The sequence below is a fragment of the Sarcophilus harrisii genome, chromosome 2, assembly GCF_902635505.1.
Source record: "Sarcophilus harrisii chromosome 2, mSarHar1.11, whole genome shotgun sequence".
NCBI classification, from domain to species: Eukaryota; Metazoa; Chordata; class Mammalia; order Dasyuromorphia; family Dasyuridae; genus Sarcophilus; species Sarcophilus harrisii.
Window position 1 is genome coordinate 408,105,692 of NC_045427.1, and position 144,179 is coordinate 408,249,870.

At 39.3% G+C, this 144,179-nt stretch overlaps 1 protein-coding gene and 1 pseudogene across 1 annotated transcript; both read left to right on the top strand.

Annotated features, from left to right (window-relative positions):
• Positions 1-47,097: 47,097 nt before the first annotated feature.
• On the top strand, positions 47,098-120,763 carry NEURL1B (neuralized E3 ubiquitin protein ligase 1B). The gene is made up of 5 exons (XM_031953673.1): positions 47,098-47,730; positions 85,255-85,815; positions 101,110-101,817; positions 107,635-107,760; positions 113,862-120,763. The coding sequence occupies exons 1-5, from the start codon at positions 47,700-47,702 to the stop codon at positions 114,104-114,106; spliced, it is 1,671 nt and encodes a 556-aa protein (XP_031809533.1). The 5' UTR covers positions 47,098-47,699; the 3' UTR covers positions 114,107-120,763.
• Positions 120,764-135,789: 15,026 nt separating this feature from the next.
• On the top strand, positions 135,790-143,098 carry LOC100922957 (annotated as a pseudogene).
• Positions 143,099-144,179: the final 1,081 nt, after the last annotated feature.

Genomic DNA, 144,179 nt, shown 5'->3' on the forward strand with positions numbered 1-144,179 from the left:
ACTTTAAGCTTTTTGAGAACAAAAACTGGGTTATTTTATTGCCCACCTAGCACTTAGCCCTGGGTAGATATATAGCAAATCTCTTATTGTTGTTTGTCCTTCATTCTCAAAAAGGACCAGTGACATCTGTAGAGTGATGTCTTGGCTTACAAATGAATTGGATTAACTGAGACAGCTATGTAGAGTCACTCTCTCCTCCCCATTTGAATCCAGTAGCAAGACATAGGTCAGGACGACTGGCAATGGTCCCGGATGCAATGGGAGACCTTGGCTAAGGACTTTCCCAGGTATCAAAATCTCCCATTAAGCATTTGTTGAATAATTGTTTGGGACTGGACAGTAGCTGAAGAAACCAAAGGAACCCAAGTCCTTGTTTTATTGAGTGGTTAAGTTAATAAGTAGGCCTTTGTGGAACCACAATGAGAGGTGAGTCACAGGCTCATGTCTTACCAAAGAGCCACTTGGGGTCAGCCCAGGAATTTGAGAGAAACTATTACCCACCCCCAAGATTATAAGAGCAAGCAGCTCAGCTGCCACGCTGTGAATTCTAGTAATTCCTGCCACCAAAGCTATGCAGGCTATGCAGGCAGGTTAGCTATGCAGGCCGGACCTTAGGTAGGGAATGGTCTTAAATGACAGTCATGCCTTTGGAAGACTCAGGGTCTGCCAGGACCAAGTGAGATAGCCCCCCTCCTCTCAGCCCCCTCATTTTTCTTCTTTGTGGTTAATCCGTGGATCCCAATTGGGGCATTCCATCCTTGGGTCAAATTTAGTTAGGGCAGACCAAGCAAGATATAAATGTTCACATTCCCCTTTTCTTGAGTGACCAGGGAACTTTTATATATGCAGGGAGAATCCATCATTCTGATCTATCACTAAATGATCCATGCTACAGTCCTAGCATTGCCTACAGATTCCATAGGAAAGTCTGTGTCTCTTCCTTCATATACAGGGACACCTTTGCGAGCTTGGGAACAGCTCCACCCACTCATCAATAGCTAGAGCATATCACCCCATGAGACACTAAGTGTCTTGCTGATAAAGATTCTATTTTATACTCCCTGTAGTTCACCCTACTGAGATCATACCAAAGATAGGGAGACTGAATTTTTGGTATAAGACATTGATACTTGGGGAGTTCTGACAGCACTTTCAGTCTTTCAGTATGGAAACAATTGAGTTTGGTATATAATTAGAAAGAATAATTAACTAAAACAGGAAGCTATCAAATGCTATTCTTTCTCTCTCCCCTAACCCCACTCCTACTTGTGACTTAAGTTCTCTTTGGTACTTCTTAACCCAATTGTCAAAATTACACCCCATTTCCTTGTGTATTCCTTTCACATCTCCTTGTGTGTTGTTCATACCCATTACAATAAAAGTACCTTGAGAGGAGGGATTGTCTTATTTATTTGATTTAGTATCCTCATCATCACATAGCATAAGCACTTAAACAAATGCTTTAGCAATCAATGTATCTATATCTATTTCACGTAATAGGTACTCAGTGCCTATTTGATAACTGGTTCCGGTTAAAAGTTTTCATGTACATCAAAGTGGAAAAAGCATTGTTAATAGCACTTTAGTTTTGTCAGCTACACAGATAGATAATGGTTGCCCTTGGAAGCATCTCTTTGATATCAGTTTAATAACTGTTAATTTCCCCACTAAAGTCCCATTCTGATGCCTGATCATGACACAGGAGAGACCCTATCCGGTGGAGATAATCCCAACACAGGAGAGGCTCTGGTCCATCCTAACAAGATGTAAATTAGGTTTTTGAGGATAATCTTGGCAATGAATTATGTGTCTTCTCTGAGGCCCAGCCTAGTTGATAGGAAGGAATAAGATAAAAAGGAAAGAATATAGGATTTGTAGACAGGAGTCTAGCACCATCCTGTCTTACCTGTGTGAGGGAAAAGTGACTTAATTTCTCTGGGCCTCAGTTCTCTTATCCCTAAAGCAAAGAGGAAAAGTTGGATAAAGTGACTTTTCAGGTTCCTGCTAGCTCTAAATCTGTGATCCAAAGGTGGAAAGGCTTGTCACCCAGAGGTTGAACACAGAAGCTAATGAAGTCTGGTTACTGAGGTTTGGCACTAGAGCAAAGATGAAATCACAGGTCTTTGTAGTACACAAATAAATCTCTTTTTTTTAAAACATTTTTTTTTTTTTGATCTGGAGGAAGTTTAACAAGTCTACAAAACCCCAGAATTTTTTAAAATAAGTTTTCTTTTTTATTGTGAAATAAAGTTTTCCATTTTAAAATCTGAAGCCTTCATGTTGTCCTTCTAACTTTTTTGCTGCCCACCTCTCCTCTTTGGGAGTGATGGATGAGATGTTGAAAGGGAGGGTAGAGAGCTCTTTGTTGAGTCATTTAGTTGTATCTGACTTCATGAGACCATTAGCTATATTGTCTGTGGGGTTTTCTTGGAGAAGATATTGGAGTGGTTTGCCATCTCCTTCTCTGGCTCATTTTACAGAGGGAAAAACTGAGGTAAACAGGCCAAGTGACTTGGCCAGGAACATATCAATAGTAAGAGTCTGAGGTCGAATTCAAATTTAGGTCTTTCTGAATTACTCTCACTGGATCACCTAGCTGCCTCCTAAATATTATTTCCTAGGTTTTCTTTATTAATTTCTATGGGCCTATATGTGTTCAGTGTGCTGGCAGCATTATTGTACAATAGAGAGAACATCAAATAAGATGTTGAGACTAAATTCTAACAGTACTCTAGCACTTCTCAGCTGTGAGATCTATATAATTTTATGATTGCTTTTATGAGTGGGAGGGTCTTTTCTGATCCAAGTGGCCTTTTGTACTGTACAACAAACCATGTTAGAAAACAGCTATTCAAACTCCCTCAAATAATTGGTGAGTGAAATAGCCAGAACTATAACCCAGACGCACTAGTGTTCTTTGCACTGCACTAGAGCAAAGATGTCAAATAAGATTGCACTAAAGCCAAAACACTCTGTAGAACTGGCTGAATCAAATTAAAATGGAATTGAGAAATATTTAAGGAAAAATACAATAGAACATAGATAACATCAATATATAGTTTCCTAAGAAACTGCATGAGATCAGTTTGCAACCTCTGTTTTTATTTGAGTTTGACATTATTATAGACTAGAGTGCTGCCCTGTGTAATATTGGTAATATAAAATTAATAACAGTAATTATTATTATTATTATTATAGCTAACATTTATATAGCACCTACTATGTGCCAGAAGTTGTACGGTGTGTCATAAATATTTCACTTAATCTTCACTATAATACTGGGTAACAGATGCTATTATTTTCCTTATTTTACAGTTGAGAAAACTGGAGCAAACAGAAGTTAGTTGACATATCCAAGGTCACACAGCTAGTTGTCTGAGGCTATTGAATTCAAGTCTGACAACAGACCGAGAGCTCTATCCACTGCATCACCTAGCTACCTGAATCAGTCAGGAAAGGTTCTAAAGACTAGCTCATTCCTCAGGCAAAGTCAAATAAAGAACAGGTCAACAAATATTGATTAAGACTTATGATGTGCCATGTACTGGATGTATAAATACAAGCAGAAAGAAAAATAGTCCCTGCCCTTAAGGAACTTATATTCTAATGGAAAAGGACAATATATAAAAAAAAAAAAACTGAAAAGGGGAAGGGAGAAAGTCTGAGAGAGTCAGGAGAACAGCCTGGAGAGAGATGAAGATATAGTTAGCTTGGGCATCTTCCTTAAAGAGAGGTTCTGGGAAGAACCAGCCAATCAAAAAAACAAGTCTCAGGAGTCAAAGGAATTCCCAGTATGTGGAGTCTAGGTTTCCTGGGTGAAGAGGTTACTTGTAGAAAGAATCCAGGTGTGCAACCTGCCTAGGAGTAAAGCCAGAGGTTGCCTGATAAGGTATAGAGATTAAATCCTTCTCCCAGTGGAAAATGGCGATTTTATGGCCAATCCTATTTGTTCATGATATATTTTTGTCTGAGAAGCAATGAGGTATAATGGATAGAGAACTGATTTCAAACTCAGAGTTCATGATTGCCTTATAATAAAGCTATTCTGATCTATATAGTACAGAGAAGGTGCTAATATCTGCACTGGTAAATTGGGGTTTCCTCTTTCTGGAGTTCTATTTAACCAATGAAATCACACAGGTTGAGTCTGCAGCCTTAAATTGACCGAGCAACTTTAGATCTAGAGGGATGCTTAACTGCATTTTAAATATTTCAACTTTTCCTGAAATCCAAGTTTTTTACAGATTCATTTATGGAAAATTTACAATGTTGCCTGCTTTCTCTCAAAACCTTTAATTTCATGCCCTTTTTAATAAAGCAAATCAAGGCACAGAGAAGTATGGGCTGGATGATGATACAGGAGGTGTGGAGTCTAATATCTGGATTCAGAGGACTGATTGATTAATGGATTCCCATCATCTTGGAGAAAGGTCTCTAGTGTGGTGAGGCAAGGATTTACCCTTGGCCATGTTCATTTCAAATTTTTTTCATTAGTAACTTGGATGAATTTGTGATTACTCAGTTTTGGGAAAGCTAGCCAAAGTGTTGGAAGACAAAGGTTGGGATTTTTGACAGGCTGGAACAATGGTCTGAATCTGTTGTTGTTGTTATTCTGCATCTGTGATAATTTTATCAGCACGAGGGAATTCCCAGGTTGGAAAGTCTCATACAGATCTGTAATCCATTTGCAGTGTAAGAGTAAGGAAGTTGCCTGACTGAGAGGTGCTGCTGAGAAGTATGGGAGGCAGAGTGGTTCAATGGAAAGATTTTTGGGTATAAAGTCAGAGGATGTGGGATCAAATCTCACCTTTGGCAATAACCACTTGGGTGAGGTCCAGCAGGTGACTAAATCTGTGTGGGGCAGCTGGGTGGTACAGTGAGTAGAACATTGGGTCTGGAATCAGCAAGACTCACCTTCCTAGCCTTAGACACTTTCTAGCTGTGTAACCCTAGCAAGTCACTTAACCCTGTTTACTTCAGTTTTTCTGTAAAATGAGCCAGAGAAAGAAATGGCAAACCCTTCCAGTATCTTTGCTAAGAATACCTCAAATGGGGTTAAAAAAAAGTCAGACAAACTAAAAAATGATTCAACAACAACAAATCTATATGGTCCTCAGTTTCCTCATTTATGAAGTGATGGGGATGAATTAAATGAGCCTTCTACTTCCGAATTACTTTAGGATAAACAATTTATCTATAGTCAAAGGCAAGACTTAATCTTCAGTCTTCCTAATTTGAAGAATATTCCCCTATCCCATAACCAATGACTTAAACACTAATAGATAAGATCTGCATTTAGGTCTTTAAAAAAAACAACTATCAAAATGCAACATGGGGAATATTGTGGCTAAACAGCAATTCATGTCACAAAAATCTGGGGATGCTGGAATTATGTAGCAAAAAGTATTAGGTGTTGGAGAGAGATAATGACAAAAAAATAAAACAAAACAATCCTTGCTCTCAACAATCTTATATTCTATCATGAGAAGCAACATGTACATAAAATAAGTACAAAATATATATACAGTAAAAAAAAAAAAAAACAAAATAATGGAAGGAGGGTGAGTAAAGGCCTCACGTGGCATTTAAACTAAGTTTTAAAGAGAACTAAAAATCTGGGAGGTCAGAGTGAAGACTTCAATCCAGGAGCAAGGAGAGTCTGTGCAAGGGTACACAGGTGGGACTCCATTGTTATGTGTGAGGAACAACAAGTACCCTGATTTGGCCAGAACATCAAGTTTGTGTAATATGATATGGAAAAGTAGGCAGCGGTCAGATCATGGAGAGCTTTAAATACCAAACAGAAGAATTTATATTTGATGCAGAGATAATAAGGAACCCCTGGAGTTTATTGAGCAGAGGAATGCCACAGTCAGACCTGTGCTTTAGGAAAATCACTTTGGCAGGAAGGAGTAATCTAGCATTCCTTCCATAGCACTATACTACATAAAGAAATCTTCCTTAAGAATAAGAACTGGCTTCTTTTGGAAATAGCTCCCCATGCTGAAAATTTTCAAGCAGAAGTTAGATAGGTGGCCTGGTAGATAGAGAGCTGGGCTTGGAATCAGGAAAATCCAGCCTCAGCTGCTTGCTATTTGCATGATCCTGGGCAAGTCACCTAACCCTGTTTGCCTCAGTTTCCTCATCTGTAAAATGAGTTGAGAAAAGGAAATGGCAAACCACTCTAATATTTTTGACCAGAAAACCCCAAGTGGGATCACAAAGATTTGGATGTGACTAAAATAACTGAACAACAAGGTTCAGAGATGCTGCAGACTGGATTTGCACCTTAGAAAAGATTTGCACTGGATGATTTTAGAGTGCTCTTTGAGCTGCAGTAATTCTAAGATTCTATATTAATTAAAGTCCATATAGGGAAAAATTGGCCCAACTTACAACTGGATCAGTTCATCTGCTTGGCAGACAGAGTAATGGACCTGGAATCAGGAAGATCTTAAGTGAGTTCAAATCTGACCTCTGACACTTACTAGCTGTGTGAATCTGGGTACGTCCCTTAATTGTGTTTTCCCAAGCTTCTTCATATGTAAAATGGGAATACCAATATCACACACCTGTTGTAAGAATCAAATGAGATCATAATTGTAAAGTTTTTCATTAGTTTCCACATCCTAGATGAAGCACCTTTTTCTCCACATGGGAAGGTCCCAATGTGCAGATGGGCATAAAACATATGTCACTCTGAACATTGCTAGATAAAGTATTGAAGGTTTGGGATTTGAGGGGGAGTTGTGCTTGCTTATGTAGGATGGCAGAGATTCTGCTAGAGGCTGGCATCCTGTTGAGGAAGCTGGATTCCTTCCTGCTAATGACACCACACTCAGTGTTCTAGAGTTGCTGAGTCTGTGGCAATTGCTAGCACAAAGTCCCCTGCTGAGCTTTCTTTCCCATTTTTTCCTTATATCATCATCTCCCACACCCACTGTATTTTCTTCAGACATCATTTCTTATATCCTGGTCACCGCTTCCCTCCCTTCTCCTGACCTGATCACTTTTTACCCAATCAAACAGTCTGGCCTCCTTCAGATGAAAAAGCTCTGGGAACAAATGAATTTTGTAAGAGACCAAGAGCTTACATATCTAACTACCAGTGCCCAGGAGGAGAACATCAGAAAAGTGGGGATATGGAACATGAGGTTAAAGAAGACAGTGATTTGCTCAAATTATCTCTAAAAAGATTATTGGTCAAAGCCCTGCCATGGGGTACCAGTGGCTTCTTAAAGAAAATGAGACTTAGAGGGGGAAAGGCACTTATCAATATCCATCCCACAGCAAGAAACAGAACTGGAATTCAAAAGTCTGGGTCTTTGGAGACTAAGTTTAGTGTGGTGTTCCTCTGTTCTTATCATCCCACCTGTCATAAACTAGGGACAGATCAATGCATAAGATAAGGGAATTTAGAACTGGAAGGAATCTTAGAGGTTATTCTGTCTACTTTCTTCATAATTATCTATAGAGACAAGAAGTAGAGAGAAAGTTGTTAATGATTCTTAAAGCACCTCTGAAATATGAATTATTAGCAATATGCAGGTGGGGAAACTGAGGCTCAGATTAGCAAAGTGATTTGCCCAAAATCACACAAGTGGCAAGTAGCAGAACTGGGGTTCAAACCTAGTTCTTGATAAATGTCCTCTGGTAAAATGTAAGATTAAGAGCTGGGGATGTTTCCATTTTGATTTTTTTTGTATCCCCAATTCCCAGAACAAGTGCTTGGCACATAGTAGGGCACTTAATAAAAGAATGTGACTTTTGTTGAATAACACTCCCTTCCTGTTTGTATTTACAACTGTCCCCGTTGTGTGTGATAGGAATATGGAATAATTTTATGGATTACACACAGTGATTTTAATTACACTCTCTCCCCACTGTCTTCTTCTCCCCTACTTCTTCTTTTCCCATATTATTCCCTCTTGAAAATTAAGCTGTGAGAGAAAAAATTCAGCCTGCCAAACGCCCACAGAGCACATATTTTAATCTGGTTAAGAAGACAGTGGGGAGAGAGTGTAATTAAAATCACTGTGTGTAATCCATAAAATTATTCCATATTCCTATCACACACAACGGGGACAGTTGTAAATACAAACAGAGGGAGGGGAGAACTAAGGAAGAGGAAAAATTGCATGTAGGTGATGCTATTCTCATCCAAGAATCAACTCCAGCTTCAGCTGCTTCTGGATCCTTTTCTGAGGAACAGGCAGGTAACATTAATTTATAGTTAGCAGGAACCTTTAAGCATGGACCTTCCATCCAAGCAAAGAATAAATAACATTGTAGAGAAACTGAAGAGATGAGATAATTTGTGGAGGAGGGTGGAGTCTGAGGCCCTGGGCTCATGAATCTATTTCTCCCAAAAACATAAGCAACATTAATATAAACCAGAACTAGGAGTGAGAGTTTGACATAGTGACCAGCATTGTCATCTCTGAACTAGGGGACCCTCCACTCTAAACTTATAGTTCTGTCACACTGAAGAATGTTTGATAGCTTCAGGCAGTGCATTTACTAAGTATTTGGTTGGGACAGGCACTATGCTGGGGACGTTAATGCAAGCAAAAAAAAAAGACAGCCCCTGCCTTTGAGAAGCTTCCATTCTACTGAGGGAAGCTAGTCCATAAAAGAATGCTGAAAAAAAGATGGGAAAGAATAAAGGGTTTCCATGCAGATAGAGTCATGGAGTCCTTGGAGTCAAAAGCACAACCAAGGGGAAGCTTCACCTGGTTTGGGTCCATCCCCAAAATGGAAGCTGAGAAAGGAACCCACCAAAGGGAGGAAGGGCTCCTGTGGCAGAGGGATGTTGTGGGAGCCCCAGAAACTGAAGGGAGTTTCAGGGTGAGAAGACAGATCAGTTATGCTGTCCAGTCCATAGAGGCAGAAGCACAAGCAGAGAGGAAGAAGTATGGCCTGCTTAGACTCCTTCCCCTAATGGAAGAATTAAAAGGAAATCACCAAAGGGGGGAGAGATATCAGCAAAGATTTGCAATCTAGAACAAATATGTGGGAGGGAGTGGAGAGGGGAATTAGGAGGAGGGGAGGACCAACTTGACTAGAATAGAAGGTGTGAGTTTTAGAGGAATAAGCAATAAAGGTTCATAGGTGGGCCAGGAAATATCTGATTGTGGAGGGCTTCATTAAACAGTGGAACTTTGCGGTCAATGACCTGTATAGAGAATACAGAGCATTGTAAGGTAGTTTCAGTCTAGGGATTTATTGTTCTTGTAAGAACCAAAAAGTCATCATTGTAACAATCTCATCTCTTACACTGTCTCCTCCTGGAGGACCCAAGAAAGAGCATTAAGAGTGTCACTAAGAGTTAGTTCTTTCGAGAACCAGTGAGAATACCTCTCTCCTCTCTCTTCTCTCTCTCTCTCTCTCTCTCTCTCTCTCTCCTATTCTCTCTTTATCTCTGTCTCCTGTCTCTCTGTCTGCTTCCTGTCTCTCTCTGTGTGTGTCTTCTTCTCTCTCTTCTTCGTTCTTCTCTCTGTCTTCTCTATATTCTGTCTCTGTCTCTCTTCTCTCAATTTTCTTCTTCTTCTTCTCTTCTCTCTTCCCTTTCCTCTCTTCTCTCTCTCCTTCTCTGTCTCTCTCTTCTCTCCTTATCTTCTTTTTCTCTCTCTTCTTCTTTTCTCTTTCTCTCTCATTCTATCTGTCTCTTGTGTATATGTTCTCTTTCTCTTCTCTCTCTCTGTCTCTCTGTCTCTCTCTCTCTATCTCTGTCTTTCACTCTCTCTCTTCTCTCTCTCTCTCTCTTCTCTCTCTCTCTTCTTTCTCATTCTCTCTCATACTTTCTTTCTCTTATTCTCTCTCTTCTCTCTTTCTCTCTCTTCTTTCTCATTCTCTCTCATACTTTCTTTCTCTCTCTCTTATTCTCTCTCTTCTCTCTCTCTTTCTCTCTTCTCTCTCTCATTCTCTCTCTCTCCCCCTTGTACTGATCCTTTCCAGACACTCTTGCCAACTGCTTGAGGCCTTGCCACACAGGAAATGCGAGGATTAGCCTCTGGCCTTTCCCACAATGGGATGTTTTTTTGGTTCAGGGAAACTAGAGACAGCAGAGACCTCCTAGGTCATCTAATGCCTTTTGGTTGTTTTAAACAGGAAGTTTCTTTAGTGTTTTCTGGAGAAATTTGTTGAGGAATATTCTTAAACTATTCAAGCAGGCTTTTTAACTTGGTAAATATCCATCTAATCAATTGTTTTCACTAAGCATTTACTACCATGGACCTAGTTTTGTACTAGGCTTTGCTGTGATATACATAGCAGCAGAAGACAAGACTCTTCTCAAGGAGTTGATAATCTAAGTGAGAAAAGGAGACAATATAGTATAGTAAGAGGCACTGGGTCTTGCCTCAAGAGATCTGAGTTCAAAATCCAGGCTTGATATTTCCTAAATGTGAAACAATGAAATACAGTTTTCTCTGGGCCTCAGATTTTACATTAAGTAAAATGGGGCTAAAATAAATATTCAAACTGTCAGTACCTCCGAGGATTTTTGTGAAGGAAACCTTTGTAAACCTTAAGTGCTATAGAAATGTGAATTACTCTAATTATTATATATGCACATTAAAAAATAATTAATAGTGTCAGGAAGTAAGGCTATGATTGTGCCAAAGGAGCAAGAAAAAGTAAGTTTCAAAGAACTATGAGAAAGATTATTGTGGGCTCAGAGAGTCGGTCAGAAAAGGCTTTGTGGAGGAGGTGACATGAGAATTAGGTTTTGAAGAAGATGGGATGCAAATAGTCAGAAAGGGCATTCTGAGGCTGAATCAGATGTCTGAGGGATGGAGTAGATAAATTTGAATGGAAGAGAGAGCTTGGTCAGTGAAGTGGTCAGTGTAGCTGCTATATAGCACTTCCAAATATAGCCCTATTCAGCTGCTATAGCACTATATTAGGAAGAATAGCTCTAATAGTTGCATAATCCCTTACTTTCTTCATCTGTAAAATGGATTTTAACTCCCTCTTTTTACAGAAAGAGAAACTAAGACCAAAGGTTAATTGATTTGGCCAACTTTATACAATTAGTATTAGAGATTTGATCCCAGCGCTTCTTATTTCAGAGTTACATAAGTAATAATTGTCCCAGGTAGGATTTGAATCCAGGTCCTTTTATTACAGATATAGTAGTCTTTGTACTTCAGGGGAATGGAAAGTACTACAGAGTTGTAAGTGTAGCATCACTTGCTAGCATAGAGGGATTGGGTCACTCTTTTCTACTAAGGGGCCCAAGTTCTGAATTTATGGGGACCAGAAGAGGGGTGGTATATCAGACTTTCCCCTCCTCGTTATTTCTGGCTCTTGATGCCCCCACCCTGGAACAAGTAATTTACATCAAAGACTCATAAACAAGCATTGAAAAAAATTTAAAGCATGACACAGTAAGCACTAACTCTTATATTCTCCTGGAAGATTGAAGCTTGAAAAATTAAAATGTGAAACACTTTATGGAACTATTGATCAAGCACTTCACTTGCATCTTGACTCTAAACCATTCAGAGGATTTTTAAGATTCATTTCTAGGGCATCCTTTGAACCCAGGCTCCTTTCGCAGGGTCATCTTCTCTGAGAAGGATGTAGGTGCAGAATAGTTCTGCTGCTAGTCAACTTTGACTAAAGAACTCCTGAACTCCCAAAGTAACCACCAGGCTTGAGAAGACCCTTTTGATCTCTGTTTGGTCACTGTGCACAGGAGAAAAATACAAAGCAAAAAAAAAAAAAAAACAAAAAACCCAAAAACCTGGAGGCTCATGTTCCAGTGTCAGATCCATCTGATGAGCACGTTTTCATTGCCATGTGAAGGCAGTCACCATTGTTTGATAGAGAATAGGAGAGAAAAGAAATCCCCCCTCCCATGAAATTATAGGGAGAGCTGTTCAAGTCCCAAGTCAAATGTTCAAAATGTAGGAAGAAGACAACAAGAATAATCTATTGATAAGCATATATTAAGCACTGACCATGTATCCAGTGCTATGGTAGGCAATACCAATGCAATAAATAAAACAATTCCTATTCTCAAGAACTTCACATTCTAACAAGGGAAACTATAGTGAGTATGTGGGTAAATACAAAATATTAAAAGGAAATAAATACAAAGTAGTTGAATCCAAAATAACTGGAAAGGGACTTAGCAGTTCACACTTGATGAATTGTTTTTACTTTGTTGCTCATACTTCATTCTGGGAGAGGATCAATGACATCAGGAGGGTGATGTCTTGACTTGCAAGTGAATTGGATTTAAATGAGATGAAGCTGTGCTAAGCTATCAGCCTCATTTTCTCCTCCACGGTCAACAGAGTTCAGTGATGAGACAAAAATCAAAATGATGGGCAATGACCCAGATGCAGTGGGAGACCTTGAATCAAGAAAGCCTTCCTTTTGATGATGGTGCTCAAAAGGCACCTTGAAGGAAGAGTGTGATTTTCTAAGGTAGAGATGAGGAGATCACAAATTCTAGACATGGGTAACATACATCACAGAGTCACAAAGATAAGAAATGGAGTTTCAGGAGTCAGGCACAGAGAAATCAGTTCAGCTGCATCCCAATGAAGGAAAGGGCATAATGTCCAGTGAGGCTGAGAAGATAAACAGAGGAGTTTATGTTTGATTCTAAGGTAATAGGAAGTCAGTAGAGTTCACTGAGAGTGGGAATAACATGGTTGAATCTGTGCTTAAAGAAAATCACGGCGGCAGTGGGGAAAAGCAGGGCAGAAATGTCCTCTCCCGGTATGGAAGGCTCTTTCTTCTCACTTACTAATACCCACTGGGGTCATGAGGACCAAGGAACTAGAAGAGATTTCTTTCTCATGTCAAAGCACAAGTCCTTTGGGGAGTTTTTTGGTTTTTTTTTTTGTTGTTTATTATTATAATAACGTTTTATTGACAGAACCCATGCCTGGGTAGTTTTTTTACAACATTATCCCTTGCACTCACTTCTGTTCCGACTTTTCCTCTCCCTCCCTTCACCCCTTCCCTCAGATGGCAAGCAGTCCTATACAAGTTAAATATGTCACCATATAGCCTAGATACAATATACGTGTGCAGAACCAAACAGTTCTCTTGTTGCACAGGAAGAATTGGATTCAGAAGGTAAAAAATAACCTGGGAAGAAAAACAAAAATGCAAAGTTTGCCTTCATTTCCCAGTGTTCATTCTTTGGGTGTAGCTGCTTCTGTCCATTCTTGATCAATTGAAACTGAGTTAGATCTTCTCTTTGTCGAAGAAATCCATTTCTATCAGAATACATCGTTATATAGTGCCGTCATTGAAGTATATAATGATCTCCTGGTTCTGCTCATTTCACTCAGCATCAGTTCATGTAAGTCTCTCCAAGCCTCTCTGAAATCATCCTGCTGGTCATTTCTTACAGAACAATAATATTCCATAACATTCATATACCACAATTTACCCAACCATTCTCCAATTGATGGGCATCCATTCATTTTCCAGTTTCTAGCCACTACAAACAGGACTGCCACAAACATTTTGGCACATACAGGTCCCTTTCCCTTCTTTAGTATCTCTTTGGGGTATAAGCCCAGTAGTAGCACTGCTGGGTCAAAGAGTATGCACAGTTTGATAACTTTTTGAGCATAGTTCCAAATTGCTCTCCAGAAGCACAAGTCCTTTTGTAATGGGTCACATATACCACTAGAAGTAATCAAAGTCTTTCTGCTCACCTTCAGGCAGGCTACAAGGGGATGACTCCCCCATTCCCCAGCAGATTCCCCCATGCCTACTCTATGGAGTATGCTCTAACCAAAGCAGACCAGTGAGTTCCTCCTGTTAGACAAGATTAGTGTAAGTTCTCATGGAATTCTATATTAAAGAATCAAAGATTTAGAAGTAGAAGAATTCTGAGAGGAAATCAAAGCTAGAAACCAGGTGGCACAGCAGTCAAAGTACTGGATCTGAAGTAAGGAAGACTTGAGTATAAAACCTATCTCAGATACCTACTAGCTCTATGATCCTTTTCAAGTCACTTAAACTGTCTTCCTCAGTTTCCTCCTCTGTAAAATGGGAATAATAATACCACCTGCTTCCCTAGGCTATTATGAGGACCTTAAAGCAGTACATAAAGGCTAATTCCTATTATTATGAAGAATTAACCCTAAATCTGAGAAACTAAGACCCAGATGTTAAACCCAAATGTTAAGTGATTAAAATTTCAATTTGCTATCAAATCCAACCTTCCTTCTCCAAACTCCTCAGAGGTTTAGGAATCTCAGCACTCATGGATCCATTGTGTACATTGAGAATAGAATTAAAATTTAATTCTGATCTTAGAGGAACAAACTCATTTTAGATCCACATGACCTAATGAAAATAGCACTGGACTAGAGTGAGAGACCTTGGATTCTAATCCCAGCACTGACACTTCCTAGTGGCAAACCTTTTTGATTCTTGGCATTACAGTCTCCTCTTCTATAAAACGAAAATAATAATGTTTATTTCCTACTTCGCAGGAGCTGTTATGCAATAAACCTTAAAGCATCACACAAATGTCAGCTATTATTCTTAGCTCAGATGAAATAAATGTTAAGTAGACAGTATAGCTGAGACTAGAGGGTTTATTTTCAGGAGTTGAGAAGTTGTTCCCAATCTACCTCCTGGAGAAAAGCAAAATTATCCATTAGGTGTGAGATGTAGGAGATGACTAAGGAACATAGCCCTCTGGGTAACACCTTAATGCTTCCAGGTCATATAGAGACTCTTCAAAACAAAATGAAGGTAGCTATCTGTAGTTATTTTAATGAGATGGCAAGGATTGGGCATTTTCTTCCTGACCTCAGAGGACAGCATCAAGAGCCAAAGATGGATTGCAAGAAGTTAATTTAATTGTGATGTCAAAATAAAACCTCTTCTAACCATTAGACCTACGTCCCCAAGTGGAATGGGCTCAGGGTTATGCTGGTAAATGTTTAACAATCAGCCTGCAAGTGGGGGAGAAGAATAGGGAGACAGAGGCAATTTTAAAATTCACTAGGCATTATTGACATTTTCTCTATCACTTTCTTAAGTCTAGACAATTAACAATAAATCAAGCCTGATTTTGTGGTTTGCTGATTTACAGGATATAAATGCTCACACTAAAAATTTAACAATGGTTCTTGGGTATTCCTAAAGGGGCTGGCAATTCTCCCACCATTACCATCACCTGGAGGTCTTTAAGCAGAAGTTGGATGACCACTTGTTGGTTATGTTATAATGGAAATTCCTATACAGTACATATTAGAGGGAGGTCCTTTCTAACTTTGAAATTCTATGATTTTCTTATATATTGGTACCTGAATGTTTCCTATGGAGTACTTGTCCATCATTCAATAAATATTTATTGAGTACCTGCCATATAATATATATATTTATAATTATTACAAACATATACTATATTCATATAATAAACATTTATTGAGTGCCTACCATGTTTATATATACATATATATGTATAAATATATGTATAGTGAAAAAGAACGTACATAATACATAAATTTCAATATAATAAACATTTTTTGAATATCTACTGTATGACTATATAAGGCACTAGGGGATAGACAAAGATAATTAACAACATCTTCCTTCCAGGAACTTATGGAGACAGTCAGATTTATTAGTTCAGCAATCAATCAAACAAGTATATATTATGTATCTACTACTATATGGCTTGAATTGACTGTATAGACTGATTAAGTGACTTGTCCAAGGTCACATTGGTAGTGTCAGAGTCAGATTTTGAACTGAGGTCTTCTGTATACAAAGTCAAAACTCTTTCTTTTGTGCTATGTTCCCTTTCTCCCCCCTACCTCTGAGTTATTGTGATTCTGCTGATTTGGGTGAAAGCCCATTGAAAGAAAATTTTGCATGGGAAGGAAGGAATGCTTTAGCTCTCCCCTTTCCCCACATCTTCCTACCTATGAACACAGTCTGCTTGGCCTTGACCTGGGGCTGTCACCTGAGTTCCCCAGCAGGTCCGTGCCAGGTGCAGCTGTTTGGATTTACACCTGCTTGTTTTCACCTCTGCCTGCAATTAACCAAGAGAAAAAGCTGCCTCAACAGCTGGCAAAAGATAAGAAAGACTTTGGGGCATTCTCTTCGATCATTCCTCCCACATTGCTGGGCTTGGCTGGGTATGTTCAAGGGAGGGAGACTGCCAGGAGGTGCTGATGGAAACTGGTGGAACAGCTGTGCAGAGGAATTACAGCATTCAGCAGCATTTGGATGCTTAAGCTTCTTCTCAGGACCTTTTTGGCCTGGGGTTTCCGGAATTAGCAGTCCCCAGGGATCTAAACTTTTTGGATCACTTAAGGGCACAGGGATGGGCAAGGGTCTCAAGAACTTGGCTCCCTTTCTTACAATCCTTTCTCTACCTATCAAGTAACACTCTATTTGTGCTAGCTAAAGTCCATTAACAATTGGTTCTTGGACATTTCTAAAGAGGCTGGTGGTTCTCCCATCATTACCAGCAGCCTGGAGGTGAATAAAGAAGTCATATCTTAACATGCTACGATTTTGTTTTTATAGACCCATGATCCCCCAAAGTCAAGGAAGATCCTCTCTCTCTAAAGGGAAAGCTCAAGATCCATCTAATCTAATCATAATAAGGTCAGCCAACAGAAAAGTTCCTAGATCAATAGAACCAGAAAGGACTTTAAAGATCATCTAGAAGAGCCAGTCCCTTATTTTTCAAAAGAACAACCTGAGGTTCAAAGGGGAGGAAGTGATTTGCCACACAGATCATCAGTGTGAAATAATTACAAATTATCATATTCTAATAAATTACTAACAAATGAATAATAATAAATATATTCCTTAACTAGATTATAAATTCACTCACAGAAAGGACTGTCTTCATGAGCAGTCGAAGGGAGAATAAATAAGAATGTTTCTGTGTGATGCCCACATGGACCATGCTCTATATATGCCCATTTCTGCCTTTATTTCAGCACTTCCCATAGCACTAGGCAGTAACCACAGAATTAGTGCTTAAAATTTCTATTTGATGTAGGATTTAGAGTTAGAAGGGAACTGAGAGTTCATCTAGTTCAACCTTTCATTTTATAGTAGAAGAAACCAAGGGCCAATGATTTCAAATAATTCAATCAAAATCATAGTGATAGTAAATGGTGGAACCAAAGTTTTGTGACACCAAACACTCTTCTTCAGAGATATTGGGGTTCTCACTCTAGAGCCTTAATGCCCAGTTGGCTTAGTGTTCCCCCTTCCTTATGGAGTGTGTGTGTGTGTGTGTGTGTGTGTGTGTGTATGTGTGTGTAATGAAATTAAATAGAATGCAATTCGGTAGCTCAGTGGTACAGTAGACAAAGCACTGGACTTGGATTCAATTAGACTCATCTTCATGATTCAAATCTGGCTCCAGAAACTTACTACTTGTGTGACCCTGGGCAAGTCACTTAACCCCATATGCTTAGGTTCTCATCTGTCAAATGAGCTAGAGAATAAAATGGCAAACCACTCTAGTCTCTTTGCCAAGAAAATCCCAAATGGGGTCATGAAGAGTTAGACATGACTGAAACAACTAAACAACAACAGAGTGTTGACGACAGCTAATCATTCCCCCTCTGTGTGATGACTCCCATCTATAATTTTACCTCTTGATTTTTTTCCTCCTTTCAGTTTATTTCTTAAGTGGATATATATACTCAGAGAGAAGGGGAAGATGCTTCTGAGGTACCTTGACACAGTCTACATCTCATACCCATGGACCACAAGAGCCCCAACCCAATTGGTTTTTCTACTGTTCTTTGAAGTTTCATGGCACAGTTTGACTTTGAATTACTCTCTTGTTTCTTTTCCATATTTTTCCACATTTATTGGAACTGGACTTAGAACAAGAATTTATGAAGATTTTTTTTTACATGAAATGAAATTCACATTAAAAATATACTTTTTTCCATCCATTTTCTCTTTCCCAAAACAAAGATTTCTTTTTGTACCATGCTAGTGTTTATTTTAAATTCCTGCTAGCTAATTTCAAGTGATCCACAAACCTAAGGAGAAATCTCAAGATTCTGTTGAGTGATCAAGACATATTTTATATCCAAACAACTCTATTCTACCTGCTTGAGGTCAGACATAAAAATCTTTGTTGGGGTTATTCTTTCAGATGATACGTTCCCCCAAATGTTTATGAGTTGGAGCACAATGGAGAAAAGATTTGCCTTTTCTAGCTCTAGAGATTTGAGAATTCCTCAGTTTTCTTTCAGACCCATATCCACATACTCAATCTTTGCAATCCTTCTAGCATATTCCCTCTGTGATCTTCAATTTGAGTATGATTGATTTTAATAATTCATTTATAATTCCACAAACCATTATTAGAGAGTTACTATGTATAAGGTACAAAAGGGAAAAAAAGGAAACAGTGTCTCATCTGAAGATGCTGACATTCTATGAAGTGCAAGTTGCTACTAACTTCTTGTGAGTCCTTAAGGAAGATGCTTTTACTCTTACTCTCTGTGTCTTACTGATCAAGTGGGGAAAGAAAAAGCATTAAACTCAATGATGTGTGAAGTCCTTTCAGCTCTAACATTCTATGTCTATGTTCTTGGGGAAGTGGAGACAATGGAAAGAGGGAAAGACTCAGAGAAGTATCCATAATGTGTCAGGAATTCATGCTCATTTTTGTGTCTTTGCTTATAAAGTGTCCCCTGCTTGGAAAGTTCTCCCCACCATATACTCAGCTTTTTCTACCTACCCCATCTTTCAAGGATCACCTCTTCTTCAATCCCCACTAAGTCCTCTCTGATTCTCTAACCCTACCTCATAGGTTTTGTTTGATTTTGTGAAAATTTCCCATTTCCTAATGAAAAACAAACTTATAGCAATATATAATTCGCATGCAGGTAACAGGAGAGGCCAAAAATCCCACAAAGTGCCATTTGAGGGGCAAGAGCTGGGTAAAGAGAACTAAATACAAATAAATCTTTTTATTAAATAAAAGTTGTACTTATATGGCATACAGAAAGATCTTCAACTTCCAAATGAAGTATAAAACTAGGGAAATAGTCTCCAACTGTTCTTCAAAGCAGCTAGCTATTTCTTAAGATAAAATCAGCAACATTCATGGGTATGTCATCAATTTGAGTTGAGTAGTGCTGTTCAATGTCTCTGAGAATACAGATGTCTTCATTTTTTATAAAATTAATCAAAACACACTTTTAGTCATTTTGACCTATGTTCCAATTCTGCATATGTACAATTCTCTGTTGTTGATCAAGTCATAGTTGATGATAAGAGAGACTTGAGGAACAACTGTAGAAATAAGTACTTGGCTTGCATGAAATCTATTTTTTTTTTGAAAATAATAGACTCTTTAATTCTTATTGTTTATTTTTTTTAATTTAATAGCCTTTTATTTACAGGATATATACATGGGTAACTTTACAGCATTAACAATTGCCAAACCTCTTGTTCCAATTTTTCACCTCTACCCCCACCCCTCCCTAAATGGCAGGATGACCAGTAGATGTTAAATATATTAAAATATAACTTAGATACACAATAAGTATACATGACCAAAACATTATTTTGCTGTACAAAAAGAATCAGACTCTGAATTATTGTACAATTAGCTTGTGAAGGAAATCAAAGATGCAGGTGTGCATAAATATAGGGATTGAATTCAATGTAATGGTTTTAGTCATCTCCCAGAGTTCTTTTCTGGGTATAGCTAGTTCAGTTCATTACTGCTCCATTAGAAATGATTTGGTTGATCTCGTTGCTGAGGATGGCCTGATCCATCAGAACTGGTCATCATCTAGTATTGTTGAGTATATAATGATCTCCTGGTCCTGCTCATTTCCTCAGCATCAGTTCTGTAAGTCTCTCCAGGCCTTTCTGAAATCATCCTGTTGGTCATTTCTTACAGAACAGTAATATTCCATAATTTTCATATACCACAATTTATTCAGCCATTCTCCAACTGATGGACATCCATTCAGTTTCCAGTTTCTAGCCACTACAAAAAGGGCTGCCACAAACATTCGTGCACATACAGGTCCCTTTCCCTTCTTTATAATCTCTTTGGGATATAATCCCAGTAGTAACACTGCTGGATCAAAGGGTAGGCTTGCATGAAATCTAAACATTTTCATGATGGACTTTCTCTTTGGGGGACATGTCTCCCTGCATTGATGAAACAGTGAGAATGGCTTCTCTCGTTTTCTCAGTCAACCAGTCTACCACCTTCTTCTTGGTATTACAAATGATCAATTATACAACTAGATGCACCACACTGGATTATATACTATTATTTCAAGGGAGAGGACATATGGAAGGAGCTTAGCAAACTTTAAAGTGTTGGGTAAATGCTAATTATTACAACTATGCTATCATCCTCCAATGGTTCTGTGTAGCTTGGTCCCTGAAAGTCATTAGGGAGACATGGGCTTGTGTCCTCTATGTATATATAATAAGAAATATGCAATAAATATGTGATTGAGCCAGCCATAGTTTTGACATCCAGGTGGTATCACTTTAATGTTCTGGAGACTTCTCCTGTTTCTGACACTACATACCCATATGACTCCCTAACTCGAGTGTCTTACTTCCTCAAACGGAAATGATAGCACTTATACTCTCTATTTGTTTTGTTATTGTTCAGTTGTTTTCAATCATGTCTAACTCTCCGTGAACCCATTTGGGGCTTTCTTGGCAAAGATACTGTAGTGGTTTGCTACTTACTTCTCCATTCATTTTACAGATGAGTAAACTGAGACAAACAGGGTTAAGTGACTTATCCAGATAAATATCTGGAACTAGTAAATATCTGAAATTGAATTTATACTCTTGAAAATAAGTCTTACCATGTATATTTATTTTGTATTTAATTTATACTCCAATATATTTAACATGTATTGGTCATCCTGCCATCTAGGGGAGGGGGTGGGGGGAAGGAGGGGAAAAATTGGAATAAAAGGTTTGGCAGTTGTCAATGCTGTAAAATTACATGCATATAACTTGTAAATAAAAAGCTATTAAAAATTTAAAAAATAAATAAAGTTAAAAGAAATTAATAGAAAAAAAAAAAAAGAAAAGAAAAGAAGTCTTACAAACTTAGTGCTCTATCCACTGCACCACCTAGCAATCATTGTGAGGGATTAAAAGGCATCGTGGTGATGAGTAGTAAGCATTCATAAAACAACCAGAGTGTAGTCTTTTAGCAAGCCAATCTCTTTCTTGACTACCTGATGGTATTTGTCTTATCAGCCTCCTCTGCTTTTTGAGACTAGCATTATAACTTTCTCCCCTTTGTTTTCTCCATCAAATTTCCCCCATTTCCACATTAAACTCTTTGCATTATACAGAGAAATATGTGTTGAATTGAATCTTGATCTTACAACCGATGAGAAAGATGAAATGACTTGCTAACTAGGTTTCACCTAAGTAGAGGAAACTCACCACACAAAAGTGTGGCATTGAGAGTGAGTTCAGAGTGCCGACATAACATCAATCAGAGTCTGCTTTCAAGGAGCATATAATCTATTACTACTATGAATAAATAGCAAATCTGTAGATTCTGTCCTCCCTTTCATGTCTACTGCCTTCCCCTATTTAGGACCAGTTAGCATTTATTAAGTACTTATTATATTCTAGCATCATGGCTTGAAGGATGAAGTATCTATCCTCTTAGAGTCAGCAGGACCTGGATTCAAGACTCCGTTTTAACATCCTGGCAGGCAGACTAATAGATAAGTTTTGTGTATTAGAACAAAGGACACTAATATCCTCCCAAGCGGTTAATTGCTTGAAGCAACCAGCCACATCACTAAGCAAACAGAAGAAGGCAATGAACTCTGGTCTTCCTGCCTCCGAGGCCAGTGCTCCCTACACTTCACCAAACTGCCCTGGGTCAGAGGAATCTCTCAATCCAATATTCACAAAAGGCATTCGTTTCATTCTGTGAATGTTTCCCAAACTGACAAATTAACTGAACTTCCAGATATTTCATTCAATCAATCAACAAGCATTCCTTAAATAACTATTATGTAGTAGATAAAGAAGCATTGGCATGGAAGTTAGGAAGACCCAGATATAAAGTCTACTTTTTAAATTACTGGGTAAATCTCTTCGAACTCCTAGGAAGCTTTTAAAGAAGGGCTAGAAACTGAGGAAAAGGTGCCAATCTAGACTAGCAGAAGGACTTTTTAAATCCAAAATTCCTTATTGCAATGAAATCCTAGGTATTACATGCACATACACAATACACAGAAAGGCATGTGCACACACATGTGTTTACATGCATACATACATGTAACATATTAACATATAGGTTCATATATGCATGTCAAGTATTATGCTGGATTCTGGGACAGAGTCCCTAGGACAACTTGTACAGTCAGTCAATCAACATTTATTAAGTCCTACTATAATCAAGTTCTATGCTAAGCACTGAGCATACTAAAAAAAAAAAAAAGGCACAAAACAATGTCTGCTCTCAAGAAACTTCCAATCTAATGAGAGAGATGACATATAAATAACTACTTACGAACAATCATTTTGACTATTATAATACACACGTTAAAAAGAGAGAACATGGAAAAAAAGATGCTATCTGTTCTAGTGAAAAAAATTGATAGATATATAGAATAATTTTATAAATATATATTTATGTCTAATGATGGTTGTCTCTTGGTCAGTATTGAGAAGGGGTATAGTGGAGGAAAGAGAAAAAATATATATTGAATTTGTTGTATATTTGGAAGAAATAACAAGTTATATATGGTAGATTTGCAGTTTCATGAGCAATTCATCTTTTTTATTTTAATATGAAATAAAGCAAGCATGTGAAAATGCTTGCTTTGTTCCATGAATTGAAAATAAAATAAATTTGTAATGCCAAAAAACCAAAACCAAGATACTGGTAAAATAAATTGGAGATTGCCACAGAGAGAAGGTATATGCAAGTTGAGCTAGTCTATTATACAACAGAATAAACAAGAATATTAAGGGACTGGTTCCTTGAGGCCTTTTGACAATTCAGAACTAGGCATCTGGATTTCAGTCTCTTGACTCCTTCCTTCTCCCACCTGACCTGAGGGATTGGAAGCTGTAGCCAAGAGTTGGGATGGGGAGATGTAAACACAGGCTGAGGTTCCCATAGCTCTTATTATATTGTCACGTAAAACAGTGGCTCACTTCAAACCACCATGAATAGCTTATTTGTCAGGGTTAAAATTACAGAGCCAGTATTTGATATTAAAAATAAAAGGGGCATGTATTTGGTTCACAGAGAATGGCAAAATATGGCTGCTCTATAGACAGGATTATTTAGATGGTATGAATGGATGTTTATAAATTCTGGTTGCTAGCACTGCTGGGGCAACAGGTATGAACAGCTTCTACTAAAAATAGGGGGAACTACAAATCTATTTTACACAGTACTGGAATATTCTCACGCTTCAAGGGTAAGAAGCACAACTTATAGATAATGGAGATGAAAGTTTTCCCTCCAGAAAAGACTTTCATAGTTCTTTTGCTTCATACCTCGGACCATTCTGGTACTTCTAGTCACACTCCTCAGGTGTAAGTCATAACAACCCATATGTAACCAGCTTCTCCTAACAATAGAACTAAGAAGTATTTAGGGAAGAATTATGATCCCATTTTACGAAGCTCAAAGCATTGTGGAAGAGGAAAGGGCAGTTGTTCTGGAGGGGAGAGACCTAGGCTCAGATATAAATACCTTTGATATATACAGGAGATAACTTGTACCAGGACAGTCAAATCACCACCACTATCTTGGTGGTTTCCAAGCTAGCCCACTGTAGTCATCAGCCTGGGAGGATGTGTTTTAGCCACAGAAATTGAACATCCAAAGTTCTTGGCTTTATCAAATGGTTCAAGATGAGGAACTGATAAGACATTTTTTCAATGGCCATGACATGAAAGATGATTAAGTTGCCATCTGCTTTGCCACTGAATCCTTACAAAGCTGCTGAAATCTGCTTTAGAATGAGAGCTTCCTGAAAGCAGGAATGATCTTACTTTTCTATTTATATCCTCAGGACTTAAGGCAAAGCTTTGTACAGAGTAAGGACTAATAAATGCTTCTCATTTATTCACTCAGACCACTTGCATGATCTGGGACAGATGGTTTGATGTCTAGAGTCCTTAATTTCTAAGGGCCAGAATTGCAAACCTACTTACTTACTATTAGAATTTTACAGGTGAATGGGGAAAAGAGTCACACGGAGTAAGAAGGTATGAATAAGGTACAGTTTGCACCGTTGGGAGAAGTTCCTACCTAAATGAGGTCACAGATCCATTAATGTAATGAAGAAGGGATGCCTGTACTTGGCCTCTGAGAACTGCTCCAGTTGGTATTCAAAGAAATGCCAATTGGAATGTTTTCATCTGGGCTTGGAAAGTTCTGACTAAGGTAAATGAAAGGAACACCCAAGCAAAGCCAAATGCTGAGTAATTGTAATGGTCAATCATGGTTTCCTCCAAGGATGGGAGACCTCTCTTCTTTCCATAGAAAGGTGTAGGACTCTGGGTACAGAATGTTGCATTTTGAGCACAATTCCTGAGTCAGCTTTTGATCCTTTTGCATTTAAATAGCTTCTTCTATATACCAGGGACTGTGCTAAGTACTTTTTGTGATATTTTTCTTTGTTTTGAGGGAGAGCTCACTGGTGGTTTCTTTTCATTAGCATTCAAGGCAATGGTGGCTTATATTCAGAATGGATTATGATGTAAAAACAAAAGATTATCAACATTTAAAAAGAAAATTTTAGCTAAGGAGATGGAAGTCATCCACATATAGAAATCAAAGATGGTCTAATCAGTAGCTTTCAATTACCAGCTGAGAAATGGCCAGAAGAGAAGGAATGGTGTGTCTCACACTGGGAAAGTAATGGCATCTTTTCAGCAATCAGAATAATAGACATTTATTGAATGCAAGATCCTGTGTTCAGTTCTGGGATTACAAAAACGAGGAAGACCTGGTCCATGTCCTTAAGGATTTTTTAGTCTGGTAAGGGATATTTCACAGGGGTCCTCAAACTTTTTAAATAGGGGGCCAGTTCACTGTTCCCTCAGACTGTTAGAGGGCTGGACTATAGTAAAAACAAAAACTTTGTTTTGTGGGCCTTTAAATATAGAAACTTCATAGCCCTGGGTGATGGGGATAATCGTCCTCAGCTGCCGCATCTGGCCTATGGGCCATAGTTTGAGGACTCCTGGATGAGATAATAGAAGTTCAAAGCATAGGAGACATATGAAAGATTCTGGAAAGGAGAGATAATATAGCTAGGGAAGGCAATAAAAATGGAAAAGAGAACAGGGACAAATGGAAGCTTCATAGAGAAAACAAACTGCTAATTTGTGATTTCATTCATTTGAGGACTACCTCCAACACTATAGACCACATCTTGTTCATGCCTTCTTATGTTGTATCACTCTTGTTCATGTGCACCAATAAATCCTTTATGAATCTTCCACTCAATTGGTTGGTATTCTTACTTCAGACTGCTTAATATTACTTACCAATGCAGGCCATGGGCTCCCCATCTTTTCTGTGAGATTGCATAAGGGTCTGTATTCTTCTTTTCCTAGAATACTTCTCATATATCTTTATTTTTGGTAGACTATACCCACTGAGCCATGAAAAAAAATCACATATCTCTGATGCTTTCTAATTGGTATGCTTTTTCTCCCCTGGAGTAAAATCAGAAAGGTGAGAAGAGTGTGTTTAAGTACCAGTAGGCTGGAGTCAACTCAACTCAAACTATCTCTGAAGAGCTGATTGATAAATTTTTGTTGTGACCATTTGCACCTTGGAAATCAGCTAATGTTACCAATCAGAATTTGATTTATTGTTTTGTTGACTGGCTAGGCCTAAAAAAGTGATGGAGAATGTTAATAATTCAGATTAAATTTAAAAGTATGTGATGCTTACAGTTCTTTTTCAGAGAACCAGTTGTTAAATATTTACCAACACACTATTTCAACCTTTTTTAATCTGCTGATATTCCATTCAAGGAGGTTGCTGACACTTAAAAATGAAATTAAACCACTTCTTTTGGCAAGTGACATGAATTTTAAAAATAATTTTCCTAAAGTTCTCTCTGACCATTCATGGAATCATAGAATATCAGTCCTAGAAAGGGCCTTAGAGATAGGTATAATCTTGTCTTTACAGATGAGGAGAATGAGATGTAGAGTGGCAGAGACTGGCCTGAAATAATGGCATCAATTCTCTTTTTTCTTCTATTTCACCCTAAGTTTGTGTCTGCATACACCATAAGTCAGTTGATTGCTTCATTGAGCAGTGGGGCTTAATTGGGCATTAGGATAACTGACCTAACCAGATCTTGACATGGTTGATCAGTGTTATAATGGACTCCAATCCACTACACAGTATAAATAAGCTACTTAAGAGCCTATTAAGCAGTGATTGAGAATCCTTTCTATATATGTATGAATAAATCAAAGAAACTCTCTGGCAATGTGTGGAGCAGAGAAAGTCACAGAGCCTTAAGATTTAGAACCCAACGGTCATCAAGGTCTGAAAGCTCAAGTCTATTTGTGTTGCAAAGGCAGCATAATTCACTATATAGGGCACTAGATGTGGACTCAGTAAACCTGGCTTCAAATCTTTATTGGCTGTGCAATTCTAGGCAGATACCTTTGATCACTCGGGGCTTCAATTTCCTCATGCTTAAAATGAGGGATTTCTGTAGTTTCTTCTGTATTTAAATTCATGATCCTATGACTCCATTCTTTGCAGATGAACTGTGGTAGGTCAATGTCATTAAAAAAAAAATACTAGCTACTTTTTTAGAATATGTCACCAAATCTGTCCCATTAGCAAATATCACAAGTCATTTTTCAAGCATCATCTCTGCCCATTGTCATAGTCTTCTCAGTTTTGGATCAGGCACTCTTCCTTTCACAGTTCCTGGCACCATACCTGAATCTTTCCATTCCATTGACGTTGTTCTGAGGTCATATTCTACTAGAGAAATTTTTTCTTTTTTCCATTTCTCCTTTCTGCAGTTAACTCTTTCTGCTGCCAGACCAATACCAGAATTCCAAGTCATCCCTAAATAGAGAAGGTGTCCTTCATAATGGACAACATTCCCACCCATTCTTTCTGCAATCTCCTAAAGTGAAGAGAGCTTCTAGACTGTTTATTCCATAAGCCTCTGGCAGCAAGAACCAGCAGGCTTCTAAGTCACATGGAACCATTATAGGTGCATATATTTAGAATAGAAAGGGACCTAGAAAAATCATTATTACATCCAACATTTTACATTTGCATTTTACAGATGAGTAAACTGAGACCCAGTGAGGTAAAGTGACTTACTTAGAATTATCTAGTTAGTAACTGAAGTAAGATTCAAATCCAAATCTTCCAGAGCTTCATTCACTATGCCATGCTGCCTCTCAGAAAAGGAGGCTGAGGAACAGGAAGATGCTTCTCTCATTTACCAAGTTAAGGTCAATTCAAAAAGGGATATAATGTGTAGGATCTCCTTCCCCTAGCTTTTTGAATATTTGATTTCTTTTTCTTATATTTTAAGTTCCTCCTTTCCTCCCTGCTCTAGAGAAAGCCATTATTTGGCACAAATATAAAAATATATGTAAAACTATACTTTACAAACTTCTATTAATCAATTCTTTCTCTGGATATGGATAAAAATCTTCCTTCATAGGTCCTTTGTGGTTGACTTGAATATTTATAATACTCAGAATAACTTGGTTATCCTTACTTTTATTGAAAGGGGGGAAACAAAGAAAGCCTACATTTCTACAAGTGACAGATCTCCTCTTCAGCTCACCTCTCAATCATATGCCTAACCTCCCACCCTCTCGTGCATCATGTAATCATCATGACCAGGGCCAGGGAAGAGAGTATCTCAGATCTTGACACAAGTGGGTAGCAGGCAGGTTTTGTTCTGTGTTATAATTGAGGACATACTGTACGTGAATCCTTCCTAAACAAATTCCTTTTCACTGACTGTTCTGGGAAAAGAAAGGAGAGCTTTTAACTATTTGCCAGTTCTAACTGGTAATGATCTAGACAAGAAAGCCCTGCTCCTAGTATCTCAGTGTCAGCCGAGGGAGAGAGAATAAGTACTAGGGCTCACTCCTAGAGCCTGTACTCTTCCGTGACTTATGATCTGTGTGTGAGTGTGTGTGCCTTTGTATATTTGTGTGCCATCCATGTATATTTTCATCAATGACCTAGTTGATTGATGGAAATAACCCCATCTTCTGAATTCTGGGAGAGCATTGACAGAAGGAAAGGAATAATTCTATCCTGAAAGGCAGGTTTTGACAAGTCAGATTAATGGTCAGAAATAAATAAAATAGGTTTTCAATAGATAAAAGTTCCTCAAAGTTTCCTGGGCTTGGGGGGAGAAAAAATCAAAAGCTACATATAGAATCAATCAGTCATGGTCTAAGGGACTCAGAAGATTTGAGTTCAAGGGCCAGTTCTGCTACTTACTATGTGACATGGGAAAGCTACTTCCTTACTTCTGCATCTTATTTCTGTACCCTATTGCTCTCATCTGTAAAATTATGGAGAGGGATTAGATCAGTGGTTCTCAACTTTTGTTCTCAGTATCTTCATGTTGTTAAAAAAAAAACTATCAAGGATTTGTTCAAAGAGTTTTTGTTCACATGGATTATATTTATAGGTATTTATTATATTAGAAATAAAAAATAATTTTGAATTTGTAGACCCTTTGAAAGGGTTTCAGAGACCCCAACAATTCTTTGGACTACACTTTGAGGACCACTGGATTAGATTATCTCTAAGTCTCACCAAAGTCTATTATTCTGTGATTCTGTAAAAATAAGGACTCAGACTGGACATATCAGCAGAGTCAGTCTTTGGCAAAATTTGTGTAACCCTGGGGTCAGAAAACTGAACAACATAGAAATATTTGGGAATATTTAAAGGAATTTCTCATATCTCTGGGTTCTTGCCCCATCAGAAAAAAAAACTAGAGAAATAATTACCATGATACCAGCCAGTGTGCTGATGCCAACTCCTTTTGCAAACACATTTGATAAAATTTAAAAAGGAAAATGTTATTGAAAAGGTTGGCAAGACAAAATAGACAAAACAAATAAATTCTTGGAAAGTAAAGAAAATTTCTAAAGAGCAATCTTCTCCCAAAGAATTTCATGGAGTGTCAGTTCCTTCTAATCTTGACCAAGTGCCTGCCAAGGCCCTCAAAAGGTCTTTCCTCCCACAGTTCTGCATCAGGAAGCATGAAATAGCATCCAGCAACGTGTCTTATTGTGATTCCTTCTTCCATTCTATGAAGCTTCCATCAGGAGCATTCCTTGTCACCCAGAATCAGTCCCACTTTTTTTCTGGGCCCCATCTCTACACACTACAGAAGGAATAATTCTAGGGTGTTCCTGGTTTAAAGGCAGATAATTTTTCCTGGATCACAGCTTTGGTGATAAAGTGTTAGACTACAGCCTCCTCTTTTAGAGGTGATTCTAGGATCTAGGATGCAAAAAAGCTTGTCCAGACACTTATCTCCAAGATAAATCACCATCATGATTAGTTCAGGCCTAGAGGCCACAAATCTCAATGACCTTTCAGTCTTAGTTATCCAGGAGGTTGTTTTCCTATTTGAGTGAACATCCCAACTTCTTCCAAATTATCTACCTAGATCTGCATGGGTGACCTTGGATCTCAGGAACCAATCTCTGGAGACTTCTGTTTGTTTTTCAATAGACTAGATAGTCTTTAAGGTTCCTTCTACTTATAGGATATCCATCTATTGAATCATAATCCTATCATCTTAAGTCCCAAAGAATCTTTTTGGAATATCTAGTCATGATTATTTAAATCACTTAAAACCATTATCAGATCTAAGGTAAAGGAATTCTCTTTTGAGACAAGCCATGACAAACATGACTTAGTGATTTACATAGCTAATTCTTCCTAATTTCAAATCCAGCCTCAAACTAGCTATGTAAACCACTAAGTCGCTTTTGTCTCACTGTTCACTTTAGTTTCCTCATCTGTGAAATGAACTGGAGAAGGAAATGGCAAACCATAGAGATATCTTTCCAAAAGGGGTCAAAAAGAGTAGATATGACTAAAATGAATGACAACACATTTATATAGCCAAAAAAGCTTGCCTTCATTCCTTCAAGCCTTTCCTTTTGCTCCCTTTCCTTTTCCTCGCAATCCTAACCACACCCATACTCCATATTGCACAGGGAAATATCTTATTCATAGTTGTCACTTCTGGGCCTTATCCCATCCTCCAAAACTCTTCTACTGCTAGAAAGCTCTTAATGGCTGGATTTACAGTAGCTGTTTCAGAATGAAGCTAACTGACAAACTCATTCACCTTGAAATACTGATACTGATACCAGCTTGATGTGTTACCACCCCAGGAGGATTTGACTTATAAGAGGATTCTCGGAAGGGCAATACTTTAAATCCAACATCATAAATTTCAATGGTATAATTTCAGGGAGTATGGAAAGTGGAGATGATGAGAGTGAAACCAGACAGCCCTGTAAAGTTATGTAAAATAACCAACAAAAAGTTATATAAACTTAAAGGGACTTACATTCTCTGAAACCAAGAAGAACTTCCAGAGAATGACTCCTTTCATATACAAACCTGAATGGTCCCACATCCTCTGGAACCAGGAAGAGGAATATCCAGAGAATATGCCCTTTCTTATACAAATTTAAGTAGTCTTGCCTATTCTGTTCTATTTTCTATCTCTGTATAAAGTAGGCCTTCAGAAAAAGTCTCTTTGCAAAAATCATTTCTCTCTTGAGAATAATTGCCCGCCAAGAGCGTTATCTTGGTGTCTTTCTAATAATAAAAGCTTTTTTTTATCACAGTCTTTAGAGTAAGCGAATTTCCTTCGCTATGCACCCGCCCATACCTTGGTGACTGGGAGAACAAGGACCCCACACCTATCCCTGCCACACGATCCTACCCTCGTCAGAGAGATTTTGGCAGGAGAGGTTGTCCCTACTTTCTCCACTCTTCTAACCCACACTTCCTTCTGCACAAATCTATGTCACCAATTTGTTCAAAACCCTTTTGTGGGGATCAAAGTAGTTTCACAGAAGAGGTTGAATTTGAATTGAACTTAAAGGAATGGGCAGAAATTCAACAGGTGAAGAGGGAGGAGACCATGCCAGACACAGGGAACATCAGGAAAAAAGGACTGGAAATAAGAGAGGGATATCCATAACTATGGCAGGGAGCCTGGTGCAATTGTCACCACTGAAATAAAAACAAAGGCAAGAAAGGAGAGATCATTTCCTACACTGGAGATAGCTGGGAATCATAGAGGATTTAGCCTCAGAGGATCATAGTTTAAGAACTAGAAAAGACTTTAGAAGCCACTAATTCCAACCTCCCTCCTCTCCACATTATAGATGAAGACTAAGATTCATAAATTAGGTCATTTATTAAAGGTCATACCAGTAATAAATGGTGAGTGGAAGAGGTTATATTTGATCAGGATTTTGAAAAATTGGCAGGATTTCAATAGCCAGAAAGCAGTTCAGAAAGATGTAGAAGTAGGAAAATGTGGTATGTATTAGGGAATGGTAAATAATTCACTTTATCTGGATGTGCATATAAGAAAAAGAAGGAGATAAAGCTGGAAAGATTGCCCAAACTCAGAAAGTGAAAGACTATGAATTTGCATATTTATAGGAGATAGGGAATCGTTAGAGATTTTTGTCAGGGGAGTGATTATAGGAGATGGGCTTTAAGGAGACTCACCCAGTAGGATAATATATGTGTAGGGTTAGAGTTACAAATGATGACTTATTGATTGTGGGATATGAGAGGGAAGAATCAAAGGTGGATCCAAAGAAATCTTCATTTGACTCTACCCTCTTCTCATACTAATCATCCCATATCTCTCCACCCTTTATTAGCCTAACTCTTATTAAAAAAAACAAAAAAACAAACAAAAAGGTGTCCACACTTGCTGTCTTTCTTCTCTTACCTCCTACTCACTTCTCCACCCTTTGCAATCTGGCTTCTGTCTTTACCATTCAACTGAAACTGCTTTCACAAATGATCTCCTTATTGCTAAATCCAATAGTCTTTTCCCAGTTGTCAAACTTCTTGACTTTTGGGAGATATTTAACACTGTTAATTACCCCCTCTATTCAGTTATTCTCTTTTCCCTAGATTTTTGCAACACTTCTGTTGTGTCTCTCCCCCTACGTGTCTGACCAACTCTCAGTAATTTTTTTTTTTTTTTTTTTTGCAGAATCTAGGTTCTGACCCTATGAGTGGAGATACACTAGGGCTCTATCTGGATCTTTTCCTTTTCTGTCACTTAATGATTTCATCTGTTCCTCTGGGTGCAGCTATCATCTCTACAGAAATGCCTCCCAAATCAATATGCCCAGCCCTTGTTTCTCTCTGCTCTTTAGGATGACATTCATTTGAATATACCATAAGCATCTCAAACTCAACACAACCTATAGAATAGGTTATCTTTCTCCTTAAACTCATCTGTCTTTCTCATTTTCCTTTTTCTGTCTAGGGATTCATCCTTCTTCTGGTCACTCAGGTTTGCAGTCTCTGAGTCATACTCAGCTCCTCACTCCCATCACTTTTTGTAACTAATCAACTGCCAAATTTTATCAATTTCACCTTCACAAAGTCCCGCAGATCCATCCCCTTTTTTATTCTCCTTCAGTCACCACCTAAGGTCAGGCCCTCATCATTTCTCATTTGGACTATCACCTTTTAATTTGCTTCTTTGCATTCAGCCTTTCCTCTATATAATGCATCCTCCAAACAGTTGCCCATGATGTCACTTCCTTCTCAAAAAGTTTCCATGTTTTCCCATTGCCTCTAGGATCAAATATAAATCCTTCTCACAGAAAATCCTTCACAATTAGACCCTTCCCCCCACTTTCAAAATTGATTACATATTTCTCTTTGTCATTCTAGTCAATTCTTTCCTTGCTGTTGCTCATATACAACATTTTGTAACCTGCCACCTGTGCAAAGGCAATGTGGAATCAAGAAGACCAGAATTCAAATTCAGATGCAGACATTTAGTAGTTGTGTTATCCTGAGCAAGGATGCCTGCCTCAGTTTCCTCCATTGTTAAATGAAAGAAATAATAGTGCCATTGCATAGGTAAGGTGACATTTCAGGGGCTGTTTCAGGCTCTGTACCTGAAATGTTCTCCTTTCACACTCCTAGTTCTTGATTTCTTTTGCTGCCATAACGATTCAGCTCAAGTGCCTCCTGTAATAAACCTTTTAGCAGCTAGATGGCTCAGTGCATAGAGCATTGAGCCTGGAGTCAAGAAGACCTCAGTTCAATTCCTGTCTCAGATACTTTTAATTCTGCAGCTCTGGGCAGGCCACTTAATTTCTATTTGCCTCAGTTTCTTCCTTTATTAAATGGGGATAATAATGGAACGTGTAGCATTGTTTTGAGCATCAAATGAGACCATGGTTGTAAAACACTTAGCACAGTGCCTAGCACACAGTTAAGTACTATTTTTTTTTGTTAATATAGTTCATTCATGTCTAGTTCTTTGTGATCCCATTTGGGGTTTTCTTGGCAAAGGCACTGAGGTGGTTTGTCATTTCCTTCTACAGCTCACTTTACAGATAAAGAAACTGAGGCAAACAGGTTAAGTGACTCACCTAGGGTCGGTCATACAGCTAGTAAGTGTCTGTTAGAACTCAGATCTTCCCGATTCCAGACCTGGTGCTCTATGCCCTGAATATGGCTATATAAATGTTAGTCATCATTTCCTGTGTCCTCCACATTTCTTTCTATAAACAGATAAATCTAGACTTGGAGATTACCTATTCCTGCCCCTTCTGGTTTTAGATGAGGAAACCGAGTCCCAGGGAAGTTAAGTGACCCAAAACCACAGAGGCAGGATTTGAACCAGGCCCTCTAACTCCTAAGTTAGCATTTTTTGCCTCCTGCCCTTTTATTTCTCTTATGACTGTTATGTCACGTTTTCTGGTTTTAGAGTATACTTAACTCATCTCCCTTACTCAAGGCTCCTTCAGGGCATGTTTCATTCAACTTCAATTTTTCTTTGTCATCGAACAATGACTAACTCACTCTGCAAGCACAGGATAAATTTATATCAATGACCACTAAGGGTTTTATAAAAACATCCGGAAGAGTTTCTCTGTGTGGAGAATGAGGGAGTTAGATGTCATTATCTCTAAAGTCCCTTCTTAAATCCTGTGAACTCAAAAAATGCTAAATAATGAAGTCTTGGGGACCAGAAACACAAGCACTGTACTCTCCTGGGCAGGAAGTGTTAGGGGAGCAACAGGAGACCCAGGGCTCTCACCAGGATCCTGTGGGGGCTGAGCTTTGGCACCAACACGGGCAGACATCAAGGAAACTGCTTTTCCCCAGGCCTCTGAGCCCCCACCTGCCTCTCGGGAGGGGCTGCCAGGAGTATATCTGTGGCAATTGGGACGTGACAGCTGTGTGACCCAGGAACTTGTTAGAAGGGAAAGAGCTGGGATTTCAAAGTGAGGGAGGAATATACACTACACTTTTCATCATCACTGCTTTCTTGAGCCCCTAGACGTCAAAGTTTCTTTTCTGTTTTTAAGCTAAAAACTTGGGAGTTCCCAAATAATGTATTAACAACAATTCACATCTCAACAAAGTCTTTGCAGTTTTCAAAGAATTTTCCTCCTAACCAACCTTGTAACATGGGGAGGGCAAACATTATTATATTAAATAGGAGAATACTGGGGCTCAGAAGTATGTGAAATGACTTGCCATATCAGAACAAGGACAAAACTGAGATCTCCCAACTCTAAATTTAGTCTCTGGTCACCTAAACTTTGCTGCCACTGAAAGAAATCGTAAGTCACCAGAGTCCAGGGACATAACACTTTTTCTTTGAGGGCCTCAAATGAGACAGGAAATATATCTTGGTGAAGAGAGGTCTGCTCAGCCTATGACAATTCCAGTCAGGAAGAGCTGGGTTCAAGTCCTATTCCTGTTGCATGATGGCTGTGTTACTGGTGTAATTTCTTGATGCCCCAGGTAACAAACTAAAATCATATCTAGTGCTAATTTGCAAAAGCAAGTTTTCTCGATGAATTCTCTTTGCCAATGAAATCACAGGTTTGAAACAGAAAAATTAAGGGGACTGGGATAATATTTAAATTAAGGATTTTTAAATTATCATCATGGTAGAAGGGGAGGAGCCCTGGATTTGGTATCAGAGGACAGAGGCTCCCCTGGCCCTTTCTTCTGGGTTTTAGTTCCCTTATAGGTAAAATGAGGGGAATCAGGCTAGACTAGATAATCTCTAAGATCTCTCTTCATTCTAATTTCATGGTCTTTCTATTCAGAGGAATATTCTGCTACTGTCCACAGCCTTTCTTCTTTAAGAAAATAGGTTTTGAAGTTGCAAGCCAATTGTCATCTTATTGAGCTTTTAATCCTCATATCTCATAACTTAAATAAATATCTTTTTCTTTCTTTGGAGAGTGTGTGGAGGTGGTTTCTCCCTGTAATCAGCCAATGCCTCCCCCCCCCATCCCCACCCCCTCCAGAAAAAAGCTGGTAGGGATGCCAGGGCCTGCGTCTTTATTAATCACTGTCCAGGGGAGAGCCGAGGAGGAAGCTGTCTGGTTTATTGAGTTGGGGTGGCCCAGCTCCCCTCCTCCTGCCCTGGAGCTCCAAGCCCTGCTTTTGACAGCTTCTGCAAATGCCTGGCAGTGCATAGCAACCCAGGCCCACGGTGCAGCAAGGGCCAAGGCAGCAGATGGCTGTGAATTTCTTTAAAAGCAGCTGCTGGTAAGTTGAAGTTTTCTTTGTGGAGGCTTTTTCAGTGAATCAATTTCATGACACAATATGAGTATTGGAGGAGTTGGGGCGGGGTGGGGGGGGGGGGAAGAGAGGGAGAGAAACCAGAGGAAAATTGCTTTTCTTGCTCTGAGTGCTTCCTCCTCTATACTGTCCTCAGGAGGGAGAGAGCCTGGATTCCCATGTCCCTTTCTGTGATACTTCTTTTAAAGCCAGCCTCAGCAAAGTTAAAGTTAGTAAAGTTTGTACTTGGTGCCTTACTAAACCCAGATATATTTTATCATCACCATCACCTAAGTCCCAAGTAGCCCTTACATTTGTTATTCAGACACATAATAGACATTTAATAAATGCTTGCTTCTTTTTTTAATTGACTAATTTTTTGGTTACATTTTAAGTTCCAAACTGTTTCCCTCCCTCCTTTCTCCAGCGCTCATGAGAGAAGGCTACCATTTTACACAGATTTATAAATATATGTAAAATCATTCCATACATAGTTCTATTTTCAGTTCTTTCTCTGGAGGTGGGTAGCATCCTTCTTCATGGGTCCTAAAATCAACCATCTCATCATAATATTCTATCACAATCATATACTTGATTAACCATTCCCCAATTGATGGGCATCCCCTCAATTTCCATTCCTTTGCCACCACAAAGAGAACCGCTATAAATATTTTAGAACTTAAAGGTTCTTTTCCTTTTTCCCTGATTGCCTTGAAAAACAAATCTAATAGTGGTATTGCTGGATTAAAGAGTATCCACAGTTTTAGAATTCTTTGGGCATAATTCCAGATTGCTCTCCACAATGATTAGATCAATTCATAGTTCCATCAACAGTATATTAATGTCTCAGTTTGTCTACATATCCTCCAACATTTGTCATTTTCCCCTTCTAATATTTTAGCCGATCTGACAGATATGAGGTAAAATGCTTGCTTCATTGAGTTAGAATGGTTCAATGTTAGAGTTGGAAGAATTCTGAAAAATCTTCTAGTCCAGAGATTCTTGGACCTTTTTGGAAGTCTGATGAACTGTATAGACTCAGAATGTTTTTAAATAGATATTTTGTGTAAAAAAAAAAAAATGAAAGGAAGGAAATGTTAACTTTCACTTAGAGGCTAGTGAAAATAAAGACAAAATTTCCTCTCCATTCAAGTTCATAGATTCCCTGAAACCTATTCACAGAGCCCTATGGTCTATGGACTCCAAATAAAGAATTTTTAGGTGGATTTAACCCTATATCCACAATCCTAGCTTCCTATTTTTCATTATGTGAGGCAAGACCACTTGAAATCTCACCTTTCGTAATCTAAACTTTCTGAGGGGAAGGATGCACATTTCTGAGATTCTCTGTCCTCATATTTTAAGGTTTGACCTTGGATCTCACTGCTATAAAAGTTTCAGGACAGTTGCTAGACCTGACTATCCTTTCTTACAAAATTCAGAGTTGAAAAGGCCATTTCAAACCCAAATAAGAATCCCTTCTACTAAATATCTAACTGGCAACTATCCAGGCTTTGCTTGAAAGTGAGTCTAGGCCCACTGCCTCCAGAGCTAGGTTAATTCCACTTTGAACTACTCCAATGGTAAGGAAGTTTTTCCTTACACTTTTCCTTTTACAATAATAATTTTTTTCCCTTTTACCCACTGATACTATCTTTGCCCTTTAGCTCTCTCTTTGTTTGAAGTGGAGTTCTACATATCTGGGAGGGGCTGACTAGGCTCAGAGCCTATTACTGCCCACGGGCTTTAAGTCCTATGCTCAAACATAGTGTTAACACAGAAAGACTGGTGGGACCAGAATAACCATGTTACTCATTATCTCTTGGGGTTGGAATGGATCACTAATTGAGGTCTTGCTAGGGACCATCTGGTCCTCCCAAGGCAACAGAGACTTTATTTTTCATATTTCTATTCTGAAAGTTGGGAACCCCACTGAACATGCTGAAATTCTCCAAGGAATGAATGCTACTCACCTTTTCCCAGTACATCTTACTTCCAAAGGATTATTTTTAAAAACTTAGGAATGCTGATGAACACATCAATCAGCTATGACTCCCAGAGGACAGATGATGAAGAATGTTACCCACTCCTGAGGGAGAGATGACGGACTAATATGAAAGATGAGACACACATTCTTTTGAACATTGCCAATGCAGAAATTTGTTTTGCTTGACTGCATTTACTTGTTCCCAACCCCCCCACACACACTTTTATGCCTTTGCCAATAACGTTCTTATACTTAAAATAGCGTCTTATTCCCAACTCTCTCCTCCCTGTTTCACCTGTTGAAATACTACTCATCCTTCAAGACACATAGGAAGTTCTCAATGGCTACTTGACATGCATAGAATTACTAAGCTATTCCTAAAGTAGATTCTTATTTACAGTATCCATAAGTACTGCTTTTTTCAGGGTAAGTCTTGGGTTCAAAAAGCCAATAGGGAAATCCCTCATTACAAATCAGCCTGTTCGTATCATGTCTCACAGGCAGCCAACCACTCTACTAATGCTTAGGATCAAAGCTCCCTTAGGGGCAGAGGCTACCATTAGTTCAATGGTTCAGGGACAATTAGAAATAGAAACTTCCTGTCCTTTGACATATGAATTGGCTCTCCATTTTCCCTATCCCCACACTCCCACTCATCCACATAGGAAAGTATCTTCCCCTTCAGCAAAAGGACCAATAAAGTAAATTTTATTTGGAGTAACCAGAATCGAGAAGGTATCAAAAAAACCTGTTTTTTCTCTATAACTGCTTCCCATCCAGTCTGGCTGCTGGCTCCTAACTATTGTCTTTACTTCCCAGTAACTGCTTGTCTCAGTGACAGCTTGGTCCTTCATTCTGCCTCTAGAACCTTGGAATGATAAAGGTCCAAGAGAAAAACAAAACAAAACCACTTAACTCTTTACCAGAATAGATAGAGACTTGCAGATGGGAGATGGTAGAGTGATATTTGAAGCAGGATTTGTATCGTATTCTTTCATGTATTTTCCTTTGTTCCTATACTTGAAGGAATGTCTCTTCCTTTGCATAGCCTCTCTCCCCACTCGGGTCAGTAGTGTCCCTTCTGAGACACACTAGGAGTTAAATTCAATTTCTTGGAGACTCAATTCAACAAATAACTCTTATGTGCCTACTAAGAAGAGAATACACCAAGTCTAGCTACTAGGGGAGACAATGAAGGAAATTGCTACTTAGACATCAAAGACTTTCCCTGTAGGACCAAGGAAATGGGAGTGTGTTTAAGCAAACAAGGCATTTACACAAAGAACTGAGTTATCTAAATCACAAAGCCCAAAAGCCTTGATTAAATTGTTTTTCAAATTTTGGATGGCTGCATTACCTTTGTACATCTCAGGGTTATGGTCTATTAAATGGGTTCACACAAAAAAGTGTGTCCTCTCCTTTTAGCAGATTGGTGAAATCTAGATATCCTTTTTCAGAATAACATACTTTAGGGGACAGCTAGATGGTGCAGTAGAGCACCAGTTCTGAAGTCAGGAGGACCTGAATTCAAATTTGGCCTTAGACACTTAAAACTCCCTGGCTGTATGACCCAGGACAAGTTACTTAACCCCAATTGCCTCAGGAAAAAAAAAAAAAAAAAAAAATTTAAAAAATAAATTTATAATTTTTAAAATGATAAATTTTAGTTAGAAGTTAGTGAAAATGAAAATACATTTTTTCTCCATCCAGTAATAACAAAGATACCTTGAAATCTGTTCATGAACTTCTTTAGGGCCAAAATAAGAAGTCAGAAATAATTATCAACTTATGTCCCAGAAGCCTGAGAGGTACCTCTCCTTAAATAGGATATCTGGAAAAGTGGAAGGCAGGTAGGAGAAAGGGAATGGGAAATAGAATGGGATAGGAAAAAAAAAGGCTTCTCAAAGCTAATCTGTCCCTCTAAGCAGATTTCCTATTTAACAGGAAAACCCTGGTGTGGATTTTAAAAAATGGAACAGAAAGATCCTTTAGGCAAATAATTTAGCCATTGGATCATTAATAATTGGAAGGGACCATCTAGTAAATCCCTTCACTTTCTAACAAAACTAAGACCTGGTGACTTGGGTGACTTACTCAAAATCATACAAGTAGTGAATGGCAGCACCAGAATTCAAATTCAGATCTTCTCATGATAAGACCATTTTTTCCCACCACAAAAGGTTGCCTCTTTAGCTACTTTCTTGAAGCATTACTTAGAAACATTACTAAAAATCACTTTCATATCCCAGTCCCATATCTGTTTTGTTCTCTAAAAATCAGAAGGCAGGACCACACAACTTATGTTTGGAACTGTAACCACTTCTAAATCCTGGGATGCTGTGTCAAAGCCAGCTCTTAGTGACCAGAATATGAGGGAGGAATGTATCACTCATTCACACAGAGGATAATAATAATAAAAGAATAAGGTTCTTCTCAATCTGAGCTGTTTGAGAGCTTTACAGTGCCTCAGCACTTACTAAATTTTACTTTATAATGTTCTGAATATGAATGAAAGTGTCAGTGAAACATCTCAAGCTCCTTGGGAGACATGAGCTATATATAAACAGGTGATGTATTCATTGTATAATAAGAACTACCGTACATGAAGGGAGGTGAATACACACATGAATACATCATATGACCCTGGCTCTTCAGTGGGAGAGAATCCTGTCTGGATGACGCGGCACCATTAGCTGATCTCAGGCAGAGCCTGCTGAGCTCACCTTGAAAAAAGATGTATCTTGATGTGTTGGGGGGGAAGGGTGGAAGACAAATCATTTTTTTTTTCCCCAGTTCATTTGGGGAGCTTACATTTAAAGGCACCTTTCTCTCCAGCTGTAGCCAACAGAATGACAAGCATCATTCACGCTGATGACAGGGTCCCATTGTTTCCGACTAGGTGTGGTTTCTTAAGCAGTTGACCTTTGCTGATTGATTATTGTTGCCAGAAGGACGAGCTCAGCATCATTTTCGCCACACCTAAAAGTGCTGTAATTGGAAGGTATTCTCCAGTGAAGTGAAATGGGACTTAAAGCTCCAAAGAGCCTTAGAAATCTCATCCACTTAAATGATCAGGAATAAGAGGCCCTAACCAACTGGTTAATGTCTTGTTTGTACATAGTTGTTTGTGAGTTATCTTCCTCATTAGACTGTGAGCTCCTTGAGATCAGAGATCATTATTTATTTACAATTTTTTGTATTTACTTTATGATCTTAACTGCTCCATGCTCCATGCTCCAAGGCATACATATTATATGACTTGTTGAAAGCAGACCTCTTTCCACAGAGACCTGTATGGAGGTTCTTTTATGGATGTGGCAGCCAATGGTCAACAGTTGCTTTAGAAATATTTTTTCTCTCCCCCTGCCCCCCCCCCCGAGGCAATTGGGGTTAAGTGACTTGCCCAGGGTCACACAGGTAGGATGTGAAGGTAGATTTGAACTCAGGTTTTCAGGGCTGGTGCTCTATCCACTGCACCACCTAGCTGTCCCTTTTAAAAAATATTTTGTGGCTAATATAATTTCTTTCATGCTGTGAGGCTTGCTTCTGGTGTGCCCATCAGCTAGTTATTTCTTGAGGGGTCTCATTTTCTTCTGAGGGAAGTGGATTTGCACATTTCTGAAGTCCCTTATAATGATAAGCCTCTGAATTCTGGAGTCCCAAATAAATATAAGTTATTCCAAAAGTCTTAAGGCAGATTTTGGGGACTAAGACTTTATACATATATAAAAGTAAAATTTCCCCAAATTAAATGTCATTTTGGGGAGAGGGGCTTGCCCAGCTAGTAAGTGTTAAAAGACTGAGGCTAGATTTGAAATCAGGTTCTCCTGACTTCAGTCAGGGAAAGTGCTCTATCCATTTCACCACCTAGCTGCCCTCCAATTATATGTTAAAACAATTTTTTAACATTTGGGGTTTTAAAAAGTTTTGAGTTCTTCTCCTCCCTCCTCCTTGAGATAGTAAGTAAATCAGGTAAAGGTTACACATGTGCAATCATGTAAAACAATTCCATATTAGTCATTTTACACAAAAAGACTCAAAGAAAAAGAATGAAAGTGAAAATAGCATGCTTCAATCTGTATTCAAACATCATCAGTTCTTTCTCTGAAGGCAGCACATACTAATACTAATATTATTAGTAGTATAATGAAAGGCAAAAATAGATATTTAAACTCCTGGGACCTCAATTTTCTTATCTGTAAAATCTGCAAATTCACTAAATGACATCTGAGAACCTTCCCATCTCCAGATCTATATTATATTATATAGTTCTTCTTTGGATCTCAATTGTCTTCAAATAATAGCATTAATATAGTTCTTTAAGGTTTTAAAGTACTTTTACAATATTTTATCCTCACAAAAGTCCTATTAGGTAGGTGATCATATAACCCCCATTTTGCAGATGAGAAAATTAAGGCAGACCAAGTTTACTGGACTTCCTCAAGGTCATGCTAAGCTCAAATTTGAATTCACATCTCCTGACCCCAGGTTCAGGTCTCTATGCAGAATTTGGCTGCCCTAAGAAAGGAGGATAATGTAGCAGAAGAGATCTCAGATTTGGATAGAATACCTGGGCTTCTTCCTAGATCAAGTGCAATTTAATAATATCAAGCTGCCCTTTGAAAATCTTCTTGCTTTCTGGTCTTCCATTTCCTCATGTTTAAAGTTATGGCACTAGATTAGGTTAGCCTCTGAGGTCCTGTCCAGTGCTAAACAATATGAAACATTCCTTTAAGACATAAGATAACTGAGGAAAAGGGATCAATTGAAAAGATTAACTGTGAGGAAAGGAGACTAGACTAGAAGATCTCAAAGATTCTGTAAGTCTATGATTCTGTTAATGCATCTAGATTATCCAAATAAATTCCTATATTAAATTAGACTGTAACAAAGAAAAGTATGAAGACTAGACCTTCACTTTGTCCAATGTCTTTTATAGAGAAATTAGAATCATCACAGAATCTGAGTTGGAATGAATCTCAGATACTATCTAGCTCAAATTTTACCTGAAGAAGAATTGGTTCTATAGTGTATGTCATTCAGTCTTTGCATAAAGAGCCTCAGGGAGAAGGAATAGACTTCTTCCTGAGTCACAGAACCTAGAACCAAAAAGGAACCTTAGACTTTGGGACAGCTCTGTTTGTTAGGTATGTTTTAATGGTTTCCAGGTGAAATCTGCTTCACCTTCACCCATAGTTCTTAGTTCTGCCTTTTGGGGTCAAGTAGAACAGATTCCCCCCCCCCCCCCCCCCCCCCCCCCCCCCCCCCCCCCGGCATGACAGCCTTTCAAATATGGCTCTCATGTCCTTGCTTGGTCTTTTCCATTGGAGCAGTGTGTGTGTTTCTTTTGAAAAATTCAAATACGTGATTTGTCAGGTTACACAATGTCCCTTATACAAAGACCCGCATGATAAATTCTGTCTTAAATTTTATGCAAAAGAATCTACATGCTCTTTCTTGTTGGACAATGAGAACTATGTAATCCAATGTAATTCCCTTTTGGTTTTAACTACTATGGAACAAAGGCAAATCCAATGACTAAGTTGAAATAATATATGCAAGATGCTTGATAACATCTACTCCTTCTGCTGCTTTCAGATTGTACCTGTTCTGCTCTTATCCATAACTATCCTGTTCTACATTCTGTATTGTATATTACCACATCTTTTTTGGAATTAGGCAAGGTGTAAATCCTTAATAAGTATTCAAGAAACCACAGAGGGAATAATCCCTTTGTAAGGCAAAGGATTACTCTATAATTATGTGAAAATCTGGATTTACAAACCAGATGTCAGAGTTTACTGTATACAGAGTGCACCTGTACAGTTTTTACTAGACTGAGAATTTTTGTTTGCCTCAAGCCTGCCTTCCCATAAAATTGCCCAATACTGACCACTTAAATTTATTAAGAGTAACTGTTCTCTGAATGCATTTTTTGTTCTGGGACGATTGCTAAATTACAGGCAAGTGACAAAAGTAAGAAGTTTTTTTGTGACCAGAGGCTAAAGTTACATTTACACCTTACTATGTGCCATTGTTCCTGATCATATCCAGTTTGGTTATGCATTTCTACAGAAAAATCAAATAAAACAAGCCAAGGGAACTGGCTGACTCTAGCCACAACTATAAAGTCTCCTCTCCCAGAATTTTAAAATGGAAAATGGCTGTTAGCATCCAGTTTTCTTACTTTCATGAAATGTTCCAATGCATTTCCAAATATTAAGGTATTGCAGCATTCATGAAACATGGACTCTGTATGAACAACGGTCCAACAATAGCCTTGATACTATAGAATTGATGATGAAGCATATCTCCCTCCTTGGAACTATAGGTAAAAAATGTTTTTCTTAATTGTTTTTCTTTGATACTGGAGACAACTCATCTTGGGGTGTCCTTGGGAAGGGTGGAGGGCAGTATACCTAAAAATGACTAAGAGAGAAAAACACTAAAATTATCTGTAAGCAAGTTAAATCTCAAAACAGTGCCATTGGGTCAATCTCTTATCCAGTCACATTGGTTTGTACTTACTATTTGCATCAACTTATGCAACACCCTCGTATTGGAACTCTCACTGCTCCTCTCTGGAGATCTCTCAATTAATGATGATCTTAAGGTGGGCTTCTTATGGTGAAATGAACAAAGTGTTGAATTCAGAATCATAAGATCTGGAGTCAGATTTATAACTCATTCCTTGAGTGACTTTTTGATAATCTCTATGGGGCTCATTTTCCTCATTTGAAAAATAAGGGATATTGGACTAGATAACCCTAAAAGGATTTTTTACTCCAAACTATGTATCTTCCTCAAAGCTGACAATCATATAGAAACAAACAATATTCAAATGGGACCCTCTCCCCTTCTAAAGATTATATAGCAATTAAGAAAGAGCAATGGCAGCTTTTCTGAGTGTTTTCCCTTCTGGGAATGGGTAGAATTCAAATTCACAACTTATTTCCTTTGTATTATAGAATGGGGAGGAAAAAATCTATCTTATAATAAAGATACCTATTGACTACACTGATTAATTCCAGTTTCTCCCTACTCCTTTTCCGCTCCTGCCCCTATCTTCCCTGCCAGTTAGGCAGCTAGGTGACTCAATGTATAAAACCCTGAATCTTGAATCAGGAGGAGCCTAGTAGCTGTGTGAACGTGGGCAAGCACTTAACCTCTCTCTACCTCGTTTTCCTTATCTGTAAAATGGGGATAAAAATAGCACTTATATCTCAGGGGTGTTGTGAAGATAAAATGAGGTACGTTAAAGTACTTTGCAAAATTTAAATCGCTCTACAAATGCTAGATATTATTTGCCCTAATCAGAGTCCCCTCATTACCCTTCTCCTACAGTGCCAAAGTTCTCACTCCCAACCCTCCTTGCTCACTCACTCAGCTACTGAAACTGTCTTTTGAGAACTCGCTCAGAAGCAAGGACGTTCCAACAACAGCTTCTCTCCTCATTAGAGGCATGTGATGGGAGAAATAGCCTGGACTGAGAGCCCAGGGATCTGGATCCAGCTAAAGGATCAGTGGGAAACATGGATCTTGAGTTAATCTGTATGAAAAGCTGAATTCTGCCAAACTCATGTGACCTTGAGCAATTGAATCCATCCATTCATTTAATTTAACATTTACAAAGCATCAACCGGTTGTGAGACACTTTGGTACCCCAAAACAAAACAGGGAAACTGTCCGGTTGTGAGACACGTTGGTGCCCCAAAACAAACCAGGGAAACTGTCCGGTTGTGAGACACTTTGGTACCCCAAACAAACCAGGGAAACTGTCCGGTTGTGAGACACTTTGGTACCCCAAACAAACCAGGGAAACTGTCCGGTTGTGAGACACTTTGGTACCCCAAACAAAACAGGGAAACTGTCCGGTTGCGAGACACGTTGTTGCCCCAAAACAAACCAGGGAAACTGTCCGGTTGTGAGACACGTTGTTGCCCCAAAACAAACCAGGGAAACTGTCCGGTTGTGAGACACGTTGTTACCCAAAACAAAACAGGGAGACTGTCCGGTTGTGAGACACGTTGTTGCCCCAAAACAAACCAGGGAAACTGTCCGGTTGTGAGACACGTTGTTGCCCCAAAACAAACCAGGGAAACTGTCCGGTTGTGAGACACGTTGTTGCCCCAAAACAAACCAGGGAAACTGTCCGGTTGTGAGACACGTTGTTGCCCCAAAACAAACCAGGGAAACTGTCCGGTTGTGAGACACGTTGTTGCCCCAAAACAAACCAGGGAAACTGTCCGGTTGTGAGACACGTTGTTGCCCCAAAACAAACCAGGGAAACTGTCCGGTTGTGAGACACGTTGTTGCCCCAAAACAAACCAGGGAAACTGTCCGGTTGTGAGACACTTTGGTACCCCAAAACAAACCAGGGAAACTGTCCGGTTGTGAGACACGTTGTTGCCCCAAAACAAACCAGGGAAACTGTCCGGTTGTGAGACACTTTGGTACCCCAAAACAAACCAGGGAAACTGTCCGGTTGTGAGACACGTTGTTGCCCCAAAACAAACCAGGGAAACTGTCCGGTTGTGAGACACTTTGTTACCCAAAACAAACCAGGAAACTGTCCGGTTGGAGACACGTTGTTGCCCCAAACAAACCAGGGAAACTGTCCGGTTGTGAGACACGTTGTTGCCCCAAAACAAACCAGGGAAACTGTCCGGTTGTGAGACACGTTGTTGCCCCAAAACAAACCAGGGAAACTGTCCGGTTGTGAGACACGTTGTTGCCCCAAAACAAACCAGGGAAACTGTCCGGTTGTGAGACACGTTGTTGCCCCAAAACAAACCAGGGAAACTGTCCGGTTGTGAGACACGTTGTTGCCCCAAAACAAACCAGGGAAACTGTCCGTCGTGAAGGGGGTGGGTTTGTCAGGGGGGAAAGAGGTACAGAGATGAGCTAATACAAAATATATATAAACAGAATTGGGAAAGGGAAAGGAAGGAGACTAGAGGGGATCAGGAAACACCCCCCGAAGGCCTCAGTTTCCCCATCTGTAAAACTGGACCACAAGACGTGCAAGGCCTTTCTAAACCCTACATCCTAGGCTCTCGGGCCAGTTTTCTCGCTAATTAGCCGTGACCGTGGGCCTGGGCCCGGGCCTCGGCCCTCGCCAAAGACAAGGGGGAGGGGTGTAGGAGCGGTGTGCACTGGCTAAACTAGGTTCTTCCCGCTCCTTCCCTTCCTTTCACTGGCAAAGGCGCCGGCCCTCGCCGCCGCGGCAGGCTTCCATCGCCGCCTCTGTGTGCGTCGGCCCCGCGGCGTGCACGGAAGCGCCAGAAGCCTCGGCGTCGGGGCAGGGCCGGCTGCCCGCGTCTGCCAGTCTGCCCCGGTTGCTAGGCTCCCCGAGAGGGCAGGACTTCTGGGTGTGCTCGGGGCAACGGCCGCCGGGGCCCGACACCTAGGCAGGTCCTCACCGGAGGCCTCAGAGGGAGGGGAGGCGTGGCGCCGGCTCCCGGCTTTTTCGTGGTCGCTCCTCTCCAGCTGCCCTTTCCAAACTTTCAAAAGATGCGGCCGGACTCCGCCCCCAGCCTCCCGCGCCTCCGCCGCCGCCCCTGAGCAAATGCAGAAGGGAGCCGCGGGCCCGGCGGGGCGGGGCGAGGGGAGGCCGGCCCTATCGGAGCCCAGGTGGCCCCGCCTCCCGGGGGCGCAAGCCGGCGGTGGCCGCGGAGCTGCGCGCTAGTTCCTCGCTCGCCGCTGGTGCCGGCAGCGAGCTATGTCCGGGAGCCGCGTCCTCGGACCCGGGCTCCGGCCGCGCGCGTAGGAAGCAGCCGCAGCAGCAACTGCCAAGCAGTTAGCTGTCCATGGCCCTTCGCCTGGCGGAGCAGGACCGGACGAGGGGACCCCCGCGCCTTCTCCGCCGCCGCCCGCCCCCACCCGAGAGTGATGGGCAACACCGCTCACAAGACGCTACCAGGTAAGCGGCTGCCCGCGCCCGGGCTCCCCTTCGGAACCGCTCGCCGCCCTCCGGAACCGCTCGCCGCCCTTCGGAACCGCTCGCCGCCCTCCGGAACCGCTCGCCGCCCTCCGGCCGTTGCGCGGGACCGAGCTGGCTTGTCGCCCGGCTGCCGGACTGCCGGCGTCTCCCGCCCTCCCAGCCCGCCAGCGCGCACACACACTCACACACTCCACACACTCACACTCACACACACACACACACACACACACTCACATACACACCACTCACACTCACACACTCACACACACTCACACTCACATCACACACACACACTCACATACACACTCACACACACGCACACATACACTCACACACACTCACACACACTCTCACATACACACACTCACACACTTACACACTCACATACACACACTCACACACACTCACGCACATACACACACACGCACACACACACACACACGCGCACACACACTCACGCACACACACGCACATATACACACTCACGCACATACACACACTCGCGCACACACGCACACACACGCACACGCACCCTTGCCTGGCCAGGCCGTGCCCAGCGGGGTCGCCGTCCCCAGCCAGGGAGCATCGGGGCAGGACCGCCGCTGCCCGCCGCCCTGTCCTTGGCCTCGGGGCTCCGGCGCCAGGGCCACTGCGTGTTACCCCTCCCGCCTCCCCTAGGCTGGGGACGTAGCCAGGTGCGGCGCCCCCCGCCCCGCGGAGCTGCCCGGCTCTCCGTTAGCCCAGCCCCTCCTCACACTTACCCCATGGCTCCAAAGCAAAGCTGCATCGCAGGGAAAGCGGGGCGCTGCGGGGCTCGCCCGGGACCCCTGAGCTGTGCGCCGGGAAAGGGGGCGAGGAGCACCCACAGCCCTCCCGGCCCCGGCTTTGGGGGAGGGAAGCCGCTGGCCGGGAAGCCGAGCGCCTCAAGGACGAGACGCAGGTCCGGCGGTCAGGGAAGGTGCCGCGGCCAGGTGAAGGCGCCTGCTCCCAGCGCTGGCCTCGGAAGCGGGGTGGCTGCAGGGCACCGGGGAGAAGGGACTGCGGCCGTCTCAGCAGAGCCCTGAAACAGACTTGGTGTCAGGCTGGCGGAGCTCAGAACTAGGGGAAGGATGGACGCCCTCCCCTGTGTCGCCCCCCGCGACTTGCCCAGCTCCCCCGGGGCCCACAGGACTTGGACAGGGCTCTCTGTTGGTCAGCCAGACAGCCCCTTCGGGCCTGTCTCTGGCAAGTGGGCTCGGGCCGGTGACAACCGGGAGGCTCTGCCTGGGTCCCTCTCTTTCATCCCTTGGGCTGGAACGCCTCCCCTCCCCCTACGGTGCATTCTTAAGTTGACTCTGCTGATCAAAGATCCCTATCTGGCAAAGTAGGGAAGGAAATACAGTTTTCTGCAGAAGGCTGGGTTTTTAGAAATAAATCCACAAAAAGAGGTAGTGTATAGAGGCCCAGCAGGACAGATCACCTTATCCTTGCACACCCCCACACACATCATCCCTTCCTCCTTGGCGTCTCATGCATGGTTATCAGAACATAATCTCTCTTCCACTCAAGGAGATTGAAATAGATCAGTGATGAACTCGCTGATTTTAAAAACTCAGCTGTGGGAGGTGGAAACATCTACTCATTGTTCTGGATAAACCCCTGAGGTCATTTAAAAGCCCCTCTAGATGAACCCTAGAAATTCAGCGAGCTGGTGAGGGCAGAAGTAGGCCTTGATAGACTGTGATATATTTTACATTTTTCTGGGTCCTCATTGCGGTATGGAGATGACTAGATTTTCAGATGTTTGAATACTGATATAGCCTACAGAGCTAGAGAGCCAGAAATGACTTGTCTGTCCGTCTAGAACAGAATCTGGTAAAATCTGCAGAGCCCTTCTCAAAACAATTTTTATGGCAAACTTTCATAATGGGAAGAAAAGCTAAATTTGTTAAGAGATTAGTGAAAATAATTGTGTGATTTCCTCTTCCCCATCCAAGTTTGTGGACTTCCTGAAAACTAACTATGGACCCTAAGTTAAGGACCGTTGATATTGAGAGGGATCTAGTCAAGTGTGAGAAGAGTAGTCACCAGGTGATGAGTTTTGTCAACCATAGTTATTCAGGAATGCCATCAACCAAGGCATGGAGAAACAGGAGTACTGATGATGAAAGGATTGCCTGTGTCCAAGTGTCGTGCATCCATGAAGCATTTGAGGATTGAGACAGATAGATTTTGATATTGATATACCTGGGTATGGTGTAAAGAACTTTTATAAGCCAGCAGAGGTAAGGGGAAAGAGCTCTGGATTTGAGGTCAGGACTCCTGCGTTCAAATCCCAGCTCTGCCTCTCGGGTACTATATTAATCAATTTGGCAAGTTAATCAAGCTCTCTGGGCTTCAAGTTTCCTTACCAGTAAAATAAGAGAGTTAAAATAGGAGAGTTCTAAATCTGGGCAGTTAGGTATACAGTGGATAGAGCTCTGCCCTTGGAATCAGGAAAGTTCCACTTTCTGATTCAAACCTGGTCTCAGACTAATTATGTGATCCTGGACAAGTCACTTAACCCTGTTTACCTCAGTTTCTTCATCTATAAAAATGAGTCTATTCCAGTATGTTTGCCCCCCAAAAAACCAAGACAGGGTCCCAAAGAATTGGGCATGACTGAGTGGAAACAAAACTTCTCAATCCTTTGCTCAGAAGTCTAGGGATTTCTGTTGTAGTCCCTGTTCTGCCATTTAATAGCTAGATGACTGGCCAATTTCCTTCTTTGTGTCTTCAATTCTCCTCCTTAAAGAAGGAACTAGATCAAAAGTTCTTAATCTTTCTTTGTATTATGTTTTCCTTTGACAGTACAACAAAGTTTATAGACCCCTATTCATAGTGTTTTGTTTTGAGACTTTACCTCCCTATATGCCCCAGGCTAGAAAATCCTCCAGATTTCATATTAATTGACATAAGAGCTTTGACCTATTCCCATTTCTGACCTGGTGGACCCTGCTCCAAGGGACACATATTGGTGTTGCGGACCCATTTGATGACCTGATAAAATCTACAGACCTCCCTCTTCTCAAAATTATTTTGTGGCATAGTTCCATACTGAAAAGAAAGCTAAATATGTTATAGATTAGTGAAAATAATTTTGTGATTTTTTTTTTCCCTATCCAAGTTTATGGACTTCCTGAAATCTAACTATGAACCCCAAGTTAAGATCCCTTGGTGTTTAGAGGGGCCTAGTTGTGTGAAGAGGCACACTGGTGGGAGAGTGGTCATCAGATGACAAATTTTGTCAGCCATAACTACTCATGAATGTTATGAACCAAGGCAGAGAGAACATGCAGGACATTGCACAGATTTGCTTTGACTCATTGCATCTGAGAACTCCCCAGCTCGAGTGATACAATCTTCAGCCTCAGCATCTCTGGAAGCAGAGATTGCAGGCTTGAATCACTATCCTGGCCTAGAATAATGTTTTTAAATGTATAAAACACAATGCATACTACTGCAGAGGAAACCAGTTATATTAAAATAAATTATTTTTGTTCTCATCCAAGTTTATAGATTCTGGGCCCCTGAACTTGATAACCTTAAAAGTTCTTTTAAAACTCTATGGTCCTTGAATTCCCTCTTAGTACAAAATAGGAAACAGAAAAGACTTTTTTTTTTTTTTTTTGAAGGATATGTGTAAGTAAAAAACTTAAAATGGGAGTCCTAGCTGCTTGTTGCTACAGTAGTAGAAATTGCCCTCTTCCTGGTGAACTGTGTCTGTGGTAGATGTTTCCTATGGATATAACCAAATATAGCTTGGAATCATTCTCATCCAAAAAGGAACTGGTTTGAAGAATCACACCCTTTACAGTCTCTCTTAATTAAGAAATGTTTATGCATCTCCAGGGCAAAAACTATTCCTCCAGATGTGGGTCATCTTTCAAGGTTGGGGGTAGGGATGGGAGTAGACATACTGAGTATGTGAATGAAAATACAGCATTCTAAAAATAGCGTGATATTTATCTAGTAGTATTCCCACTCAAGCACAGAGCTCACTCCCTTGTCCCTGCCTTTATTTTTCAGCTCTAATTGAAGAGTCCTAACATAGGTCATCTTTTTCAATAGTTGTCCACAGAATCAGAACAAGCCTCTGAGGCTAACTTACTCTAATCCACTCCTGAAAATTTCCTCTTCAGCATCCTGGAGAAATGGTCAGGCAGCCTTTGCTTGAAGGTTTCGAGTGAGGGGAAACTCATTCCCTCCAGCCCATTCTGATTTGAAATAGCTGTAATTAATTGTTAGGAAGTTTTTTCCTTAAAACATAACTAAAATCTACTTCTGTGTCTTCTATCAATAGATACCCTCTGGGGATCTCTGAGGCCTAAATCCTCCTTCCACAAGACAGCTTTTCTGGTACTTCAGGATAATTATCATCTCACCCTTCTCCTCCAAGTCTTCTTTTTCCTCAGCTAATTATCTTCAGTTCCTTATACTTTTTTTTTTTTTAAATGCATAACCTCTAACTCAGAACCTCTTCTGATTGCCTTTCTCTGGATACTTATCCAGCTTTTCTGGATCTCCTTCCTAAAATGGCATACCCTTAGCTAAACCCAACCACCCAGGTGTGGTTTGACAGAGGGCAGAGTCCAGAGGAGCTGTCACCTCCCTATTTGATGCTTCTTTCCCCTCAGGGACCACTGTCTAGCCACACTTCCCTATGGGCAATTCAGAGGGAGCACTTTGGTTTCAAACAATTGTAACTTTCCTGAATGCATGGATAACAATAAAAGCAAGGGCACTCCAGGGAAGATGTTCTATTGCAGGGAGTTCAAAAACTTCATAGAATCATTTATGATGCTCAGTGTTGCTAAATTCTGTGGTGAAAGAAATTCTTTTTTATCTTTCCTTGGTATAAAACAAACAAACAAACCAGAATTATGTTGTCTCACAGTTAAAGTATACTTAGATGGAATTTCTTATCAAGAATTTGAAATACTTCCCTTTCACATTTACTGAAAGAGAGAGAGAACAGGAAGGAATGTTCACTTATATCTAATAACCCATTATTTTCTTCAATAAGGCAAACAATAAATAGATATTTTATTGATCCTCACCTAAAAGCACTTAAAATCTAGTTGGGAAGAGATGGGTATTGGAATGTTGATGTTACAAAAATTTGGGTTTTTTTCTTCCTTTTTTTAATCCCCAGTGGAATGGAATATGGGAGGGAGAAAAAAAATAGATTTCTGTTAACTTAAAAATTGAGAAGTGGGATAGGTGTCTTATATATGAATTGTTGAATTCATTTTCAGGTGAGGTCATTGAAGTATTGGTTTTACTTAATTGTTTTACTTTGTTACATGAGATCTCTCATTAAATGGGGATAATCTGTAAATGTGATATAATAACAAAACATATCCATAGAATTTCATTGGAAGGAGGGAGAGAAAAATAAATAAATGTTTGTTAATTGAATATTTTTCATTTTAAAGATTCTAAACAGATGTAAATTAGAACCATAATCTCCTAGAGCTGGGAGGGGCTTTTCAGTATATCTAGTCCAATCTGTGTACCATCATAGAATTCCCTGTACCAGTATCCCAAACTAGTGGTCATCCAGCTTGAATACCTCTAGTGATGGGGAACTCTTTACTGAGTGAGGCATCTCATTCTGCTATATGATAATTCTAACTGATAGAATGATTTTCCTCATAAAAAAATACATCTGCCTTCTCTGTGACTTTTACCAGTGATTCCTAGATCTGTCCTTTGGGACTAAGCAGAACATGGCTAATTTGTCTTCTATATAATTGCCTTTAAAGTTCTTGAGGACAGCAATCATGTCCTTTCCTTTTTAAGTCTTTTCTTCAACTGAAAAGTATCTAATTTAAATAGCCCTTACAGACTATGTCCAGAATTGCTGAGGAAAAGAGAAAGGAACTGTCAGAATTGAGGGGGTTTATCAGAAAGCTTCCCAGAGAAGGTGGGTTTTTTTGTGATAGAAATTAAGAAACAAGGGGCCCAGGAGGAACCTTCTGGGGCCAAGGATTTGTAACAATGATGTATGTGTCATCTTCCCTTCACTTTGCCAACACATTCCAACCTTGCCTCTCCCGGCCATTCTTCATTATTGGCTCAAGCTGAAGAGGAACCTAAAGATTGAGCTTGAGCTAATTAAGACATATTCTATTTTATCAATTTAGCTTCATTTTTCTGTCTCCACATGCTGATTTATTATCAGAGATATTTTCTGGCTTTAATGTAAGAAGAAAAAGCAATTTGGGCAGAGAAACTCTTGACATTGGTGAGCAAATACAACATATTAGGCCATTGTTCAGAAAAGACCAGTAGTTCTAGCTTAACAGGAACATCTTATTCTTCATCTGGATCCAACCTAACTCAGTAAGCATTTATTAAATGCCTACCATGTGCAAGAGGCTGCAGACTCAGACTAAATGACGGGTGGTTCCCAACTTCAAGAGATATAGCATGTGAACATCATTAGTACTCAAAAAGAATTTTATTGGGTGTGCAATAAATTTTTTATTCAGGTATTGCACGATTAGGTATAAGAAAACTTATAAATAACTATATTCAATACAAATTTTATTTACCCATGTGTGTAGTATGGTTCATATTTGCAAAATAAACAAAGCTTGGCTATTACATATATGTGCTAACCTCATAAGTGGGATCTTACACTTACAAAGAACTTGACAACTTTTACTTTATAATGAAGTCTCCTAACTCTAGCTAGTGTAGCCAGTCTAAAAATGCAATGCGCCTCTTTTTCTCATAACAAAGGATACCGTGCTATGAACAAAAACAGTTTGAGGACTGCTGATATATTTGATAATTTGAAGAAAGAGAGAAAGGGAAAGAGAGCGAGGAAGAGAGACAGAGACCTATAAACTGACAGAATCAAGAAAGCCTTCCCACAGGAGGATAGCAAATGAGCTTAGTCTTAAAGCTGGATAGTGTTTGAGGCATAGGCAAAGAAGGAGAGGTAAACTTGCTCTTATTAAAGGCTTATTTAGCTTATTATAGCCTAGATGTGTCAAATGTAGTTTAAAAGGAAGTAGGGAATTAAAGAGTCTTGGAAATACCTTTTTCAAAAAGGGACAAAAATGTTTGTGGAACTATTTTAATCGTGTCAAAGAACCGGAAAGCTGAAAGGATACCCATCAGTTGAATTACAGAATATGAATATGATGGAATATCATTGTGCTATAAGAAATCATGAAAGAGTTCAGAGAAGCCCAGAAAGATTTGTGTGAACTGATGTAGTGAAGGGAGAAGAACTAGGAAAATTTTTGCCATAACAACATGTTGTTACACAACAAAAAGAATTACACGCAAAAAGAATTAAATACTCTAATCAATACAATAACTAAACAAGAGATGATGCAGCATAGTACCAACTCCCCAACAGAATAGTGATAGGCTAGAGATGCAGAACTGACATGTATTTTTGGATATAGCCAATGTGGAAGTTTGTTTTGCCTTACTCTGAATATTTATTACAAAGGTTTTGTCTTATGAAGATGGGGAGATTCAGGAAGAAAGAAAAATAAGTGTCTGTCAATTGAAAAAAAAAACTTTATAAAGAAGAGTTTTCTAACCTGAGATGTCCTCTTAAAGAGGGGTCAACTTTTCTGGGTTTCTCTTATTTTTCAACCTTAAAAGAGACTATTGAAGCAATTTTTTTAGAATCAGAGGATTTGGAGCTAAAAGAAAACTTTAATGAAGTTATAATCAACAAATTTGGGGCAGTAACTAAGAAATGTACTGAGAGCAAAGATCATGAATAGCACCCTCATATCAATTTTTAGAGGAATATTTTCCCTCATTTCCATGTAAAGACAATTTTTAAACATCAATTAAAAGTGTTTTTTGAGTTCCAAATTTTCTCTCTCTCCTAATTTCCCCTCTTCTTGATATGGTAAGCAATCTGATAAGTTCAATCATGTGAAACATATTACCACATTAGTTATATTATAAAAGAAGACATAGACCCAAAGGAAAGAAAACACACAAAAAAGACAGAAGATAAAAAATAGTATGCTTCAATCTGCATTCAGACTCATCAGTTCTTTCTCTGGAAATGGATAGCTTTTTTCATCATGTGTCTTTTGGGATTGTCTTGGATCATTTCATTGCATTGTTTCACTTTACTTCCCATAAGTTCATATAAACCTTTCCAGGTTTTTCTGAAATCAGCCTGCTTATCATATATATCATCAGTACATATCAATTTTTTAAAAACATTCATTTGAGGAGAGACTTCTGGGAAAGACGTAAGACCTTGGGATGTATAACTCACTCTGGAAAGGGGAGAGCTAGAGAGAACACTGTGCTCTGGTAAACAGACAGAAATTGTGAGATGCCAGTCTATATTAATAAGAAACACTGGAAGATCCTCACTGGAGTGGGAGAAGATCACAGATCAGCTGCCATTCGGTTCATGAAGGCAGAGGATGGAAAGAAGTAGTCCATCTGGTAGCCTCCTAGTTTACTAGTTATTCTTGTTAACTAAATGGCCATTTTCAGTTCTTACCTGCTTAAGGAATATAAACATTTTCAGTGCCCTCTAAATTTGGCACTGTGGGACAAAGCCCCAATTACTATATCTGGACTTTAGTAATCATCCATTTACATATGTATAAACTGGGGCCCAGCTAGGGACAGTTGTTTACAGAGAGCATCTCTAATATAGTGGAGAACAAAATTAGCATTGAAAAAGATCTTGGTAAGCTAGAGCACTGGGATGGGTCTAGTAAGATGACTCACTATAGAGGTAAATGTAAAAATCTTGCTCTTGGATACAAAATCAACTTCATGAATAAAAAAACGGCGAAGGATAGATATATAGCAATTGTTCTGGAAAAAAAGATAGTAGGCTGCATGCTTAATGTGAATCAGCAGTGAGGTGTGAAAAACCAAAAAATCTTGGACTACATTAAAAAAAATACCTTCCAGGAATAAGGCCACTGTATTCTCTCCTCTCATCAAACTTCAGCTGGAATATTGTGTTCTATTGTGAGTGCCATGGTTTAAGAAGGATGTTGATAAAATATATAGTGCCCAGAGGAAGACAACCAGGACACATGGATCAGATGAAGGAAATAGACATGTTTAGCTTGGAGAAAAGAAGATTCAGAGGGGATATGATGGCAGTTGTCAAGTATTCACAGGGCTGTCATTTGGAGGAAGAATTAGACTTGTCCTGTTTGGTCTCAGAGGGCCCAACCAAGAGCAATACTCGGAAGTTACAAAAAAGGGGGAAATAGGCTTGATGTCAGGAAAATCTTTCAAACAATTAGAACTGCTCAAAAGTGAAATATATTGCCAAGTGGTGGTGGGCTCTCTCCTCTCTGTGGAGTTCTTCATAAAGATCTGGATGATCACTTAATTTATTTTTAATTTTTGCTTTTTATTTTCAAAATATATGCATAAATCATTTTCAACGTTTAACATTTCAAAACCTTGTCTTCCAAATTTTTTCTTCCTTCCTTTCCTTTCCCCCATCCTCTCACCCGTCCCTTAGATAAACAATAATCCAATATATGTTAAACATGTGTAATTCTTCTATACATATGTCTACATTTATCATGCTACACAAGAAAAATCAGATCAGAAAGGAACGATAATGAGAAAGGAAACAAAAAGTAAGCAAACGAGAAAAAAGGTGAAAATAATGTATTGTGATCCACAGTTGTCCCCACAGTCCTTTCTGGATACAGCTAGCTTTCTCCATCACAAGTCTATTGGAACTGGTCTGAATCATCTCAATATTGAAAAGGGCCGTGTCCATCAGAGTTGATCATTGTATAATCTTGTTGCTGTGTACAATGTTCTCTTGGTTCTACTCACTTAGCTGGATGATCTCTTATGATCAGTATGTTGTAGTTAGAGATTCTTTTTGTATAGAAATTGAATTAAATAGTCATTGAGGTAATTGAAATCTGTGAGTATCCAGTCATACAAAATAAAGATTCAAATCCAGGTTCTCTGACTTGCTTTTTTGCTGTGCTGGTTCTTGAGATCCTGTTTGATTAGTAACCAAGAATCGATAAAGGCCAGCTGTTTTAACACCCTTTCGGCTTTGTAACTCTCCTCTATTACTCAAATATGATTTAACATCATACTTGGTTTCCCTGCATTGTATCATTAGAAATTTTATGGGTCCATGGAGCAAAAACAGGAACTACTTCTTAGTAACCCAGAAGTCTCTTCAGACATTACAATGTACTCAGTAAACCCAATTGGTTAAGGCTGTAAAACAGACCAGAGAAAGGTTATGGTGATATTTTGAGGGTAAAATGGAAAATGGCTTAGGTTTTCAATTAAGTTGTCTTCAATTCTGTGAGAGAGTATGGTATTCTTCATCATCATCATCATCACTAGTAACACTTTAAGGTTTGCAAACAGCCACCTATTAAGTAGTTCCTATTTTAAAAGGGTCCTGGATTGATAAAGATAAAATTATAATTTATGGGGTACAACAAATCAGAGAAAATATGTTAGGAGTATTTCCCCTCTTTCTTCACATAAAAATAATAGCAATAACAGTTAGCACCTACATAGAGAGCTTGGTTTACAAATATCTCATTTTATCCTCACAACAATCCTAGGAGGTTAAAATGAGATATCAGTAATCATAATATCAGTATCATTTGAAAATTTATTGGGAATTCTCAGGGGGTCTTTGTATGCTTAACTAAGGGCTGTACTTAATTACCTTTCCATCTTATTAGGCTGTTTGCAGTCTCTAGGACTGGCTGTTTGACTAATTGATAAAGTCTTTAATCAGTGGTGAATCCCACCCAGCCTCTCAGGTTTTGGAGCTCTTTGCAGATTACTGCCACTCTCACTTCTGGCCATTTGTTTTACCTTGTGCCGCCCTGCCTGGTTGATGCTGATAGTTATTCACAGGCTGAGTTTGGAAAGAGAAAACGCTGGCTCCTCCTCCCTCTCCCTGCTTCTCTCCAGGTATTAATGTGAGCCACAGAAGGTGATGGCAGACTTCCTAGAGCCAGTGCATCCTGGATTCGCAGGATTTCAGGATTTGAGAGCTGGAAGGGACCTTGGAATCAGTCCAGCTCCTTGTTTTTACCAGGCTAAGAGAGGCCCAGAGGGGGAAAGTAATGGTGCAGTTTCTCTCCAAGTAGATCCTTAAAACAGGTAGTTTGCTGTGTGCAGCTATAAAGAAAATTCATCCTCCTCCACCCCCATCTTCTCCACACCTCTCCCCGCCGAGTTTCTGTGCTTACCAGTGCGAAAGCAAGCAGCTTAAAATAGAATTCAGGGGCACCAGGTGGCATGTGCCTTAAGAGATGTAGAGGTTTATGTGCTGATTTAAAATAAAGAAACTAGAATTGTAAGCATAGATGCCCAAATAGTGACTCTCTACCCTCAATTTAGAAATACCAAAAGAGATTTTAAAAAAATTGTAGAGATAGGAGGGAGAGGTTAGCAGAGATGGGTGGAATAGGTAGTGGATTAAAAGGGCAGAAATATATGAGTATATGAAAAATGAGTATGTTGCCGAACCATCTCATAGAAGGAAACTTTTCATGGGTGTATATTAGGATACTCAAACAGGACCAAACAGCTTATCAGAGTGCATGGCACATAATAAGGACTTAATAAATGCTTGATGAATTTTATCTTGCTGCCCTTGCAGAATTAAGATTTATAAATCATATTCCATAAAACCTAGATCTCTACCATTTTATTAATTTTTTTCCTTCCTTTTTTTCTCTCCCTCCCTCCCTTCCTCCCTCTCTCACTCCCTCTCTTCCTTCCTCTCTCCTTCCCTCCTCCTTTCTTCTTCTGTCCTAGTTTATAGGATGTAAAGCAAGTCCCTTAACCTCTCAGTACCTTAGGTAATTCTCCAATATCAGAAGCTACAAAGAAGGTGGTGATCTGCATTTGGAGAATGCTCTCTCTTTTGGGAGTTCCCTGTATTAAAGAAATCACAGATCTTTTCCTCAACCCTAGTCTAAACTCTGTAAGATCAATAAAAGCAAATAAGCAAACAAGAAAAATAAAAGGTATTGGATGGTACACAAAACCATAAGTTACAAACATCTTACAATGGTTTTTTTTTTCTCCCTTAAGTATGTGTTAATTTTTTTTTTTTTTTATCAAAAATGCCTTTTGCTTCTGTCCTCCTGTCTGATCCCTTGCCTTCTCTGCATTTTTAGAGGAATTCTGATAGCATTTTTAAAAATAACATATAGAGTGCTACTGTAGATAATCCAGTTTGTAATCTGTCTGTCTTTTGGATAATGGACAGCGTCTTACTTAAATGTCCCATGCTTCAATCAACTCTGAGACTCCAGAAATTAGAGTAGTTGCCAACCTGCATGGATAAAACAGTTTCCATATGGGAATTCCCTATATGGATAAATTGCAGGTATAGGCTACATTTTTAAAAATAATCTTACTATGTAAATTATTGTTATGATTCATTTCTCTTCCTTCTGCATCATTTTGTACGTGTTTTCCAGGATTTCTTCAGGTTCTTCAGAGATGTGAACTTTGGCGGGGATTGGAGGGAAGGGTCATGGAACAAAGCCTGTGTTATGGGAACCTCCCAATAAGAAACTCCTATTGATGCAGATTGACAAGTGCTCTGTGACTTATAGTTTTTAGATCACTCAGCTTGTCACAGTTCACCCAGCTAATATGTGATTGGCAGGTTTTCCTAATTCTTAGGTTGACTCTCTATAGACTATGTCACACTGCTCTACGATTTCTTAGGGCATTTTTTTTTTTTTTTTGCAAAAACCTGGAAACAATCTATTTGTCCAACAGTTGGCGAAGGCTGGTGATATGTGAATGCCACAAAATAGCATATTTAAGAAGCTTCTGTTATTTATTAAGCTCTTACTATGTTCCTGGCACTGTGCTCAGTATTAGAGATATTGGGGCAAAAAAGAAGCTGTCTCTGCTGTCAAAGAGCTTACATTCTAGCACCGAAAGCAATAAGTGCATACAGGATAAATGTAAAGCAAGTATGAGATGGTGGGGGTAGATCAGGAAAGACTTCATGAAAAAGGTAACGTTTGAACTGTATCTTAAAGGAAGGGAAGAACTTTGTGAGGCAGAGGTGAGAAGGTAAGAAGGCAGTGCATTCCAGGCATGAGGGATATCCCAGGGCAAAGAAATGGGGATCAGAGATGGACTACTCTGATGAGGAACAGCAAGAAGGTCTAATTAGGCTACAGTCTTTGCTTCAGAGAAATATATAGCAGCTGTTTCCAGGCATTATTCATTTGAGAGCTTATCTTAGTTTAGAATATTTCAAATTCCCTTTAGAAATGTTTATAGTATTTAGCAAAAATATTATAAGCATTTATAGAAATTTTTAATTGCTCAACCCAGATCTGTGTTCTTTTGTGGATGACTCTGTGATCTCCTTGGGGGCAGACAATCCACCAGTGCAATTTGGCAGTCCATTCTCATTCTATGTGATTCTTTTTCTTTCTATACATCTTCCACAGCAAATTCACTCTATGCACTGAAGACTTTCCTGTTTTTTTTAATGTTCTACAGGCACCAATGCAACAGTTGGGCTGTCTATCTTCTGTACCACATTATTCTAACTGAAAAGAAAAGTATTAAGTTTTCTACTATGTACCAAACGCTGTGATAAGTGCTGAGGATACAAATAGAAAAAGCAAAATGATACCTGCTGTCAAGGAGCTCACCCTGTATTTGAAAGAGAAAACATAAATGAGAATTTAATTCAAGATGGCAAGAGCCAAGGTTCCTTAGAGTGGATTGCCAGATGAAATATGGAATGCCCAAAGTCTGGGAGTACAACAGACAATAAGACTCAGAGGATGTTAGGATTTGGTGACAGAGCAGAGGGAAGACTTGGTGTGGTCTTCATCTCTCTGGAAGGACGACAGTTTATAATTTTCTTCTCATCCATGTGGTAACAGCAGGTCACTTTTGCCACCAGTCATCTGCTCAGTGGGATCTCTAGGCAGGGATCCAGGGTATCAGATTTTAGGAAGAGATATGAAGAGAAGGCAAGGGTAAAGAGCAATCCTGCCTCGTTTTCTTGTTCAAGAATAACGCCTTATTTACCATTTCTCTCAGTGCAAGTCATCTTTTGTAATATGTAATATCTACTGACTCCATGCATCTCTCCACCGTCCATTGGGCCACCTCCAATTTTGATCCCTTTGAATTCATGGTTCTTCATGATTGTCAAGCATAGAGTAACCCTGAAAGGAATATTGATGTTAAAGGAATATCGATACTGACAATATTGGGTTTTGTGACACAGAATGGTTTGAACAAAAAAAGCTACTAAAATTTCTGGCACTGTGGAAAGAATGCTAGATTTAGAGTCATCTTCAACTGTGACCTGGACAAGTTATTTAGTCTTTTTGCACCACCATCCATAAAATGAATGTATTAGATTAGGTGGACCATGAAGGTCCCTTTTCAATTCTAAGTCAACAACCCTATGGCTTAGCAGGGTGAGATCATGTCTCCACTGAGTTATTTGGAATCCATAAACCCGAATTTTCCTTATTTGAGCATCTTAGTGAAGACAGTGACTTGGGCCCATAGTAAGAATGATTCACCACTTGAGTTCCATAGTTAGATTCTTAGGGACCTCAGTCTCTATCTTAGGCTATATTCTCTGATCTTTCTGTCCTGTCTTGGTTTCAGTGTTCCACTTTGCTAAAATATAAGCCTCAGGGTAGGTTGAACCTTTAAACCTGTTTTATCCTTTGGGAAGCAGGTGGAACGTCTTAATTAGTAAGCCATTTTGTTATATAGCGTAATTCTCCACCTTTTTCCTTCCAAAGAGAAAAGTCCTTATGCATTTCTGGCACATGAGGCAATGCCTTTAAGCTATTAAAAATGTATTTTGTTTATATAAACAACATCACACAGTGTTTATATAGCAATTATATCAACCAGAGTACTTGTTTTCATGCCTTTATTCCCAATAATAATTTAAGAGCAGGGTAGAATAGATGTACAAAATGTGCTTCATTCTATTTTTGTGGTTCTCTCTTCCCAAGTAGGCAAGATTTCTGTTCCCTAGGAAATCATCTCTTGCCTTGGGCATTTGTTCTTAGGGGTACTCAGGGCTTATCAAGGCCATAAAACATGGCAATGTTGCAATCAGGACACTAAAATGGGTGTAAAATTAACAAGTTATTTGAAACAGCTGTAAATCTCTGCTTAGCAATTGAGTCTCACCAAGTGGCTCAGATGAACATGGGTTGTGTACCTAGAATTTCAGAATTGAAAGTTCCTAGAGAAATTATCAAATGCAGTCTCCACATTTTACAGGACTCAGAGACAAGGAAAATATTTGTCCAAGCAAGTTCATGAAGTTTATTAATGGCATAAACCAAACCTGTGTTCCGGAGAGCAGGATTAGAGATGCATGCAAAGAAGGAATGTTCTCTCTGGATAGAAATTCCATGGCACATATGCAAAGAAAGAACTAAAAAGAAACATGGCTCCTGCTCTCAGAGTGCTTACATTTGAGTTGAGGGACTGGGGCATATACACTGACCAGATAACTCATGATACATGAGTATCCCAGCAACTCAGGGTTAGAATAAACTTAAGTTGTTATCTAAGTTCAGACTGGACCTGAAAAAGAATTCCCACTATATGATCCCTGGCAAAGTAGTCTATGTTATGGAATAAATAGTATATGCTAAGTGTCAGATAAATGATATAGATAATAACTGTTAGAGAAGTTTGCAGGAGGAAGAGATCCCTGGGAGCTAACGTGCTTCAAGATGGCTTTAAAGAGTTTTGTCTTAGAGTATGTGATGATCAACTATCCTGGATTTTGCTCTTTTCAGCAATGCAATGATTCAAGGTGATTCCAACAGATTTTGGATGGAAAGTGCCAATAGAATCCAGAGAGAGAACTGTGGAGACTGAATGTGGATCGAAGCATAGTATTTTCACTTTTTTGTTTGTTTTTTTCTTTTTCATATTTTTCTCCTTTTGCTCAAATTTTTCTTGTATAACATATAAGGAAAAATAAGGAAAATTTTAAAAAAAAGAGTTTTGGCTTGAGGTAGGTTAAAATTGAATCACGTAAGTAAAAAGAAAAGGAGAACCAGCATTTTTAACAATGGGGTTGCTGGGATCAAACATGTGGAAGGGAAAATATTCAGGACATGTTTGGAAGTAATGGAGAGCACTACAGAGAGACTAGGATTAGCATTTGAAAGCGAGATGTAAAATTATGACTAAAATGTCCAAACTCTTTGAGCCAGAAGCCCCATTACTGAACTAATATTCTGAGGAGCCCATCAACAAGGGAAAAAAGGCCCCATAGACTCCAAAATATTTATAGCAGCACTTTTTGTGATAAGTAAGAATTAGAAAAAAAGAATTAGAATTAGAAAAAAAGAAAAAAAAGTAAAAGCTTATCATCTAGGGAATGACTAAACAAATTGTGGCATATGGTTGTACAATAGAAAATTACTGTGCTTAAAGAAATGATATATGTGATAAATTCAGAGAAACATGAAAAAATATACATGAATTGATGCAGAAGGAAGGAAGCAGAGTCAAGAAAACAATATACACAGTAACTACAACAATGTAAATGGAAAGAATGACCTCCCCAAAATTAAAAATAAATGTAATAAAATCATAAGCTCAAATGGGACTCAAATGAAGAGGAGAGGAAGCCTCTTTAGCTACGGCTGAAAGAGCTATTGTTGTGGCCGTTATGATATTGCCATATCTTTTGGGTAGGTAGGTCTACAGATATAATATTAGACATAATTTTAGGCTTTTTTAAGTGTATCAATTAATTTTGCTGACTTTTTTTCCACTCTAAAAAATATAATTTCTCATACAGAATGACTCTCAGAAAAGAATTGAGGGGAGAAACAGATATATGGAATAACCATGATGACATAAGAAACATAAATAAAAACTTATTTAAAAAAAGAAAGTGGGAAGTAAATGGTTGGAGAGATAGAATGGAAATGGTTCTGAATGATAGACTAAGGAATTAGATTGTATCCTGTAGGCATTAGGGAACCGCTGAAGATTTTTGAATAAGAGGTTAATGGGATCAATGTTATCATAGGCAAGAAAGATTAGCTTGGCAGCAGTGTTCTTTGTAATTAACAGTGGGTCTGTCTTTCCTAATATATTCTGGGCATCTTTTCTAATATCCCTTTCAGCTCTGAAGCTGTGATCATGTGAATGGTCCCAGCACTGTCATGTTGAATGGTCATTCAAATTAATCCCATAATTGGATCCTACTTTTCCCCTATACACACCAGAGGAATATAGGGGATAGATTGCTGAAAAGTTGAAGGTATATGAATTGTTTGTGAATCAGATTATATTTTAAATGTACTATGGAACATTGACAAGTTAAAGGCGAATTAGTCTTTAAAACAAGTAATCACCCTCTAATTTATTAATTTCATATATTAAGATTTCCATATAAAGTTTACTCAAATTGGAAATGCACTTCTCAACCATTTTTGTACCCCTCAAAATCCCAGCCAGCTCAAATTTCATCTTTTCCATGAGAATTACTTACTTTCCACCATTCCCCTCCCTCTCTTTGGACTTTCTATAGCACTTTCTTTGTACCTTTCTTAAGGTTTATACTTCATTTTGCCTTTGAGTCTTATGTTTGTGTATTTGTACTAGATTTTAAACTCCGTGTGGGCAGGAGGACGTATTGTTGAATATCCCACAGGATCTAGCTTTGTGCCCTTGTGTATGGTGAGAATACAATCAACTTTTGGACGTCCAGCAGTTATCAAGCTCAAACTGCAAAGGTTTTATTTATAGAAGTGTTTTGAGCCTCTAATGGATTTCAGGTATGGATGGAAATAACCTTCTTCTCTTCCATAGCAGGAGGATAGCAGGCAGTAATGGTTTACACAGAAGTTGGCACAAAGAAGCAGGTTCAATATTAAACCAGTTAGTTTTTGACCTCATATCTTCCCTTGTCACATTTGTCACTATCTAGTCACAGCCACCTCCAAGTTCATTTTAAACCTCCAGGAAATGTAGTGTTGGGAACGTTAGTTGACTAGAATCAGTCATTCATATCTATATTTATAGGTGCTTCATTCATAAAACCTTCACAAAAGTTCACTGAAAGAGTAGCTTTGTGTAAATAAAAATGAGTGAAAACTTGGTTCTGACTTTCCTTAACTTTTTTCCATTTGGATGGCTTTCCATAATCATTTTTTCTTTCATAAAAGTATGGCTTTAGATTTGAAAAGTCTCTTGGGAGTCAATTTAATGCAATCCCCTCATTTTAGGGATGAAGCCAGATTAAGTGATTTGGCTAAAATTATAAAAATGGCAGAGTCCAGCTTCAAACTTGGATCCTCCAATTCAAAATTCAACCCTTTTTTTCTATTTTTGCCAGAAAACTTGAAGTTCCATGTAAATGTAGAGGAACCCAGATGAGGGATCTTTTCTTATACTGTATCAGGAGAAACAGAATTCATTTAAAATTCAGGAATTTAACTAAATAAATATTAAGTGTATTATGTCAAAGGCAAAGTGTAATAGGTAGAGAGCTGGCCTTGGAGTCAGGAAGACCTGAATTCATTAGAAAGGACCAGGTACTGTTATATCCACTTCATCTCATACTGGAGGGTGCTCAGTTGGAAAACACCCAAAATGCCTTCTCTGCTTTCCATTTTTTTTCACTGACTATCCTTTACTCATGGAGTGCATTTCCTTCCTTCCTCTGTCTCATAGAATCCCTTTCTTCTTTCCAGATGCTGCTACCACCTTCTACATGAAGTCCTTCTTGACTTCTAGTCATCTAGTACTCTCCCTAATTATCTACCTTGTGTATTTGTATTTACTCTGTATATTTATTCTGTTTGTATCTATACATATATGTGTGCATGTATTTACTTTAAAATGTAAGTTCCTTGAAAGTAGGAATTGTTTTATCCTCAGTATTTGTATCCCCAGTGCCCAGCACGCAGTAGGTGTTTTAATAAATACTTGTTGATTTTCTGAGTTGTGTTTTATATCAAGTGACTCTGTTTCCCCTAGTTCCATCATAGCAGGGCTCATCTCTCATTATTCTAGGGTCATGGTTTGTGTAGATTTATCCAGGTAGTGTCATGATTTAGTGCCTACTCCCTGGGAAAATGGTGTCCCATGTTTCATTCAATCACATAAGTCTAGAATGATGGAGCCACTCCCACAAGCAAGATTTGATTATATACACTCCTCGACTCGTCCATAGAAGCAAAAGGAATAGAACCCAAGAAGTGTGCCTTCTGAGCTCCTCCCAGACTGCAGCGGGCTGTGTCTGTGAGCATGGTTCCAAAGCCGGAGGCCTGGGGAGGACAGCGTTCTGCTATTTACACCTCCCAGGCAATTTCACTGGGAGTTTGCAATTGTTCCCAGCACTGTCCATTGAAAGCCTGAAATAGTCAGTGGTGAGTCTGTTGAGGGAGCTCATGCTTATGGCACTGCTGCTGTGGATTGAGACCTCTGATTCTACTAACTGCTTCCTACAATGGTTAGTTCATTAGATGAGCCACAAAGTATCCTGACTACTCATTGACAGCAAAGCTACAGAAAGGTGTCAGAGACAAACCCAAGAATAGAGATAAGGTTCTCTCGTGCCTGGTCCTTCTCATCCTTGGTCCTTATCTCCCCCAGCTGCTACATCTTGTATCGCTGCCTCAGTAGTCAGTGCTTGATTACTCCTTCCTCCTTTTCTTCTTGTCCTGCTTTTTATTTTCAGGCCTTTCCTACCACTACATGGAGCAATGGACATAGAACTAAAAGCAAGGTCAGGATGCTAAATCAACTGATGTAGAAAAGTTAAAGGTCCTAAATGTAGGAGCTTCATAGATTGGGAGCCGGCCTTAGAACCAAGGAGTCCTGAATTCAAGCGCCACTTTTTGACACATCCTAACTGTGTGACTAGGCGAGTCACTCTCTAGGATTATAAGTTGCAGAGAAAATGATAGTGGGACTATCCATCCAATTGTTGGTGGTGTTGTTGAGAAATTTCAGTTGGGATTTTCTTGGCAAAGATGCTTTGCCAGTTCCTCCTTCAGCTTATTTTGTAGATGAAGAACTAGACAAGTAACTTGTTCAGATCACACAATCTAATAAGCGTTTGAGGTTGCATTTGAATTCAAGTCCTCCTGACTCCAGGATCTGACATTCTGTCCACTGCCTCATTTAGCTGCCCTAGTAGAAGGCAAAAGGTTACGCGAGCAGGGAGGTACAGTGAAAAGAATGTTGAATTTGTAATCTCAGCACCAAGGTTCCGATCATTCTTTAATCACTTTGGGAAAATCTTAACTTTTCAGGGCTTTGAAAACCTGAGTTTTCTCAAGTATAAAAGGAAGTGATTGAGATAAATGTTCTTTCTCTCAGGTCCTTTCCATCTCCAAATCTATGGATCTTTGATCTTTGAATTATGAGGCAAATTTTCATGTTGCAATTGCCAAGGATAGCTTCAAATAGATACAGTCCTAAAATTCAAAAAACCTGCCTGTGCACAATGGCCAACAGTGAGAAAATGGATCATTTTTCTTGGTCTTACCCTTACTTTTAAAAGATTTATTTAAATGGGCAAAAAAGTGGCTATAATGAAAGACAATGAAGTTCTAAAAGGAGCCACAGAAGAATGCTGGGGCCCAAAGGAAGGAAGGCATGATTATAGATGGGTCAACGAAATTCTAAATTATAGGGCACAGCTTGATTTCTTTCTATTACTTTTTGTCCTGTTTCTTGTTTGTCCTCCCACCTCCATGGCAATATGGAAAGGAGCCTTTCAACCTGTTGGTATGCCATGACCTCTGTAAAGTGTGGGTCCCTGACACTAGTTTTCCAGGAACTTTGTTTTTTTTAAGCCCAATTACAGAATTATTGTAGAAAATCTTCGTCTGCTGTCTTTGATGCAGCTAAGATTTAACTGACTTCAAGGGTGTGTCCATCCAAGCTACTTCATTGGATTTGAATTTTGTGGGATCCAATTCTGCTAGAAATAAGTGGGCTATCATTTAGACCTTGGAAAGTGAGTATTTTCTTCATACTAAAGGGAACTTAGCAGTATCCATTTAGCAGGATTTTAAGACCAATGTCACAAATGTATACTACAACAAATTGTATTATGCAACAAATGCTGTTGATCAGGATTGAGTCCTTTTTTGTACTTCAGAGACGGAGCAATTTAACCAGATAGAAATGGCTTAACTAGAAATTATCACAGTGGAAGAAACTATCTCCATTTTTAATTGAAGATTAATATGCATATATTAATATTGTCTATATAATAGAATATTAATATATGTAATAATTAATATACTATATAATTATTATTACATTCTAGTAGTTATCTAATCTAGTTCCAAGCTATCTTCCCTGATGCTTCTCATCATGCAATTTACATTTCAAACTAAAGTGACCCTTTTGCTATTGCCCATGCACAACTTTCCATCCTTCATCTGTGTGCCTTTGCAGTAGATTTCCCACCATGTCTGGAATATCTCCTCATTTTTGCCTTTAAAAAAATAATATATGGAATAAAACAAGCATTCCTATAACATAGTACAATAAAAAAGATAATCACACATGGAACTGCAGATCTACTAGGCACAATTTGCTTTTCCTTTCAAATACACAACAAAACTATCTTTTAAAAAATTAAATGTTAAGATTTCTTTTTTTTTCCTTTTTTTTCTTTCCTCCCCCCATTCTAGAGATAGCTACCATGGGACACAAATAGACATATATATTTTTCTATAAATATATATATTTACATAAAATTATTATTCTGTACATCCCTCTATTTATTTGTTCTTTCTCTAGATGAAGAGAGAATCTTTCTTCAAATTTAGTTAATTTGGATATTTGTGATAGTCAAAATAACTTACTCAAAGTCATTCTTAAAACAATATTGCTGTTACTATATATAGTGTTCTCTCGGTTCTGCACTTTTAATCATCTTATGCAAGTCTTTCCTCGTTTTGCCTTTTGTAATCCTTTGTCCCTTTAAGACTCAGCTCAAATGCTGTCTTTTCTGAACTACCACCCTCCACTCCTCACCTTCAAAGTTAGCACTTTCTCTGAAACTACTTTGTCTTTACCTCATATCTATATTGTATTTATTTGTAGCATAGATTTAAAACTTTAAAGGCCATTTACTTTAACCTTTGCATTTGAAAAATGAAGGACACTAAAAAAATTATAGATAGAAAGTTATCTATATACATACATGCTTTCTCCAGGTAGAATATATTTCTTATAAACAAGGACTATTGGATTTTGGCATTGGGAGCCCAACATGGTCCCTTGCACATAGTAGATAGCTGGTATGTATCTGTTTGTTGAAGACCCCTATCTGTCTAGGTCATAAACCAGATACACTATCTATGATTATTGCCCATATCTCTATGAATCCTCGATAGAGAATTCACCTGACATGCCCAAGAGTTTCCTGTGGTTCTTTTGATATTTCATGGTTATCAAAATAATGCTCAAGATGTCCATCTGTTATCATCTCACCCATGCTACCCACCTAGCCCACTTTTAGCTTGCACTATTATAAATTCTTAATGACAATCATTCCGACATATTTGTCTGTTTCAATTTTTCTCAGTCTTTGATTTACTTCCCTTAATTCTTGTCAAAATAGCCTCCATGCTCCTTCTGCTGGATTGGGAACCAGAAGGAATCTCAGAGGCCATTTGTTCAAAGACCTTATTTTAGAGGGGAGGAAAATGAGTTGTAGAGAGAGATTCAGTATTTTATCTAAGATCTCATGGCTATTAGGGGTCAGAAGCAGAATTTTAATGCAGCTCCTCTGCAGCCAACAATCTTTACACTGCACGATTCCAGTGGTGAAAGTTTAAATTCTGAGGCAAAGACAGTTTTCTTATTTTACTTAACAAAGAATGAAAAGATCTCCAGCAGAGACCTGCCTTTTCTTTAAGCGGGGAATCTTATCTAGGCAGTATTTACACTTATTTCTCCTGCCCTTATTAATCTAGGCTAAGCTATTCCTCTTGGTTGGTATTTCCCATCCCTTCTGCAGTCTCCACTGAAGATAGAGATGAGCTGAGTAATTCTCAAAGGGCACCATCTGCCGAATGCCAACACTTTGGCAGTGCCAGAAAAACTGTGGTTGCTATATCCTCTGCTGTGGATTCTATCAGCCCGAGTTCTAATTAGAAGGAAAGAAAGATAGAATGGGTTTTGCAATGAGGAGGAAGCTTATAAAAGGGTGTAACAACATTAGTCTGCAGCACCGAAGCCTAGAAAATAAGGCTTCTGTCACTGATCAGCGTATGAAAAAAGATAGTTCTATTTTTAAACCTTTCTTTCCCATTGTTACGAGGCCACAATAAGGAGACTTGATAAGGATTTTGGAATCTTTCCTTCTCATATCTGTGATATGAGCACAGCTGTAACTCAGGAATATTAAGGTAGAGAGAGGGACAGTGATATGATGATCTCTCTTACTGAACTCGTGTTTGAAGGATTGTCATATATATGGAAGACACATTAAGCTTCTTCTATGTGGCCCTAGAGAACAGAACTGGGAGCAATGGGTGGAAATGACAAAGAGACAAATTTAGACTTAATATAAGGGATAACTTCCTAACAATTAGAACTATACAAAAGCAAGATGAACTCCATAGGGAAGTAGAGGGAGCTGCCTCCCTGGAGTGTTTCAAACAAAAGCTGGATGACAACTTGCAAAGTTTTAGAAAGGTGGGTTGACTTTTGACTCTGAAATCCTGTGTTCTGTGAGTCATAGAATGTCTGATCTTACAAGGGACCTTGGAGAAGGACAGAGCATTTAGTATGCACTTATTATATACCAGCACTGTGCTAAGTCCTAGGAATACATCTACAAGCACCAAAGAAAGTCCCTTTCTTTAAAGAAACTTACAGTTCTTACAGGGGAAGACAAGCCAGAAAGTTGGTGTGGAAAGTGAGGGAAGCACTCAAACCTAAGCCAGAGTAAGATAAGATAAAAACCTACATATTAGGAATTAAAGGGAAGAGTCCAGGATTCTGGAGAGAAAATGTGAAGATGATGGCTAAAGAGTAGACTCAAGTATTAAACAATGTAGTTCCTGAACCTAAAGCAATCTACTTGATCTTAGGGGTTCAGCCTACTTGAATTTTTTTTTTTTTTTTGCAAAAATGCCTTTTCTAAGTAGGTAGCCCACACAACTTGTTAGGCCCACAGGTTTTTAACTATCTGCCCACCACTACCACTACTGTTAAATAACTGACTACCACTAAGTGTCATGCTAGCAATCTTGGAGGAATTAGTCAATATGGACTTTTTCTGAAAAACTTGAATGTCCAGATAGATCTATTCCAGTCTTTTCACTTTCAGAAATTTGTGACTTGCCCAAGATCACATATCAAGTAAGTGTCAAAGGTAAAGAGTCGGATTCAAGAGCCTTGTCTCCCAGTCCAGTCTTCTTTTGACCATCCTAAACTCCCTTCACCAAAAGCCCTTCTTTTTGAAAGGCAAAAGTAACAACTTGAAGATGAGTATTTCCAAAGAATATTAACAGGAAGAAGCATTTCTCCTCTTACTTTGAAAAGTAGTGGGTTTCAATTTGAAGAATTTACATTGTGAATATCTTGAATGAGAAAAGTGCTTCATCCATACTTAATGAGGAACTCGGCAAATAAAAGCAAAGGAAAAAGCTCTCTGAGCCTACAAACTGCCTTCCTTATCCCAAATAGAAGACTTAAAAATGTGGGCTGCTGCTCACTGCGGGTGAGAGAGAATAGATGAATCATTGCAGAACCAACTCAAAGCATATGCCCTACTGATGAGTGATGAGCAGCATCCTTTCTGAATAGGATATAACAGAACCAGAGAAAGCTCAGAGCAGAATAATCAAATTGATCAAGAGAATTTGGATAGATTTTTAAAAAGTAGTTCTCTTCTGCCTGGAAGGATAAAAGCTGGGGAAAGATAGGATCAAATTCTGTCGAATCATGAAGGGTATGACAGGGTCAACCTAAGCTTGTTTGTTCTGTGAGTGTTAACAGATCTCAGGATACTAAAATTAGGAGAAACCCGTTGATTCTGGGAATGAGTATATTTTAAGACAGAAAAAAAAAATGGAAATCTTAGCATCATAGTTTTAGAATTTTGAAGAGAACTTAGAAGTCAGCTAGACTGATCTCCTTATTTTGCAGGTGAGGAAACCAAGGACCAACCTGATTAAATAACTTGCAGATAGGAGGAAGTAGAAGTTCAAGGATTGAAATTGCAGTCCTAGGACTTTGAACTCTTTCCCATTGCACAATACCTCATTGTGGGGTAGAGAATAACCCTGGTTTCTAAAAAGTTATGCTAGGAAAACTCAAGATTTGGCAGATCCTACCAAGCTGGAAAGTAATGGCCAGCATGACCAAATGTAGACCTGTCTTTCATAAACTGGCCTTGCCTAAGGATAGAGATTCTTATCATGAGAAGGTTTGCCCAAGAGTGCAAAAAAAAAAAAAAAAAAAAAGTAAATTCCTACACAGTAACTCATGTAGAAAGTCCACCAGAGGGTCTGCAAGTTGTATCAGAAGAAGGACTGTCTATGCTGAGGAAACCACACTGGGTAAATTTGTGAAATTTGTTACCGTAAGAGGTAATACAGACTGAGACTGTGTATTTCAGGAAGAGATGAGATGAATTCATGGATGTGCAGTTAAGGGAAGCAATGATTATTTTCAGGGACATCTTGAATGACAGCCTTGACCTCCCACAAACTATTGCCTGCTGTGCCTTTTAAATAGAGAACTCTCGTTTGCAGCAGACTGTGGGGGGACCATTGATCTGAATCAGGATGGCAAACATGATGCTTAAGTAAGTGACACTGAAGCACAGTCCAACTCCCTGAGCCTGTGAAATAGGATTTCTTTTTTTTTTCCGGCTAGAATTCTTTCCCCACTTTTTCTGCCTCTTCCAATATCTTCTGACTCTCCAGACTTCATCCAAATTGTTCATTGCCACTGACTAGGTTTCTGAAAGAAAAACATGAACGTAATGGAAAACCTTTTCTCTCTTGTTCTGATTCCCGTAACCAGCTATATGAGCATTTGGTTAATCTTAGGTTCAAATCATCATAATTTATTTTTTTTTCGTTAAAGGCAAAAGGACCATTTTGCACAGGTTTCATTGATGTGGCATAAGCTTTAGCTCCCTGCTGCATTGAAAAAACATGCCTTATTTTTAGAGGAATGGCCACAAATGAGGTCTTGAGATGGCTGGAGGAGGAAGAGGAGGAAGAGGAGGAGACTGGAAATTGGCAAGCAGCATCAAGGCAAATAACAGCTGGCAGAAATCTGCCTTGTTGCTAGATTTTCACAGAAAGAAAGACATCAAGTTTGGTCCCTAGAACAAGTTTATTTCCCTACCTCCATTTAGCAAAGGATTATTTTTGTACATGAAAGGTACTGCTTTTGAATCTAGTTGGAGTCAATGACCCTGACTTGAGCAAATCATGCAAGATTGTTCTTTAAAATTAGGCAAGTCTTTTCCTTTCCTGGACAAATATCATCCTCTGTAAAATGAGGGGCCTGGTTTTGAAGATCCTTCTAGTTCTAACATTTTTTGTGGTTCAATGGTTCTTCAACCATTGACCCCCATCTCTTGGGTCAAATGATTCTGAAAGCATCCATCCCTGGATAATAGGCCAATTTCATTTTCTTCTTCTGTTACACCCCCTGTAAGAAGGGTTTGGCTGCTTCAGGGTTGTTCTAAAAGCAGATGTTGGTTTACATTGCAGAATTGACTTGATAGTTCTCTTTTTCTTCTTGTTGTTCTTTTATTTTAAGTATCTTAAATTTGTGTAAATAATATGTCTTCTTAGAGACCCTTTTTCACTCTGGTTTTCTTTATAATTCATGTCAAGGCAGAGTACTCAGAGAAAAAAAAATCTGAGGAGCTACCACAGTGTTTATCCTTCATTCCCTGAAGGAAGTAAGATCATATAATCAAGATTAAACAAATATGTAAACTTAGCTAGTTGCTTGGCTACATTTTATCTTAACATATAGTTGGTTTTGCAGTAAACCTCTTATAGTAACAAAGCAGTATTTCTCACTGTCCTCCCATTAGGAAGTTGCAGTGTTCACTTGAATCACCAAACTTGTCTTTTAAGAAATCTCCTGCTTAGAATCGCAGGTCCTTCTCGTTGTCAGAACACTTTCTGATGACAATCAAAAGCTAAGGATGGTAAGGTGGTTTTTTTTTTCTTTATTTATGTATGGCCTAATTCCTCATTTAAGGCTTCTTTTTGAAATTTGAAAGCTAGAAAGGAACATTACAGGTCAACTAACTCAACCCACTATCTTTTTAAACCAAGACCTGTGTTGTGTTTCAGATTCTGCTTCTGACACTTATTACCTGTGTAATCTTGAACAGGTCACAACTTTTCTGAAAGTTTCCTCATGTATAAAATGAAGACTAGATTGTCTGATCCCTTTCAGCTCCAAATCTGTGATTTGAGATCTTTGATTGAAAGAACTTCTGATGAAAACTTTCATTAGCAATGCAGATCTGTAATTTCTGTAACAATTATCTGTAATAAAAAAAAGTCACAGGAGAGGCACTGAGAGAGTAGATAACTTTCCCAGGGTCACATATTCAATATGTATCCAAGGCAGGCCTGGATCTGAAGTCTTCTGAACCCCAAGACTTTACTTTGTCACACTCACTCTCTGCCCCACCCCCTCATTTTACAGATTGAAGAATTAAGATCCAAAGGGGGAAAAGAAGTCCCCACAGTTTCAGAAGCCAGATTTTCTTGCTCCTGGTCCAGAGTTCTTTCCAGTATTAAGCCACTTCTTTTAATAATCAGTGTGTTCCAATAAAGAATTGTCCTGTTTCGGGGTTTGGTATTTTTTTATGTTCTTATTTGCTATTATGATTCCCTCTGACTTTCATAGGCCATTCTCCATTCTTGCCACCAGCCAGAGCTGGCCCAAAGGAAGAATTAGACAGGCTTTGTTCTTGGTACCCTTCTAACTTCTTCCTCTTGATTCTTTCTTTCCCTTCTTCTCCTTTCCTCAATCTCCCATCTGTGTCATGCCTAGTTGAAGCAATTAAAAAAAGAAACATCCAAGGAAATTAGTGGGTAAAAGGCCAATTAGTACAGAGCACCCAGTGACCAATTTAGAACCAATCCTTGATCCTGAAGTAACCTGGATCAACAGATATGTATATTTGAGAAGTATTATAAAGAGTGAAATAGCTGTCAAAAGTGATTCCTAATGTCAATGGCATATTGTATTCAGCAACCCAGCTTACTAGCCTACATTTAGACTATGACACTCTTGCTTTTGTGGTTCCTAGACCATAGCATTTCCTTTCACATTTTTATACCTTTTCCTTGGCTCTCCCCCTTGTCATGAATCTTTTTTTCTTCTCTGCTTCTTCTTGGTTTCCTTCAAGATTCCTCTTCTGCTAGACTTCTTTCCTAGTTTCTCTTGCTCTCTTCCCTAAGAGATTATCTCCCATTTACTTTCTCTCTCTCTTGCATTTACCTCGATTTTTACATATTGTCTTCCCCATTAGAATGACAGCTCCTTGAGGGAAAGGACAATGTTTCTGCTTTTCTTTGTGCCCCTTTGTGCCCACAGTGTCTGGGACACATTCAAGTGCTTCATCATTGTTTGTTGACCCACTGACTGGTGTCCCATATAGCATCCAAGTGAAAAATTCCCTCTTCATGATTAGGTTCTCCAGATGTTTCTCCTTGCAGATGATATTGTGTTGGAATGCTATGGGCCTGATTCATTGAGATCTATGATCTCCCAAAATAGTTTGGCTTAGGAAATAACATTTAGCGAAGAATCAGATCATAGCCTTTGAGCTAGAAGAGACCTTAGAAACCATATATTTAGTCCAACTTCATCGTGCTGGGGAAGATAAAATCCACAGAAATTAAGGGGCTTTCCAACGTTGCATAGATAAGTGAAGTGGTCTAAGCATGATTTGAAAGTAGATCTAATTTCAAAGCCAATGTTCTTAACTATTTCCCAGTATTTCTCTATTGATACTGCCCAGATTCTGACATAGATCTGAGTGGATAGTTCATTGAGTTAATCAGTAATCAATCAAAATATAGATATAGATTTCTCTCTCCCCCCCTCCCCCTCCCCACATATTTGTATGTAGTATATATATCTTGGAGAGGCTCTAGAGATAGACAGTTCTGGACCCAGTTTATTGGGATAGGAAGAGAGTCAGTCAACAAATATTTATTAAGCACTTACTATGTGCCAGATATAAATGGAATTAATAAGGGAAATGATCTTTGTCCTCAAGGAGCTTACATTCTAAGGGGAAAGACATATGTTGAAAAGGGATAGGAGAAAGGAGATATTTTAGTGAGGGCATGGTGACTAAATCCAAGGAGTGAGAGTGGCTGGCCTGGACCCCTCCCCCAAAAGAAGAATTTGCTCATGGGAGAAAAGGCCCATAATTGTAGAGGGGTCAGTAATATCATAGTATTGTAGTCCAGAAAGAATGGGAACCTTCCCCAAAAATGGATCTTCTGGTAAGAATTTATAAAAAGGGCAAAAGAGGGCTGAAGGAGTGGGATGAGGAGGCATTTGTGGCATAGAGAGCATATTGGACCACACCTAAGGAATTTTACAGTGCTTTCAATGATCCCAAGCTACTCCCTTTAAGTCCAACTTTGCTAGATGGCTATGAATCATAAAATACCTAATCTTGAGAGAAAATCTCGGTTGACCCCAAGGGTGGATGCAGGTAGGTTTACAGCAAGTTATAAATGTTGGCAACTGCCCATGCAAGAAAAGTGACGTCATCAAGGACATCGTGAGGGTAAGAAACAGATGAAGTCCGCAATGGGCAGAAGGACAGTCTGAGTCATGTATTGGGATGTAGAAAATATTGACCTCCCCCCCCCAAAAAAGCTCCCCAGCACACTTTAATTGTTTTTCTTTTATTCATGTCTTGTAAAAAAAAAAAAAAAAGCCATCTTTTTTGGTGTGGCCTTTTCTGGTGGTCTCCAGTATTAAGAACACTGTTGAACTAAGATCAAAGTGCATGGTAATACAAAGTAGATTTGTAATAAATAATAGATCAGAGTTTGTTTCAAATTACTAACACCCTTATATAGCTCATGCCAGTCAAGAGAGGCTGCCTCCACCATGCTATAATAGGATCTCAGGGGTCCTCTTACCCAGACACAGGAGCACACTAGTGCAATCTTTATCCAAAGAGCTCTGAAAATCCTGCAGAAATGCTCCCTAACCTTTATCAGCTAACATCCTCATCTGGGATTCCTTAAAGAACCCACCAAAGGGCTAAATAGTTTTTTTTAATTAACGTGTAAAAAATACTTTTCAGGGCTGCACCTGCAGAAGAAGTACCTAGCTTAAGATACAGTATGTAGTACTTGCCCTACAGCCCTCAGGTAGCACGTTCTCCATCAAGGCAAGAATCAAGCTGATTGTCTCTTAATTTTAGCTCATTCTTTAATTGTCTACTTTCCATGTTCCCTTAAGCTCTCGGTATTAAATTAAGCCCTTGGAGTGTTCCAGGAGCCCAGTGATACATGTTGATTAGTGTGCTGGAGAACCAAGATACAAAGCAGCAGCCTTTCATTACAGAGGAGAATGTCATTCCCTTCTTGGTGATTACTGCCCTATTGTGTTCTTTACTTTCATTTATTATGACTTTTGCTTTTAAAATGGAAATCTAAACACCCCAACAGGAGATCACCAGAGCACCGGAGGGACCTGGGATAATTATTAGTGCCCCAAGTCAGCCTCCTCCCCTTAAATTTTCCAGGATCTGGGAGTGTGGTTTGATGTAGAAAATGTCTTAAGGATTAAAGGAGTGGGGATGGGGGTGGGGAGGGAGGGAAACATACTGAGTCTAAAACAATGGCGGAGATTAGGAGACAAATTTATTCTAGTAGGTTGGCAAAACCCTTTGGGGAAAAAAAAACCAAAACAGCTAACATCCATGAGCTTTACAGAAGGAGCTGCTTGTTGCTTGAATATAAAGCCTCTTCAGGCTCATGCTGAGCAGAATTTCATTAAAAATGATTACCGACAGGTGCTCCTTCTAGAAAAGACCTATGTTATAAATAAATAAAGGAACTGTGTTTTTCTTATAGGTGATATGGAGTAACAGTATATTTTTCTGGGTATTGGCGATGTGGGGAGCTGGGCTGAGGTGGGGGAAGAATGGTGAAAGAATCTCAAAGAAACCAGCTAAATGTCTTTCCCACCCACTCCCAAATTCAGTTTATTTATGGTTCTGTTCGATTTGCCAGCCCACAGATCTCAGCCCCTAAGAGGGAAACCCTTGATAGGTGTGATAAAATTGCAGTGAAGTGTCATAGAACGTCAGAGCTGGGATGCAGTGGCCCTGGGATCAGGAGGCTTGGTGATGCTCATTACCTCTGTGACCTTAGGCCAACTAATTTGTCCTTGTGCTTCATTGAGTTTCTCTACTATTGAAAGAGGAGGTTGGACTAAATGTTTTCTGCAGTCCTTTCCAGTTCGAGAGCCATGATCTAGTCTTAACACCTTATTTAACAAAGAAGGAACCTCAGGAACAACGAAAGCATATGACTTCTTATAAAGAGCCAAAGTTAGCACCCAAGTCTTGACTCTTAAAACAGTGTGGTTCCTCTCCCTCTCCTCTGCCCCCTTCTATCAAAATTAAGCACAAAGTAATTGATATAATAATAAGTTACATTTTTATAGAACCTTAGGGTTTGCAAAGCACTTTACACATATTAGTTGTGTAGTCAAATTAGTTAATTTGAACTTCACCAAGTCATGGTGAGGGTAAGAGCCAGGAGGGTTTCCTTTGGAGGTTTAGATCTGGAGAGTTTAGCTCTGATTCTAAAATCAATATAAATAAGGATTCTAAAAGGGGAGAAAAGGAGGGCTTTGGGAGAAGGGTAGACTTAAAGTTTTCATGTTACATAGCTTATATTTTATATTAAGCACTTGAAGGTTTACAAAACATCTTCACAACAGTCTTGTTGAACTGCATCTCTGTAGCTGTTTCTTGACCAAAACTACCTCTTAAATTCACAAATGGAGGAGTCAAGGGGTATTCTTAGTACAAAAAGGAGAAAAGCCTTCAGAAAAAGCATTCCTTTTTTGAGATTCAATTTCTTTTTTTATTATTATAGCTTTTTATTGACAAAACATTATGCATGGGTAATTTTTCAATATTGACCGTTGCAAACACTTCTGTTCCAACTTTTCCCCTCCTTCCCTCCCCACCTCCCCTAGATGGCAGGTAGTCCCATACATGTTAAACATGCTAAAGTATATGTTAACTACAGTATATGTACACATATTTATAGTTATCTTGTTGTGCAAGAAAAATCAGATTTAGCAAGCCATTCTCCAATTGATAAATGGTCAAAGGATATGAATAAACAATTATCAGAATAAGAAATTGAAACTATTTCTAGCCATATGAAAAGATGCTCCAAGTCATTATTAATCAGAGAAATGCAAATTAAGACAACTCTGAGACACCACTACACACCTGTCAGATTGCCTAAAATGACAAGAAAAGATAATGCAGAATGTTGGAGGGGATGTGGGAAAACTGGGACACTGATGCATTGTTGGTGGAGTTGTGAATACATCCAGCCATTCTGGAGAGCAACTGGGAACTATGCTCAAAAAGTTATCAAACTGTGCATACCCTTTGATCCATCAGTGTTACTACTGGGCTTATATCCCAAAGAGATCTTAAAGAAGGGAAAGAAACCTGTATGTGCAAGAATGTTTGTGGCAACCCTTTTTGTAGTGGCCAGAAACTGGAAACTGAGTGGATGCCCATCAGTTGGATAATGGTTGGGTAAATTGTGGTATGTAAATGTTATGGAATATTACTGTTCTGTAAGAAATGACCAGCAGGATGAATACAGAGAGGCTTGGAGAGACTTAGATGAACTGATGCTGAGTGAAATGAGCAGGACCAGGAGATCATTATACACTTCAACAACGATACTGTATGAAGATGTATTCTGATGGATGTGGATTTCCTTGACAAAGAGACCTAATTCAGTTTCAGTTGATCAATGATGGACAGAAGCAGCTACACCCAAAGAAAGAACACTAGGAAATGAATGTAAACTGTTTGCATTTTTGTTTTTCTTCAAGGGGTTATTTTTACCTTCTGAATCCAATTCTCCCTGTGCAACAAGAGAATTATTTGGTTCTGCACACATATTGTATCTAGGATATACTGCGACATATTCAATATATATAAGACTGCTTGCCATCTAGGGGAGGGGGGGGAAGGGAGGGGGGAGGGGGGAAATCAGAACAGAAGTGAATGCAAGGGAAAATGTTGTAAAAAATTATCCTGGTATGGGTTCTGTCAATAAAAAGTTATAATAAAAAAATCTAAAAAAAAATAAAAATAAATTGTGGTATATGAATGTTATGGAATATTATTGTTTTGTAAGAAGTGACCAGCGGGATGAATACAGAGAAGTCTGAAGAGACACGAACTGATGCTGAGTGAAATGAGCAGGACCAGGAGATCATTATATATACTTCAATAACAATACTATATGATGATCAATTCTGATGGACATGGCCCTCTTCAACAATGAGATGAACCAAATCAGTTCCAATAGAGCAGTAATGAACTGAACCAGCTACACCCAGGGAAAGAACTCTGGGAGATGACTATGAACCACTACCTAGAATTCCCAATCCCTCTATTTTTGTCCGCCTGCATTTTTGATTTCCTTCACAGGTTAATTATACAATATTTCAAAGTCCGATTTCTTTTCTACAGCAAAATGACTGTATGGACATGTATACATATATTATATTTAACTTATACTTTAACATATTTAACATGTATTGGTCAACCTGCCATCTGGGGGAAGGAGGGGAAAAATTGGAAGAAAAGGTTTTGCAATTGTCAATGCTGAAAAATTACCCATGCATATATCTTGTAAATAAAAAGCCATAAAAAAAATTTTTAAATTAAAAAAAAAAATCGGATTTAGAAATAAGGTAAAAGTAGGCTGAGAAGGAAAACAAAAATACAGGCAAACAACAGAAAGAGTGCAAATGCTATGTTGTGGTCCACACACATTTCCCAGTGTTCTTACACTGGGTCTAGCTGGTTCTGTTCATCACTGATCAGTTGGAACTAATTTGGATCCTCTCATTGCCGAAGATAGCCACTTCTATCAGAATTGATCCTCATATTTTGTTGTTGAAGTGTATAATGATCTCCTGGTTCTGATCATTTCACTCAGCATCAGTTCCTATAAGTCTATCTAGGCCTCTCAGAAATCATCCTGCTGGTTGTTTCTTACAGAACAATAATATTCCATAACATTCATATATCATAATTTACCCAGCCATTCTCCAATTAATGGGCATCCATTCAGTTTCCAGTAGAAAAGGCATTCCTTTAGGAAAGATCATTGGTTTTGTATTAGTCTTTTTGGTCAAATTTATATATACCATCTTTGCCATTAAAACTGTCATCTTTAAACTCAATGGATAAATAGCATCAGAAGATTTAGAGATCACCCATTCCAACACCTATACTTTAAAGGTGAAGAAACTGAGGCATAGGGAGGTTAAGAAGTCCGTTAGCCAAGTTAGTAAATAGTATAGGACAGTGGTGTCAAATTCATATAATAATAGCCAACATTTTTATAGTGCTTACTATAGCCAGGCATTGTGCAAATGCTTTACAATTATAATCTCATTTGATCCTCACACCAACCCTGGGAAATAGGTGCTATTATTTATTATTATTTTTTAGGGCGATGCTATTATTCTTATCTGCATTTTACAGCTGAGGTAACTGAGACAAATAGAAATTAAATGAATTGTCCAGAGTTTCACAACTAAAGCATGAGACCAGATTTGACTTCGGGTCTTCCTGAATCCAGATCCAATGCTCTATCTACTGCATCACTCAGCTGCCTCACATAGAAATAGGACCACCAAACCATGCATAAGATCCCTGCAGATTGCATATTGACTTAGAAAACCATATATTAACATTATCTATGTTTTATTGCATTATTATTTGTTTAGTAAATATTTCCAATTTTTACTAAATTGTTTAGAGCAGCATTGGGGAGTGTTTCCAGCTGCTTAACTTCAGGGTAGTGTATTTGATACCTCTGATATGGAATATAGAGCACCAGATCAAAAAGACAGAAAAAACTAGATTCAAATTCTGTCTCATGAGAGCATCCTTACTAGTTTGACATGTGCAAGTCATATGGGCTGAGCCTCCATTTTCTCATCTGTAAATTGGGAATGATAATAATAAATAACAATACCTACCTCATGGAACTGTTGTAGAGATGAAATGACCTCTGGTTTATTAAATGTTTTGCCTATCTTAAAGTAACATAGAAATGTGAGCTGGTAAAAATGATAGATGGGAGAGCAGAGGATCAGACCTCTTCAGACTGAAGGGATCTTCAGACTTCAAATCTAGTATCCTCCTCCCGCTTCCCTGTTCTGCCAACCAACTTGACAATTCATGTTTTATCACATTGAATCTGCTGTGGAATTTCTATTAAATCATCTGGAACATGTGAAACAGAGGGCAATGAATCCATGGCATTCATGATATTTTTTAAATGTGGGTTTTCTCAGAGCCTTGACATAAAGAACTTATTAGACTTCATTCTATAGTACGGTCCTTTGATTGTGACTCTTTAGACTCAGGAATTATCTAGACACATTTTTTAAAATAAATTAGCCAGATTTGTCTATCGGAAATAGCCTTAGTTTTGGTGATAATTTTTTTGTCTATGTGCTCCATTGCTATAGTCACCATAAGTTTTGTGGTATTTCTCTTTTTTGTCCCAAGGAGTGCAACTTGTACTGTTTACTCATCCATCTAACCACAAATAGTCACTGGGCTGGGACTAGATGTTTGAGAGGCAGGTGGGTGGCTCAGTGGATAGAACACTGGGCTTGGTGTCAGGAAGATTTAAATGAGTTCAAATCCAGCCTCAAACCTTGACTAGCTGTGTGTCCTTGGGTAAGTCATTTAACCCTGTTTGCCTCAGTTTCCCCATCTATAAAATGAACTGGAAAAGGAAATGGCAGACCACTCCAGTGGGGACAGAGTCAGACATGACCAACCAATTAAACAACAAAAGAGCCTTTTCCAGAATCTTCCAAACCAAGTTTCAGATTCTATTCTGGCAAGTACTGGTTAATCAGAACATGTCGCTGGCCAACAATATGGAACTCAGTTTCCCATCTACATCAAAAGGTACATAAAATGGTACTTATAATCCATCCCTGAAACTGACTAGCTACGAGACTCGAGGCAAGTCACTTAATCTCTGAAGGTTGGTTTTTTCATTTGTAAAATGGAATAATAACAGTAATAATAATAATAGCAACTAGAATTTGTGTAGTGCTTACTGTGACCAGGTACCATATTAAATGATCTCATTTGATCCTCACAACAACCTTGGAAGGTAGGTGCTATTGTTTCCCCATTTTACACATGAGGAAACTGAGGCAGACTGAAGGTAAGTACTTACCCAGAGTCACACAGCAAGGATCTGAGGCTGGATTTGAAATCTTCCTGACTTCAGGTCTGGCACTCTGCTGTGCTACAATAGCCCCTGCACAAGACCCTGGGGAAGAAGTTTATAAGTCTTCAAGTCCATGTGTGAGTTGTGTATTATTGTTATAACATCATTTCACTTCTTTCATCTACAGCATCATCATCATTGTACTAAGCAGAAGATTCCCAGAAATAAGGAGGTGTATAACCAGTGGATAAGAGAAAGAGGATGCATACCCCTGGGAATAGCTTCCAATGAGTGATAACCTACAGATGTGTCTAGTCCAGAATTATTTTATTTTATTTCATTTTATTTTGCTGAAGCAATTAGGGTTAAGTGACTTGCCCAAGGTCATACAAGCCAGGAAGTGTTAAATGTCTGAGGCCAGATTTGAACTTGGGTCCTCCTGACTTCAAGGCTGGTGCTCTATCCACTGCCCCATCCAGCTGCCCTCAGAATAATTTTAGAAGTTAAGATTTTCTAGGCATTTGGTATATTCCCCCTTCCTTCTGTCTTCATCCTGTGCATTATGACATGTTGTCCTTCTGGATTGTTCTGTTATTGATAGGTTTTACAATCAATTTTACAAGTGCATTTACTTGCAACAACTCTGTAAAGTAGGTAATAAAGGTATTTTTATCTCAATTTTATGAATAAGGAAGCCAAAAATCTGAGAGATTGAGTAACTTGTCAAGGATCAGAGAGCTACTAAATGTCAGAGCTGGGATTGGAAGCCAACTTCCTCTGGATACTGTGGCCAGGCTTTCCAGTGAGCCATGATGTAGTAAGATACGTAAGCTGCTCAGTTATCTCTGAGCCTAGGGATAATAATAATAACAATAATAATAATACCTCTTACTGCGTCCCAGGCACTGGTCTTTAACAGTCTGCTTTCATTCATTCATTCTAAGCTAATTGGATCTTTATCCATGTTTTGCAGACACGAGTCACCAGGCTCGTTTGTTATCCAACCGGCCTTGTTACACGCTGCCCACCAGCAGCCATGATCGGCGCTCCATCCTGGCCATCACCGAGCCCCCGCGGTTCCACCCCCAGGCCAAGGGCAAGAACGTGCGGCTGGACTCCCATTCCCGCAAGGCCACCCGGAGGAACAGTTTCTGCAATGGGGTCACGTTCACTAACCGGCCCATCCACCTCTATGAGAAGGTCCGGCTGAAGCTGGTGGCTGTGCACCACGGGTGGAGCGGGGCCCTGCGCTTCGGCTTCACCATCCATGACCCGTCGCAGATGAACTCGGACGACATACCAAAGTACGCCTGCCCAGATCTGGTGACCAGGCCCGGCTACTGGGCCAAAGCTCTGCCAGAGAGGTTCGCCCTGCGGGACAACGTCCTGGCCTACTGGGTCGACCGCCACGGGAGAGTGTTTTACAGCATCAACGATGAGGACCCGATACTGTTTCACTGTGGCATTAAGGTCTCTGGGCCCCTGTGGGCTCTCATCGATGTTTATGGAATCACCCATGAAGTGCAGATCCTAGGTAGGTAGCACTTATGCTCATGGTTGGTGTATATTTAAGTAACAGCATTGATCGTTTTAATTTTGCTTTTGGTCTGGACTTATTATTTCACTGGCAGGAGGAACTCCCAGTATAAAAACTCCTCCCACTGACTGAGATTCTCAGATCATCTGCAGTGGGACAGTTAGGGAATTTCCTGGTATAGTAAAGGTGTATCCACTTGGCCAAGAGACCAAGAGACAGCTACTTATGTGTCTTCTGTCTCTGATGTTGGATTTTTTTCTTCTATATCGTGTTGCTTTGCATTATTGTATGTCCTATGCAATAATACATACTCTTTAACTTTTAAAATTCACTATTCTTGCTCTCCCTCCATTCTCTGATGCAGTGGTCCTCAAACTTTTGTTCTCAGTATCTTTATCCTATAAAAACGATTGAGGATCTGTCCAAAGAGTTTTTGTTTATGTGAGTTATAGTTATAGATATTGATCACATTAAAAATAAAAACTAATTATGAATTTGTAGACTCTCTGAAAGGATTTCAGAGATTCCCAGGATGCTCTGGACCAGACTGCTGAACCAGTCTGAACCACTGTTCTGATACATAGATGGGATTATGGGCTTACTCACCACATTGGGAAGAACTCCATAGACAGACTAGAGCAGTCAATGCAATATTTTCCCCCTTTTTGCACCTCTTTCAGAAACAGATATCAAACTTTTCTTCTGCAAGGTTCTACCTCTGCACTTTGTATGTAGAAAGCAATTTTCTTTTCAAAGAGAATGTCAGAGAGTAGTCTGCTTCCTCGCATGTCCCCATATAGAGCCAAGGACCAGATAAGAGTGTTTCATGACAACCTGAAGACAAATCTTTGGTCAGATCCTCTCTGTCAATTTGCAAAAGGGCCAGGATTGCTAGTAAGGGGTTGGAGAGAAAATCCCCAAATCTGGCTTAGGCTGGCCAGACTATGGATGGCTGAGACCTATGGTCCAAATCTCAAATGCAGAGCTCTGCAAGTCCAAAATCTGGAGAAACTTGGTTTTACTCTTCAAACTAAAATTCAATTTCTCATTGCAATGATTCAATAAAACGCCTCAGAGGAATAAGATAAGTCTTTGTTTGACGTAAGTATATACTCACTATAAGTGGCCCATCTTTTTCTGAACTTGGGAGTTTGTACCAATGTCACTTGTGGGTTTCTATTATATAATGATAAAAGGCAGCTGGGTAGTGCAGTGGATGGAAAGTCAAGAAGACCCAGGTTCAAATCCAGTCTGGGACACTTACTAGCTGTGGGAGTCTAGGCAAGTCACTCTCCTCCATTTATCTGTTTCCTTCTCAGCAAAATGGAGGTGATAATAGTAACTATCACCCAGGGTTGGTGCCAGAATGAGATTATCTACATGTTTATAATGCTTTGTAAACTTTAAAGTGCTATATAAATGCTGGCTATTGTTACACTATCTCTAGCAGTTTGCAAAGCACTTTATACATATTGGTCCTTGGAGGAAAGCAATACCGGTTGTTATCATTCTCATTTTATTGGGACTCAAGGTCCCTCAGGTAGAAAATGATAGTTAGGACCATGTCTTCTGACTACAAATCCAGCTGTCTTTCCACCATCTTTTCACAGCTTTCTTCCTAGAAAATAACTTTTTGTTGCCACCTAATTGTTTTAATCTGTCTAGGAAGGTGTTAAAGCAGATAAAACTTGGAATTATAGAGGGATTGCAGTTGAATTGTGCTAGCATCTATATTTTCCCAGCTCCTTGATGGGAAATGAGGCTCTAGGAAAGTTAAAGGTTTAAAGTTCTTTTTGGCCTGATCCCTTTTTTGGAGGCCACAGCATTATCTTGTATCTTCTCTGAGGGCCATTTTGGAGCCTCTCACATTACATTCCAGCACTATCAAAGATGCAGCATTGATGGATCCTGTCCTTTTTATCAGTGACCCCAGAAGTCAACAGTGTCAGAATCGTTTGCTTGAAATCAGGAGACATTTTCTTCAGTCCTTCATTTTTCCCTATTGGAAGAAAACTCTAGTTAGGCAAAAAGAATTGAATCTTTCAGCTTTGGTCTTTTGTTTTGTCTTCACAGATGTCTTGGGAGTAACAATTGTTGCCCAGCCTAGATTGCTATGAGACAATCTATCAGTATGTGCTTGATTTTATATAATAATTGCTTTAAAAACACTTATTGGTCAAATAATTGACTAGTATCCCTGTGTCCCAGACAAAGCAAAAGGCTTTTGGTTTATTTCAACTACCAGGGAGACCTCTAAGAATGGGATAGAATTTTGAGGTTTTTTTTAATTGCAGTACGTGCTATTAGATTTTACATTTTACAAGTAGGATCTTTTTTGTCAAGTCATTTGAGTATTTTTCTTGTACTGCGACCTGAAGTTTTATTTCTTTTCCATCGTAAGAGACAAAGAAGCACTAGTTTAGAAGTTTGAGAATAGAAGTGGTTAACACAGTATGGCAATTTGGTATGGCAGAGGTTAACACAGATGGCAATTTGGATCCAAAATTATCCAAATCTAATAAAATTACATTTAATAGAAATACATATAAAGTCCTATTTAAACATCAAACTATCAATTGCAAAAGTATTGGATAATGATAGCATGTATAACTACTGAGGGATTATTGCAAAATAAGAAATGGAGGTCTCAGTGAAATTGCAATTCCCTACCAGGGCAACAGTGGAGCCCATATTGCAGCCAAAATGGTCAGTATTATTTTAGGGAGTAATAAAGAAGGATTGTGTCCAAAGCAAATTGGGTAATGGCTGCATTTTCCTTAGCTCTGGGCTGTTCAGGGGACAGTATCTTCAGTTGGACATTACAAACAAGAGTACATTTGAAAGAGGGTGGTCAGAAGGATGTTCTAGCAGCATGCACAGGTGAAATATCATCTAGACAAGAAGACCTGAAGGGAGATAGTTCAAGATTCACTGGCTGCCATCTGATATATGAAAGGCTATCATGTGGAAATGTTTTTCTGCTTAGACTAGAGGACAATTCTAGAAATAAAGCCTGAGCAGATTTGACTTTAAGAAAAGGAAAAATTTCTTAGTGGCTAGAGTAATCCAAAAATGGAATGTGCTACTTTGGGAAGTTTTAAGTTCTCCATTACTGGAAATCTTTAAGCAGAGCCTGGACAATGTCTTGTCAAGGAATTATGGGGACAAAAGATAGCCTCCTGTCCAGGCAAAGGATTTCTAACTCTGAAGTTCTAAGACTTCTCTGCTTAGGAGATTGACTTCCTGGAAATGTTCATGACATGGTTTACAGAGGTGTTAAAAAGGGACAGCCTTACAGAAAACTTAATTTCTAGAGCAGTGGTCCCAGTTACTTTTGATTGTACTATCAATAAAACACTTGTGAGCATGCACTGTTGATACCGCTATAATTCCGTTTTTATACTACATTTATGTATGTTTATATTATATTACTAACTATGTACATTGAACAATTTATATTAAAAGTAGATCTTTAAAAGGATGAGATAAAGATGAAATAATATTAGAGGTAATAATTACCACAGTTGATTGATTGGGGAGGGTATGATGGTCAAACCTGTGCTTCAGGAAATTCACTTTGGCATATCGGAGAGGGAAGAGATGAGGAGGTTACTGCAGCATTTCAAATGGGAGATGATGATGGTCTTATCTTCAATGCGTGTTATTTGAGCATGGATAATAAGAGATAGTAGAGACAGAAATTTGGCTTTTGATTGCATGTGGCCAGAAAGTGAGGGGGTGGAAGATGACGCCAACCTGGGTAACTAGAGGGATAGGGTGCCCTCAACTCTGATAGGGAAGGTGGGCAGATTGAGGAGGAATAATAAAGTAGTGAGATCTTCCATCCAATGCACGAGACCACCATGGCTGCTCATTCTTTGTACCTCACTCTCCTATCCAAAATGAAAAATGGGGCCTTGCCAGTCATTTCCCAGAAAGAAGAGCTTTCTATGCTACAAGGTCATCTGGGGAGCAGAGTGCTGGGGAACAGGAATTTTTCCAGTGGTCCCTGTGCAGCTGCAATAATATAGGCCCAGATAGGAATTAGGTTATATACTCTGAGAAACTGAAAAAAGATGGAGGTTGTATGATGGAGAGAGCTGGCAAAGTGAAAGTGTCTTGGTGGGTAATGGTATACATAGTATTATAGTTATTTAGATAGGTATTGTCTCCATTATAGTTTGCATGGAGACAAGCCCTAAGATAGGCTACATTCCACTTGCACTATTATTGCCAATCTTCCCACTCTCCAAATGATGAGTGTGCCTTCTGTGGGATAGAGCCATCTCCCCACCAATGAGTGCCCTTGGACCCCACTTTGGAGACCACATTTCTAGTGGTCCCTTCCCATCATATTTACACTCACTCTTTGGTGCTCAGTGTCTGTGTATAGAGTGAGATCTAATTTAAGGATCCCTATTGTTGGCCCCATGTTTCTCCCTTCATTCCCTTTCTGCCCCTCAAGAATAGAGGTCTGCAGACCAACTAACTTCATTTGGAAAGGTTCAAAAGAGTCCCTGTTCTGGTAATAATCTGGTATCTCCTCCAGAGGTACTTGCATATATACCTTAACCCAGGGAAATGAATGGATGAAATGAGAATATGATATGATATAGTGTAGTTTGGGAGGGAGGAATCAGGGAAGATTTTACTTAGAAGATGTGACTTAAACAGCACCTTAAGAAGACTAAAGAGTTTCTTAGAGGTAGAGATAAGGAAAAAGTCAATTTCAGGCATGTGGGACAATCGCCGTAAAGTTGTGGAAACAGAAGATGGAATGTCCACTGTGAGGAATAGAAAAGGGCCAATTTAGCTGGATCATGGAATGGAGGAGGAGGAGTAATGTCCAGTGAGGGTGGAAAGTTGGTCAGAATTTTGTGGGGCTTTAAGAGCTGAAGACAGGCATTAATTTTTTTATCCTAGAGGCATCATGACTAATTTTTACATCCATTTTACAGATGAAGAAATTGAAGTTTACAGAAGGAAAATGACTAACCCAACTAGTTATTGTCCCATACCTTCCCTCTCCTTCACATGTAAACTCCTGGAGTAAGCCATCAATACATATCTCTTTTACTTATGTTCCTCTCACTCCCATCTAAGTCCCTCTGCAATCTGACTTCCATCCCTATCATTCAAATAAAACTACTCTCTCCAAAGTTACCAATATCTTTATTGCCAAATCTAAGGACCTTTTCTCAATCTTGATCCATCTTGGCCTCTCTATAGCATTTGAAATCATTGACCACCCTCTCTTTTTGAATACTTTTCCCTCTCTAGGTTTCTGTGGCACTATTATGTTCTGATTCTGTAAGCTGTCTCACTTATTGATCTTATCAACTCTTATGAGTTTACTAAATCAACTCTGGGCAGATGATTTATTTTTAGATCCATATATCCATTCCTTTGCCGAATTGTCCTTCCTAAGCTCCAGCCCCATCACCAACTGCCTTTTGGATATCTCCCAACGATGTCCCATAAACATCTCACATTGTCCAGAACAAAACTCACTTTTCCCCTCTTCCTAATAACTTCCCTCCTGTTGTCACCATCCTCTCAGTTACCCAAGCTCACAATCTCACTATCATTCTTGATTCTCAGTCTCATGCATTGCACATATCCAATCTGTTGCCAAATCTTGTCACTTCTGCCGTCTTGATAGCTATTATATGTCCCCTTCTCTCCACTCCCAGAGCCCTCATTATTAATCTTACCTAGACTATTTCAATAGTCTAGTAACTAATCTCTATAGTTTCAAATCTTTCTCCATTCCAGTTTATCCTGCAGTCAGCTGTCAAGATGCTCTTTCCAAGGCATTGGTCATCCTTCCATATACCCCGTTCTAATAGCTCCCTTTTAACAGTAGGATTGAATATAAACTCCTTTGTTTGGCATTTAAAGCTCTTCATAACCTGTTGCCTTTTTACTTTTCAATTTTCTTTCATACCCATTTTCCAGATACCCTATAAGTCAACTATATCTACTTACTTATAGTTCCTTAAATATGATGCTTTTTCAAAAATCTCCTTTGCTCTAAGTGTCCCCAATACCTGAAATGTTCTTTCCCTTTGCCTCCACCTCCTATCTTCCCTAATTCACTCAAATTTCTTTCCTTACTCAAAGACTGAGCTCAAATACCATCTCTTCCAATAGCTCTTCTCCAGTGCTAATAATGGAAGAACACTTTCCATCTATTCTATGGATCTGCTGTCTACCTACTTATTTATACATTGTTTCACCCATTTCACCCCTTCACCCTCTAAGCCAGGCACTGTATTTTTGCCTATTTTTGTATTCCCTTTAGCATAGTGTCTGGCATGTAGGAAACATTTAACACATACTTTCCTGCTTGATGTGACTACACATGGGGAGTAAATGGCAGGACTGGGATTCAAAACTAAGTCTTCTGAATCCAAGACCGTTGTTATTTTTTTCTTCACAATGAGACTACCTTGAATTTCCTACATGGTGGAAGGAATTGGGCAAAGAGAAAGTGATACCTCTAGGGTGTAACCTGCCAGTTGAAGCATTCCTAGAAGGCTTAGTGTTGCAGATCTCCCTTAGATCCAGATCCCTCACTGATACCCACCCCAGACAAGTTCAGCTCTGTCCAAAATTATTTTTTCATCTTTTATACTTTTATGGGACAAAAGCGTTCTTCTGAAGTTTAATTGGCTTAGGTTTAAGATGAGCCCGATGTAGGATGATCTATAAAAGTCTTCCACAAAGGGCCAATGGTGGCTTTTGCTTCTGGATTCTTTTGAAGAACTGAACATGCCAGAGTATAAAGGAAAAGGGCCACGTGTGGTGTCCATAGACTAGACATATCTGCATGACTTGGAATTAAAGGAATACAGAAGGACTTCTGAAAAGAAGCTATGGAAACACAGATCTCCATCAGAGATAAAGTACAAAGAAAAGAGGATGAATTTATAGTCTGTGTGACTGAGCAAATCACTTAACTTTTCTGTATCTCAATTTACTCATCTGTAAAATGAAGGCTTGGATCAGACAGCTTATAAGGTTCATTGCAACTCTAAAGGTATGAGTTGTCTCCTTTCTGGCTCTCCCCTTTCCCCCCTCATCCTCTTTCCCTTTCTCATCAACTTATTTTTTCCTCTCCCCTTCCAGTACTACTCTCACATATGCACACATACCAAACTGGATCATATGCTCAAATGAAGGATGTGGGGTCAAGGAGGCTCTGTATGCAAAGAGTGCGCTAGCCCCAAGGGACAAATAATTGTTGGGGGGCTCCCAGGAGTGTTAGGATAATTGGGAGGCAGTAATGTATGCTTGGAGCAGAATCGGCATGGGAGTCTGGGGACTGAAGTCTGGCACTTACTATCTGGGGGACTGTGAAGGAGTCACTTAACCTGAATTTCTTCATCTGTTAAATAAGGATGATCATGTTTGTGGTACTGACCTCCTTAAGGCTATTATGAGGCAGTCACCAAACCATAAAGTGCTTTGTAAATATGAATTACTCTGTTTGTTTAAGCATTTTATGGTTTGGTGGAAAGAGTGAAAGCATTTTAAGTGGAGTAAAGGGAATGCACAAAGTCACCAAGGTGAACAGACAAGCTAGCTATCAGATTTTCCATGAAGCTTGCCTGACCCCCCCCAGGGAGACTCCCGACTCTCCCCTTCAACAGAGGAGATCAGACCCAATTTGGGGAGTGCCCCACCCCCCTGAAAAGTGGAGTGTGGGTCATCTCTTTCTCGGTGACTACCCCCCTCCCCAGCTCAGAGCAGGTGGTTAATATTGAAGTTGAATTAAATAACAAGAACAGGATTTGGTCAAAGTGGGAAGAGGTAGGATGATTAAAAAAAGAACATTTCATTGGAAGCCTTGGGTGCCAAGGCCAAGAAGCTGGGATCTCACAGAAGGAGTCTGGGAAGGGAAGGAAGGTTGTCATCAAGGTTGCTTGCATAAGCAGTGATTTGTGGGAGGGTGTTCTGGTAGCTGCAGGTAGGGCCAAGTGGAGTCAGAGATGAAGACGCCCAAAGCATCACAGAAAACTAGAAAGGACCCCAGCTGTCATCAGTTCCATCCCACTCACGCCACAGATGAAATTGAGACCCAAAGAGGCTATCACGCAGCAAGTATGTCTGAGATGGGATTCTAATTCAGTGTGCATCCAAGGCCAACCCTCTCTCCAGGCAACTACATCGGGCTTGTCTCCATCAAGATAATCAGCCAACAAGCCTGTACTAAATGCTTTCTAAGTGCCAGCTGGAGAATACAGAGAAATGGAGCAGCCTGCCCTCAGGGAGGTTACAAGTCTGCAAAAGGAAACAGGGGACAGTGAGAGATCCTCTGAGAGAAGGTGGGGAGGGAAGGCCATAAGGCCTCACGTAGGACATGTGGTGCAGCTGTGGTTTGCAGGAAGCAAGGGAATTTATGAGATGGAGGTGAGGAGGGAGCACATTCCAGACAAGAGGGATGCATAGCCCATGCAAAATGGAGATGGGAGGTGGGAGCCTGTACAAGGAAACAAGGCCGAGGAGGGGTGGGGGGAGGGGGGGGGGGGGGGGGGGGGGTTCATGGCTGGGAAGCTTGTAAGAACCTAAGCATGAATTGCTGAATTCTTAGACGAAGAAGTGGGACGTGAGAGCAGAAAAAAAGGGTGTGTTCATCTCGTAGGCAAAGTCAAGTGGCTTTGAGAATGTTCCAAAGAGAGGGAATGAAGGGGAGGGGAAGGGAAAAGGAGAGGCAGAAGGAGAGAATGTGAGACCAAAACAGAGACACAAGGGGGATGGGGGGAGAGAGACAAAGAGACAGAGAGACAAAGAGACAGACAGAAAGACGGACAGAAAGAGGGAGAAAGAAAGAAAGAGGGGGAGAGAGAGGAGGAGAAAGAGAAAGAGACAGACAGACAGACAGGGATGGGGGAGGGGGGAGAGAGAGACACAGAGAGTGAGACAGACAGGAACAGAGAGAGACACACAGAGAGAGAGATAACGAAACAGGCAGGGAGACAGACAGAGACAGAGAGAAAAAGACAGACATATAGGGACAGAAAAGGAGAGAGACAGACAGAGACAGACAGGGAGAGAGAAAGGGAGAGGGAGAGAGAGACTGAGGCAGAGAGAGGAGAGAGTGAGATAGGGGGAGGGAGAGAGAGACAGAGAGGAGACAAGGACAGAGAGAGAGAGAGAGAGACAAACTGAGGCAGAGAGAAAGAGAGGAAGGGAGACAGAGAAGAGAGAAAGACAGAGAGACAGAGAAAGACAGAAAGAAGTGGAAAGAGGATGAGAAAAGAAGGGAGGAAGAGGAAGGAAAAGATGGAAGAGAGTTAGCGAAGAGTTTTATTCTTCAGCCAACTAGTTAAATTCCTTCTATAGGAGGGGCCCGGGCAGCTGATGCTGTGGTGCCCAAGGAGTTAAAGAGGGAGCTGCATTGACTAGGTACAGCTGTTTACAGAAAGCATGAGTTTTTAGAAGACCAGGTCACCTTAAGACTTTCTTCTGCTCTGCAGGAAAAAAAAAAAGAAAAAAAAAAGGAATAAAAGAAACCAGAAGTGGGGTTGATCCAAGACTGAGATTTGTCAGGTTAGAAACACTAGGGAAACAGGAGTGCTAAAGTCAGAGATGATTATGAGTTGGAGGGAGGTATCTGAGCTTTAAAAAAAAAAAAAAAGAAAGTGAGAGAATCAGGTAGAATTGGATTCCTGTCCTCCAGCCAGCATTTCCTAAGGATATTTTTTGCCTGGGGGAACTCTTGCATAATGAGGACAGCAATCTTGCATTCTTGTCCAGATGTCCCAATCACCTAGTTTCCACCCATCATTTGAACTTTGACCCTTAAGCCTTTCCCAGACTCCTTTACTCTATGGGTCAAGAGTAGGGTTCTGTAACCTACAGCACATGCAACCCTATTATTTTCTGGCTTTTTGGAGGGACGCTTCAATAAAGCTGGGAAATCACTGTTGAGTGATACCCAACAGATCAAAGACCCCTATCCTCTACTGGCATCACCTGGAGAACCCAGGATCCCTTCTACACAGTTTTCCCAGCTTCAAGGTTAAAATGTTATTTATTATGCCCCACACATCAAATATATAATGAATGTAGAAATAGGGGGATGATAGAAGGGAAGAGTTTTTCTTTCACTGCTGGATGGAGAAAATGAAGATGAAGAAAAAGAGAATCTAAACTGGCACTGGGTCCAAATCCCAGCTGTGTTACATTGGTGAAGTCCCTTAACATCCTCAAGGCTCAATTTCTCTTCTGTAAAGTGGGTAGAACTGTATGACCTGAAAGGTCTATTCCAGTTCATGTGATTTCATGATTTGTCTTCGGTGAAGGAAAAGGCTAAATACGTTAGGTTGAGATTCTTTCATGAGAAGCATCATTGTGTAGTGAAAAACTTGTGAAACTAGGTTTGAGCCCTGGCTGATATTTATTAGTTTTGACTTATGAGCAAATAATTTAACCTCTTTAAGCTCCAATTTCCTCATCTACAAACTTCATGTAGGTTGAAGGTCCTGTAAAGTGCTTTTGAGACTGTAAAGGACTAAAGAAATATCACCTGTTCTCTCTCACTTACTCTTATTGGAGTTTGGGAAGAAGTATTTAAAACCCTCCACTTTCTTAGCTGAGAGGGCTTCAGAGCAAACCTATGTAATCTGTCTTATTTAAAAGGCATTTTATGCCTTTACTCTTTTTGCCAAAGTTCTCCCTGAAAGATTTTTGACCACCGGAAAGGAGATACTGTTAACAACAACAAAAATAAAAGCAATTAGCATTGATATAGCACTTTAAGGTTTAAAGTGATTTAAATGTTAACTCATTTGATCTTCATAACAACTCTGGGAGATAAATACTATTATTGTCCCCATTTTACAGTTGAGGAAACTTAGAAAGGCAGAGGATTGGAGGTGTTATAGGCATAAGTTGTGTGACTCTTGCTCAGGATCATACAACTAACTGTCAGGATAGATTTCCCAAGGTCAGGGAGACCATGCTCTGTCCACTGTATCCCCTAGTTCCTTCTGATAGAAATATTTAGTATTGGACCAGTGAGAATGAAATGCCAAGAGTCCCACAGGCCAAATACCTGCTCCGAGGTGGATTTATGAGGTTCTTAAAATGGTCAGGTGATGATCCCCTTTCATCCTGTGTGAGTATACTGCTTATCACAGATGACTCTTTCCTTTGGAATCTGCAGCTTCCGTTACTCAGATTACTATGGAAGCTTTGGATAGTCATGTATCTCAGAGCTGTCTTGTCTTTTCATGTATGTTCATCATCTTTGATTAAAATTAAAAAAAAATCAAATACCCAAATAAGTCTACCTTGGAATCTCAGGCCTTGGATGAAAATAATGTTCTAAATTCTGTGAAAGAATGGTAGATAATGATAAGTTCAAGCTGCCTCTGATTCTATTTTTTGTCATTTCTTTCTTCAGTGAAATTTGGTTGTTGGTGGAAGTACATTCTAGTTTTTCGAACTAAAAAAAGTAAAGAGAGGCTACTGGTAGTGATATTAAATGGAGTCAACTATTTTCTGTGTCCATCCAGGGAGGTGGAGATTAGAAGGCTAGGGCCATTCCTTGCCACCCTGAATCATCTTCTCCCTCCGAGGAATCAAAGATCTAGAATTGGGAAGGGCCTCAGAGACCATATAGACTAATCGTGTCTACATGGTTATGTGACTTATGCAAGGTTATACAGATTTTAGGTGTCAGCAGTGGGATTTGAATACATCTAACAACACATCTTAGTACAGAGGAAAGAACATTGATTTAGCCATCTCTGCTACCACCTATATGACCTTGGGGCAATTCATTTAATCTGTGGATGTAAATATTAAGTCATTTAAATTACTTTCCCCATCCATAAAATGAGGGAGTCTTGCTAAATGTCTTTCTGAAGTCCATTCCAGAGCTAGATTTATGAATGAATAAATTTAGACCTGGAAGAAGACTTAGAGATTATTTTTTCCAACATCATCTTATGGAGTAGGAATTTAATGCCTAGAGAGATGAAGGGATTTGCAGACTTTATACAAGTAGCAGGTAGAAGCCAGGCCCCCCTACTTCAAATCCTGCCTCATTCCTATCTCCTCTGCTTCCTCTGACCTCACAGTATTGACTAGGTCTCTTACTTGGCAATTAGTCATACTTTTTATTATATCTGTCTACCTCACAGAGGTTATTTAGGTTATAGACAAAGTTATTTGTGTACTTCAGAGTGCTATGTAATGGACATATTATTGTTGGTATTATCATACTGTGTTATTTAGCTTTTTGTAGATTGATATCTTGTCTCCCTATCCAGACTATAAGTTCCCTGGGGGCAGGAATGATGTCTTTTTTCTTTTTGGAATTATATCTTTATATTTACTTACTCCTTCTATAATTCCCAGCAAAGCTGGCCTAAACATTTGTTGATTCCTTTTTGATTTAGTGCTTAGTTTAGAATTAGATGATAATAGAACATTAATCAGGAGAACTTTCAAAATCATCTAATGTAAGCCTTTTCTTTGACAAATGAGGAAACTGAGGCAATGTGATTTATCCTGAGGCACAAGGAGTTGATGGAAGAGCTAGTGTTCAAAGCCAGGTTCTCTGACTCCCAATTCTGCATCCCTTCCAGTATTCCACACTGTCTCTGCTGTGCTGTGATATAATAGAGGACCCCGAAATTCTCAGTAGTTGCTAACCTAAAGGGAATTGTGCTCACTCCCTTGTTGTGGTAGTTTGTTCAGTTGTCTGGGTTTAATTCAACTTTTTGTGATTCAGTTTAGAGTTTACTTGGCAAAGATACTTGAGTGATTTACCATTTCCTTCTCCAGATTATTTACGGATGAGGAAACTGAGGCAAAAGGGTCAAATGATTGCCCAGGATTATAGATTATAAGTGTCTGGGGGCAGATTTGAGCTCAGTTCTTCCTGATTGCAGGCCTGGCACTTCTAGCTTTGGCAGTTAATAGGTGATTTCTAAATGCTTATTGAATGAATCTATGGACTTTACTTAGCCCACACAGACTGCTTTATTAGGCCCCTTTGAGACATTATAGTCGACCTGTGGCTCTCATTTTTTTCCTAATGGCAACATGTCCTTTACCCTACATAAGGAAACGCTTCTAAGTTTGACGCCCACTCCAGTTGGGCAGACCTGGACGGGCATGTGATTGCAAATGGACGTTATACATGCGATTTCCAGGACATCCAGCTGTGACTCTCCTGGAGGGACATGTCTGTGTAACGCAGTGTGCGTGTGGGAAACGAAAAGCTTAGATAAAATGTGCTTTCTGCCCTCCCAGAACTCTTGTGGAGCAGGACTGCAGGAGCAGCGTGGGGCGTCCCTAACAGGATGCTCTGAGAAGTCCGAGAGGGGACAACTGTCCTCCCAGCGGCAGAGGCTTCCCGGGGGAGGAAGTTTTGCAGTTGAACCTTGCAGAATGGCTGAAGCAGCAGAATGGGGAAGGAGGTTATCCCAGGCAGAGGGAACAGTGGGAGCAAGGCAGGGAACCCTGAGACGGCGGGGTGTGTTGAGGGCAGAGAGCTGTCTGCTTTGGCTAGGGCACAGGGTGTGGGCAGCATATGAGACTAGTTGGAAAGGGTGATGGTACCAGGGCAGGGAGCGCCTTGAAAGCCAGGCTGAGGAGCTCAGACTTACTCAGTGGATAAACAAGGGCCCAACGTGCAGGACAGCAGGAAGGTCACAGGCGATGGGTTTGAATTTTGCCTCTGTGTGCTCTTGGGTGGCTAAGTCTCAGCTTCAATTTCCCCGTCTGTAAAACGGGCAGAATCCTCAGAACTAACTTTCTTCATCTGAAAGATGGAGGGATTATTGTAGATGGCCCCTGAGATGCCTTTCAGCTCGGAGTTTATGATCCTATAATCTATGACCAAATCTTTGAATAAGCGAGATGATTCTGGCCTCAGTACAAAGGGTGGAACTAGCCAAGGATACAGGCCAGGCGAGCCCCACCCTACCCAGCCACTGAAGAGTTCCTGCTTCCTCCCCTGGCTCCACATTAGCCTACGGGACACCAGGCGAAAGTCTTTTGGCGTCGGCCGACTTTGGCTCTCAGATGCTCTATTCTTCTCTCGGGCTGTTATGAAGCATTTCCTCACTCTCCAGGGCTTTTGGACTCTGCCTGGGATGTTTGGAGTTTGGTTGTGCTCACTTAAGTTGCTGTTGGTCGGTCATTTTCCAGTCATGTCTGACTCTTTATGGCCCCATTTTGGTTTTTTGGGCAAAGATACTGGAGTAATTTAACATTTACAGATGAGGAAACTGAGGCAAACAGTCAGCGACCTGGCAAGGGTCAAACACTAGTAAGTGTCTGAGGCTGGATTTGAACTCGGGAAGATGAGTCTTCCTGATTCTCATAGCCTGTGTTCTGTCCACTGCACCACACCTATGTGTCCCTCTGAATTAGTTTAGGTATCTTTAAAGTAGGGTTAGGGCTAGCTCTTTGAGCCTATGTTTGGTTGGTTATATACCGTGGATAGAACTCTGGACTTTCTGGAGGCAGAAAGGACTGAATTCAAAGCTGGCCTCAGATGGTTACCGGCTGTATGACCCTAGACAGGTCACTTTATCCTGTGTGCCTCAGTTTCCTCATCTGTCAAATGATCTGGAGAAGAAAATGACAAACTATTCCAGTATCTCTGCCAAGTAGGGGTCACAGAGATTTGTATACAATTGAAAGAATTGAATGAAAAATTTATTATTGATTTTTTTTTATCTTGATCGACTTTATGACCTCTTCCATACTATATAACTTTTTTTCAAAAGTATTAGAATGTAAGCTCCTTGAGGGCAGGAATTGTCTTGCTTGCTTGTATCTGTATCTTGAGCACTGAGAACAGTGCCATTAGGCATTTAATAAATGCATTTTTTTCCCATTCAGAAGGGACATGATTTGGGCTTGTTGACCAATATTCCTGGTCAGGCTAAAAGATAACTTGTAGAAGGGGTAGTAAAAATTGAAAAAATGCAAATATACAAAGCCATCCCGATAAACTTCGGACAGAAAATGTTATCTGCATCCAGAAAAATTTCTTCTTAGAAGATCTTTCCTAGATCTTCTTAGATTTCAATGTAAATCAACATGTGCTATGTTCACTTTTTTTTTTTTAATCTCTCCCATAGTTTTTTGGATTTTTCTCTCCCAAAATGATTCATGAAGTAATGTATATTAAAAAATAAATAAATTTACTGGAAAAAATAAAAAAAAAAAAAAGAAAAGAAAAAATGGAGAATATTAAGCATGCATTTGTCCAGGTGGGGCGCAGCTTTTAATTCTTGCCTTCTTGTAATTTGACCACAGATAGCATGTTTGCCGAGACCATGGCCTCCTCTCGTCTCAGCAACACTCGCTTCAGCACTTGCATCCCACAAAGTAACCACGACTCGGCCAACTTCAACAACAATGAACTGGAGAACAACCAGGTAGTAGCCAAAATCAGCAACCTGAACCTGAGCCGGGTCCCAGGAGTGTCCACAGACAACCACGTTATACCCTGTTGTCCCAGCAGGCGCTCTCGGGGTCATGGAGTCCCAGCCTTCCTAGATACCGACCTCCACTTCCACCCCACCCGAGGGCCCGACGTCACTTTCTCTCAGGACCGCATGGCCGCCTGCACCAATTGGCAGGAGAGCAACAGGACCTTGGTGTTTTCGGACCGGCCTTTGCACATCGGGGAGAGCCTCTTTGTGGAGGTCGGACACTTGGGGCTGCCCTATTATGGGGCTCTCTCCTTTGGCATCACTTCCTGTGACCCGGGGACCTTAAGGACCAATGAGCTCCCGGCGGATCCTGACTCCCTGTTGGATCGCAAGGAGTACTGGGTGGTCTACCGAGCGTTCCCCATCCTCAACAGTGGGGATGTCCTCAATTTCATGGTCTTGCCAAACGGGGAAGTGCACCACGGCGTCAATGGCAACAACCGAGGAATGCTGATGTGCGTGGATACCTCACAGTCCCTCTGGGTGTTTTTTACAATTCACGGAGTTATCAATCAGCTCAAGATTTTGGGTAAGTTGTGTGGGACACCGCCAGATTTCCCCCCATTTCACATAGCTAATTTTTTTTATTTGGCTGCTGCCATATTGCAACATTTTTGTCTGCCTGCTGGCTAAGGACACTAGGAAGATCCAATTCAACAAATATTTATTACTTGCTTACCCTCTGCAAAAAGTTAGGACTAGAGGGATACAAATAATAACATCTGTAAAACACTTAGCACAGTAACTGGCACAGAGTAGGTATTATATAAATCAATATGTAATAAGATGATAAAGTTATTGATTATTAACATGTATAATAATTTTTAATTTAAATATACATACACACTTATTGTATGTTTGTTTATATAGCTTAATAAATAATCTATTATTATTATCAACACACGGTCACTGATTTCAAGGATCCAACAATATAATAGGAAAAAGGAGACAGAAAACATATTTGTAGATGAATATGATGTAAAATGCTTATCTGAATCCTGATGAAATGTGATCTATTTGTGTAACAATGCTGAAGTTGCTCACTTACACTATATAAACACTATATATACACACTCCCAAGTTATCTAATTCGGTCCCCTCATTTTCTAGTTGAGGAGACTGAGCAGAGAAAGTGAATGAAAACCTGTAGGGTCGAATATAAACTCCTCTGATTGGCTTTCTGGCTATTTCTTGCATGTGACATCCTTCATCTCCTCCGTCCATATCCTTCCTCCTCATCCCTGCCTCTTAGGATCCTAGCTTTCTTCTAGGCTCAGCTCACATGCCACCTCTTCCAGGAGGCCTTTCCTGGCTCCCCCAGCTGCTAGTGGCTCCCCCTCCCCTTCCCAAACTATCTTATATCTATTTTGTATGGGCCTATATTGTATGGGCACCTTCACTAGATCATAAATTCCTCAAGGATAAGAACTGTTTGACTTTTGTCTTGTCCTCCCTTAGCTTCCCACCAGGCCTTGAGGCAGATATTTAAATACCTGTGGATTGATTAATTGATCACACAAGTAATCAACTCTGGTATTTGAACCCAGATCCTTTGCAACCTAGTAACCTTTCTGTGATATTGGACTGCCCTGTCACTTATAAATTTCATTTCTTCCTATCTGTCAATACCCAGGGGGATTTTTCATGGATTTCCCTATTGATTTATCAAAACATGAAATAGTTCAAAGGACTCAGGCCTTCCGAGTCAGGACACCGGATCTACCATTTACTAGTTGTGTGACTTAAGGCAAGCCATTTCACCACTCTTCTGCCATAAAATAGTGAGAATCATATTAACCTTTTAGTAGGTTTGTGTGAGGGAGGATGTGGTGGTGTGCGTAGGGGTGTGTGTAAGGGAAAGCATTTTATAAACCTTAAAGTGCCCTAGAAATATAACCCATCATTTGTATTATATTTGGTCCTTTTGTCTTTATCCCAAATATTTAGCCTAGATTTCGTTTTACTTATGTGTTTCCCTCTGACATCAAGGGAGTCAAGGCTCCCTTGATTGTAGGTCTTCTCATTTCAAGGATTTCTTTTGATTGCAAATGCAATATGAATAAGCAATGAAATATGCAGATGAAAAATCAAAATTGAATATGACCTTCATTTGCATCGAGGAATAGAATGCCCAGAGTGAGGGAGGAGATTGGGTCACCAATCCCTACTCTCATCAAACATCTTTGAGCATTGTGTTTAGTCCTTAGCATCACACTGTATGGAGGATATTGACAACAAACTATTGCCAGTAACTGTTTGTTAAACACCCACTATGTGCCAGGCACAATGCTAAGTGCTAGGGATCCAAAAAAGAGACTAAAGATAGCTCCTGCCCTCAAAGAGGTCACAAGCCTCCTTAAAAGAATGTGAGCCGGGTAGGCAGGGAATTGGAGACCAGGCCACATGAGAATATTTTGAAGGAACTAAAGAAAGAAGACGAGACTTTCTGAGGGCAGGGATTGGGGTAACTGTTATGTCAATGGTGGGGTGAGATTTGTTTGACTTGGCCCTGGGGTGAGGGGCTAGGAGAATGTGCAGAGAGGGAAAACTTCTTATCCCTAACCACTAGCAGGCTGGGGCCGCTTTAGGAGGGAGAGGTCACCCTTCACTAAAGGTCTTCAGATGAGACGGGTGGATGCCTGCTTGGCAGGAATATCAGAGAAGAGATCCTTGTTTGTGAAAAACTGAAATAGATGTCTCCTGGGCTCTCTCCAGACTGTGATTCAAGTTCATGGCCTGGACCACTTCATGATCTATTATTCTGGACCATAACTCTGTCCTAACCCTCCCATTGTGTCAGTTCTCAGAGCCTTCTAAAAGTACAGAATGTGGCAATTATGTTGCCATAGTGATGGCAAGAGCTTACTATCTAGTTATTTTTTTTCCCTAATGCTTCATAGTAAGTTTTTAATGAATGCTTTTTGTCTTAATATCAGTCATTTCTGGGAAAAAGACAGGAAAACAAAACTGAATCCTCCCTGCTCTTGATTGAAGCCTTTTTTGATTGAAGTCACTTAATTGCTGCTTACCTCAGTTTCCTTATCTACAAAATGGGGATAGCAATAGTACTTCCTTCCCAAGAGATGTTGTAAGGATCAAATGAGATTTGTAAAACCTTAAAGTGCTGCATAAATATTAACCATTATTATTTCATTTTTTTTTACTAGTACAGATAATTGCTGCTATAAATATTTTTATCTATGTTGGACCTTCATTTCTCTTTTTTACTTCCTCAAAGTATATATTTGCTTTCTCTTTTAGCAGCATGAACCCCTTTGTTGATTTATTTATCAGTATGCCTGGTAAAATGTGTAGAAAAGACAATGGATCCTTTATCAGAATAATGTTTTTAAATGCATAAAATAGAATATGTAGGTAGTTAATTATATTAATTAAAAAATTAATTCAAAGACCACAGGTTAAGAACCCCTAATTTAATATCTATTCAATCTGCCATTGTGAATTGGACCCCCAAGATAGCGAGCTCAGTCGCAGTAGAAAGTCAGCCAATACTTACTGATTAATTGAAGGCTCCCTCCCTGCTCATCCACCTGCTGACCTGAAAACTGAATGCTGAGGCAGCAGCAGCTGCTGTGACTCGCCTGAGCCTTCCCTGCTCCTGGCAGATGGCAAGAGAGAGGCTGCCTTCCCTGCTTGGAAGAGTTGAATAAGACAAAGTTCTTCATTCATCAGTTCTTTTTTTCTTCACCTCCCCAGCACCTGAGCCTGAGTGGGAGAAAATGGCTCAGCAGAAAGAGCTGACAATTCAGGAGGAAATAGAAGAACATAGAATTTAAGGTTAGAAGAGGCTTAGCCATCACTTATTTAGTCCAGAATTCTTGGGGGAAAAGGGACAAGTTATGGATGGATTTCAATTAACTTTGATGGGGGGAAAATAGCTTTATTTTCACTTTGTTTCCTTTGGTTTCCTTTGTAATCCTAGGCATTTTTATTTATGCATTTAAAATCATTCTTCTAAGAAAGAGCCTGCAGACTTCACCAGTCTCCCCAAGGAGTCTAGAACATGAAAAATATAAAAACTACTGCTCTGGCCCAACTCTCTTCATATACAAATAAGAAAACTGAGACCAAACAAGGAAAACAGTGCCTAGTGTCACTCAAACAGTAAAGCAGCAGATGTACTGACTCTGGGATGATGATGATAATAAATAATAAACAATAATATGTAATATTATCATATAATATGAAATAAACAATAATAATAATTTATATAGGGCTTAATAGGTACCAGATACTATGCAATTATTAGTTTTATAATTGTTAGCTCATTTGATCCTCACCGCAACCTTGTGAGGAAGGGGTTCTTATGATCCCCATTTTACATATGAAGAAACTGAGGCAAGCAAAGGGTAAGTTGCCCAGGATCATGGAGCTTGTAAATGTAATTCAGGTCTTCATGACTCTAGGTCTAGCGCTGTCCACTATCCACCCAGTCCCTTTTTCACTCATACCACATTTTGGTACCTTGAGCTTCTCTTTAATATGCTGCCATTTGGCTCCCTGTGAGCCCTGGTCATCCCCCATAGCATTCACTGTGTATTGTCCAAAACACTGCTTCAGTATATAAAACTGAGATGTTAATTGAAAAGTAAGCAACATGCTAACACAGACTTTGATGCATAAATGAAAAGTGCAAAACAGCATATCCTCAAAGAGAGTAAAGAAGCCAGAGACTTGAACCCTTCCCTCTAGGAGTTCCCAATCTAGCTGGGACTAGACCAGGTCCAGAACACCTGATTGAAATACCTGTTTTAGCTCTGGGCAAGTGGACAGATTCAGACCCAGCCAACGCAGTCGCTGCTCTGTGTGTCTCTGTGCTTCACCACTGCCTTCTGCCCCGCACCCCACACACCCTAGTCTCCATATCCCTGGGCTCATGACCCCTCTGACACTGCTTGGCTTCTTCAGACTTGGGAAGCAGAAGGACAGTGGGAGAGGTATCAGGGCTGAGAAGCTGGAAGTGTCTGGAGGAACGTTTCAGCAGGTGACACCCCTTCCCACCAATCTAGAAAAAAAGATGGCAGCAGACCCCCGGGCCAGACATTTGTTACCTACAGTCCGTTAGGAGCCAGGACGCTGGGCTGCCCCAGGTAATCCCATGTTGGCTTCCAACCTATGTGAGTCCCAAGAGCTCTGAACAATCTCATCCTGACACGGCTACCTTGGCTGCTCAAATTCAGTTTCCTCACCTGTCAAAATAGGTAGCTTGTACTGGCTACCTCAGAGATCTGCTATGAAGAAAATCACCTTAAAACACAGAGTGGCCATGAGCTACCACTGCTGTTTCTGTTAAAGTGTTAGGTGGAACAGAAATGAATTGGGGAAAACTAGTGAGTATGTGATGTCTAACAATGAGATGATAGAGACTGACATGTTACCTGGGAACTACTCCTGCCTTTATTCTTTAAGCTCCCATAACTTGCACCTGGAGGAGACTGGACAAGGTATACCACAAGACTCTCTCCTTGAAGAGGTTAGAGTTTATCAAAAGATACAACAAAGAATAAATAAAGTAAATAAAATTTGATTATACAGCATTGGACTTGGAATCAGGAAGCTCTGAATTCTAATTTGTTGTCAGATATTTACTAGCTGTGGATATCTGGCAAATCACTTGGGCAAAGCAGTTAGCCTCTGTTTGCCTCAGTTTCCTCATTTGTAAAAAAAATTATAATAGTACATATTTGATCAGTTTGTTGTGAGAATCAATTGAGACAACATAACTAAAGTGTTTTACAAACTTTACGGCACTGTATAAATGTATATTTTTCCAGGATGTGCTGTAACATGGCTCTCCAAAATGGGAAACATTTTTAAATTTAATTTGCATTATTATCTGTTCCATCATTTTCTTAAATCTTTACACAATCAACAAAACAATAAATCAAGTCCTGATTTCTGAAGTATAAATGCTCACATTGACCAAGTTCATTTGACTCTCAAGCCAATAGCATACCTATTATTATTATTGTTGTTGTTATTGTTGTTACTGTTATCAAATTTAAATCAAATTAAGTGTAAATTCAATTGAATTATTATCATTAATAATAATAATAAACCCTTTTCCCCAACAACTCCAGGGGGCAAACTGACTACATAGTATAAACCTTATTTTATAGAAGGAGACACTTAGATTTAAGGAGGTTGAGTGGCTGACCCACAAGAAGCAACATTTGAACCCAGATCTTCTCCTTCCAAATCCATTTCCTCCTCAGTGATGATGATGTGGATAAGGAATATTTTGATCTTGGTGAGAGGAATTCCACCTCTGAGGTTTATCCAGCTGCAGCTGCCTGACTTTTTTTTTCTGCCTTTGCTTTTGTAGGTACATTGCAGTCTAGCCCAGTGACTGCTTCTCCCTCAGGATCCCCCAGCGGCTCACAGTACGACAGTGACTCAGACATGGCCTTCAGTGTGAACAGGTCCTCCTCAGCTTCTGAGTCCTCACTGGGTAAGGAGCCCTTTGAATTCAGAGCAGTTCGGGGGGTGGTCTGAGGCTGTCACTTTAAGAGTCACCTTCCCATTCAAGCTAAAACCGTATTTTCTGAGGTCTTGTCCAAGGACATTTTGTTTGCTGTCCCAGTTCCCTTCTTGCACTCTCCCTGTGTGACATTCCCACCTCTGCTATCCTCTCAGGTGTAGTTATGCCATCAGTGATGCTGGGAAATGGGAAGAGAAAATCTAAAAACAAGGCCCAAAGCAGCACTTTGTACAGTACCTGGCGTGGAGTAGGTAGTTAATAAACTCTTGTTGACTGACCAAAAGGACAGTAATAATACAATTGTTAGTTGGAAATTACTTGAGAAGAGACTGTATATACATATATATACATACACATAGAGGTATATATGTGTGTGTATATAATATACATATATGTATTAAAATTATTTTAATAGTATTTTATTTTTTCCAATTACATGGAAAGACAATTTTTAATATTCACTTTTCATAGTATGTTAAGATCTCTCTTCTCTCCTTCAGATTAAGATTACATTAGGGGTTTTTTGGTTGTCATATATAAATGTGCAATTGTAAGCAATTTAATGTAAGTTATATATGGCAGTGTTATAAAACAACATATATATATGAATTACATGGCAATCACAGGGAAACTATATACCTATGGTTTTCCTATTTCCTAGATGGAGTTCAGTCTTTAGAGAAATTCTATTTGGATTGGTTTAAATTTAAATGGTTCATAAACTCTCCCACCTATCAATAAAGAAGTGAATGTAGGGTTTGTTGAGAGTTTATTTTCCCAGCTATGCACCAGTACTGCTGGGAAAACTGTTCAACAAAACTTGTGTGACCCGCGTAGAAAGGAATATGAAGGCAAAATCACACTCCTGTTGTTTTTCTCTCAGACCATGGGTACAGAGCAAGCCATTTGGGGAGAAAAAGTAATAGCATTGGAGTAGCACTGTTCAGAGAGAGAAGAAGCATGAGTAGGGAAGAGGAATAAAAAATAAAGAGAATATGGAAGGGAGGAATCCAGGGTCAAGAATCCAATAATGTTGGCCTGGGCAGAGAATCTCCTGGTCTGGTTCTATTTGACTTTATCAATAACTTGAATAAAGACTTATTTATCATGCTTCTAATGGCAAAAAAATAAGAAGGGATTAAGAAGCTTCTTGATGAGGGTGAAAGAGGAAAATATTAAAGTTGGCTTGAAACTTAATATTAAAAAAGAAAAAAGTAAAATCTTGACAATTGTTTCCATCACTTCCTGGCAAGTAGGAGGAGAAGAAAGGAAAGCACCATCAATTCTAAATTCTTAGGCTCAAAGATCACTGCAGATGATGATGACTTAAAGTATGAAATTAGAAGACACTTGCTCCTTGGAAGGAAAGCTATGACAAATCTGAACAGCATATTTATAAAGGAGAGACATCATTTTGCTGACCATTTAGTCAAAACTGTGGTTTTTCCAGTAGTAATTTAAGGCTGTAAGAGATGCCCCATAAGGGAAACTGAACTGCCACCAAATCAACGCTTTTATAATTATGGGGCTGGAGAAGACTTTTGTGAGTCCCTTAGATAGCAAGGAGGTCAAATCAATCAATATTTAAAGAAACTAATTTAGGTGAGTCACTGGGAAGTCAAATTTTCAAGATGAAGCTTAAATACTTTGGTCACATAATGAGAAAATGGGACTCACCGGAAAAGGTCCTGATATTGTGAAAGATTACAGGCAAAAGGAGAAGGGGACAGTAGAGGATGAGATGTAAATATGGTGTCATGGTGAACATAAACTTGGAGAGGTTTTGAGGGATAAGAGAGGCTAGAAGGGCCTGATGTGCTGTGGTTCATGGGATCATGAACAGCAACAATTTTCATGTTAATTCAAATTGCAAATGGCACAGAAAATTGGGAGGGATGGCTGACATCTTGGATAAGATTCTCAAGATCCAGATAAAATTTCAGAAGGCTAACAGGAGGAACTAAATCCAATAAAATGATGTGTAATAGGGATAAATGTAAATACCCTGACCTAGATTCAAAAAATCAACTGCACAAGAATAAGGAAGTAGAATGGCTAAAAAATAGTTGAGAGGAAAAGAGACAGAAGGAGCACAAGTTTAATAGGAGGGACAGTTAGATGGCGCAGTGGATAGAGCACCAGCTCTGAAGTCAGGAGGACCTGAGTTCAAATTTTGCCTCAGACACTTAATACTTCCTAGCTGTGTGACCTTGGGTAAGTCACTTAACCCCAATTGCCTCAACAAAAAACAACAACAACAAAAAAAAACAAGTTTAATAGGAACACACATTTATGGTACGACAAGCAAAAAGACTAATATGATCTTAACCTGAATTAATAGAAGCAAAGAAGCCTGAATAAGGGAGTTAATAATGCCATAATACTATGCCCAAATCCCAGAATTGGGATGGCCCCCAGAAGCCATTGAGTCCAGCCTTTTCTTGAACAAGCGTGGTCTCTACAGAAACCTTGACAGTTAGTTGTTCAACCTTTTCTTGAAGAGGATGAACTCACTTTTTTGAAGTACTGTGTTCCGTTCTGAGCACCACACTTTTAAGGAGGACATTCATATGCTAGATCAGTTCCATCAAAAGGTAATCACAATGGTCAGTACAAATGGTAACAAGTAGTGTTTTAAGGTTTGCCAAACTCTCTGCAAATATTATCTCATTTTATCTTCACAACAATTCTGGCGGATTGGTATTATCATTACCCCCATTTTGCAAATGAGAAAACTGAGGTAAAAAGTAATTAAAGGTTTGCTAAGTATTAAGTGTCTGAAGTTGGATTTGAACTCTGGTCTTCTTGACTTCAAGCCAAGCTCTTCATCTCCTGTACCACCTAGCTGCCTAACATGATGTATGAGGGTGTCTTGAAAGAACTAGGAATATTGATCCTAAAAAAATACTTTGAATTAAAAAATACAAAAAAAAAAAAAATACTTTGGAGGAGCCAGAGAATGGGAAATGATTGCTATCTTTAAGTATTAGAAGAAATATTAACTGGAAGGGTTAAACTTCTTCTGATTGGCCCTGGAGAGCAGGTCAATGTTAGAAAGTCTGTTTTCAGATGAAAATTAAAAACTTCTTAACCATTAGCTCTATCCCAAAGTAGAATGAGCATCTGGGAAAGATAATAAGGCCTGTCATCAGCAGAGTCCTTCAGGAAGCCATGAAGTACATGATCACTGAAGTGATCCATCCAAATGATGAAGCTGAGAGAATTTCTACTCAGACCAAATTGAAATCAAAGTTATTTCCAACTCTTGAATTCATTTGATTCTGTGAAATTACTGTTCTCTTCCTTAGGCAAGTGAGATAATATATATACAATGCTTTGCAAATCTTTAAAGCATTATATAAATGCTAGCTATTGTTATTATCATTTGACCTCCAGACCCATTTAAAATATAGTCAATTTAGGGTGAATCTGCCACTTTTCCCTCATTAGATGATCACTTTCCTCAGCCCATATTTTCTTCTTGTTTATTTTCCTTCCTTCTATTTTCTTGTCCTGAAATTAGGAGGTGAATATGGAAATGTAATGGTGAACATTCCTCCAAATCTTTCAGGGTTCTTTAGGTGACTTGAAACATGGACCCTTCCTCTTATAAAAATACTTAGGGTCATCAATCTGATTCTCTCTCTTCCCAGAAATACCAGGGTTGGCCAGTGGGACAAGCTGAAGAACTGCAATAAGACATTTCAGTTATCAGATATCAAAAACCCTAGTGAAAAATGTTGTCATTCACTAGCTCCATCTGTTCTCACTTCCCTAACCAACTCCAGATCCCGCTATGCACATATGAAGCCTCATATCCTCCTTTGGCCCCCACATCATTCTCTCTATATCTTTTGTATCCTTGTCTCCCAGATTCAGAGCTTCTATTGAAGCCAATGGTGGATGATTAACCATTCTGAATGATTTCTGCCTCTGTGGGAGACTTCTTTTTACACATAATTTGAGACTTTATTCTACCTCCAATTTTTCCCTCTGAGGTCGGCTATAATGACCCTTATAACAGGTGCTATCAGAGAAGCTGTTTCCTTTTTCCTTTGTATATAGCTTGTTTCTGCCAAGAGAGCATTTAGCTAATGTGGTGGTACATGGGCAAATTTCCTTAGAAATTTTCTTTTTTCTTTTCATTAGATCCAGTTTAATTTAATTCAATATATATTAAATGACTACTAATATATAAAGTCACTATGCTAAGTACGTGAAATATAAAGTTACTAATAAAAATGTCTTTACCCTCTTGAAAAAAAGGTTTTAAAAATACATTTATCATTTATTTATTTTGATATATATTTTTTAAATTTTGAGCTCCAAATCTCTCCTTTCCACCCATCCCTCCCATATTCATTGAGAAAGCAAGAAATATGGTATTAATTGTACATGTGAAATCATGCAAAACACAATACTATATTTTAGCCATGTTGGAAAAAAAGAAAATTTTAAAAGTGAAAAAAAGATATGTTTCAGTCTGCATTAATTCTCTCTCTGGAGGTAAATAATATTTTTCATTTTAAAGTCCTTCAGAATTGTCTTGGATCATAGGTAAATCATTCACAATTGATCATCATACAATATTATTATTGTTCTTTTTTGTACAGTGTGCAAAATTGTATAATGTCCTGCGCACTTCACTTTGCAACAATTCATATAAATCTTCCGAGGTTTTTCTGGACCATCCTGCTCACCATTTCTTATAGTATTCATATAGCAGTATCCCATCACAATGAGATTTTGATCAGCCATTTCCCAATTGATAGGTATTCCCTCAATTTCTAATTCTTTGTCACCATGAAAAGAGTTATACATAATCGTGCGTGTGTGTGTGTGTGTGTGTGTCCTTTGCCTTTTTCTTTGGAATATAAACCTGTTTTATAACCCTCTGGATATAATTTCAAATTATTTTCCAGAATGTTAGGAGCAGTTCATAATTCTATCAACAATGCATTAGTGTCTCAATTTTTTCATATCCCCTCTGACATTTTTCCTTTTCCTTTTCCTTTTCTATCTTGTTAACCAATCTGATAGGTATGAAGTGAGTATCTTAAAGTTGCTTTAATTTTTATTTCTCTAATCAATAATGATGTGGAACTTTTTTTTCACATGATAATAAATATTTTGATTTCTTCGTGTGAAAACTATTCATATCTTTTGATTATGTATCAATTGAGGAATGACTTACATTTTTATAAATTTGTTTCTGTTCCCCATATATTTGAGAAAGGAACCCTTTATCAGAGAAATTTGTAAAAAAATTTCCCCCAACTTTCTGCTTTTCTTCTAAACTTGACTATATTGGTTTTGTTTTATAAAACCCTTGTAATTTAACATAATCAAAATTATCCATTTTTTTCCCTAACTTCTCTTGTTTGGTCATAAATTCTTCCCTTATCCATAGATCTGACAAGTAACATTTTCCATGCTCCTCTAATTTGCTTATTACATCACCCTTTTTTGTATAAATCATGTACCTATTTTGACCCTATCTTGATATCCAATGTGAGATCATTGGAAGTGACCCTACTCTCAAAGAATTTATGTTCACTTGGGAGAGAGGAGAAAGTTATAGCATGTACACAAATATATATGAATATATATTAATCTTAATCTAAATTAAGTTTAGTAGGAAGAGGGTACTCAGTGTAGGGCTTGGAGTTGGGAAAGGTTTTTGAGGTCAGGAAAAGCCTGACCTAGGATCTGGCACCTAAAGTATACTTTGAAGGATTATAGGAGCTAAAAGTGAAGAGACAATTCTTTTCATACATTGTAAACCTCCTTTGTAAAGACAGAAGTAGGAGATAGACACTTTTCTTAATATATAATCCCTTTGCTTCAAGAATGATTCCCACATTCTTTTCAAGTGTTATTATTGAAGTTTGTTTCATATCTGGGGTTGCCAGGTGTATTTTGCATTATCTTGTGCTGAGGTCAAGATTCATGCTTTTGGTGGAATGGAATTGGGGTATGATGTGGGTTGTGTATTTTAATTCTTTAAAAAATAAGATTTTTTGGGAGGGAGAAGTATACATTAGTGTTTTTCTTATTTTTCTTTTGTATAGTGACTGCTCCAAGCTCCCCTCTGAGCCCTCCCACATCACCTGCATTCTCCCCTCCGGAGCCTCCGAGCAACAAGAATGGCGAGTGCACCATTTGCTTTGACAGTGAAGTAGACATGGTCATCTACACCTGTGGCCACATGTGCCTCTGCCACACCTGCGGTCTTAAACTGAGGAAGCAGCCCAATGCCTGCTGCCCCATCTGCCGGCGCACCATCAAGGACGTCATTAAGATCTACCGGCCTTAGCCCCTCCATCACACCCCAAGCCCACCGCTGCTCAGGTGGGCAAAGGGGCTTTGCTAAACAAAACAGAACCATGCCTTGCCACCCACTGCCAGTGACTGGTCCTATGCCAAGAGGTTTACCCATCTCTTCTGAAGCATTTTTAATGGTAGGAAAAGTCAGGGATCTGCCCTAGCTAAGGGACTTGGCAGAGGGTCTGAGGGAAGAAGGGTAGCTGCTTTTGGTGATCTAGTGCTTCTCCTAAAGATACCGTCCTATAGATGATCACAGGCACTGTCACATGTAATCACTGTAGCATATGTACTTGCTTTCTCTAAGGCCCAGCCTTGCCCAGCTGGGAAAATGGCAGACTTTGTGCAATGCTTCTTGGAGATAGTTTGGTTGAGTGTGTGTGATACAGGAAAGAGAAGTTGGGGGACAATGAAAGGAGAAAAAAAAAGGAGAGAATGAGAGAGTGAGAGGGAGGGTGTATGAGTGTGAGAGAGAAGGAGGAAGAGTATATAAGAGAGAGAGAATGAATGTGTATGAATTCTAAGCTACTGGAGGTGGGAGCTCCTTGTTCCACTGAGCCGTCCCTGCTGTCCTCCAAGCTCTCTCCAGAAGCCCTCAATCAGGAGCTTCTCAAAGAACATCCAAGGAATTGAGGACCAGCTACAATCAAGGGCTTGTGTCCTTTTCCATGTTTTCTCCTTCCTCAGAAGCTATTGGATGAGTGACTGTTGAACATTTTCAGTTTTTACCCAACCAGAAATATTACTTGGATAATAATATTTGAGAAGGAAACTTAGATCATCAATGCACTGTTTACAACCCCAGATATGAACAGTTGTGTCTGGGTGCTTAGTTTTTTAAAAAAGCAACTTGTTGGATTTTGATTTTTGGTTTGTTTTCTCTTTTTATCTCCATCTTTTGAGAGTGATTTCACCAGTCCCAGGGTGCAGCAGAGCTAGAGCTCTGACCTCTCCCAGAAGATGTATTACCCTCACAGCTGCTCTGCAGAATAGAATATTATGCACCGTGCACCTTCCCCCATTCCCCCAGTCTCCAAATACTTTTAAGAATATTATCTTCTTAATCTTTATAATTAGGAGGCCCTCCATAAAGCAGAAACTGAAATAGAGAGGCAGGGGCCTGCTCAGAGGTCATTTGATAGCTTAGCTAAAACCCCTTAGATACTTCAGTTCACTACTTCAGCCACTTGCCCCAGGGTTGACAATCTGGGGTACATAAGGTGATGTTCAGTAGTAAAGCCCAGGGTCCATTCTCCAACCTCGGATAAATTTAGAAGAGGAAGAGTTTGTTTTTATTGGTTTCCCATTAACTTCCCTCCTGGGCCTCCATGCTACCTAGCCCCTCTATCCTAGTCATGCTGTCAGTTAACTGTCAACTAATCTCTAGTGGATTGTCAGCTTTTAAGGTGTTAACTGATAATTATGGCATCAGCTGACAATCTTGAAGTGGGACCCTCTTCGTTGCATTTTTTTAAGGAGGATTGTTTAAGATTAGCTGACCTTCCTTGAGGAACAGGGTCTAACTTTACCACATTTCTTTTCCTGATCATCCTGTTACTGCTACCAGAGAGATCCTGAAGTGACATTGGGCATATCATGGGTCCTTGTTCAAGATGCTCTTCTTGAGTCATCCACCCGATTACCCAGGGGAGCAAATCAATAAAAATGTACCGACTGGCCTCTGCCATAGTCCATGCTGCTTTTCCTTTTAAAGGAAGTCATTTCCCAAGAGTCGCAGAGATTAGGGAATTAAGGATTATTGCATGAGAGCCAGCAAGATCTATTTGGGAGCTCTCTTTGGAGAACTGGCAAGAGTGCTAACCTGGGATTCAGAAGATGCCCCCTTCCTGCTCTGCCTCCAGATTCCAGGCTCATTTCTGCTTTTAACTCATTGTGGAGGGTTTAGTCAAGGCATGTCATTGCGCCTAGGTTTTCTCATCTGTCAAATGGGGATAATAATGCCTTTCCCACCTGCCTTGCAAAGGCTATCATGATGATCAACTTAGATATAGGATATGAAAGATAATAAAGATAAATAGATGTGTAAGAGATGCTTCTTTTGACACTAAATCTCAGTCAACTCAATTTTTCCAGAAGGAAGACAAGTAGAAATGGAAGAGGAAGTTGTCAATTAGTTTTGGTTCCTTAGGTTCTTGTATCCTAGGTAGGGTGTAAGGAAGAGAGCAGATCTTCAATTAAAACCTTATTTGGTAGAATTTCTGTATGTTCTTCCTTTTTCCTAACTCATTCAGAGACCAGGCAGTGATTGATCCCCAGTGGCAGCAGGAGAGCTCGGCCAAGGGCTGTCGAGCTGAGAGGCTGTGAATGAAAAACAATTCTGTCAAGTTGAGTTAAAATGAGGTGTAAAAAGAAATGGCCAAGAGATCTACCAAGTTCTCACTCAGCCTTTTTATTGATGTTTTCGAAGAGCTACCTCCCCAGTCTTCCTGAGACTAGAAGACAAGGCAGACCGTGCCTTCCACCCTTTCTGTTAGAAGCAATGTCAGAATTATGTTCGCTGAGAGACAGGCTGGCAGAGTGGCTACACATCTGACCTTGGTATCAGGAAGACCTAAATCGACCTAAAATTGACTATACGAACTTGGGCAAATTAACCTGTCGGTGCCCCCAGCCAAATGGACCTTGTGACTCTTCAAAGAAAGAGTAAATTATGCCCACCGTAGCTTCTATATTGTGTATGTGTCTTTGTACACTGAGTCTCTGAAAAATAGTAAACCAATACGTAGTATATATGGTCATTCAGTTGGATTCACCAGAACAGCCCATTTCCCAGGAGTGTCAGATAATAGAGAACTTGACTGTATATTTCAAGGGGACTTTGATTTAAAAAGAGAAAATAGTTGACTGTTATCCCATTGTTTTTCTGCTTATATTCTTCATGCAAGCATTTGTCAGTGCTTATTGCCATCCCTTTGCCTCAGTTTCCACAGCTGTACTATGAGGGAGTTAGATTAAGAGCCTGTGGTGACTCTGACTCCTGGCATAGGAACTTTGAGACCCTCAGATGTGTGAAAAACATAGTTGTGTGCAATACATTTCATTAAGGTGTGCACCCATTGAATTTTATTGTTTTTAAGGCAAACATTTATTGCCTAATCATAAAGGACATTATTTTTAGTTATCAAACCAAAGATACTAAAAAAATGTAATGAAATTAAAATTATTTTTCTAAAAATAACAGCTAAACCTCACTTAGAAATACAAAATTTTAAAGAGAGAAAAATACCAATTTTTTCTTAGATTTTAGAATTTGCCCGAGCACAGTCAGCATATCCTATGTATGAGAGCCCACAGTCAGGAAGACTGATGGTGAACATCTTTTTCCCCTCTGGTTCCCCATCCTACCAACTCTTATTTCGGCCCTAGTTACAGCATTAGCGCCACTTTGATCCTTAAGTGCAGAGATTTGGAAACTATTAAAGGGTGGCCTGGGCAGCTGAGAGCATCACAGGCACTGCTCCCGATGACCTGCTATGTGAGGAGAAAATGAGACAATGGCCTGTTTTAACCTGCCTAGTCACTGCCATAAATAGCCTCAGCATCTGAAGAGGAACTGGGGGCTGGGGGGCTGGGGTTTGCTTGCGGTTTCTTTTTAAACCAGGCATTGTTCAGGGCCTGAAGAACTTCCTTTTTTTTTTTCTTTAATAAATTAACCACTAAAGTTCCCTCAGTCGCTGCGCTTGATGGCCAGTGGATATTCTCCCTCAATGGTGCTGCCTGGTATTTCTCTTGCTTCTTTGTAATACACAGAATAGCCCTCTTTGCCCAGGGTGAGCAGGATGTGGTATACTGCTGTTCATGGACTCTGCTTTAAAAGGGAAGGAAAAATTTTTATTCATGACATTTTTTTAAACCTGGAATGGAAGAGCAAAAGGTTTTGGCATTGAGGAAGAACATGGGCCCAAAGGCTTATTATAGAATTTTATGCAATGAAGAACAGCAGCATAGGAGAATGAAAAGAACGGAACCCAGAGTTCAAAGGCTGAGTTTTAATTCCATCTCTGCCCTTCATGCCCTGTAGAGCTGGACTACTTTGTTGTCTTCTCCGCCTCAGTTTCCCCAGCTGTATTATGAGGGAGGTAGATTTAAGGTCTAGTGGTTCTGTGGTTATAACTCTTGTCCTTCCAGATGTGTCAAAGAGCCTACATTAAGCTATTGAAGGATAGGAATTGGGCTGTGCCTTAATCTTGCTAATGTGTTTCCTTCATGCATCAGTGAGCTATGTCCAATTTTGGTATGATTAAGGGAAAGAAGAGAATTTGGAGTTCAGAAGACCAGAGGGCTGGGCTTGAATTTCAAATCTGCCTCTTGCTTGACCTTGGGCAAGTAGCTTAATAATTAATAATGAGTGATATTTACATAACACTAATTTGCAAAGCACTTTACATATGTTATCTGATCTGAGCCTTGCCACAGCCCAGTGAGTTAGAGACTGGAGATATTATGTTCATTCTACAAAAAGATCAAACTAAGATTCAAAAGCTCCATGACTTACCAGCAATGTCAGAGGTAACATTCAAGCCCATATCTGTCAGTACTGTTCAGTACCATAACCACTTTGCCACACTGCCTCTCATCCCCTGTAGATACCAGTTTCCTTAAGGGTGAAAACTAGAGGGTCTCCAGAGTCCGTCCCAGTTCTCAATTCTCTGTTCCTAAAGTAGCTGGAAACAGCATCAAATAAATGCACTTAAGTCAATACCAGGAGGCCCTTTGTTTGGGGTTTTGTGGCTAGTGTAGATTGGGCCTGGTGGTTGAATCTAGAATTTCTAACAGAAGGTTTGCCCCTAGAATTACTTTGAGAATTCCTCTTTTAAGGTCTTTTGAATGTATTCCAATCCTGAGAAAGCCAAACTCAGCTCTCACCAATATAATCTGCCAGCTACGGCTCCACTCTTTTCCCTTCCTGCTGAGTAGTGCACAGAGTCGGGACTGATATTGTATGCATGGGTTACCAATGGTCTTGTATATCCCAAGCACCAAACAGTTGATGGATCTTGTTCCACAAGGTCGGAATCAGTTCTGTCTCTAAGATTGGGCAAACCAGGAGAAACAATGGGGCTTTGCGAAAGACTAAATGAAGGACTAGAGAGATAAAACTAGGAAGAGATTTTGCAAGGGCTTAGACAACTTGCTTTGTACTTTGCTGAACATTTCTAGAGAAATTCTGGTTCTCATATCCCAGTATTGTTGGAAAAAACTGAGCTTGACTTAATGCCATTCGTTGAATTTGGCTGCTTGAAAGAGAGACAATGGAGGTAGATGGACATGACTTTCTGGTGATTTGGGATCCAGACTTAGAACCTGCACCTCCAGTCTCTCATCATTACCAGTTCCATTCCTAATCTCTAACAGTCTTAAAAAGTAGAGAGTGCCTCAAAGGCAGCCTGGAGGCCAGTGCTAGGACAAGAAAAGACTGATGGGTCCACAAGAATCTGACCTCTTTGGAATAGCTGTTCTCCCTCACTCCAGGGCCCCTGAGAAAATGATTTCTCCCACACTGTAGATCAGAAGGTCAGAAAAAAAGGAAACAAGCCTTCCCAGAGATCCAATGCAGGCAGCCAGCTCAGCCTTCCCAGAATGATCAGGTTCTGACTGGACTGTGGTAGCTGTGCCTTTGAAAAGGGGTGGGTCTCGAATCATTTGGTACAAATGATTCCCTGAAGGGTATTTTTTTCCTTTTTGCTGCTTTGTGGTCCTTCCCAATGGAATTATTTGGCAGTGCTTTTACATCCATGGCTATTCCAGGTCTGCTGTCCTCCAGAACAACTGTCCTTTATGGCCATAGCCCCCAACTTGCAACTCAACTAGTTTCCTCTAATCCTTAAAATAGGTTTAATTTCTACTCTCCTACTTCTTTCTCCTTGACTCATTCTTAGTCATTTATTCCTTATGGGATAGCCATATATAGAGAGATATAAATATATATATATATATATATATGTACATATGCACATATATAAGCTACATATGTGTGTATATATAATCTATATATGTGAATAAGCCTCAGAATCAGTGAGTAAATAGAGAACAGTCAAGAATGAAGGCCGGTTCTCTAACTAATATTAGCTTGTTTAATCCTGGGCAAGTCACTTATGCCTTTTAATATCCCAACGAAATCTGACTAATTTGAAGAGCAGTTATAGATCTGCAACGGTACAGGTTGTTTCATCTGAAGTTCCCAATACCACTAAAAATACAAATTTGGTCCAAAAAACTAAAACCTACCCAGTTATACCAAGGGCAGGGCAGAAGACTAGCCCATATCTAATTACAGCCCTTGGGATAGATAGCTGAAAATCCTTGTCCCCAGCAGGGACTCCCAGGCTTAACCATTCAGGATAACATTTAAGTCTAGATAATAGCTTGGAGGGCAAGTCTGGAGTGGACCTCACTCTGCCTTATGACATCTTGGTGCAGGTTTCTACAAGGCGGGGGGAGCCTCAGGTTCAGGAAAAGTAAGTCTCCTGAGGATGAGTGGTTAAAAAAAAAATTGTCTTTCTCCTTTGATGTCTCTTAAAATTCCTTGATGAAATGCTTGTACAGAAATCTGTTTGTGCCTTATGGGAGTGTCTGTGTACTTTTTATCCTTTTTAAGCAACTTTAAAAAAAAGGGGGGGGGGAGAATAACAAACATGGTAGTTTTCTAGGTTTTTCTGTGATCACTGAAATTACTTTGCTTTTTTGATATTTGAGTGACAGATTATCTGTTTCCTTAGATTCTCCCTCTACCTTTGTACAGAGAGCTCCGTGGATTTGTCTCCTCTTTCCCTTGACAGTTCACTTAGGTGTTGGGAGGGACATGTACTCGCTCTACCTGTCGGGCCTTTCTAGTTTTGTGCTCTGTGTGTTGTGTGTGTAAGAATTTTGTCCATTTTCTCTGTTTTACATTAATATAATTTTACCTGTTTATGAAACAAATAAAACTTTTGCTTGTTAAAAAAAAGTTGTCTCACATTTTGTTTTATAAACCATGCACTTAGCCATAGGGCAAAGGGCCTCACTGAATATTCACTGATGTTTTCCATTTTTGAGGAGTTCAAAGTAAGCATTTTCAAGGAAAGAGTCAATAAGTCTGAGCCCCAAATTTAGTCCTCTGGTAGTGAGGAATTAGAAAGCATCTGAAGGACATCAGGATAATTAATCGGCATGATCTGATGAAAAGAATGCTAGCCTATCAATACGGGAGCCTGGTTCGGACTTGATTCCAGTTCATAATGGCTTAATGATTATGGGTCACTTCTTTAAGCATCAATTTCCTCATGGAAATTGGGGATAATTTTTTTTAACATTAAGAATTTTTTTCTATTACACTTTTAAACATTTTTATTCATTTTGAACTTAAAACATATAAAGACAGAAACATTTCCATTTACATAGCATAAGAAGTTTCACTATAAAACTGGATTTACATTTCTCACTAATTACTTAAAAAAGTTTTTTTTATTATAGCTTTTTATTTACACGATATATACATGGGTAATTTTTCCTTTTTCCCCCCCATCCTCTCCCCCAGATGACAGGTTGACCAATACATGTTAAATATGTTAAAGTATAAATTAAATACAACATATGTATACATGTCCATACAGTTATTTTGCTGTACAAAAAGAATCGGACTTTGAAATATTGTACAATTAACCTGTGAAGGAAATAAAAAATGCAGATGGGCAAAAATAGAAGGATTGGGAATTCAATGTAGTGGTTCATAGTCATCTCCCAGAGTTCTTTCGCTGGGTGTAGCTGGTTCAGTTCATAACTGCTCTATTGGAACTGATTTGGTTCATTTCATTATTGAAGAGGGCCACATCCATCAGAATTGATCATCATATAGTATTGTTGAAGTGTATAATGATCTCCTGGCCCTGGTCATTTCACTCAGCATCAGTTCGTGTAAGTCTCTCCAGGCCTTTCTGAAATCATCCTGATGGTCTCACTAATTACTTTTTTAAAAAATTATATAATAAATACTATTTCTCCCTTTCACCCCATTACTCTGTTTTCCATGGTTCTTTCTACATTTTCTTTTATTCTCTGCTGTGCAACACACACACACACACACACACACACACTCATTGCTATTCCCTCCTCTCCCCACCCTAAATATATGTGTGTGTAGATAGATATAGATACGTAAAGCTATACTATACATACTATCACTCCTTCCTCTGGAGACAGCAACTTCCTGCATAAAACTGGGAATAATCCTACTTGAACTGTGTACCTCATAAGTTGTATCTTTTTGCATTGTTAAACCTTTAAGCCCTCCAAGAAATGTGAATTGATGTACTGACCAATTCAGAATATTCTTGCCTTCATCTTTAACTCATTCTGCTCCCTATGTTCTCCTTCCCCTTCTTTGCTGTCAAATTCTTGTCCACCCTTTAAAACCTACCTCAAATGCTATTTTATCCAAGAATCTTCCTATAACTTCCTCCACACATACTCAGCTGGTAAGGGTATAACTTAGCTGACAGAAGACTGAAAAAACAGATATCCTATTACACTGTTCACAGAGATAGGAATTAACCCAACTATCCAGGAAAGTAATTTGGAATTTGTATTTAAAAAGTAACTAAAATGCTCCTATTCTTTGACTCAGACATCACTCTGCTACCTCAAGAAGTTCCAAGATAGAAAGTTCCCATACCCTCCAAAATACGCATAGCAACATTTTTTTGTGGTAACAAAGAACTAGAAACAAAGTAACCTATCAGATGAATATATGAGCAATTTGTAGTTTACTAAAATAATGGACTATTAATATGCTATATACTAGACATTACAAATGTCAAGACTACAGAGAAACATGAAGTGATTTACATGAACTCACGCAAAGTGAAGTAAACAGATTTAGGAAATATATGTGTATCCTAATATATACATAGTAACTATACCAATGTAATAGACCAAGAAGAAAAAAATTGTATAAAACAAAACTACATGTTATAATAATCAAGCTTGCCCGCAAAGAAGGACTAAGAAGATACATCTCTTTTGCTTCTTTGCAGAGACAGGAGTCTATAAATGTGAAATACTGCTTTTGCTGTCAGACACAGTAGGGATATTAGTTAATTTTGCTAAACAGCTCTTTTCCTCTTTCAAAATCTTAGTTTCGAGGAATGAGTCTATTTTTTTCCACATTCATTTTCAAAGATATCCCTCCCTCCTACCCCATGCATAAAGACATCAATAAAAATAAATGTAACAGGGAGGAGACCTGCCTGAAGCCAAAGACAAGAGCTCTCCTTCCCCAAAGGCATTTCCCTGGGGAAGGGGGGGGGGGGGAGATAGAGAGAAGGGGCAGTGGTTTCAGTTAAATCTGAATGAAACCTTTTTGAACTCGATAATTTATTGGCAATCTTTGGGGCATAGCCAGCTTTCCTCTGCCTATCTAAACAAGATTCTTAGGTAATGTTATTCCATTTGGAAGACTTTTTAGCCCTCAGTCTAAGGCCCATGAGTGACTGACTGAGACATGTTCTCAGTTACAGTATTGAACTGAAATAAGATTGGGTAGTTTTTACTTCCCCCCTAGTCTGTAAGCTGGATATCCTGGGTTCTCATCCTAGTTCTAGCCCTTATTAACTGTATGACCTTAAGGAAGTTCACTTCTGATCCTCAGTTCCTCATCTGCAAAATGGGAACATTTTATCCAAGGTCCCTTTTAATTCTGCCTCTGACTATAGCACTCTGCTGATAAACACTGGCAATCCTGGGCATTAAGACCAAGAACTGGCCACTGCTTAGCCTGCCCAGGCAAGTCATAAATGAGGCCATGTATAACTGTGTGCTGTAAATAGCCCAGGCAGAACCCAGCAGGAGATGATTGCTGGGTGGCAATTCTTTAGACATTTCCAGCCACTGGCCTCAGCTTGGTGCCAGGGAATGAGGATGGCAGCCACCACAGAGCCTTGGATTGGCATTGGACTGGCAGCAATACAATCATCCGGGGCCGTAGTTCTGCCACTGACCAACTGGCTAGACTGGGACTTCTCTTGTAATAATGAAAAAAAAAAAAAAGTAAAAAGGGGAAGACCAGATTTCAGTGCCACTGGAAGTCATAAGTTATCTTCTGCCTTTCCCCTAGATGTCCAGTGCTCTATTCTTTCAAAATATGCTTTCAAGTAAGACCCTGAGGGTCTGCTATTTGAGACTCTAAAGCACCTTCCAGCACATTTTATGTACTAAGGTGTTCTGAGATGGGCCTGTCTCAGAGAAGCCCCCTGGTAGTTTAGGTTTGACATTGGAACAAAGTGAGGTACGTATAGGTTGTTCAAAACTTAATAAGAAATTTTACTTTGCTGTAACAGGAGAAAGATTTGCAGCAAGAATATTCATTGTGAACCATATGAGTTCATTCAGCCGAACCAAGCCCCCCCAATGCAACAACTTAGTGCCGAGTCCTCAGTTCTCATGACTGCTTTGTTCTCAGGTGATGAGGATCAACAGCATCAGATTTCTGTCTCAAATGATATCAACTATTTTTGCCTGATCATTGCTAACTAGCGTTCATGATGAGGTTTAGTTATTTCAGTTGTGTCCAGCTCCTCATGATCCCATTTGGAGTTTGCTTGGCAGAGATATTGGAGTGTTTGCCATTTCTTTCTCCAGTTCCTTTTACAGACGAGGAAACTGAGGCAGAGAGAGTTAGGTGACTTGCCTAGGATCACACAGCTAGGATACTACTGAGCAAAAACCACCATTTAACACTAGTCAATTAAGTTTCAAGAAAGGTCTGGATACCTTTCTAATAAAAACTAACAGCTTGATGGATTGAGGGGTTAAGATGTTATTCCTACTTCATAAATCCAGGTCTACCTCTGACATATGTTCTGACGTTCTTTTCAGTTCTTAACATTTAATGGTCTAAGATATCATCCAGCTCCAGCATTCCATATTCTTTGGCCAACCCCCATTGGCCGGATCCTTCCAGATTCTCAGAGACCCGACCCATTGGTCCTGTTATTGCTTCACATGGTCTACAAGGCCTTGCCATTGGCCTCATCATATTTCCTTTACAAACGGAAAAATCTGGCCTTTCCCTCTGTCATGATCTGAACTTTCCTTTATGTATTTTCTTCAAGTGATTCCTTGAGAACATGGATTGTCTTATTTTTCCACTTGCATCCCCAGTTCTTAGCTTATACAGGGCCTTGACACATAGTTAGTGCTTTTCTTTTCCACAAAAGATAACAAAGATGGGAAAAACAGCTGAAATAGGTCATACAGACAAAGATGTGACCCATGGGGAAAGAAACGCTATTTTGAAGTCCTCCAGGAATCAATTCTTGAAAAAGATTCACGAAGGAGAAGATACCAAATGCTTGGGAAGGGGGTAGCAGAGAAGGAATGATGAAGTAATTAAGAAAATATCAGCAATGATGACCATATGCCTACTTTCCAGTACTTGAAAAACCTTTATGAAAGTAGTCATCCCTTGATTTCAGAAAGGCCTGGAGAGACTTACACGAACTGATGCTAAGTGAAATGAGCAGGACCAGGAGATCATTATATACTTCAACAACAATACTAGATGATGACCAGTCCTGATAGATCAGGCCATCCTCAGCAACGAGATCAACCAAATCATTTCTAATGGAGCAGTAATGAACTGAACTAGCTATACCCAGAAAAAGAACTCTGGGAGATGACTAAAAACCATTACATTGAATTCCCAGTCCCTATATTTATGCACACCTGCATCTTTGATTTCCTTCACAAGCTAATTGTACAATAATTCAGAGTCTGATTCTTTTTGTACAGCAAAATAATGTTTTGGTCATGTATACTTATTGTGTATCTAAGTTATATTTTAATATATTTAACATCTACTGGTCATCCTGCCATTTAGGGGAGGGGGTGGGGTAAGAGGCGAAAAATTGGAACAAGAGGTTTGGCAATTGTTAATGCTGTAAAGTTACCCATGTATATATCCTGTAAATTAAAGGCTATTAAATTAAAAAAAAAAAAGAAAGTAGTCATCCTTGGTATATTTATGAAAAGTAAGCAGGCAGCCTTTAGAAGTCAGAATCCTTACATTTCCACAATTAACTGAAAAGGGGAGCAAAACATAAGGCCTTTGGGATCTCACCATTGGTTGACTATCAATAAATATTTGATTCATAGGAACAAAATAGTGCTTTGTAGACTCTCTTCCTATAAGGCATCTCCAATTTATATATTAGCATCATACAAGATTCTTTGAAAGATACAATCAGCAAGCATTTATTAAGGGCCAAGTATGTGTCAGAGTTTTATATATCAAGAATAAAACAATCCCTACTAGCAATGTTTATGTTCCAATGTGGGAAACACATACACATACATATTTGCATTATTATTATTAGTTAACATTTATACAGCACTTGCTACATCCTAGGCATTGTGCTAAGCACTTTATAATTATTATTTCATGAGGTCTTCACAACAGTCCTGCAAATTAACTCTATTTTACAGATGATGAAACCAAGGCAAACAGGGGTTGGATATTACACAGCTAATAAATGTTTGAGGTCAGATTTTAATTCAGGTCTTCTTGACTCCAGGCCCAGTATTCTATATGCTGTGCCACTTAGTGTATATATGTATATATACATATGTGTATATATAATAAATAATGAAATGAATAAATACAAATATATGCAATGACAAAGAATTTTTGTTAGATAACCATTTGAATATCAGTTTCAAATGTGGCATAAGGCAAAAAGACATATGCTCACCAAGAGGGTCTGCTGCTGTCATGGAGTCATACAATCCAGTCATTTCAGTTTTACCTAGTCCTCTTGTCCCTCGTCCCAGATTCATGTGAAATACATGCCAATCAGGAACATCATAAGGAATAAATAGAGCCTGCTTACTCAAGCCTCACAAAGTTTCTTTGTGATTTTATTGGGTGAAGTTCCTGAAATGGTTGAATGGAAAGCTACAGACTAATAATCAGGAGTTAAAAAAGAATTTTCTGAACTTGAGTCAAACAATGGCAGGGACTGGGGACTTCCATTGAGGACAGGGTAGAATAAATAAAACAAATAGACTTAATCCCATCCTGAGTACATCTTCAGGCTGCCTGCCTGCAACATGCCATCAAGGTGCTGGGACTATATGGACTATTTAACCTTTCTTGTAAGAGAAAGGCTTTCTTCTTGCTCCAGTCCAGGCAATGGTAGCAGAAAGCAGCAAATGACACAAACTGACCCTAGCTGGGATGCACAACACAGAAATCAGAGGAGACATCCAGAAAAGGCAGCACAATTTTCCACGGAGAGCAGAGATGCAATCCCATCAGGCAGCAGCTCTGGCACAGCTAATCACAGTGCCCAGTGGTGAACAGAAGAAAAAAGCACAATGACATCAAAGAACATTTATATCTCTGAAGCATCAGAGGTAGGAATTGCCTCCAGGGGACATATGTTGTTGGGCTACATTTCAGACCTCCTCTGAATTCTTTATGCATATGTTCAAGCCCTTCATATTCATTGTGTGTCCTTTCACACTTGTTTCTAGTGGGCATAGGAGATCTTATCACAATTTGCTATATGCTGGATGTCTTTTGCTTTGAGTAAATGTTTCCATTCTAGGTTGCTTAGACAAAGTAAGCACATCATTGGGGACTTGTGAGTTATAGTTTTAATAGGGTCCTATCCCACAGAGTGCCTTGAATATGGGAGGAGCATTGCGGGGATCCATGTGCTACATGAAAATGAATATGTGCTTGTTTCAGAGATAGGAGAAAAAGGAATTTAAAATGATTTACCTGTCACCCAGGAAAAAGAAGACCAAAGGGAAAATAAAAATATGGTGATCACAAAGCCATGATCAAAAAGACTAGTTAAGGGTGCTGGGGAAGGATGCTGGCAGGAGAGAGGCAAATGGGGACCTGGGATCCAGCCCAGACTGAGAAGTGCTTCAGGGATTTAGCACTGACACAAGCCCCATGTTGCTGAGAAGCAAATGCTCCAGGGCTCATTTTTTCTTTAAGTTCTAATATGTCTTTGGTTTTATTCCTTATATATCCTGTCTCGATTTCTTTCCAGTCCTGGTTGATTGTCAAACGTACTTTGAATTATATGGAATTAGAAATAACAGTGGGGCATAGCAACTCAGAGCAGCTTCAGGAATGTGTATTTAGCAATCAGGAAGCACAGGGTGTGGTCTCTGCATCTAAGGCAAAGTGAAGAAAGAGATAACTCTAAGAAAAATTTCTAGTGGATTAATCTATCCTATCTACTTGCTGGGCTAGGAGGGCCTCTAGGGAAATGTCAGGATCTATCGTTAATGCTGTGGCATTAAATTGCTGAGATAATTTTATCCCTGACGTGGTCAAAGGCATAGGTGGTATGTTTATCAAATGCTAGAGAAAAGCTAATGCTAATTAGCAGAATCTAAAGATTCTGATGATCTAGAGTAAAAGATAAACTGGATAGTTCAGGATATAGTAAAGATAAATGTAAAGTCTGATACTCGGGTCAAAAAAATTTAACTACACTTGTATAAGATGAGGGAGACTACAGGACACTTCATTTAGAAAATATAATCAACTATAAAAGATTTAATAAATGATCAGTTTAATGATCCATCACAGCTCCAAAAGGCTCCGATACAAAATGCTATCCACTTCCAGAGTGACAATTGATAAATTCGAGTTGCAAATTGAAGCATATTTTTTCCTTTATTTTTCTTCGTTTCCCCCCCAAAAATATGGCTAATATGGAAACAAATTTTATAAGACTTCATATATATGTAATGGATATCATATTTCTTGCCTTCTCAATGAGTGGGGGAAGGAAGGGGAACAGAGATAACTGGGAACTGAAAACAAAATTTTAAAAAGATCTGAGAGTTTTAGTGAACTTTAAATTTAATGTGACTCAAGTCAGTAGTGTGAACTGTCCCTCTCCCAATTAATTCTCGCCTATATTTATACATTAATAAAAAAGATCATGTTCTGAACAAGAGAAATGATAGTTCTGCTCTTCCCCTCTCTGGGCAGGAGACATTTTTGCCCTTGTGTTCTGTACTAAACATCCTGGATACAGGAAATTAAAAAACTGAAGCAAGTTCAGGAGAAGGTGAACGTGACAGTTAGGCGATCAGAAAACATGATATACAAGGAACTGCATGTATTTGACCTTAGGAAAAGAAAGCTTGTTGTCTTCAAGTTTTTCAAAAACTTTCAGGTGGAAAATTGATAAAACTGGTTTTTCTTGGCCCCAGTAAGCAGAATTGGGGGCAGATTAAAACGTCTAATTGGTGCATTCAGTTAAATATTTTTAAAAAAGACATTATAACAACTCAGCTACAGATTAAACTTGTCATTTCTTTACTTGTGATTTCTCTCCTTCTTCTAAGCCAAAGCAAATCAGCATCTTGTCTAAGTCATACAACTAGGCAGAGGTAGGATCAAAGCTGAGATTTGTTGGCCTCTATCCACTGCACCCAGGTATCAAATATTCTCTGAGCAAGTGCTGCCTACATGAAGCACATTAAAATGTAACTGGGGAACATTTAACAACATTAATAAAAATAAAATGGAACAGACTGAATGATGATAAATCATACTATTTTCATCTTTTTTATTTGCTTTTTTTTTTCTCTTGGTTTTTCCCCCATTTGTTCTGATATTTCTTTTCCAACATGACAAATATGAAAATGTTTAAAATGACTGTACATGTATAACATATCAGATTGCTTGCTGTCTTGGGGAGGAGGGAGTAAAGGGAAGAAAGGAGAAAACATTTGGAATTCAAAACCTTATCAAAATGAATGTTGAAAAATGTCTTTACATATAATTGGGAAAAAATAAAATATTGAAGAAAACAATACAATGGAACATTTGTGGTTTTCTAAATCAATGTACAGATAACAGGGTTCCTTACATATGCATGATTTATTGGCCCTGATTCTTTTTAGGTTTGATACCACTATCCTATGCCATCCTTCCTCTCTTTAAGAGAAATGGAAATGGGCTGCCTTGGGAGGTGGTGAGCCCTCCCCATCACAAGAAGTTTTTACGGTGGTTGCATAGAGGAGATTTTTTTTTCAAGTTAAGGATTGACTTTGGTGATCCCTTCCATCTCTGAGATTCTATGAAGATGATTCTTCTCCCTCCCAACACCCATTTTCAGAATTTGGTCATTTCATTTGACAGTTTCTTATCAAACTGACTTCTTAAAATCTTAGAACTTTAGAGCTAGAAGGGGCTTTCTAGCATCACCAAACACTTCGTTGTACAGATGGAGATGAGGAGGTTCAAAGAGATGTGACCTAACATAATAGATTACTCATCCTTTTAACGAGAGAAAATTTTTAAAAAACCAACCTACCCTGAGTCCAGATACCAGTCCCATATTCTGATGGAAGGGAATCATCTATTAAACACCTACTTGTGTGCCATAAAGTGTGCTAAGTGCTTTACAGATATTTTCCCATTTGATTCCCTGGAAAGTAGGTGAGACCCCTTTTTGCAGTTGAGGCAACTGGGGTAGATCGAAGTTAAGTGACTTGCCCAGCATCACATGGCTGAGGCCATAGCTGAAGCCAGGTCTTCCTAACTCCAGGTCCCAGAATTCTAACCACTGCCCCACCTAACAATCTCTAGACGATGGAGAGGGAGAGCCAAAGGATTGACAAATTAAAACCCCAAGCTTTTTTACAGTCTCCCACTGGGCTTCCCAAATCATCTTGCCTCACCACTTTGTCAATTAGATGTAAGGACATCCTTCAGAGACATGTGAAGAACAGATGGTCCCTCAAGGCTTAGAAAAGGGATAGAGACTGGATTTGTGGTTTTGCACATATAGAAAACTCCCAGGACCAATGCAAATTAACATCTCTGCAACTTGCTGCCTTTGAGAGATGTCTAGATCACTGAGAAACTAAACAAAAGGATAAAACTAGACGGGCTTTTGGCACAGTGAAATGAGCCTGGAGCGGGACATTGAGGAGCCTGAATTCCCAGCTCCAGTTGTACTATTGGTTAGTGCACTCTTGGATAAACCCCTTTTCCTGTTTATTTGGGCTTCCATTTTTTTATACATATGTGTGTGTACACACACACACACACACACACACACACACACACGAGATACCCGAGCATTCTATCAATGGTATTTCCAATTTTCCCAGACCTTGTCTGAGAGATGCAGTTTCACTGTGAAAAAAATGAGGCAACACCACCCCCTAATGGTTTTGGCAGCATTGAAATAGCAAAGAGAAGCCCTCTAGAGCAAAGAACAAGGGACAGGAGGCGCGATTCAGAGCTCAGCTCTGGATTTTTCTTCACCTTTGGCTACTTAGCAATGGAAGATTTAGCCAGGTTGCCTGGAAACCCCAAAACAAAGTTCAAGTAAGAGAAAATATGGCTGCCCCATGGCCTTCTCCTCTTGCCAGACTTTCCAGGTTGCCTAGGTGTACATACAATGGAAAGGATGGTGGCTGCTGCTCCTGCCTGGAAACCAATAATCACTCCATCGTTGAGCTGCAGGTTCCCATTCAAGATGAAAGCTGGGGGTGGGGTGGGAGAGGGAGGCGAGTGAGGACATGGAAGGTATGGTGAAAGTGGGACACCTTGGTGACAGAGATGAAGAGTCAGAAATTCCCCCAACAAAACACACTCATGAGTTTAGGGTGAACCATTGAAAAAGGAAAATAGATTATCCTCCCAATTCCACCCATTACTAGCTTCGTGGCCATGGGTGATTCAGTGGGCTTCCATTTGCTTCCCGGTACACTGAAGGGACTTCAAAGCCTTTTCATCTTTGACATTCTGTGTTTCTTAGGCCTCTTTCCAGTTAATGTTTTAAAGTCTTTTTCACTGGGTGATTTTCATGTCCTGGGATTCCTCCCTTCACTAAAAAGTGCTGTTCTTCATGTGATTAGAAGACCACATGACCATCACTTCTCACCATCTTGGTATAGACCCTTATGGCTCTCTCTTCCACCCATCCCACAGCCATCTGCTTCTCCCGGAAGCCCTTCTGTCTCTAATGTCGGATCATCACATGAAAATCAGCAGTCCCAGCTGAAGAGCTGCAGAAGCAAAGGCTCCACCCTGCCCACAGAGGGAAGAAAACAGCCCCTTGATTCAAAGAAAGACTTGGGTTTAACATTGTCTTTTCATTATTACTTGTGTGACTGGGAAATTTAATGAATTTCTCTGGGCTTCCATTTCCTTGACTATAAAAGGAGGGTATTGGACTAGATGGATTCTGAGTTCCCTTCCAGCTATGCTCACTGAAGTTATGCTGAAGAAACAGTAATTCATCTTGATTCAGTAAATATAGGAAAAGGCATATGGAGGAACAAAGGAAGCTTAACATGAAGTAGAATGCAGGTTTAAGGCAGTGAGGTGGTGCTTAGTGCACAGAGCTTGGGCCTCGAGTCAGATTCATCTTCTCGAATTCCAATCTGGCTTCACTTACTAGCTTTGTCACCCTGGGAAAAGTCAGTTCACCCCATTTGCTTCAGTTTCCTTCATCTGAAAAATGAGAAAGAAATGCAAAAACCACTCCAATATCTTCACCAAGAAAACTCATATGTGACAGAAACAGACCAAGCACAGAATATGGGTTTGGGAAAGGGACTCTCAAGGGCAATATGAAGTGAAGACATGTCCAGGGAGCAGACCGATTTTTTTTAACATCATTAAAAAAAATTGTTTTTTTAGCTTTCAACATTTACATTGGTAAGATTTGGAGTTCCAATTTTTTTTCTCCCTCTTTCCTCTCCTCCCCACTACCCAAGACAGCAAGCAATCTGATATAGGTTATACATGTACAGTCATATTAAACATTTTCACATTAGTCATGTTGGAAAGGCTCAATATTAAAGTCTTCTCCAATATAATTTGTGGAGTAGGTGGCCTTTCTGAATAAATAGAAGAAATTAGAAGACACCCAGTATTTGCAGATGAGACGCTATACTTACTATTGTTAGAAAATACCTATATAACTCCACATGATCCCCTTTCTACCTTATCTACCAGAATGGTCTGAAATTTATTCATGATAATGGCCTCTCACATTTATGCAGTACTTTCAACCTTATAAAACTTTTCCCATACACTACTATCTTGCTTTTTTCTCCTTTTCTAGATTGTAGATAAGTATCTACTATCTCCATTTTGTAGAAGAGGAAAGTTGGGGTCAGAGAAATTTAAAAAGCTTGTCCAGAGGCATCCAGCTAAGCAAATGTTTGAGATATTATGTGAACACATTTCTTTATCTATCTAGGATTAACAGCAGAACGCAAAAAGCATCAAATTCAGAATCAGAAAATTATGGCTTTAAGTCTTGGCTGTGTGCCCTTCATGCTGTGAGTAAATCTTCATTGCCTCATTTGTAAGTTGGGGAGAATAACACTGTACTAGGGACCTCCCAAGGCTATGGGGAGGACAGTTCTTTGAAAACCTTAAAACCTTATAGAAATGTGACATTTTGCTGCTCTCGTCTCCTTAATTTATCTACTTATGCTTCTTTCAGTTATCTCTGTAATACTTTATCTTTAGGCATCTTATTAAATAAATAGTATTATGTGTTCAATCTGTAAATCACCTCACTAGAGGGAGAGGAAAAAATCTAAATAAATTAATAAATCCAGATACAAATATACACACATGTACATATGTATACCTACATGCATGCATGTGTTCACATATATGCAAACCCCAATACCTACATATATACACACCTTGCATAAGGTTCCTATATGTGTATACATATAGATACATACATGCACAGAGACACACACATATCTGCATATATACACACACATTCATATAAAGGCATGTATACACAACACAGTGATTTATACACACATGTATGTTTATGTACATATGCAAACATGCATGTGCCCATTTGACCCAGTATGCTACAAATGAAGATTTTCTCCAACCTATTCCTTGCCTGACTGGAAAGCAATCTGGTCATGAGTCATTATTGAAAATATCCTAATTAAGGGCGCCTAATACTTAAGCCAAGTTCAGAAAACCATATTCTTGCTATTTTTATTTGCAACTGCATCCAATTGACTTCTATTGGATCATAAAGGCCTTGGGCTATCACTAGAGAAGGATTTCTAATTCTTCCAAGCAGAGAAAATTCTGACCAAATGCATTGGCTGGCTTCCACCACAGAAGGCCCGAATGAAGTCAGAGTCTGCTTCCATTTTGTTACATCACTGTGGCCCAGGTTGGGACACCTTTCCGTTTCCTGCCTTCTTCATCCAAAGTCCACCTCCACCCAAAGGGTTTAGCCACTGAGGGTTGCTAACAAAAAATCTTAATGAAATGGATTAATTGCTCTTTCTGGCAACTGTTCCAGTAGATTTAGGCTGGAATTAAAGTGCTGGACTTGAAATCAGTGAATAGAAGAGTTTGTTCTCTGTGACCATGGGGAAAAAAATCACTTGACCTCCCTAACCTGTTTCCTCATCTGTGAAAAAAAAGAAGAAAATCTGTAGTTATTACCTCAAAGGGTCATGAAGAGGACCAAATGCAATAATATCTGTAAAGTACTTTGTAGACCATAAAGTATTAATATCAATGTTATTATTAATGCCTTCCTAAATCACCCAATAGTTCTATTATAAATAAACAATTAGACTTTGGGGTTTTTTTTAATTTGTAAAGAAATTTTTAATTTTACTTTTTTTATGTGTAAAGAAATTTTTATTGATGTCTTTTGTTTTTATACTCTTAAAGTTCCTCTCCCCAATATCTTTCTGCTACCTCCTCTCTAAAAGAAAGCCACTCCTTATAACAAAAACTTTTTTAAAGAAGAAAAAGAGAAAAAAAGATAAGAAAAACTAATCAATACTTTGAAAAAATATGAAAATAAATGCAATGTTTCATCACTCACAGACTTCCCACTTTTGCAATGCAATGAAAGTAAGAGTCCTCTCACATCTCTCATTTGGGGCCTTGCTGGTTCTTTTAATATCACAACATTTCAGCTTTTTATATAACATGGTAGATAAAGTCAGGAAGACCTAAATACAAATCTGCCCTTAGACACTTAGCAGTTATGTGACCCTGTCTGCCTCAGTTTCCTCAATTACAAAATGGAAGTCATTATAACAACTGCCTACCATGTTATTATGATCACATGAGATATTTGTAAGCACTTACCACAGAGCATGGCACATAGTAGTTGTTTAATAAATGTTTGTCTTCCTCCCCACCATTCTCCTTCCTTTCCCTTTTGATAATGCTTATGCTCTCTCTCTCTCTCTCTCTCTCTCTCTCTCTCTCTCTCTCTCTCTCATATATATACTTTTTTCTTGGTTTGACTTGCTCTGCACCAGTTTATGTAAGACACACTTAACTTGGAAGACTTTTCTTATCCCTTTAATATAGTTCACAATGACCCAGACACTTGTCTTCTTTTTTGGACATGTCCTCTTGGGGCTAGAAAATTCTCCAAAAGAACTTTTCTTCCATCACAGATAAAACACCAACTTCCTTTTTTCTGGTGATACATGGTCTGAAGAATATTTTCCATGCCATCCTCCCAGGCAAGAAAGTCGCTGTTTGTAATAAACCTCCACCTACCTGATGTTTTTCCAGTGCCCTTTGGGTAGTCTGCAATTTTGTTCCAAGATTATGGTGTTCCATGATTCACGGCCATATAGCATCCCCAAGATCACCCACAAATGGCCTTTTGCGTCAGTGAGCAGTTTGAGATCATTAATAGTGCATCTCCACCTCCCAAATGCAATGTTCTGTTCCTCCTACTCAGCTCTGGGTTCAGCTTGATGTCCATCTGCAGCACTGGTCACCTATGGGTAGCTGCCGGGACCCTCCTCACCCACTGGCCCCCATATCCCCAAGGTCTAGGTACTTTGTGAGTCAAAATCCTTCCCAAACTATAGCTCAAAAATCTCCAATGAGGTTTTTCTTTTTAGCTTGTATATATTTAAGGATTGCTAGATCCTTAGTGGATAAAGTATTAGACCTGGAATCAGGAATCACTCAGTAAGCATATGATAGTGAGCAAGTCACTTAACCTCTGTCTGCCTCAGCTTCCTCATCTATAAAATGGGGGTAATAAGAGCGGCTACCCCTCAGAGATGTTGTGAAAATATTTGCTACATAAATATTAGCTAATATTACTATTTTTTATTAAATAAATTTATTACAGGGACAGCTAATTGGTACAGTGGATAGAGTACCAGCCTTGAAATCAAAAGGACCTGAATTCAAATCTGGCCTCAGACACTTAACACTTCCTGGCTGTGTGACCCTAGGTAAGTCATTCAACCCCAATTGCCTCAGGAAAAAAAGTAAGTAAATAAATAAATAAATGGATGGATGAATGGATAAATAAATGGACTTATTACATACTATTTTATTAAATAAATATTTATTAAATACTATAATAACAATAATTAAGGCTAGAAAGAACACTGCCAAGAAAACCCCAAATAAGATCACTGAGAGTAGAAAACAACTGAACAACAACAAATTTATACATGGACCTATCTGTATCTATGAGAGCTCTAGAGAAAGGCTTGCAGGGCATTGAGTAGGTCCTCTATGGAGAAATTATGGAAGGATATGAACAAGAATCATAGTAATTTCTTATTGAAAGAGAAGACCCCAGTTTAAATTCATTCACTACTTTTATGACCTCAAGGAAATTGCTTCCCTTTCTTGTTCCCCTATTTCTTCTTTATAACATGAAGGAGTTATCCTAGATCAGGACTTCTTAGACTTTTTCCACTTGCTTACCCTTTTTCACCCAAAAAACTTTTGACATTATCCCAGGCATATAGATATATAAAAACAGGTTTACAAATCAAACAAAACAATAATTCATAATTGCATGACTCCCCACATTCAGTTATGAGACCCCATATGCAGTCACAAACCACAGCTTAAAAAGTCTCATCCTATAATTTCAGAGAGACCTGGAGATACTTACATGAACTGATGCTAAGTGAAATGAGCAGAGCCAGGAGATCATTGTATGGCAACAAGAAGATTATGTGATGATCAATTCTGATAGATGTGGCTCTTCTCAACAACGAGATGATTCAGGCCTGTTCCAATGATCTTGTGATGATGAGAGCCATGTATACCCAGAGAGAGGACTGTGGGAAGTGAGGGTGGATCACAATAGAGTATTTTCACTTCTTTTGTTGTTGTTTGCTTGAATTTTATTTTCTTTCTCATTTTTCTTCCTTTTGATCTGATTTTTCTTGTGCAGCAAGATAATTGTATAAATATGTATGCCTATATTGGATTTACATATATTTTTACCATGTTTAACATATATTTGATTACTTGCCCAGAAAGGAAGGGAAAAATTGGAACACAAGGTTTTGCAAAGGTCAATACTGAAAAATTATCCTTGCATATGTTTTGAAAATAAAAAGCTTCAATAAAAAAGTTTCATCCCACTATAAATTCTGTGACCTCCACATACCAAGATCTTTCTAATTCAGTCCTTCACCTCTCACCTGGACTATGGCAATAACCTCTTTTATTTGGCCAATCAAGGTTGAATAATTTGAATGACAGCTAGTAAGTGTGTAAGGTTGGATTTGAACTGGGGATCTCCTGACTCCAGAGCTGGTATTCCATCCATTGCACCACTTAACTGTTCCAACAATAACCTCTTAAGTAGACTCCTTGCCTCAAATCTCTTTCCTGTACAATCTACAAGGGTGTCAAATTCTACAGTGTTAGGGGATTGTCTACCCCAGGCATGTAAAGACTTTCCCTAATGCAATGGACAGATAAGAACAATTTGTTCCAATGCTATAAGGCAGGTAAAGCAAGTGTTGTGGGATGCGTAGAAAAAATTGATTGGACATTGAAGACAGCAAAGTTATCCACTGCATCTAAACTCTGTCCTGCTACTGGACAATGATGGCTTGAGAAGAGAGAATGAAGCTGATGATTTCATACAGCTCTTCCTTAGTTAGTTCAAATTCAGATTCAGACCCTGACTAGCTGTATGTCTCTGGGTAAGTCACTTAATTCTGTTTGCCTCTGTTTCCTCATCTGTAAAATGAGCTAGAGAAGGAAATGGCAAGCTAATTCAGTATCTTTGTCAAGAAAACCCCCAAAAGTGTCATGAAGAATTGGACATGACTGAACAATAACATGTGAAAAACCCTGTACTAAGTGTTAGAGATATAAAGAAAATGAAAAGGTAGCCTTTGTTCTCAAGAAGCTTACATTCTAATGGGAAAGACATGTTCCTAAGTAGGTATATGCCAGATACATACAGAGTAGATATCCTTAAAGAGGAGGGTACTAGCAGCTACAAGGACCAAAAAAAAAAAATTCCTATGAAAGATGCCATTTGAGCTGATTGTTCAAGGAAGCCAGGGATTCAGAAAGGAAAAAATGAAGAGGGAGAGTATATCAGGTATGGGGGACAAGAGATACAAGTGCATAAAGATGGGAAATAGAATGTCATATATAAGGAATAGCAAGTAGATTGGCATTGAACTGTAGGATGCATGAAGAGAAGCAATTCATAAAGAAGCTTGGAAAGATAGAAAGAGGTCAAGTTTTTTTTTTAAATCTCCAGATGTCAAATAGAAGAATTTTTCTTTGATTCCAGATAATAGGGATCCCATGAAGTTTATTGAGTAAGGATGACTTGTTCAAACTTGCACCAAAGGAAAATTATTTTGGCAGTTGTGCTGGTTGAATTAATAGGAGGAAGAATTGAGATAGGAAATTCAGTCAGTAATCTAATGCAAAGTTCTAGAGAGAGTGGTGAGGACCTCAATAAGGGTGATAGCTAAGGGAATGGAGAAAAAGCAATATATATATGAAAAATATTTTGGAGATAGAAACAATAAGATTTGGCTGCCATCACTGAGATTAGCAAATCCTGGGAAGAAGGGAGCCTCCTTCCTTGCCATCACCAAAGCCAACTACTGGTCAATGGCTACTGACAAGCATATAAGTCCCACCACCCTATGAATGGCAGTGCCCCTCACAGGTCATTGGGTCTGCTTTCATCCTGACTCCCAAAGTCATCATCAAGGAAAGCAAAGTTTACAGAAAAGGGACAAGACCAGACCTCTCCACTGACTGCTGACAAAATACATCAATGTAGGAGGCAGACCAGTCTTCTGAAGTAGCAAGTCACCCTGAGGCAGAGAGAGGAGGTAAGTCAAACCCCACTCTCCTTTCAGACTCAAGTGAATGTAGGACCAGGACCCTGAAGCAGTCTCACCTTTATGGAGATGAGACCTGATAACTAACTCTCTTTGCTTGTTGCTACCGACTTAGCAATTACAGCTACTGAAGACTCAGACAAAAACATTCTCAGAACCAAAATGCTGGGAGCTGTTAAATGGTTCAATAGCAGAAAGAGCTATTATTTTATTATTTAATATTTTTCTTATCAGTGGAAATTATATTAAGATACATTACTATCTGCTTTTGCTACCTAAAGACAGTCTGATTTGCAACTGAATCCACATGACTGTTTTATTCCCCATTACATTATAGTCTCCTTGAGAGGAGGGACTATTATACTTTTCAATTTGTAATACCACTGCTTAGCACACAGTAAGTGTTTAATAAATTATTTTCACTCACTCATTCATTCATTATAGAGAGAGTGAGAGTGAAGAGTCAGGATGAGCTAATGTTGTGATCTTGAGTTAGTGGATAGATACTAGGGCCCTCAGAAGTGGTCTCCATACAGCTAGAAAACTCCACAACCACAAAGGAGACCAGAAGTGCCATGACAAACAATACAAAAAAGCTCATTTGGGCAATGCCCTGAAAGCCAACCTATTTGGAGGGTCATCCCATGCAAAAGGGATTGTCTTAGAAAAAGTTGGTGTGGAAGCTAAGCGCCCAATTCTGCCATCAGGAAGTATGTGAGAGTCCAAACTGATTAAGAACAGCAAAAAATATCACTACCTTTGTTCTCAATGGTGATTGCTTGAATTTTATTGAGGAAAATGATGAAGTTTTGGTTGTTGGCTTTGGTCAAAAAGGTCAAGCAATTATTGGTGATATTCCTGGAATCCACTTCAAGGTTTCTCTTCTGGCTTTGTACAAAGGCAAGAAGGAAAAACCAAGATCATTAAAATTGTGTGATGTCTTTGTCATAATAAAAAAAAAATTCATGTAAAAAAAAAAGAATAGAGAAGTTCTGCAAAGGGTTGAGTTTGGAGGAGGAAATGAGTTCTTTTGTTGAGTTTGAGATGCTTAGAGATGTGAAGTTTGAAATCTTCCTTTAGACAGTTGGTGATGTAAGCCTGGAACTTAGAAAAGAGACTAAGGCTGGATTTGTGGATCCAGGAATCATCTGCAGAGAGATTATAATTGGACTCATTCCAGCAGAAACCAAAGCCAAAAATTCTTTAGTCCCAGGGTCATTGCAGAGCACACAAATCAAGACTGCTTATTTCCTTATTTTCTGTGTCTAATGAGAAGGAAAAATGCTCTCATTTCCTTGATGTTTCCAAAAACAAAATAAAGTATCTTCAGACACACACATACACACCACACACACAAAGGAAAATGGCTAAATTTTGTCTAATACATCCCAAACTCAAAATCTGACCTTTAATTTTTAACCATTGTTCTGGTCCACAGCTGCAGCATCACTTGCTTCTCCCTTATTTCCAGTGAATTCTTTCCATAGCAGTGTTTGTTATAAGGGTTTCTCTTGCTAGGTGTAGGGAATAATTATGATACATAATCTCTTTCTCTATCCCCTAATTATTCAATATATATTTTTCTGCTTTTACAAAAAGATATGTGTTATTTCTGATTAGCAAGTATTTATGTTTTCTCTTCTCCACTCCATTCCATTGAACAAGAAGAAAAAGAAAGGAAGGGAGGGAAGAAAAAAGGAAAGAAGAGAGAAAGGGAGGTTAGGAGGGAGGAAATACCTCATAACAAATATTCATATTCAAATAATATGGACATTATTGTATACAAAAATATGTTTCATTCTGCATTTTTAAATCTGTCACCACAAATGTTTGAAGAAGGAAGGAAGGAAAGAAGAAAAGAAAAGAAGGAAAGAAGGGAGGAAGAAAGGAAGGAAGGAGGAAAGAAAGAAGGAAGGAAGGGAGGGAAGGGAGGGAGGGTTCAATAGTGCATTAATGAGCTTTGTTTCCCATCACCCCTTCAAAAGATGATCTTTTCCTCTTTTTTCATCTTTGCTAATCTGATGGGTATGAGAAAAAAAAGTGCTGTTTTGATTTGTTTTTCTTTAATTATTAGTAATTTGGAACATTTTTGAACTTGTTGATAGCTTAGATTTCCTCTTTTAAAAATAGTCTGTTCATATCCTGCGACCATAAATCTATTGTAGAATGGTTCTTATTCTTATAAATCTCAATCAGTTCTACCTTAAATATGAAATATCTTGGAATTAAATTTTTCTCAGAGAAACTTGCTGAGAAGATTTTCTATAGCCACTTTTTCTAATTTTCACTAATTCAGTTTTACTTATGCAAAAAATAAATTTTATGTAATCAAAATTGTCCATTTTATCTTCTGTACCCCTTAATTATGAGCTCTTCCCTAAGCTTAGATAGGAGATGTAATTTCTTTCTTGTTCTTCTAATTTGATTATGTTACCATTTATGCCTAAGATATGTGTTTATTTAGAATTTGTCTTGGTGTACAGAAATAACAATAACAATATAATAATAGCATTTAGTTAGTGCTTTGTTTGCAAAGTACTTTACAAATTATTTCATTTAATCCTTTTGACAACCGGAGGCAGAACTAAGTGTAATTTTGAAGATGAGGAAACTGAGACTTAGGGAAGTGACGTGACTTGCCCGGAATCACATAATTAATAAGTGTCTACATTTGAAGTTAGTTCTTCCTGACTCCAAGTCCAGTGCTATATCTACTACCTGACTATATTCAGTTTCTATCAAATTGCTTTCCAGTTTTCCCAGATTTTTTTTGTTATATAATAAGTCCTTATCTCATTAACTGGGGTCTTTGGATTTATAATTTGATGCTATATATTGTGTATCTAAGCTTTTCCACTGGTTGACCTTTCTACTTTTTTTGACTAGTACTAAATAATTTTGTAGCTTACTGCTTTGTAACACAATTTGATATCTGACACTGATACACCTCCTTTCTCATTTTATTTCATTACTTTTCTTGAGATTCTTGACTTTTTTGTTCTTTCAGATAAATTTGATATTATTCAAAATTGAAATTTGACAAAATTGAATAAGTTAATTCAGGTAGCATTGTCATTTTTGTTGGGGGCAACTAGGTAGCCCCGTGGATAGAGCACTAAGACTGTAGTCAAAAAGACTAGATGATATTAAATATGATCTCAGACACTTACTAGCTATGTGATCCTGGATAAATCATTTAGCTCCTGGATGAATAAAAACTGGAGAAGGAAATGGCAAATCACTCCAGTATCTTTACCCAAAATGGGGTCACAAAGAGTCAAACAAAACTAAATAGCAACTGCAGTTGTTTTTATTATATTCATTTGTCCTAACATGAAAAATTAATAACTTTCCATTTATTTAGATTTTTTTTATTTCTATAAAGAGTGTTTTGTAGTTTATTCATATCATTCCTTTATATATCTTGCAAATTTTTGGCTTACATATCAGCTGCTTTCCTCTCTCCTCCCTCCCTCCTTCTCTCTGTCTCTGTTTCTGTCTCCATCTCTCTTTTTGTCTCTCTGTTTCTGTCTGTCTCTATCTCTTTCTTTCTTCCTGTCTCTGTCTCTCTTTGTCTCTATCTATCTCTACCTCTGTTTCTCTGTCTTATCTCTCTTTCTGTAAGTATTCTTCCAGTTATGCACTGAGCTAAGTTTCTTATATCCAGGAACAGGGGTACTTCCCACTCTTCAATCTTAGCTTTTGGAAGCTCTCATTCACGCCCTCAGGTTTCGTTCTCTAAGTGGCTTGACTAAGGTAACTTTTCTATATTTTTTTCCTTCTTAGCATCCTCATTGCCACAATGTCAGAGGTCCTGTGAACTGTGGTAAACATCTCCTCAGTTGCCATAGTTACTTCAGGATTCTTAGTCTCCTTGGAAATGTTGTCTGTAATAGCAAGCCAAGACTGCATGTGAATACATGTTGTTTTCCTCAACAAAACTGAACTCCCTCCATATCAGGGATCTACCCATTTGTTGTTGTTATTGTTATTGTTTGGTTTTTGTATCCCCAATACCTAGCACATGCTTGGTTTTTAACAGATACTTCTTACTTAGCTTAGATACTTGTAGGCTAATTGACCTTAAGAGTACATGAAAACTTCTTTTGTGCCCAGTATTTGCACTTGGTAAATTGGAGGATACAAGAGAAATGTAACAGTCTCGGTGTTCAGATATTTACTTAATCTACTTATGAATAAGAATATGAGAGAATGAATGAATAAATAAAATAAATGAATGAATAAATGAGAGAACCTAATCAACCAATCAATTTTAATCACTGAAATTTAGTCTCTGACTAAATCAATTAGAAGGCAATTAGTCTGTTATAGTGTCATTGACCATCAGTTTCTTATGATGGTTTATCTAAAGTCCTTATTTTTCATAATGTATCTTCCAACCTAGTCCTCAACATATAGTAGGTGCTTAATAAATGTTTAGTTGATTAATTGACTTATGAATTACAAACAAATTTTTGTAGATATTTCCCTGAACAATTGGGATTCAGGGGGATGGATCTTGTGAGTTGCTGCCTAGGCACATCTCACATATTATTCATGTAATGAAAACACTTATCTCCTTGCTGATACCTCTTTCCATTCTTCTAGTAACAAAGAATCTCTATGGAAAATTTCTCTGGTTTTGCTTCTGTGGTTAAAAAGGCATTGCTCTCATAAATTTTGCTGTCACCCCATGATTGTCCTCTCCTGTGCCTCTGTAGAGGCTGTATGGGTGGTAAAAACAAACAAACAAACAAACAAAAAACATACAGGTACTAAGTTTTCAACTTGTTGGCAATATTCTAATTATATTTTGAATAGACTGAAATTCATTTCAAATAGGGCTGACATTTCATTAATAATATTTAGTAGTCTGAATCCACCAGAGCCTGGATGTTTGC

Coding starts and splice junctions, on each gene's coding strand:
- NEURL1B (XM_031953673.1), top strand. CDS start 47,700: ATGGGCAACACCGCTCACAAGACGCTACCAG. Junction 47,731..85,254: donor CGCTCACAAGACGCTACCAG/GTAAGCGGCTGC, acceptor CATGTTTTGCAG/ACACGAGTCACCAGGCTCGT. Junction 107,761..113,861: donor AGCTTCTGAGTCCTCACTGG/GTAAGGAGCCCT, acceptor TCTTTTGTATAG/TGACTGCTCCAAGCTCCCCT.